The following is a 124,450-nucleotide window of genomic DNA, read 5'->3' as shown; positions in this document are numbered from 1 at the left end:
CTGTTAGTGCCCGAGCTCCTAGCCTGTCGTTTTCTCAGTGGGGCACCCAGAGCCATGGTTCCTGTTGCCCAGATCCTCCATCAAGCAATCTGCACCACCCAGGTTCAAGCAGAGAGGGAAATATGGGTAACGGGAACTGCTGAGGCAGAGGAGAGGGCAGGAGGCTACACAGCTGGGAGTTGGCCGTGTGATACAGAAGCCCCAAAAAGGCCAGCAGGGCTAAGGCCAGGGCCAGGGCCACCTGTGTCTGCAACACTTGTGACAGCTCAGCAGGTATCCTGTGCTTGGCTAGGGGCCCCTTGCTATCACAAAGGGGAACGCTGGGCTGGGCTGGACAGATGCTGCGGGAAAGCGTAGAGACCGAAACCCACGTGGCTGGGCTATGGGACAGGGAGGGAGCCGGCGCGATGCTGGGTCTTACAGCTCTCCCAGGGTGAGAGCACCCCTGGCAACGGAGTCACTTGGCCTGGGCTAAAGGGCTGCCAGAGGTGAGTGGGGAAGGAAAGCCGACACTGGCAGGATGAGATGGCTCAGGGCGCTGAATGGGGTTTGCTTCTGGGCTCTAGTCTCTGCTCCCACGCTGGCAGCCCTGCAGGGGCCAGGCTGGAATAATTGGGTCGGGAAGCGAAGGGGTGGCAAAGCCCATTATTGGGGAGCAGGATTTTGCTGCACATACTTTACAGCGTGGGGATAAATAACGTTGGCAACGTACATACCAGGTAGGGTGCAGACAGCGTCATGGGAAGTAGTTTGCGGGGGTGCCTGCTTCATGTCATCCTTGTAGGGCAGCATTGCTGGGGTTCAGGGGCAGGTGTACCCAGTGCCCCCTCCCCACCTTGGCTGCCAGAAGGGCAGGGCTGAGGGAGGCTGTGTAGCTGTAAGCTACGGGGAGGGGGTGTTTATGGAGCAGCTCCTCAGACAAAGGCTCATGCGAAATCCCCCAGGACCTGAGGGGTAGCAGCCATGGCCTCCAGCCAAAGCACTGGAGGAGCATGAGCTAGTTACTGGGGGAGCCAATCCCATCTCCCCAGAACCCCACCCCTTCCAGGCTAGAGCCTCGCGCAGGGGGGATGGAACAATCCATAAGGGGGGCTGAGAACCACTGAACCAAACCGTAAACCCTGGATATGATGGAAACCACTTCAAGGCAGGGGGTGTTGCAGCATGGGCGGGCTGTGCTGTGCTGGGGGTCTGCAGCTGAGCCAGGACAGAGCATGAAGCCATGAGCCTAATTATGGCTGCACTGCAGCCTGCCTGGCTTGGGCTGCCTCACCCCCACCCCCCAGCACCCTGCCAGCCCAGGGCTGGACATTCGCTCAGGGTAGCGTCCCCTTTGGGCAGTGCAGGGGCACCCTTAGTGGTTCTACTCGCTGAGCTGGTGGGCCGGTGGCTGGGGGACATGACCCGGCGCCCAGTGGAGCACCTCTCCCCCTGTGCAGAATGAGTCTGGTATGGGCCGGGGGAGCAGGGGCGGGGCGGCTCTTACAGCTGGCTCATGTGCATCAGGGGGGTGCGTGCGCAGAAGCATGTGGCTGGGGGAGAGGTCTGTGCAGTGCGTGTGGTGAGAGGGGTGTGTGCATGAGTGTCCATATGCAGGGCTGTCCAGGCATGCGTGTGTGCAGAAACGTGGCTGGGGGGAGGTGTGTGCTAGGAGATACGTGTCCATGTACAGGGATGGGGGGTTCATAGCAGGGAGTACGGGGGGGGGGGTGTGCACATGTGCTCCAGGCGGGGGTTGCATGTAGAGGTGGGCATGTGCACGGTGAAATACATGGGGGGGGGTAAGGAGGGGGAGGTGCAGCATGTACCCGGGGAGACATGTGAAACGCAGGGCGCTGGCTCCAGCCCCAGGAAGGCTTTGGCTCAGACACACTCTGGCCAGGGCTAAGCTAGGCAAACAGGCCGAGCGTTGAACAAACACGACGTTAAGCAGGACGTGGCACCATGGCTGGGCCATGCAGAGCGGTTTTCCCAGGTCATACTCTCTGTCCCCGGAGGAGCCTAGACTCGGGGGCATTTCTCAGGGGATTTCCCCTGGTCTCCCCCCAGTACTAAGGGCCACCCAGTCAATGCAGTGCAATTGGCACCATTGCAGAGCCCCAGGGCCGGGCACGCCCTGGCCCCATGAGCCTTACACCAGCTGGGCAGAGGGGCAGGCTGCAGGAGCAGAGCCATCCCCAGTGACACAGGACCCAGCCTCCAGGCAGGAGCTGCCACCTCATGGCCTGTACTGAAGCTAGCTGTGCAGCTCAGCAAGCGTGTAGGACAAATCGGGCACCCTGGGATGCTACGGCTGCACAGGGAACCACTGGCTAGACTGTCCATTCTCTTGTCCCTCCATGGGCTCCTGCTACTGGAACTAAAGGAGAATCTCCCCCAGGTGTTAACAGTATAGGGCCTATGACACAGCTGAGCACCCAATCCAGCCTTCTCTTTCATTCTGCCACAGAAGCATCTCCTCCTCCACCTCATCTGTAGCTCAGGAGCGTGGTGTGTTCCACACAGACACGCCTTTGGGGCCATGGGGCCTTCACTGCGAGGGCCGGCCAGCCTCCTGGCCTGCATGAAACAAACTGACAGAAAGCACCTGAAATGTTCACCCAGGCCACCAGCTGGGGCGGTCGGACACAGCGGGAAGAAGGCATCTGACTGCTATGCCGGGCATTGGGAGAAAGTAGCTGCATATGGCCTGGCTCTACAGCTGAGGCTTTGAAAATGGCTTATAAATGGGGGCACATGTAACAAAGGGGCAAACTGCGATCAGGCTGGATCACGACCTGCCCAGCGAGTCAAGCGCAGTCAGCCCAGGAACCCTGCTGCTGAGTCCTGTGATTCACATGACACCATGTCAGGCAGGCAGCTCCTGCGACATGTTTGGAGGATAAGGAAGTAGGCGCTTGGATGTTAATCCCATGAGGAGCAAGAGCACGGGCCAGGAGTTGCATGGCCCAGGGCAGCTTCTGTGACTGTCCCGGTCTGTGCCTCAGTTTCCCCTTTGGTGCACTGGGGTAACACAGTGCTCACAGCACAGCTAGTTCAAACCATTGCCCTCCACAGGTGCACCATGCCGGGGTCAGCCTCCCTACAGGGGCACCTGGCTCCCCCGCACAGGCTTGTGGGCGTTGTGTGTGCGCTATGCGGCACATCAGTCCTGGTGTGGCGACAGCCCCGTCATAAGAGCAGAGCTGCTCGTCCCAGCTGCTACACCCCAGGGACGGCCCAAGGGATGATGGGACTGTGGGGCTCGTCTGCCCACAGGCCAGAGAAACCCTCAGCATGCGCAATGTCCCAGGGCTGCCTGCCCAGCCGGGCGAAGGGCCCTGGGCCACACTGTGCCTAGCTCAGGCGATGGGCCTGCAGTGCGACACAGGTGGGCTGTGCCCCAGGAACCAATGCGGAGGGGTGCGCCCGGCCCCAGAGAGCTGGGAGTGTGGCCCTGGGCCATGGCAGCAGAGCACTGCTACGGGCAGCACCGAGGGGTCTGTTCAGCCCTGGGTTGCGTGGCCCGAGGCTGGGTGGTTCTGGGGACACGGTGCCCCTGGTCGCTAGGGGGACGTCTACTTGGCAACAAAACCCACCCGGCAGCGGCGCCTCTGAGCGCCTGGCTCTGCTGCTGGGCTCGCGCCAAGGCACTTAAGCTGGCAGGGTAGCTGTGCCCGGCGGGGTGGCGCTCGGGCTCTGCGCCCCATGGCGAAGGGGGTGCTCCAGACAGAGCGGCAGAGTCTATACCAGTGTCAGTGGCCTAGCGCGAGCCCCAGGCTGGGCTCTGAGACCCGCCACCACTGCAGGGGTTTTGTGGTGTTGACGTCCCCTCAGTGGCTGGGTCCCATCCAGAGCCCGGGTCCACCTGTGGGTTTTACTTTGCATGGCCACAGCCCAGACCAGCAGCGACTGGGCCCCTTCCTGGGGTCCCAGCATGGCCAGGACAATCCGGCTGGCCCAGGCGCTGCACCCTGCCACTGCCCAGCCTGTCTGAACCAGCCCCAGCACCACACGAAGCACACGCCGGGCCGGTCACTGTTCCCAGACGTTTTATTACGTAAACATGCTAAAAGAGCCAGTCCTCGCAGCAGCTGTGTCCGCACTGCGGGCCACATCGTCTCCCCAGGCAGGAGCTCTCCCCGCAGCGCTGCAGCCAGGGCACGGTGCAGCCTGGCCCCCCCCGATCGCTCACAGCTGCACGGCGCTCCCTGGTGCTCGGGCTGCAGCTCCCGGTGGGCTGGGGTGGAGGCGGGTTGAATTCAATGCTGGGGAACGCCGAGGGCTTACAGTGCTGGGGTGGCTGTGCCAGCAGCAGGGGGCACAGCGGTGGGACGGTGTCAGCCCAAGGCTTGAGAAGGGCATGGGTGGAGGGGGACAAGCGGCTGAGATGCTGCATGGACTGGGGCCCTGGAAGGGAGAGAGGGGAGCCCCTAGGGTTCCTGCCTAGGCTGGGAGGGACTTGGTGCCTCTCTTAATTTTTTTTGGGGGGGTGGGGGGGCACACCATGGGCTCCCAGTCCCTGGAGCTCCTCTCTGCTATCCCCCCTGGGGAATGCCACCCCCTCCGGCTCTGGCTCACTCGTTCCTTTCTCCCTACCCAGCCCTCATCTCCCGTCAATCCCAGCCACCTTCTGCTACCGCCTCTTGCTCACAGCTGTGCCCCGCTGGCGGCCTCTCCCCAATCCCTAGCGCCCCCAGGGCCCTCCCTCCCCACACCTTGGCACCCAGCCACACCCACTGTGCTCAAGGTGGGAGTCCCCACTGTTTGCAGTGGGGGGAGGAAGGGTCCCCATTGTTCGCAGTGGGGGCAGGGGCCTGCATTCTTCCCAGTCCAGGGTGGGGAGTCCCCATTTTTCTCAATGGGGGAGAGGGGTCTCCATTGTTCCCAGTCAGGGGGGAGTCCCCATTGTTCGCAGTAGGAGAGGAGGGGTCTCCATTGTTCCCAGTTGGGGAGGGGAAGGGAGTCCCCATTGTTCCCAGTGGGGGGTGGGGGTTTCCCATTGTTCTCATTGGGGGACAGGGGGTCGCCATTGTTCGCAGTGGAGGATGGGGGTCTCCACTGTTCCCAGTCGGGGGGGTCCCCCTTGTTTATAGTGGAGGAGGGGTTTCCATTGTTCCCAGTCGGGGTGGGGGGGAGTCCCCATTGTTCGCATCGCGAGCGGGTTCTCCAGGGAGCCGGGCGCCAACACACCCTGTGCTCGCTACGTGGGGCTCAGAACAGGAGCTCCCCACCCGACCGGAACAGATCAAACCCTGGCTTCTGCTCCCACACAGGGCCTGGATATTCCCTCCTTCCCCCCCCCAACCTCTGTCCATGGCCCCAGGCAACACCAGCCCAGGGGAGGGGTCACCAGCTGCCTCCGGCCCCCATGCTGCCTAAGAAAATCCTGGAGGGAAAGGTGACCTTGTCCCGCTCCCCAATCCTGGCCCCAGACCCCCTCCCCTGCCTGACCCCAGAGGGACCCCGGAAATTGGGTGGGGCCTGACCTGTTTAGCTGCAAGTCAGGCCTAGTCTCATGGGATTGGGGGCACCCTGCAGCACTCCCCATAGCCTAGGGCCTTTCCCCCTCCTGGCCTGGCCATAGGCCCTGTTCCCCCACCAGCCTTGCCTGCCCCTCGTGGTCCTGGGCCCACTCTCCCCACTTGGCTCTGATACCCGCCCCCATTTGGCTTTAGGGCCCTTCTCCTCCCCCTGCCTGGCTCTGGACCCCTTCCTGACCCTCTCCTTGGCTCTGCAGCCCTGCCCCCGATTTGGCCCTGAGCCTCTGACTGTCCCGGTCAGGGTCCCTGGGGAATGGGCCGGGGTTGATGGGAAGCCCCTTAGGATGGTGGGTGCTCAAGAGCAGACCCCATCGTGCCAGCAGTCGGATTGGCCTGGGCTGATGGGCAGTTATGCCTGACTGGTGCTGAATTCCAGCCCAGGACTCTCCCAGGGCTGCCCCCATGCTGGCCTCCGGCCCGAGGCCCCCAAGAGGCACTGTCCATCCTAGGGCCCATGGCCCCTTCATGGCTTTGTGAGGATGGCACCAGGATCCTGCTGTGCCGACATCATGGCTATAAGAGGATGCCCTGCTTTCCCAGACAGGAGCTTGGCATGTGGGTGCAGCTGGGTCTGGGGAGCCCCTTGTCCCCCGAAACCAGGTACATAGAACGTGCAAAATACCAACAGCCCACACTGGGCTGGGCAGGAGCAAGCAAACACGGGGCTGTGCTGACAGAGGGGGGATGGGGGACTGTGGGGATGGGGCAGGAGAGCTGCTCAGGGGCTGGGGTCCTTTTTCCGTTTCTGGAAGCGGCGGAACTTGCCCTGGATAGCAAGCGCGGCCTTCTCAGTCTCGGGAGCGTTCAGGTCGATGTCTATCTCCTCCTCCTCCTCCTCCACCTTCTTGGCGTTCCCGGCTTTGGCTGCAGGGAGAACCAGCTGGCAGTCACCCCTGCGACTCCGCAGGGGCCCACACCGCTCAGGGCAGCAAGGGGTGCTAGCCTGCAACTCCTGCCAGCATCCAGCCCCCCACAGGACCAGCCCCCCACTGCCCAGGATCCCCCAAAACTCTGGGTGCAATAGAAAGTACCCCACCCCTCTCCCATGGGCTTTGCCTCCCCTATCAGCATCCTTGATTTTGCTCAGTTAATGCTGATGAATGCCAAGTAATGCACATTGGGAAAGTCAACGTATACACTGGCGGGGTCTAAATTAGCTACTTCCACCCCCAAACGAGGTCTTGGCATCCCCTCAGACAGTTCTCTGGAAATGTCCACTCCACGTGCAGCAGCATTCCCGTGGCTAGGGAGGTTGGGACCTACCGCAGCCAGGCTGCTCCCAGGAGGTTAGAGAGGCATCGTGGGCCAGGTGATAGCTTTTCTTGCACCCACTTCTGCTGGCGAAAGAGACAAGCTGCCAGCTCCACAGAGCTCTTCTTCAGGGCTGGGAAAGGTCCTAGGAGCTCGGCTTTCCTCTCTCCCCAGCAGCAGTGGGTCCAACAACAGATATTACCTCAGCCCCCTTGTCTCTCTAGAAAAGGGACAGAAAATATCTGAACGCCACTACCGCAATCCAGGGGGTCCCCACACTTGAATACTCTGTCCAGTTCCAGTCACCCCATCTCCACAAGGAAATAGTGCAACTGGGAAAGGTTCAGAGAAGGGCAGCAAAGGTGACCAAGGGTCTGGAACGGTTTCCAGCTGAGGAGAGACTACAAAGATTAGCACTGTTCAGCTCAGTAAAGAGACAACTAAGGGGGACCTGATAGAGTCTATAAAATCTGACTGCTCTCTAGGAAAGTGTTATTTTACTCCTTCACACAATGAACAGGCAGAAGGTTTTATACAAACGAGGGAACAACACACAACTAACCTGTGGAACTCATTGCCAGGGGATGTTGTGACAGCCAGAAGTATAGCTGGACTTCAAAAAGAACTGGCTAAGATCCTGGAGGATAGGTCCATCAATGGCTAGAAGCCCACACGGTCGGGGACACAACCCTTTGCTTGGGGCGACCCAACCCCCTGACTGCCAGAAGGGGAAGATGGGGTGGATCACTCAATAATTGCCCTGTTCTGTGCATACCCCCTGAAGTTCTGGTACTGGCCATGTGTACAGACAGGAAACTGGGCTAGATGGACCACGGTGTCATCCAGTATGGCCGTTCTCACTGTCCCCCAGGAGAGGCACTCCAGTCCCCCAACCCAACCTTTTCCAGCAGCTGCCTGTCCCAGAGGGCGTGGGCAGTGTCCCCCTCCCAGGCTCCTGGATGTGTAGGGGAGAGGCCCAGCGGGGACCCAGGACACAGCCATGGCCCCAGCAGCCAGGGATGGCGTGGCATGCAGGCCGGGTGAAGGGAAGCTGGGGGCAGCTCCCCATGGTGTGTGGGGGAGGGCATGCTGCAGGCTGGCACAGAGAGGAGAGAGAGTGCAAAAATGGCAGCTACATGCCCCACACATAGGCGCCGACTTCTACTGGCGTCGGTGGGAGTTCGATCCCACTCTGCCCCTGGCTCAACCCCGCCCCCTCCCACCCCTGCCCTGCCCCCATTCCAACCCCTTCCCCAAAGTCCCTGCCCCAACTCCACTCCCTCCCTGCCCCTATTGGACTCCTTCCCCAAATCCCCACCCCGGCCCCACCTCCTCCCCTGAGCGCTCCGCATTCCCACTCCTCCCCCCTCCCTCTTGGAGCTTGTTACACTGCAAAACAGCTGTTTGGCGGTGGCAAGCGCTGGGAGGTAGGCAGAGGAGTGGGGACCTGGCGCACTCAGGGGAGGAGGCGGTGGTGGGGTGTGGTAGGGAGGGGAGGGGAGCTTGACTGCCAGTGGGTGCAGAGCACCCACCAATTTTTCCCTCAATGGTCATGTGCTTGTCACAGCGATTTCCCTGTGCGGCGCTGAGGGCCCGGGTCAGGCTTGGCATTCTGCGTGCCCCTCGTTAGTGCCAAGCACTTAACGAGGTGCAACGGTGGTGGGGCAGCTCAGCACTCAGAGGCTGCAGCCAGGAAAGAGGGTTCTTCCCCAGGGTGAAAGAAAACCAGGGGAGACCCGGGGCTGTAAGTCCCCCCTTTCCATCCCGCCTGTGCCTGCCTCCAGTCCAAGCCGGGTGCAGCTGGCAGGGAGGCTGCGCTGGTGCCAACCTACAGCATGTGCCCACTGGATGGCAAATGGACTCAGTGTTCCCCATGGCAAGTGCACGGAGTCAGGGGGAGGGGACGACTCTGCCCCTTTGCCCCATGGTTGGATCTGCTAGGCACGTGCCATGAAGGGCAGGGCCATGCTCTGCTGAGCTCTCATGCCACCAGTACCAATGCCCGGGCAGGGCTGGTGAGGGGCAGTGACTTGGCTCGCTTAGATGAGAGAGCAGTAAGACCGGCTGATCCCTGTCCCGCTGCCGCACCATGGGGAGCTGCTCGCTGGCTCCCTGCAGACGCGGGCTGGGGAAGCCAGGGGCAGCTCTGTCTCCCCACAGGGAACGGGAGTCCCTGCACAACTACGCTGGGAATTAGCTTCCTCTTTCAAACCAGCTTTGCCCCAGGCCAATCAGATGAGAGTCCTGGGGTGTTTGCAGGGGGGTGTCCCTCTTTCTGCTGTATTGGATCCCCTGAGCCCTGCCTCTGGAAACACCCTGTGACATTGCACTCTATATGATTTTATGAAAATATGCTAATGAGTGTGAATATAATGTAACTGGAATATGTTTCATACAAAAGGTCTCTTGTAAGGTATCATTACAAAGCTTATAATCCACTGAGTGTGGTCATCCTATTTGTGTGTATGTATCTTTTTGTATCTGAAACTAGAAATATGAAACATAACTGATGCCCTATTGTAATTATGCAAAGGGTGGTCCATTAACTGTGGTTTGGAATCTCGATGGCTCCCATCAATCAGGACAATTGACTGGATGGCTCTGGTTGCAGGCAGGCCTTCCTGTGAGTCAGGATCTGAGGAATGAAGGCTTTGGGGTCTCGCAGTGCCATGTGATCATGTCACCTGAACTGGAATCCATCTTTAACCTGGTGCTTTTCCATTGAGAAGGAGGAGTGGGAACCCAGAGAGGGAAAAAGGATTCCTGCCTTATGCAAAGGATATATAAGGGAGTAGAACAGAATAAAGGGGGCTGCAGCCAGGAGAAATCCCCTAGCTACCCCCTGAGCTGGAACAAAGACTGTCAGGGGAAAGGATTGTTCTCAGACTAGGAAGGCGTCCAGTCTGTGATAGAAGCTGATTGAAACATCTGTGGGTGAGGTTTTATCTGTATTCAGTTTTCTTATTGTACTAGGCTTAGACTTGTGTGTTTTATTTTATTTTGCTTGGTAATTCACTTTGTTCTGTCTGTTATCACTTGGAACCACTTAAATCCTACTTTTTGTATTTAATAAAATCACTTTTTACTTATGAATTAACCCAGAGTATGTATTCATACCAGGGGAGGGGGGCAAACAGCTGTGCATATCTCTCTCTCAGTGTTATAGAGGGCAAACAATTTAAGAGTTTACCCTGAATAAGCTTTATACAGGGTAAAACAGATTTATTTGGGGTTTGGACCCCACTGGGAGTTGGACATCTGAGAGTTAGAGACAGGAACACTTCTTAAGCTGTTTTCAGTTAAGCCTGCAGCTGTTTGGGGATATGGTTCAGACCTGGGTCTGGGTGTGCAGCAGGCTAGCGGGTCTGGCTCAAACAGGCAGGGCACTGAAGTCCCAAGCTGCCAGAGGGAAAATGGGCTCAGAGGTAGTCTCAGCCCACCAGGTGGCAATTCTTAAGGGGGTTTCTATAACCCAACCCCTCACACACCCGCTGGGGCACAGGGCTTGAGGGATGGGAGCAGCCAGAGGAGCTGAAAGCCTGTGTGGGTCTATGCAGTTTGGCTGCACATGCCGTGGTGTGGGGACATAGCATTCAGTGGCAGCCGTGCAGCGCTGAGCTGCGCTGAGGGACACCATGGCACGGGAAGGAGGGCAAGGCGACTCCCACGTGGAGCTGGACGGGTCCAAGCACAGCTCCAAAGTTGTTGCTCTGCGAATTTCCTTAGTCTTGGAGAAAGCATTTGTCAGAGCCCTGCCCCGGGGGAAGCCACCAGATTGTTACATCCACTTATGGGGTCTGTGCCAGGGCAGAGTCCTACCAGTGAGTTTCTAAGCCCTGCCAAGGCCTGCACTTTACAAGGGCGGGGCATCATCTCACCCCCAAGGGCGGTTAACTTCTGCCCAGTGCTTCTCAGCGCCCAGGTGACCGCAGGGCTGATAGGTTTTGGAGGCCTGACCTCGAACAGCTGCTCCCCTGAAATGAAACCGGTTCTGTCCCCAGCTAGGTGCCCTGGGCCAGTCCCTGACGTAGACACACCAGCGTAGAGCAGTCAAGGTGACGCCCAGCCATGGTGCCAGCGACATGGACCCAGGAATGGGAGAGGGCGCATAGTAACTAGCGCTGGATGTAAGTTGTTCATACACCGCACTGCCCCCCTGCTCCCCCCGGGGCCTGGGCACAGCGGCAAGCTCTCCGCCAACCCCCCCATGAGCTGCGGCAGGGCGGCCTCTTCACTCACCTTTCTCCTCGCTGCCGGGAGCCTGGCTGGGGGCTGGGGACTCATTGGAGCGGAGCTGCAAGAGGATAGAAGGCGCCTGTTAGCACATACTGTGCACAGCCAGGCTCTCCGGCACCCTGGCACTACCCGCCCTGGCACACAGCTGCCATGGCTGCCTGCCAGCAGCCCACACCAGGGGGCTTGGGGTAACAGCTGTTGGGAGAGGGGGCGTGGATCATGCAGCCAGCAAAGAGGGACTGGCACAGGCGGGGAGGGGACCATGGATCACAGCCTGTGGGGGGCCACCCCTGTCTCTGTGTTTTCTAATCAGAACCTGGGAGCTCCCTGCCTCTGCTGTGATAATCTTCTAGCAGTCCTGGTCGTGGAGGGCCTCACCCCACGTGTGCCTGGAGGACCCTGCTGGCTTGCCCAAGCAGCAGAGTCTGTGCACACCCAGCAGCCGGACATACTGTGCAGCTGAGGTGCAAACTGGGACCTGCCCCATCAGCTCCCCCTACGCAGCCACTCGAATAGCGGGACCAATAGGCAGCATCCTCCAGGCCAGGCAGGTAGCGGGAAGACAGTCCCAGCTGTGGCAGTAGGGGGCGCACTGAGCCAGTCCCAGCCGAGCGCGCCCCCTGGCTGTGCCGGTAGGGGGCGCACTGAGCCAGTCCCAGCCAGGAGCGTCCCCTGGCTGTGCCGGTAGGGGGCGCACTGAGCCAGTCCCAGCCAGGAGCGTCCCCTGGCTGTGCCGGTAGGGGGCGCACTGAGCCAGTCCCAGCCGAGCGCGCCCCCTGGCTGTGCCGGTAGGGGGCGCACTGAGCCAGTCCCAGCCAGGAGCGTCCCCTGGCTGTGCCGGTAGGGGGCGCACTGAGCCAGTCCCAGCCAGGAGCGTCCCCTGGCTGTGCCGGTAGGGGGCGCACTGAGCCAGTCCCAGCCGAGCGCGCCCCCTGGCTGTGCCGGTAGGGGGCGCACTGAGCCAGTCCCAGCCGAGCGCGCCCCCTGGCTGTGCCGGTAGGGGGCGCACTGAGCCAGTCCCAGCCAGGAGCGTCCCCTGGCTGTGCCGGTAGGGGGCGCACTGAGCCAGTCCCAGCCGAGCGCGCCCCCTGGCTGTGCCGGTAGGGGGCGCACTGAGCCAGTCCCAGCCAGGAGCGTCCCCTGGCTGTGCCGGTAGGGGGCGCACTGAGCCAGTCCCAGCCAGGAGCGTCCCCTGGCTGTGCCGGTAGGGGGCGCACTGAGCCAGTCCCAGCCGAGCGCGCCCCCTGGCTGTGCCGGTAGGGGGCGCACTGAGCCAGTCCCAGCCGAGCGCGCCCCCTGGCTGTGCCGGTAGGGAGCGCACTGAGCCAGTCCCAGCCGAGCGCGCCCCCTGGCTGTGCCGGTAGGGGGCGCACTGAGCCAGTCCCAGCCGAGCGCGCCCCCTGGCTGTGCCGGTAGGGGGCGCACTGAGCCAGTCCCAGCCAGGAGCGTCCCCTGGCTGTGCCGGTAGGGAGCGCACTGAGCCAGTCCCAGCCAGGAGCGTCCCCTGGCTGTGCCGGTAGGGAGCGCAGTGAGCCAGTCCCAGCCGAGCGCGCCCCCTGGCTGTGCCGGTAGGGAGCGCACTGAGCCAGTCCCAGCCGAGCGCCCCCTGGCTGTGCCGGTAGGGAGCGCACTGAGCCAGTCCCAGCCGAGCGCCCCCTGGCTGTGCCGGTAGGGGGCGCACTGAGCCAGTCCCAGCCGAGCGCCCCCTGGCTGTGCCGGTAGGGGGCACATCGAGTCAGTCACCTCCATCCGATGAAGTGAGCTGTAGCTCACGAAAGCTTACACTCAAATAAATTGGTTAGTCTCTAAGGTGCCACAAGTCCTCCTTTTCTTTTTATGTGAAACTCTGTTATATAGCACACTCGCGCCTCCCCTCCCCCCCGACTGCTCCATCTGGCAGGCAGTTGGGATCCTAGGGGCTCAGCCAGGGAGGCAGCTCTGCCCACTACACGCCTCAACAGCAACTCCCAGGAGTCCTGCAGAGACCTGTCACGCATTCCAGAAGGGATCATTGTGTTCATCTAGTCTAACCCCCTGGGTAACCCAGGCCAGAGACCTGCCCCCAGCTAATTCCTAGAGCAGAGCTGTTAGAGAAACATCCCATCTCGATTTTAAACTGACCAGTGACAGAGAATCCACTGCAACCCTCAGTCACTTGTTCCAATGGTTAATTACCGTTCCTTCCAGTCCGGATTGGACAGAGTGCAGATCAGGCCCATCCACTTAGTTTAACAGGGTCTATTTTATATAAACCCATGTTGATTTGCATTAATTACATTACCCTCCTTCAGTTCTTTATTAACGGAGTCTGGGTATCAGCCACTCCAGCATGTTGCTGAGGATTGCTGTCAGGCCTATAATTATTTGGGTCATCCTATTTGCCCTTTTTAAAAACTGGCACAACATTAGCTTTCTTCCAGTTGTCTGGAATTTCCCCAGTGCTCCAAGACTTACTGAAAATCAACATTAACAGTCCAGTGAGTTCCTCAGCCAGCTCTTTGAAAACTCTTGGATGCAAATTATCTGGACCCTGCTGCTTTAAAACTGTCTAATTTTAGTGGCTGCTGTTCAGGCCTTGCCCCAGGCAGAGTGCTTCAGGATTTGCGCTGGCAGGGATATCAGCTGCACCATGGATCTTCCACGGATGCTGCTGAACCCAGACAGACCCTGTGCCCAGTGCTTAATTTGTGCCAGGGCTCAGCCACATCACCTCTGGGCTTGGCAGTTCATAGCCCTGGCACCTCTGGGCTTGCTACGTCAGGTATGAAAGTTAAAAAAAAAAAAAAATGCTTGAGCCCCGGCCCTTCTTTCATTACACATTAAACATGGTCCTCTGGCTCCCAGCCTGTGGCACGACACAGAGGCTCCCTAAGGCCTGGCTTGGAGAGAGCAGTCCCAGCAGGGCTCTAGGCCCCAGCTCAGCCTTTCTGTGCTTCCCCCCCCACACATGGCCCATGTGGTCAGCCAGAGTGTTATGGCACTGCTATAGTTTTAACCCATTGCCTCTTGTCCTGCCCTCCGTGACAAGAGAGCAAATTTTCTCCATCTTTTTTATGACAGCCTTTCAAGTATTTGAATGCCTCTATCATATTCCCCCTTAATCTCCTTTTCCAAACTAAACATAGCCAGTTCCTTCAGTCTTTGCTCAGATGGCCTGCATTCCCTCCCTCTGATCATCTTTGTCGCTTGCCTCTGGATCCTTGCCAGCTTTTCTACATCCTTTCTATACAGGGGTGACCAACTCAAAACTGGACTCACTACTCCAGTAGAGGCCTAACCAGCGCGGAGTCGAGCAGTTCTATCACTTCCCGTGACTTGCAGGCTTTGCTTCTGTTAATGCAAACTAAAATTACATTTGCTTTTTTTGCAACAGCATCGCATTGTTGACTCATGTTGAATTTGTGATCCACCACCACAACTCTCAGATCCTGCTCAGCAGTGCTGCTGCCAAGCCAGGCATCCCCCAGGCTGTATTTGTGCATTTGGTTTTCCTTCCCTAAGTGTAACACCTGACATTGGTCTTTGTTAAATTTCATTCTCTTGTCTATAGCCCAGTTCTCCAATTTATCAAGATCCCTCTGCATTTTAGCTCTAGCCTCATAAGCGTTTGCCACCCCTGCCAGCTTAGTCTCATCTGCAAATTTGATCAGTGTGCTCTGTATTCCTACAACCAGGTCATTAATACAGATGTTAAACACCAGATCCAGAACAGACCCCTGTGGAACCCCGCTTGAGAGCTCCCTCCCATCTGACACCATTCCGGTAATAGCTGTGCTTTGTTTGCAGTCGCTTAACCAATTATGTATCCTCTTAATGGTAGTTCCGCCGAGCCCACATTTCTCCCGTTTACTTCTGAGAATATCACGTGGGACTGTCACCAGCGCTTCTGAGGTCCAGGTATGTTACTTCTACTGCGTTCCCCCATCCACCCTGTGTGGAAAGCTCTGGGGAGGAGGTGGCCCCACTGCCAAGAGACTCACACACACATACAGGGCCGGTGCGAACTAGGCGGTCACCTAGGGCACCAAGTGGTTGGTGGTGGTGGAGGTGGAGGAGAGGTGAGCTGGGTCAGGGGGGCGCGGGGAGGGCCGCCTGCAGCAAGTACTGGGGTGGGGTGGCGCCCAGGGAAACCGCTTCCTGCCCCAGCTCACCTCTGCTCCTCCTCCTCCCCTGAGCACTGCCCCACTCTGCTTCTCTCCCTCCCAGGCTTGCGCGCCAAACAGCTGATTGGCGCCGCGAGGTGGGAGAAGTGGAGCGTGCTCAGGGAGGAGGCAGAGCAGAGGTGAGCTGCGGCGGGGAGCTGCTGCACACGACTCCCCAGGCCGAAGGGTGGGGGCGGCGGAGAGCTGCCGCGGGGGGGCTCCTGAGCCGAGGGGAGGGGGCGGTGGGGAGAGCTGCCCCAGGGCAGTGAGGTGGGGGGGCGGTGCAATGTGGAAGTTTCGCCTAGGGCATGAAATCTCCTTGCACCAGCCCTGCGTGCACACACACACACCATTCACAAAAACAGCTTCTCTGGGATACATAACACCAGTGACAGAGCCAGAAAGAGTGGATGGTCCCATGCACCTCAGTGAGGGGCTCTCTCCCAATCCCCACAGGAGGCACTGGGTGAGGCCAGAGGCAGGAGAACAGTGGCCCCCAGCAGGCCACCCTGGCTACCATCCCTGGAGGCAGGGAGGCCCTGTTGCTGCTCCTAGGGGCCTATATGGCAGCCCCTCCCCCTGACACCGAATGGGGCCATGGAGCTGGGCCCTGGGATCCAGAGTGTCTGGAGCAGAGGGACAGGGACGGGTGGGGTGTGAGCAGAGAGAGCTGCCGGGGGCTGATGGAGAGAGAGGAGACCAAATCGGCAGGGACATGATCCACAGCCATGCCCAAGAGCAGCGGGCAGCAGTAGCCTGGGGCTGTGGGCCTCCCCTTCCCTGGGGGCTCCTCCCACTCTGCCTGAGACCTGGGCTCCTGCCCTGCCCTACATCAGACACAAGCTTCTCCTGCTAGGGCCCCAAGCTGCTTGCACTGTGTTTACCAGCCTGGTCACTGCCCTCCTCCCAGGACCTGATGTTGCAGCCCCCTGGCCCCGCCCCACGCCCCAGGATGGGATGCTTCAGTGCCCCCAGCCCACCCCAGGATGGGATGCTGCAGCCTGGGCCTCCCCCCCGGCAGGATGCTGTGTGGCTACAGCAGCTGGTTGTTTATTGCTCCCCTGGGGGGGGGGGGGGGTTATGATAAATGAAGCTGTTAACTCCCACTGTGCAAATGCCAGTGGAGGCAGAGCCAGAGCACAGCCCTGCGTGCAGCACACAGGGTCAGGGCTGGGGGAGCTGCACCAGGGCAGGGAGAAGAGTGGGGGCACATGGCCCACATGGTCAGAGTGGGGGGAGCCACCCCTGGTGCAGGGAGAGGGGCTCACAGTGGAAGGAGATGCCCCAGGGCAGGCTGCCTCTGTCTGCAGCTCATCCCCCCCACTAAAGGCTGGGGAAGGATCCATCCCGCCTCTCCCTTGTGGCTGACAGGGCTGCCCTGCCTGGGACCGAACCGCTTGCAGGACCAGGGCTGGAAGGGTGGGAGGTGAAATGAGGACGGGGATTAGCTGGAGTCCTGGCATCCTGCCCCAGGGGAAGGCTGGGGCTATGGGTGAGGCTGTGGGGAGGGGTACCCTCTCCCCCACTGCTCTGCCTGGAGCCCAGTGCTTGGGCTCCGCATGCAGGGCCAGGCCAGGCCCCGCTCCCCGCCCCCCCATCCCCCTCTCCAGCTCCATTCACCAGGCTCATTTCTAACCCGCTTAGCTATCTCTCTATTGGCTTTGATCTCATTAGAAGCCCGGCTCCCACCTGCCCCACACAGCTTTGGTCACATACCCAGTCACGTGGCAGGAGGTCCGTCTCTGGCTGTTGATCCACCCCCCCACCCGGCCTTGCTCTTGGGAGCACTGACATCACAGCAACCCTCTGATTTCTAAGAGTGCTTAAACCTGCCCTGTGCACCCCTGGGAGCCTGCCCATCCCCCTTTCAGCTCCCCAGAGTGGCACTAGGGTCCCTACATTACCGTCACTGAATGCAAAAGTCTACACTGCTCCCCGCAGTGCCCTCTGCAGGGAGGGGTGGGTGCTGCTGCCTTCTCCCATGAGTTGAGGGAGAGAGTGGCTCCCCTTTGTTTTCAGGGCACGTCCTCCCCCCCTGCCCCAGAAAGCGCTCATGAAGGAGTTTGGTTCCACTCCATTGTGACTCTCCCCGGGGCACAAGCTGGCAGCTCCATGCAGCAAACCAGCTCTTTGTTGCCTGTGACAGGCTCCCATTACTCACGCAGCCCCTTGCTGAGATAACTATCAGCCTCTGCACAGCCTGGGGCTCGACTCCACTCCCCTGCCCCACGGCCCAGCGCGGGGGACAGCTGCACCCCAGCACTAGGCGGCACTGGAGCCCTCCCCGCAGGCCGGGCTGCTGTGCATTCGCTGCTCCTGGTCCTGCCAGGGAGCAGGGTGGGGTCTGCATGGGGCTCTTACCCCTGGCCAGGGGGTCGTGGAGCAGCACAGCCCCGATGGGCCCCCACTGGCAGCAACAGCCCTGCCTGGGCAGCTGTGGGGATCCCAGCCAGGCTCAGCTACCTGAGCTAAGGGACCACACCTGTTAGCGCTAACTGGAGCGCCTCTCACCCCAGAGGGGCCTGAGCAATACAGGGGCATCGTGTGGGGCCATCCAGGTATATTACTGTGCTACGCACAGCCCCCCCCGACTGAGACCAGGGTCCCCCCTGGCATCACATAGACACACCCCTGCCCTAGCTGTGGGTGTCCCAAGGCACGAGACACCCTACCTGCCAAGATCAGGGCCTCTTAGGACACCAGGCCCTGCACAAACACCCAGCGAGAGCCTGTCCCTGTGCTGAAGAGCTCAGAGGCCAATAGACTAAACAGACCTGGGGCCGTTCCCCCCCCCGTGATACAGCTGAGACAGTGGGGAAGGCGCTGCCCCAGGTCACACTGAAGGCCCAGGTCTCCCACATGCCCATGTGGTGCTGTATCCATTGGAGAACACTGCCGGCCACAGGTGCCACAGACCAGTGGTCCCAGAGATGGGCACCGTGCGCCACATGCATTGCTATCCCTTGGCGAAACCCCCTTCCTGACCGCTGGCTACCCCTGCCCTGAAACCTGTGGCAAATGAGCTCTGCTGTCCCTGCAGCCCCCAGCCCAGCCCCCCACGGCATGGATGGATCCAGTGCAGAATTTTCCCCATGCCCGGGGCGGCGGGGGTTGGTTCGCCCCGTGACCACGTGAGATGAGCCCAAGCAGACCCAGTGCTCAGCCTAGTTCCCAGGGACTTGCCTCAGTAGCCCACAGGGAAAGGGCAGGAGCTTGGCCTGTAACGGAGAACCTCGGAGGCAGAGCCAGCCCTGGAGAAGCGCAGCTGAGCTGGGCAGGCTAGCCAGAGGCGGGACGAGCAGAGGAGTCAGCGATGCTGCTCCGGGGCGTAAGAGCCCCCCTCGGCAGCGTACCTGGGCTGCCCCAGAAAAAGGGGTCCAACCCTGATGGAAGTCGCAGAGCCCTGAGCTGCTGTGAGCACATGTAAGGGCTGAACGACTGTAACAACCCTTTGCCCAGCTCTGAAGCCTGCCCTGACACGGCCCCAGGGTCCAGACATCAAAGCTGCCCTTATATGGGAAAAGGGCCCATGCGTGGCACAGTGGATGCAGCATCCAAGACAAACAGTCCCAGGGAGAAGGGGAGGCCAAGAGGGATGGGGCAGGGGTCCCTCCGCTCTGCTGACGAGCACAGCGGAGAGCCCAGACCTCGAGATGCAGGGGTGTCAGCCTCCTCCCCCTGGGCACCATGCCCATTGCTCCCTGCAGGCTGGGGAAGCTCGACCAATAAGCCGCTCAGCATGAGAAAATCCCCCCTCCCAGGACAGGCTTCCTAATTACCCTAAAAGCCAGAGTGCACCAAGCTGCCAGCTGCTGACAGATAACCAACCCCCCCCCAGCACCTGGCTCCCCACTCCAGGATCCCAGCACTGCATGGCTGGCTCTTCATTATCCCCCTAGCTTCCCCCTCCCGCCCCACTCCAACCTGTCACTCACTGGGCCGGGTTTCACCTCCCCTGGCCCGGATCAGCCTCGCAGCGCTGCCCCCAGGTGCTCCCAGCTCAGATGTATTTTTCCGCATGACGGATTGCTGCAGTTAGAGGCTGCCAGTCCCCCCTCCCCCCCACGTGCAGCACAGCCGGCTTCCCCTGCGCTGGGGACATGCTCTGCTACCTGCCTGGGATTTTCCATCTCAGACTCAGCTCAGTCACAGAACTGTTGTCTGGAGCCATTTGTTCTAGGTGATTAAAGACAGCTGTGTGCTTCCCAGTGCGCCTACTACACCAGGCATGCAGTGAGCTCTGCTAGGCCTGGAGTAGCCAGGAGCTCCCCACATGACCAGTGCTCCTGCCCCACCCCCTACAGCAGCCCCTGCTGGGGGAGAGCTGAGTCTGTCCAGGCAGCCTCCCCCGCAGGCAGGGCCTGGGAACAGGAAGCCCCCGCCCCGGAGTTTGCAGCTGCCCGTCACTGATGCTCACACCATCAGGGCCCTGGCCCCTGCTCCAAAGCCCGGGCCCTGCCACTTGAACCAGAGGAGAACTCGCTACGCACCTGCTTCGACAAAGCAGAGTGCCATTGCCTACAAATGCCTTGTGCCCAGCAGAGCATGCAGAAGGGGTATTGCCCTGGCAGACAGGAGGGGCACTGGCTTTGGGCACCCCACAATGCCCTCCTATTGCACCCTTGCCAGACTGGGTGCTGCGGGGCTGAGCCAGGGCCAGTGGGCTCATGCCAGGGGCTCACATCCTGCAACAGGCAGCGTCTTACCCCGCTTGTCTAACCCCCTGCCCAGGCCCAATACAAACCCACTTCGGCACCAGCCCCTGGCTGGTGACCGCACACCACAGAGAAGTTCTGAGTCCTCAGCCAGGGGCAATGGGAACAGACTTGCCAGCCAACATCAGCCCGCAGCTAGAAATGGGCCTCAGGAGCCCCAAGCACCATGCTCTTGCCCTAATCACGAGACGACATTCCCTCCCTTCCTGATCTGAACAGGGCTTGACCACAGCTAGCCAGGATGAGCAAGGGCTTGCCAAGGGCTTTTCATCCCTGTTCATGGGGTACTGCAGGGAGCAGGGCAGGAGTGCTGGCGGGGGGGGGCTCCAGGCTACGCCAGTCCCAGCCTTTCCCAGCAGGGGGCAGCGTAAGGGGTGGGGCAGGGGACAATGTCTGTACAGTGTCTCTCCAGTGACAGCCCCAAGAGAGACCAGTGCTGATCAGCATGCAGGACACCACCCCAAACGAGGAGGAAGGTGGTGTGGGAGCAGCAGTGGCTGGCAGTGTTGGGGGAGCCTTTGAACCCCCTTTGTGAGCCCAGCATGGGGGGAGACAGCAACTGTGCATGTGCTGGTTGCCATGGAGATGAGCTCCAGCAGGTAACACCTGGGGCCCCCTCCACTCCTCTCACCAGGGCCTGTATGGGCAGCCCCCTCCCCCCACATGCTCTGTGAAGCCTGGAGAGCCCACCAGTGCTGGGGGGCACCGGGCACTGGAGTCTGAATCTCAGCACTGGATCCAGAGCCATTCCCTGCTGCTCTGCCAGCTCCCAACACTACAGTTCCTGCTCAGCCAGCCCTTCAGACCAGCCCTGCCTGCCCTCCACCCATGTCAGCTGGATCCCTGGGGCATGAGCAGGGGCTCTGCACAACATCCTTCCCCCCACCCCACACCCCGGCCCCACACTGCTGGGCTGTTGCTATGCACTTCTTGGCTGCTCCACCACAGAGGCAGCTGCGTGCCCATGGTGCTACAGTATGGACAGAGCTGTTGGGACGTAGCATCCCACCCAAAGGCCCCCTCGTCAGTGCTGTAACACTGCCCCAGCCACCCAGCGTGGTCACTAGGCCACTCAGAACTTCACACAGTGGCAGTGACGGAGCACCTGTCCTGCTGTCCCAACAGGAGCCAAGGGAGCATCTCTGGCAGCAGCAAGTGGTGCAGGGCCTATGACACACAAGGGATGGTTCTGATTCCATCCATGGCCAGACCCAGATACATGCCACTTCAGGCCCACCAAAGTGAAGTCCTCAGGCTTCGAGTTCAGAGACACCCATCGCCCCAGACTCAGCCCGATGCAAGCTGGCAGAGCCGTTACTGGATCCATTCCCGGCACGTCTTCAACGCCACGCCGAGGCCCAGGCAGCACCAGGGCTGCATCGTCAGCAACTCGGCCAGCAGGAGAGAGACCGGCCCCAGCCACAGAGCTCAAGGCTGGAACCATTGAATCCAGTTGGCCCCACGTCTCAGGCTGCTTCACCCCTGGAGGTCAGCTCAGGACTTTCCCCAAATAGCTGGGACAGTTGGGAGATTCTCTTTCCTCTGTCCCAGCAAGTGCCTGCCAGCACTCGCGGTAGAGGAGCAAGCCTACGGGTGTGCCCATCCTGGAGAGTCCATAGGGGAGAGGACAGACAACCCGTCAGAACCAGGGACACCACCACAGGGGAAGAATGAGCCAATCACAGCCAGAGTGCGAGACTCCTCTGAGGGAGCGACACTCAGCCCCATGGGGAGCTGCTCAGAGCCCCAGGCACATGCTGTGCTTCCCTGCACTGGGTCTCCCACAGCTTATGGCAGCTTTGGCACCTATGGAGGCGGCTGAGCTGAGCCACAAAGGGGGCAGGAGGCACCGGGCAAGCTCCACCGCTGGCCCGTAATCCCAACCCTCAGCCCCACTCTGCTTGCCTTCCACACCTCCTTCTCTGCCACTGCCCCACACTCCTGACCCACAGTGCCTAGCCTGGGACTCTACACCCACAGCCCCATGGACTCCTCCAATGAAGGCTGCTGGCTCAGCCATGGCAGAGCAGTTAATGGGGCAGAACAGGTGAGCTGCGGAGGAACATGGCATTCAAACAGGGTTCAAAAAAGAACTAGATAAGTTCCTGGAGGATAGGTCCATCAATGGTTATTAGCCAGGATGGGCAGGGATGGTATCCCTAGCCTCTGTTTGCCAGAAGCTGGGAATGGATGACAGGGGATGGATCACTTGATGATTACCTGTTCTGTTCATCCCCTTTGAGGCATCTGGCATTGGCCACTGCCGTAAGACCGGATACTGGGCTAGATGGACCTTCAGTTTGACCCAGTGTGGCCGTTCTTATGTTCTTCCTCCTTGCGCCATCCCAGAGCAGCAGCTCCCCCAGACACACACTGCCTCAGACAGGAGGAGGGAGGCCCCACCTGTTCCCTTCAGGGCTGTGGCTGTGATCAGAGCAGCTGTGGTCCAGAAGCAAGTGGGGCCAGGAGGCACATGGTATGGCAGGGTTCACCCATCAAGCCGTGGGGACCATGCTCTGAGCAACCCAGGGATCAGCAGGTTAGCGTTGGGGGGGGGGGGAGCATCCCATCTGTGAGGAAGGGGGTGTCTGCCCTGTAGCAGCGAGTGGGAGGAGCTGGAATTGCTGGGGTCAGAGCTGGAGCCCATCTGTAGCCAGGAGACATATCATGTGACTGGGGCCTCTGATCAGGGGGATCTCTGTGATTGGGAGACCTACATAGGCAGTTGCTCCAAACCCAGCCCTCCAGTGCCCTCACCCCCCCCCCCCCCATGCACACACACCTCTCCCTCACCACACCACACCCCTGCCAGGGCCTCCCCTTGGGCAATGCCAGCTCCTGCACATGTTACCACTGCCCTCTCTTAGATGGGCTCAGCCCTGCCAACCCAGGTCACCAGCTCTGCACTGCTAATGGTTGATGGGGATTCTCCTGCTCAGACGTCAGGGCCTGGGCTTTTGGAGCAGGGTGGTGGCGCTCTGGGCCCGTCTCACTGTCCCGCACAGCTCACAGGCAGGGCGCACGTACAGGCAGCTGGGAAGTCCCTGTGGCCAACACATGAAAGAAAACCCCTGAGACACAGGAGGAAGAGAGTGAACTTGCTGCCCACCCACAGCACCTGCCATGCAGGGCATGGTGGGGAGTCAGAGTTTCTTGGGCAAAGCTTCAGCTTGCAGGGAGGCACCGCGCCCCACCCCCCAGCAGAGAAGGAGCAGCCCAGCAAGGGAGCTCACACAGTGCAAGGGACAGAGAACCCAGGTGTCCTAACAACCCTTGCTTGAGCCCCTCCCTGCTGCATGACCATGCAGGGACCGGCCCCAGGGTCAGCCTGGAGGGATCCAGGCATTTTGGGACACCCCTGTTTTTTTCTAGCCAGCTGTCAGAGGCAGGAGTGCTCCGTCCCCCAGGAGGCGCCGTTGTGCTGCTCCCTCCTTTACAGCGACAGGTACCTGGGATTTGGTGAACACACAGCCGGGAAGCAGCCTGTGGCCACTTGAGGAGCTGTTGCTAGTGGGGCTGGAGCAGGCAGCTGGTGAAGGAGAGCCTGGCGCATTGGGGTCAGGTAGTGCAAGTGGGTCAGGCAGACTTTGGCACCAGAGAATCAGCCAAGCAGCCACCCTCTGCCCCACATGCTATGAGGCCCAGGGGGATCCACACTGCAGCCACACTTCGTTCCACCTCTGCATCACCTCACAGGCTCAAAGCTGCAACTTGACTTCAGCAGGACCCTACACAAGCTTCCTATAGGAAAAGCTTAATACCCTTGTGTGACGAAGTGAGACTGTTCTTAATGTTTCCTCTGAATAGTGTGGGGGTGCCTCAGTTTCCCCTATGCAGTTCTTAAATATCTAGGTGGTGGGGTAACGGTGTATGATCATTGCAGAGCCCTAGAGAGCAGGTGGGTGCAGGGGTCTGGACACAGACAATGGCTGACACCCTGTTTCCTGTCAACTGATGGCCTGGGCCCTTCCCCCCTGCAAGGTGAGAGCTAAAGGGTTGGAGAACAAAGGAATCAGGTGACCTCCTGGCCCAGGAAAGGGGAAAGCTCAGAGGAGGAGGGGCTGGAGGGAGTTTCAGTCTGGGGCTGTCTGGGACATGGAGTGAAGTGCAGACGTGGTTGTCTGGCTAGCTGCCCCCCATAAGGGACCCAGCTGAGGGGTCCTGGTCTCTGCACCTACAAGCTTTGTTTTAGACCATGTTCCTGTCGTCTAATAAACCTCTGTTTTACTGGCTGGCTGAGAGTCTGACTGCAAAGTTGGGGTGCAGGACCCTCTGGCTTCCCCAGGAGCCCCGCCTGAGCGGACTCGCTGTGGGAAGCGCACGGAAGGGCAGAGGATGCTGAATGCTCCAAGGTCAGACCCAGGAAGGTGGAAGCTGTGTGAGCTTTGTGTCGTGAAGACAGGCTGCTCACAGGAAGGCAACTTCCCCAGAGTCCTGACTGGCTTCATGGGGAGCAGTTCCAGAGCATTGCCCAGGGACTCCGTGACACCTTGTCTGCAAAGAGCTTCTGGGGGTTCCATGCCAACAGGCAGAGCTGGGTCAGAAAGCCCAACCCTGGGGCTTGCACTCCAGGTGCATGTCTCTCTCTCCATCTGTCCATCCCTATCCCTTCCTCTGACAGTCTCCCTTTAGAGACGCACCACAGCCTGGAACTCTCACTTCGTGTTTTGTTGCCTCATCTCCACAGAGAGAAGCTCTGAGAACAGAGCCAGGAACAGACTCAGACCCGCTTCCATTCAGGGCCCCGGAGACCCGGTGTCACTGCAGGGTGCTCTTTGCCAGGCCCTCCGGCTGTGCCTGGGTCATGACGGCTCCCAAAACCACTGGCACTAACTGGCTGCACTTGCTGCCCAGGGCTGTATGAGCCATGCAGACAGAAGCCTCCTCTGCCCCTAGGACAGGATGCAGGGATCCTGAGCACTGACCACCTGCTCTCGCCTCCCCAGGGGAGGGAGCCCCGTGCCCCATCAAGGCCCCTCTCTCTGTATCTTCCTATCACCTGCACATTTACCTGCCCCTCGCCTGGCGCAGCGTCGCAGGGCGGAGGCCGGCCAGCCCAGGGCTGCCTCTGCAGTTACTGCCCTCAAGGGAGCCCTGCAGAGTGACGTCAGCCTTATGTTCACCCCACAACAAGTGTCAGCCCAGCAGTGTTCAGCTGCGGCTGGGAGAGCCCAGCTGGGGTGGGTCCAGGTTAGGGTGCCAGGGCATCCCCAGCAGCTCCGGGCTGGTGCTAAACTTCGACTTAAGCTGGAGTGGAGCTGTCCCAAGAGTGACCAAGCCTGGGACCAGCAGGACTTTCACATTGAGCACCAGAGCCATGCACACAGAGCCCAGGGCCGGCTCCACCTGGACCAAGCACTCCGGTCGCCAGGATACCACTAATCACACTTGCCGCTGTGTAGGTGGGGGAGGGGCGTTACCTGCCGAGGGTGTAGCTGGGATGGGAGGTCACCTCCCCCCTTGCATCCCCACCACATGCAGCGTTGCCTAGTCAGGCAGGTGGACTCGGGACACACAGGCTTTGGGTGCTGGATTCCCCTGGCCCCCAGCCACCCACAGGGACTCATCCATCAGGGGACAGAGCCCAGGCAGTGATGGGAGGGGCACCCCAGGGTCTCAGAAGGGCTGCCCTCTGCCCAGCCGGTTTCTGACTGCTCCACGTCCAGCCATATGATCAGCAGCCTTTCCCCAGGGCTTCGCTGTCACCAGGTAGGGAAGACCTGGGGCCAGCCACCCCCCAGTGCCCACCTCTATTCCCCCTAGGGCACACTCAGCCCCTGCAAGGGGGCAGAGACACCAGCTAGGGAGGATCCTGTCTCCAATGGTGGGGCCAGAGCCCCAGAGCCACGGGGCTCGTTGATGGTGATGCTAAGGGGGTCGGGGCTGAGCCGGGGGGCCCAGCCCTCTGGAAGCGGCTCCCCCACCCCCTCGACCAGCCAGGGGTGAAGGGGTCACCAGCCCCCGACGCCAGCATCTCTCGAGCCAACCCACGGAGCTGAGCGCGGGTGCCCGTTGGGGGACAGAGGGTCCCCCGGGTTCCCCGCAGCCCCTCCGCCCGTCGCCCGGCCCAGACCCTCACCTGGCTCATGGCGCTGCGCGGGGCGGGCCTGGCGGAGACGCTGCGCGACGATCGCGGCTCCGCGGGTCTAGAGCCGGCTGAGACCTCGCCGCCTTTATAGCATATGGCCGGACCCCGCGCGGCGCCCGACTGACAGCCCCGGGCAGCCAATGGGGGAGCGCAGCGCTCTGCTGCATTTCCAAACTAGGCTAAGGCGGGCCGAGAGTAAACAGGAGCCGGGAGGAAGGGGGGCTGGGGACCGAGAGGGGGCTGCGCTGCGTCCAGGTAGCTGGGGGGTGGGCGGGGGGTCTGAGTTGTGTCCAGGCAGCTCATGGGGGTGGGCAGGGGTCTGGGCTGTGTCCAGACAGCTGGGGGGGGGTCTGGGCTGTGTCCAGGCAGCTGGGGAGAGGCTGAGAACTGGGGGGGGGGCTGTGTCCAGGCAACTGGGGGGGTGAGCAGGGCGTCTGGGCTGTGTCCAGGCAGCTGGGGAGAGGCTGAGAACTGTGGGGTAGGGGGCTGCGTCCAGGCAGGGGGTCTGGGCTGTGTCTAGGCAGCTGGTGGGGGAGTGGGCAGGGGGTCTGGGCTGTGTCTAGGCAGCTGGGGAGAGGCTGAGAACTGGGGAAGGGGCTGTGTCCGGGCAGCTGGGGAGAGGCTGAGAACTGTGAGGTGGGGGGCTGTGTCCAGGCAGGTGGGGGAAGGGGGCTGGGGATGGGAGGGAGCGGCTGCGCCCGGGCAGCGGGAGGGGGGAACGGAGCGGGGCTGCCCAGGCAGGTGCCTCTCGGCTGGGTCAGCCCTCCCCACTCCCCTCTCCATAGACGGCCCGAGCTCCCATTCCCGGGCTGTGGCCGTGCCCTGTCCCCGCACGGGATCCCTTCCCCTGGGCTGCGGCCGGGCTGCCCCCAGCACAGCCCTCGGGCTCCCGAGAGCTCAAGCTCCGGAGCGACCCAGCTGGGGGGCTCCGGGAGCGGCTGTCGCAGTTACATAACCCTTGGGTACCAGCCCCTGGCTGGGGCGCCCCGGCCCGGCTCCGCAGGAGGCTGCTGAGCGGAGACGGAGAGCACCGCAGGGGCTTTTCCAGCCCGCGCAGGGTCCCTCTGCGCCTCCGCTTCCTTCCTGCTTCTTGGCACCGCCCAGAACCCGCCGATCTCCTCTGTGCAGGCAGCCCCGAGGGCAGACACCCTCTAACCGCCCCTGTGCAGCCCCCATCTACCAACGGGGCGCCCCTCTAGCTCCCCGGGGCTCCCCAGCGCTGCGGTGAACCAACCCCCCCAGCCCCTGCGCTCTGGGCCGGGTTGTCGGCCCTGTGCAGCGCGGAAATGGAGCTGTGTAACTTGTTCAAGGTCAAGCACCGAGTGAGAGCTGGGAATTGAACCCAGGAGTCCTGGTGCCCCCTCCCCGCACTCCTTTCTGTCAGACTCGCTCCCAGAGCTGGGCATGGAACTCAGGAGTCCCTTGCTCGGGAGGGGCACCAGGACTCCTGGGTTCAATTCCCAGCTCTCACTCGCTGCCTGACCTTGAGCAAATTACTAGATTATACTGATTATATATTATATTGAACAAGTTACTAGATTAGATTACAGCACCTGCCAAGGAGGTTGGGGGATGCCAGGGGTCTGTGGGCCCCCCCGGGTAACACGTGGCTCCTGTTTGTCTTTCCAGCTGTTCCCTGGGACTCCCAGGGGTGCTGGGACTGGAAATCACACTGCACCTCTGGGCTTCCCCAAGACAGTGATGAAACCTAGTGAAATCCAGAGGCTCTGACCAGCCCATCTCACCAGCTTCAATGTCAGCTCTCAGGCAGCAGCCACTGATCCTGTCCTTCTGCACAGATCCCGCTCCAAATCAATTAACTCTGCACAGGTGCCAGCTAGAACCTCAGTTGCAACCGTGTATCATCCTCAGGCACTTCTCGCCAATAGGAGCTCAGGCCCCAAAAGAATCCAGCACCCACCCACGGGCATACGTAATGCACTGGCTTAATATGTGAGAGCGTGGCGCCCCCTAGCGGCCAGTACCGATAACAGCGTCTGCTAACAGAGTTAGCCCTTTAGCTCAAGCTATAGGGCCAGCTCTCTGGGGACTGCAGGTTCAATCCCTGCTCCTGTCAGGCCCAGTTTCATATGTGCTCTGTGAGGTAATTAACCTCCTAGTTACTGAGCTCAATTGTAATACTAAAGAAAACAAAGTGTGTCACTCTGGAGCACAGGACCCTTTCCAGGGGTGCTCCAGAGAGTGGGGAGCCAAAATTAGAGCCCCACGCTACACTGCCAGGGTTGCTGTCCTGAGGTGGGAATCTCATCTCTGACAGCAGGGGCTGCCCTTCAGCAAGAGGGGGAAGCAATGGAGTCCTGCTGCTATGACATCCCCTGTCCTGAGACAGCCCTGCTTTGGATCCCCTGGGAGGGGGGTCTGGACCACATGGCTGGCATGAACCCCACAAAGAGGAGCCAGGAACCTCAGAGAGGTTGGAGCCTGAGCTGAGCTCTGTAGGCTGAATTGAGTGGAGCTGCCCTCAGGGGGATCCCGATCTCCCCTACTGCCCAGCAAACTTGCTCCCATGGCCCCTGCGTGGGCTGTCTAGGGCTGAGCCTGGCAGTGCTGTGCTGGCTCCTGCTCCCAGGTAGCACACGCTCACCCATTTGGATGTGGCTAAGTGGTGTCTGGCTTCGGCTGCTGCTTTTGCCTCATGTTTAATTTAAGGCAGAAGCTGCAGCTGATAAAGAATTCATGCAGTGGCACCGAGGTCAGGGAAGGTGCCAAGGTTCCCACTGGCAGCAGCAGGCCACAGGGCTCCCTGCTATTGCCAGTGCCACACGCCCTGTCTCCTCCCTGCCTTGCTCCTCTGCTGTGCTCTAGCCTGGAGCTGCCGGGCAGAGGTATTCAGCCTGGTGGACACCCAGCCCTGGCCCCACCACTTCTGCTGGGGTATCGGGCTTGTCCATAGACAACAGGCTTTGTGCTGCTCATCCAAGCCACTTGCCCTTCCCCTCCTCTCTGAGCTCACTGCAGTCACAGCTTCAGATCCCATGATGTCCCGGCTCCCCCAGGCCTGGGCAGGTCCCAGTACCCAGCCCAGCCCCCCTAGCCCTGGGCAGGCCCCAGTGCCCAGCCCAGCCCCCCTAGCCCTGGGCAGGCCCCAGTGCCCAGCCTGGCTCCCCTTGCCCTGGGCAGGCCCTAATGCTCAACCCCAGCCTGGGCCTGGTGGGAGCTGACCCGCAGCACAGACTCACCCCATGGTACAAACAGCACAGTGGCTTCAAACTGACCATCACATTCACACTTGGATCGACATTCAACACTGACTGTCCTCCTACAAAGTGACACACATGGGCTCACTCTGGGGCTGACACACTCACTGGGGCTGACACACACAGTCACTGGGGCTGGCACACACACTCACTAGGGCTGACACACACACAGAGGAAAAGACCAACTCACTCTGGGGTCTCCTACAGGCAGCGCTGTCTGCCCTCCGGCAGCTGCACGCCCCATCCAGGTGAACCTGGGGACAGACACATTGGCCACCAAGACCAGCAGGGCCGAACCTCCCCATGAGCCAGCTCTCTGAGCCACTGGAGGCCCAGCCCTGCCCCAAAGCTGGAGGGGTTTGGTCCTGCCCACTCTGCCAGCAGCTCCCCATTCCCTCTCCAGTCAGGCATGCTCATTCTTGGCACTGCCTGCACACACACACACACGCACGCTGCACCTCTGTATTCATACACATGCTGCACTTGAACACACCTTCATATCACACACACACCCCAACACACTCATTCATCGAACAATCACTTAGTGTCTCTGCTTATCAGGCCTTCGCACTCCTATGCAGCATCTCCCTCCCCTGAGGGTCTCAGAGCACTGGGCAGGCAAATGCTAATGAGCTGTGTGCCTCATCCTCTTGGCTCGATGTGGGAACCCCTCTGTGCCTCAGTTTCCCCTCTGTGGTGGGGATAATGCCCCGAGGGCTGGGAAGGTAAATCCATTCATGTCTGCAGAGGCACTGAGCTCCCCACATGGAGATGCCAGTGTCCCATGCCTGCTGGGTGTGGGGTCTACGTGGCTCTGGGCTGGCTCTGACAGATGCCCCTGCATCTTCACCACGGTGCCCCACCACCGCCGCCCAGGCAGGTAGTGCCCACTGTGTGCCCGGCCTTAACCATTCCGGGGGGGGCTGGCTGCCCCTGTTAAAAGCTGGCCAGCGGCTCCTTTACTGCTGCAGCGATCCAGGCTTCATGGCCTTTTCCCAGTGAAAGCGGAGTCCCGGGGGCCCGTGGGGCAGGGGTGGGGGCAGGACAGAATGGGACTGTCATGGGAAAATAAAGACATCCTGTTCCAAACAAACTGTGGTCCTGGCCTGAGCCATTGCATCGAGGACGGGGGGAGCCAGGCAGAGTGGAACGGCCCTGAGCTGCTCAGTGCAGATTAATGAAGCTTTTCAAAGTTTCATTAGCAGGAAATCGGTCTTGATCGCCCAGGGATTGGAGCATTAATCAGGGCAGCCAGAGTTTGCTCTGCGCAGTTCTCCCCAGTGCCAGCAGAGCACTGGGCGGGAGCTGAAGCCAGGCCCTTCTCGGGGATGCTTATCTCCTGATGCAAATTGCAGCTGGAACATGGCTTGTGGGGGTGTCTCCACCACCAGGATGGGGCAGCTCCACCCCTACTGTTCCTCCAGCCTGGCCCAGCCCTGCCTGGGGAGGGAGAGCTCAGTCCATGTAGTGGTGCATCTCTGGTGCAAGCACTAGGAGCCAGACTGGCCGCCCCCAGATCATTCCGAACGGGCTCCCAACGAGCCCGTGCCGGGTGCTTTCATCACAACTGCCCCGGCCTGGATTCAAAAAGGGAAATGAGAGGGGAAGGGCTCCGTACTCACAGGGATTGTCAGGAGATCCCAGCAGACACCTAGTGTGCTGAGCGCCTTTGGAAATCTGCCCACTCCCTCTCCTTCCTTCATTCCCTGGTCTAGATGACAATGGAGTGTCTGGGGTGGGTGCATGTGAGACAGACAGAGTGCTGCCCCCTAGTGAATGGAGTTGGAATTGCCCCCACCTTGTATCATGGCCCCACACTGATTCTCCGTAGCCCAGGGCAGGGCCTGTGCTAGGGGAGCAGGAGTGTCTGTTCTCCAGCCCTGTTGCAGCTGCAACATTCCCCTTGCCTTGCTGTGCCACACCGGGACAGCCCTGAGGGCCACAGATTGGTTCCAGTCTCTCCGTGTTCCTGCATGGCCAGGACCTAAGCACCATGGCCCATTCCCACCCCCTGAGCCTGAAGCCCTTGGTGTAAACCTGAGATTCCCCAGAGCATGGAGTTCACACTGCGGGCCCAGAGAGCAGGGCTTCAGCTCAGAGATCTCTGGGGGAGCACCAGTGCCCAGCCTCAGCCTGGCTCCCCCTACCCTGTGTAGGCCCCGGTGCCTGGCCACAGCCTGGCTTCCCTGCCCTGGGCAGGCCCTGATGACCAATCCCAGCCTGGCTCCCCCTTCCCTGGGCAGGTCCCAGTGCCCGGCCCAGCCTGGTCTGGTGGAACTGAACCAGTCTATCCTCAATCCTGAGCGGCAAAGGGAGTTCCTGGAGTTTCACACTCCCTGAGCTGAGAGCAATGGAAGGGCAGTGCCAGTGGATGCTGGGGTCTGCCAGGGGCAGGAGGCTGGGTCTAGCCTGCTGGGATGGGGGCACTGAAAACCCGTGAGTGGAGACAGCCAAACACCTCCCTCTCAGACTGCCAGCATTGGCCTGGCACTTCCCCCAGTCCAGCTTCCCACAAGGGTCTGTGACTGGGGAGTGCCCAGGGGACAGGCAGGGCTGACTTCTCAGCCCTAGGACATTAAGGTAATGGGTGTCGGGCAAGGGTTTCCACCCGTCAGGCTGGGCTGAGTGTGAGTGGGAGGCTGCAAGCCCCAGAGAGTGTGTGTCAGCCCCAGAGAGTGTGTGAGTGAGCCCCAGTGTGTGTGTCAGCCCCAGAGAGTGTGTGTCAGCCCCAGAGAGTGTGTGTGAGCCCCGGTGTGTGTCAGTCCCAGAGAGTGTGTGTGAGCCCCAGTGTGTGTGTCAGCCCCAGAGAGTGTGTGAGTGAGCCCCAGTGTGTGTGTCAGTCCCAGAGAGTGTGTGTCAGCCCCTGTGTGTGTGTGTCAGCCCCAGAGAGTGTGTGTCAGTCCCAGAGAGTGTGTGAGCCCCAGAGAGTGTGTGAGTGAGCCCCAGTGTGTGTGTGTCAGTCCCAGAGAGTGTGTGTGAGCCCCGGTGTGTGTCAGTTCCAGAGAGTGTGTGAGCCCCAGTGTGTGTGTGTCAGCCCCAGAGTGTGTGTGTCAGCCCCAGAGAGTGTGTGTCAGCCCCTGTGTGTGTCAGTCCCAGAGAGTGTGTGTGAGCCCCGGTGTGTGTCAGTCCCAGAGAGTGTGTGTCAGCCCCTGTGTGTGTCAGTCCCAGAGTGTGTGTGTGAGCCCCGGTGTGTGTGTGTCAGCCCCAGAGTGTGTGTGTCAGTCCCAGAGAGTGTGTGTCAGCCCCTGTGTGTGTCAGCCCCAGAGAGTGTGTGTGAGCCCCGGTGTGTGTGTGTCAACCCCAGAGAGTGTGTGTCATCCCCGTGTGTGTCTGAGCCCCAGAGAGCATGTCAGTTTCAGAGTGTGTATGTGTGTGTGAGTATCAGCCCCAGAGAGTAGTGTGCGTGTGTGTGTGTGAATCCCAGAGTGTCTGTTTGAGTCCCAGAGAGTGCGTGTGTCAGTGTCAACCCCAGTGTGTTGCCTCTCAGGGGCCACCGAGGACACATACTGTCCCCATGTGCCCAAGGTCCTCTCCCTGGCTGCTCCCACTTCCCTTACCCTCCAGCTGATCCCCCCTCCCTTTACCCCACAGCTACTCCCTGCCACCCTTCCCTGCTGCTCCTGGCCTCCACTCCTTGAAGTTCAAAGTTCAAATTCCACCCAGGCTGTGAAATAAATCAATCCGAATCTGTCTGTGTGAATGCCGTTGGGGAGGGAGCAGAGTCCCGGCCTGCGGGGAGCCTGGGAGACAGCCCCCCACCCGCTCCCAGCCACACACCCCCAACCCACACCGTCGGTGAGCGGGCACCAGGGATGGGAGGGAGGGGCGGGGGGCAGCTAGGCTGAGGGGCTGGGATGGCACAGGGTCTCCGCCTGTGTTTCCATGCGTCAAGAAGGGACAGAGACAGAGAGTTGAAGTTAATGCCCCTCTTGATTCAGGGCCAGCAGGCAAGGTCCCCGGGTCTTTGCACCAATGGGGGTCCCAGGTGAGCCAGGGCCCCCTGGCTGGGCTCAGCCCTGCTCAGGAGAGTGAGAGGGACTGGGGCCAATGTGAGTGAACAGCGGGGAGACTGACAAGGCAGGTCTCTGGTTGGGAAAGGGGACTTTGAACAAGTGATTTCTGGGGAATCATGAGAGCTCCGCAGCTACCCCTGCCCCACCACAACTGGGGGAGCCACCCAGCCCCAGGCCTTCAGCCTCCTCCCTGCCCCCTCTGTCCCCCTCTGGGTGCCGATCTCTGCCTGGTGCTCCCAGCCCTGGACAGCTGCCCATTTCTAATGAACTTTGCCTTCTCCAGGCTGGCTAATCTCCCCCCACGCTGGGTTAACAATCCCCGCACGGGCCCCAGACTAACCCGGTTGGGGAGGGGACTGTGGGGACAGCTCCCCACAGCCAGGCAGGTCACCTTGGCTCCCAGAGCAGCCTGCTTCACCTTGACGAGGGGGACCAAGCACAACAGGCACCAAGAGGTTGGGCTCCTCCTGACTCCAGCAGGGCAGGGCAGGTCCAGCCCGAGAAGCAAAAACTGCCCCTGCTGGGCGGGCACAGAGCGTTGCACACACATTGCAGTGATGCTTGGCTTGGTCTAGGACGGGACTTGAAGCCAGGTCAGCCAGGCGAGTGCTCTACCCACTGGGCTAGTATGAATAAAGCAGCTGCTGCTGCCCCTCCTCCTTGGACAGTTTGCTGTGGAGCAAGGCACCTGCCTCTCTCATTCTCACCAGAAAGGCCGGAGGTGCCAGACGCCATGTGCAGGGCTCCCAGGTGACTGGCTAGCAGAGCTGGGCACCTCCCTGCAGCCAGGGCTTAGGTGCCTAGCTTGGTGAGGGGGCACGGCTTAGCTCACACCCCTTCGGTTGGCATCTCCCATTGACTGGCGTAGGTGGCTCTCCCCAGCATGTTGGAGTGTGGGTCGCAACAGTGTCAGGCGCCCCTCCCCCCCTTCAGTGTATGGGAGCCCTGGGCCCTAGCCCTGGCTGTGTGGGTCGCAGTGTCAGGCGCCCCTCCCCGCCCTTCAGTGTATGGGAGCCCTGGGCCCTAGCTCTGGCTGTGTGGGTCGCAACAGTGTCAGGCGCCCCTCCCACCCTTCAGTGTATGGGAGCCCTGGGCCCTAGCTCTGGCTGTGTGGGTCGCAGTGTCAGGCGCTCCTCCCCCACCCTTCAGTGTATGGGAGCCCAGACCCCTAGCTCTGGCTGTGTGGGTCGCAACAGTGTCAGGCGCCCCTCCCCCCCTTCAGTGTATGGGAGCCCTGGGCCCTAGCCCTGGCTGTGTGGGTCGCAGTGTCAGGCGCCCCTCCCCGCCCTTCAGTGTATGGGAGCCCAGACCCCTAGCTCTGGCTGTGTGGGTCGCAACAGTGTCAGGCGCCCCTCCCCCCCTTCAGTGTATGGGAGCCCTGGGCCCTAGCCCTGGCTGTGTGGGTCGCAACAGTGTCAGGCGCCGCTCCCCCCTTCAGTGTATGGGAGCCCTGAGCCCTAGCCCTGGCTGTGTGGGTCGCAGTGTCAGGCGCCCCTCCCCCCCCTTCAGTGTATGGGAGCCCAGATCCCTAGCTCTGGCTGTGTGGGTCACAACAGTGTCAGGCGCCGCTCCCCCCTTCAGTGTATGGGAGCCCAGACCCCTAGCTCTGACTGTGTGGGTCACAACAGTGTCAGGCGCCCCTCCCCCCCTTCAGTGTATGGGAGCCCAGACCCCTAGCTCTGGCTGTGTGGGTCGAAACAGTGTCAGGCGCCGCTCCCCCCTTTAGTGTATGGGAGCCCTGCCCCCTAGCTCTGGCTGTGTGGGTCGCAACAGTGTCAGGCGCCCCTCCCCCCCTTCAGTGTATGGGAGCCCTGGGCCCTAGCCCTGGCTGTGTGGGTCGCAGTGTCAGGCGCCCCTCCCCCCCTTCAGTGTATGGGAGCCCAGATCCCTAGCTCTGGCTGTGTGGGTCGCAACAGTGTCAGGCGCCCCTCCCCCCCTTCAGTGTATGGGAGCCCTGGGCCCTAGCCCTGGCTGTGTGGGTCGCAACAGTGTCAGGCGCCGCTCCCCCCTTCAGTGTATGGGAGCCCTGGGCCCTAGCTCTGGCTGTGTGGGTCGCAGTGTCAGGCGCCCCTCCCCCCCTTCAGTGTATGGGAGCCCAGACCCCTAGCTCTGGCTGTGTGGGTCGCAACAGTGTCAGGCGCCCCTCCCCCCCTGCAGTATATGGGTGCCCAGACCCCTAGCTCTGGCTGTGTGGGTCGCAACAGTGTCAGGCGCCCCTCCCCCCCTTCAGTGTATGGGAGCCCAGATCCCTAGCTCTGGCTGTGTGGGTCGCAACAGTGTCAGGAGCCCCTCCCCCCCTTCAGTGTATGGGAGCCCTGGGCCCTAGCCCTGGCTGTGTGGGTCGCAGTGTCAGGCGCCCCTCCCCCCCCTTCAGTGTATGGGAGCCCAGACCCCTAGCTCTGGCTGTGTGGGTCGCAACAGTGTCAGGCGCCCCTCCCCCCCTTCAGTGTATGGGAGCCCTGGGCCCTAGCCCTGGCTGTGTGGGTCGCAGTGTCAGGCGCCCCTCCCCCCCTTCAGTGTATGGGAGCCCAGACCCCTAGCTCTGGCTGTGTGGGTCGCAACAGTGTCAAGCGCCCCTCCCCCCCTGCAGTATATGGGAGCCCAGATCCCTAGCTCTGGCTGTGTGGGTCGCAACAGTGTCAGGCGCCCCTCCCCCCCTTCAGTGTATGGGAGCCCTGGGCCCTAGCCCTGGCTGTGTGGGTCACAGTGTCAGGCGCCGCTCCCCCCTTCAGTGTATGGGAGCCCAGACCCCTAGCTCTGGCTGTGTGGGTCGCAACAGTGTCAGGCGCCCCTCCCCCCCTTCAGTGTATGGCAGCCCAGACCCCTAGCTCTGGCTGTGTGGGTCGCAACAGTGTCAGGCGCCCCTCCCCCCCTTCAGTGTATGGGAGCCCAGATCCCTAGCTCTGGCTGTGTGGGTCGCAACAGTGTCAGGCGCCCCTCCCCCGCCTTCAGTGTATGGGAGCCCTGGGCCCTAGCCCTGGCTGTGTGGGTCGCAGTGTCAGGCGCCCCTCCCCCCCCTTCAGTGTATGGGAGCCCAGACCCCTAGCTCTGGCTGTGTGGGTCGCAGTGTCAGGCGCCCCTCCCCCCCCTTCAGTGTATGGGAGCCCAGACCCCTAGCTCTGGCTGTGTGGGTCGCAGTGTCAGGCGCCCCTCCCCCCCCTTCAGTGTATGGGAGCCCTGGGCCCTAGCTCTGGCTGTGTGGGTCGCAGTGTCAGGCGCCCCTCCCCCCCCCCTTCAGTGTATGGGAGCCCAGACCCCTAGCTCTGGCTGTGTGGGTCGCAACAGTGTCAGGCGCCCCTCCCCCCCTTCAGTGTATGGGAGCCCAGAGCCCTAGCTCTGGCTGTGTGAGTCGCAACAGTGTCAGGCGCCCCTCCCCCCCTTCAGTGTATGGGAGCCCAGATCCCTAGCTCTGGCTGTGTGGGTCGCAACAGTGTCAGGCGCCCCTCCCCCCCTTCAGTGTATGGGAGCCCAGAGCCCTAGCTCTGGCTGTGTGGGTCACAACAGTGTCAGGCGCCGCTCCCCCCCTTCAGTGTATAGGAGCCCAGACCCCTAGCTCTGGCTGTGTGGGTCGCAGTATCAGCCGCCTCTCCCCCGATTCAGTGCATGGGAGCCCAGACCCCTAGCTCTGGCTGTGTGGGTCGCAGTGTCAGCCGGCTCTCCCCTGCATTCAGTGTATGAAGAACAGGAGTACTTGTGGCACCTTAGAGACTAACAAATTTATTAGAGCCACAAGTACTCCTGTTCTTTTTGCAGATACAGACTAACATGGCTGCTACTCTGAAACCAACCATTCAGTGTATGGGAGCCCAGACCCCTAGCTCTGGCTGGGTGGGTCGCAGGGTGTTCCTGTGATTTGCTAGGTCCTTAAAAGTGAGTAGTGTCCCAGCTCAGCATCACAGCATCTCAGGCCCTCTGTGAAGCCAGCCCCTGCTCTCTTGGGGCTTCCTGCCCGTCTGTAAAGTGAGGAGCAAATGTCCCTACTCCCCAGGGGCTGAGAGGAGACAACCCATAAACCATTGTGATGGGACTTGGATATAGCAGTGAGCAGGACCAGCTATGTACTGAGAGAGCTAGATCACTAGGTAGATAGAGGGGTGTATGGGGACAGAAGGGTGTGTGTGTGGCGGGGGGAGATAGATGGGTGAGTATGGGGACAGAAGGGGGTGTATGGGGACAGACGGGTGTGTGTGTGGCGGGGGGGGATAGATGGGTGGGTATGGGGACAGAAGGGGGTGTATGGGGATAGCCAGAGGGGTGTATGGGGATTGATAGATGGGTGTATGGGGATAGCCAGAGGGGTGTATGGGGATAGAAGGGAGGGTATGGGGATAGCCAGAGGCGTGTATGGGGATAAATAGATGGGTGTATGGGGATAGATGGGGTTGTATGGGGATAGGCAGAGGGGTGTATGAGGGTAGATGGGGGTGTATGGGGATAGCCAGAGGGGTGTATGGGGATAGATAGATGGGTGTATGGGGATAGCCAGAGGGGTGTATGGGGATAGAAGGGAGGGTATGGGGATAGCCAGAGGGGTGTATGGGGATAGATAGATGGGTGTATGGGGATAGATGGGGTTGTATGGGGATAGGCAGAGGGGTGTATGGGGGTAGATGGGGGTGTATGGGGATAGCCAGAGGGGTGTATGGGGATAGATGAGGGTATCTGGGGATAGCCAGAGGGGTGTATGGGGATAGATGAGGGTGTCTGGGTGTAGAAGGGAGTGTCTGGGGATAGCCAGAGGAGTGTATGGGGATAGAAGGGGGGTATGGGGATAGCCAGAGGGGTGTATGGGGATAGAAGGGGGAGTATAGGGATAGCCAGAGTGGTGTATGGGGATAGATGAGGGTATCTGGGGATAGAAGGGAGTGTCTGGGGATAGCCAGAGGGGTGTCTGGGGATAGAAGGGGGTATGGGGATAGCCAGAGGGGTGTATGGGGGTAGTTGGGGGATAAAAGATGGATTCCCTGCAGAGCGTGCTCAGCTGTGGAAGGGGGAGCTGGCCGCTAGCCATGTTCATGCATTGGCAGCAGCGTTCCAGAGGCACAAACACACTGTGCACTGGGGCTGCACTGCAGAGGTGGAGGCAGAATGTGGGGCCGGTGCGGCTGCCAGAGGGTAACTGGGGGCAGAGAAATGCTGTAGCTGAGAGTGCTGCCCCCTGCTGGCAGGTCCTGCCTGTTCCGTAGCCCCCGTGGCGCGAGATGGCCCCCAAGAGGCCCGGTTCACTTGGTAGAAGATCCCCCATGGGTAGGTGACAGGCAGTGGGGCCATCTGACCGCTGCCATCTGCTGCCTCCCTCGCTGGCGTTAGCACAGTTCTGGTTACTCCTGGCCCAGCGGCCCAGAGAAAAGCTCCCCCTAAGGCTCTTTGGAGATTGGGGGATGGGCTCCGTGGCCCAGCTCCCAGGAACCCTGGTGAAGGCTGGGCACGGTCCTAATAGAACTTGATACGGGCTCTCCCCAAACCCACTTGACCAGGCTTTGAGAGATACAGCATCTGTGTGTGTGTGTCTGCATGAATCAGGAGTTATCCCACCACCCACCGCCGCAGTATCTGGGCACCTGCCACGTACAACCGACAGCAACAGCTAAGTTGTCATGTGACTGCACAATGCCTGCAGGAGCATAAACAAAGGGGAGGGGGGGGCTCTGTGACTGGGATCCATGGGGGGCCTGTCCCTGGGGAAGGGAGGGTGGAGGAGGAATGGGGCCCCAAGGATGGGGAGCCGTCTCCTGGGGGAGGGCCAGGAGAGCAGGCTGGACTGGCCTCTATGGAAGGACCACATGGCATGGTCTGACCTGGGTCATGTGGGGTCTGCTGGAGCCTAGGCCTGTCGCTGACTCTCCTCTCCCCACAGCAGCTTCCCCACCATGCTCAGCCCCTCTGATAGGGAGAGCAGCAGCAGCAGCAGCAGCAGCCCCAGCATGCTGAGCCTTGGGGCTGGGAGCAGCGAGGACAGGGAGCCAGAGGGAGAGGAGAAAATCTGCGCCGTGTGCGGCGACCGAGCCACCGGCTACCACTTCCATGTCATGACCTGCGAGGGCTGCAAGGGCTTCTTCAGGTGAGGGCCCCCCTGGTGCCATCGCCCTGCCAACTCCAACTCCCTGGGCCTGAGTCTTTCCACCCCATGGGGCTGGAGAGGGTAAACACTGCCCCCTATTGGCACTGCGCAGGCAGGGCTCTGCCCTGGGTCACACCCAACACCCCTCAGAACAGGGAGGGTTAGGGTGTGGGGGTGCAGTGGTGTGTATACATGTGTGCATAGGGTATGTGTAGTGTGTAATGGTTTTCTTATGTGCTTGTATGTGAGGAGGTGTGCAGTGAGATGTGCGTGTTTGTAGGGGTTTGACTGATATTGCGACCGCATGCAGCATCTCAGGGGACCGTGCTGTATCCAGTTTATGAATGGTTGCTGTATCTTTGTGACCTGGGATTGGAGCAGCTCCATGGGAGAGGGTTACCACAGCTCTGCCAGGACCTAAAAACAGCAACGGGGGAGGTGATTCCTACAGCCCTGGTGATTGTAAACAGCTCTGGAGAGGTACCACCCTGGGGTGGTTTGCAGAGACTGCTTTAGGGCAGGGCAGTCACAGAGGACAAAGGAAGAGGGTGCGTTACAAAGGCTGAGTTTGAACAGATTCAGGTCTGAACTTGCTGAAAGGTTGGAAAGGCGGCGGGGCCGGGCCTGTCTGGTTAGTGCATGTGCACAGCTTTCTCACCGTTACCCTTCCTCTGGGATGCTTTTGTCCTTCAAATACATGTGCTCTGCTGGGGAAGGGCTGGGGGGTCCCTGGTAACAGCCCAGGCACTGTCTTTGGCGAGAAGGCGTGATGCAGGTGCTGGCCTTGCTGGGGATGTCATAGTGTAAAGCAGGGGGCTGTGCAGCCTTAAAGTGCTGCTCAGGAGGGAGCGAGATGTGGGTCTTGGCCCAAGTGAGGTGATGGCTGGGAGCTGGAAGCCTCAAGAAGGGGCCCTCAAGAGACCACAGAGCAGGAATACAGGTGCAGTTACCCTCAGCTGTGAGGGGGTGTAGTGTACAAGGTGTATGTGTAAACTGGTGTTTCTCTAAGGGATGTGTATGTTGTGGATGTGTATGGGTGTGTGTGTGTGTTGATGTGCATATTTGGGGTGTGCACTGGGATGTTTATGTGGGTGTGTCTGTGCGGGGGGTATATGAGTGTGTATTGGGATGTGTCTGTATATTGGGGTGTGCAGGAGTGTGTTATGCACTGGCGTGTGTATATCAGGAGTGCACATTGGGATATATATGTGGGTGTGTACCCAGGTATGCGTATGCATTGGGGTGGGCATGTGTGCATAGCATGTCTGTGCGTTGGGGGAGGGTGCGGTATGTGTTTGTGTGCACACAGGCAATGCCCTGGCTCAGTGTCTGTTGTGTCCGGCCCTCATGGCAGCTGCCCTGTGGCTGTGTTGTCCTGTGGCTCACAGCCGGCCATGTGCTCGTCTCCCCGAGTGTTTGCTGCTGCTGACCCCAGGTTTATCTCAGCTGATGCCCAGGCAAGTACAGCTGTGCCAGTGACGCAGGGTGCGGCTGGGACACTCTGCTGGGCATGACTGTCCAGGCCTGTCCCCCCCTGCAGGGCTCAGCTGGCACTGGCTCAGCTTGGATCCCAGGCCCTTGTCCACTTGCCCAGCCCCCCAGATTCACCCAGGTCAGCTCTGGCTCCAGCCAGGCTGCGTTTCGGCAGCACTCAACAAGGTCCCTGCTCTAGGCCACTGTGCAGATTCCGGTCATGTAATGGGATGTGCTGACTGAACTGGGCCTCACCTGCTGCCTCCTGCAGCTGCCAGCCTGAGACACGTGCCAGCCCGAGCCACATGCCAGCCCTGATGGGCAGCAGCATCCCTGCATGGCTAACCAGGGTAACTACCCACTGCACAGTACTGCCGGCGACCTGACACCCATACAGCACTCCCTACTGTGCCTCCACCCCCCGATCCCTGCGGCCCAGTGCCCCCTAGTGCCAGTCTGGGGCACTGGGGTCATCGCTGGCTGTGCAGGGCGAGTGCCCCTTCTGCTCCCTGCAGCACCGTGCCCCAGTGCCACGCTGAGCCACATGCACCACTTCCTGCGGCATGCTGCATGTTCCTTTGAGGTCTCCCATCCCCCTGCCCCAGAGTGACTCTCTTTCATTGTGAGGCTTATTCTCAGGGAAAGGTGTTGAGGTTTCAGGACTTTGGGGCAGCTTTAATGCTTGTGCCTTCTCCTCCACTCAGGGAAGAAACAGTTCTAGACTCCCTGGTTGATCCAGATGGGCTTGTTCCGGGCATTGCAACTGACCGGGACAACCAATGCCTGAGATGACTACTGCGGGCAGGGCCCAAAGCCTCTTCCCCATGGCTTCTTGCAGCACCATTTACCATTCTGTGTGTGTGCACACGCTGGCATAGCCATCTGTCTGTTTGTGTGTGCTGGAATAACCATCTGTGAGTGTCAGAGCAAGCATAGGAAGTGTGGGCCTACCCATCTGCATAGGGGGCAGATCTCGGGGGAGCAGAGAGCTGGCACACCCCGACGCGTTGGCATGTTACATGTCTGTGTTGCTCAATACCTGTGCCAGCACCCCCCGCCCCCCTGCCCAGACACACAGACATGGCGACCCTGCGTCAGGGAAAGCGTAGCTGGGACGGTTTGGTGGAGAGGAAGCTAGGAGCCGGCTCCCCCAGCTCTATCCCACAAAGCAGTGCCTTGCAGCTGGAAATGACCCAGAAGCCCCTGCTCCTAGCAAGGATGCTGCACGTTGGTTTGGGCATCTGAGTGCCTGGATGGGAGGGGAGCAGGAGCAGCAGGCTGTGCTGTACCCGGCAGGGATGCAGTGCTGCATGGAGCAGGCTGGGGATGAAGCCAGCAGAAGGCTGGGAGGGGACGGCGGGTCGCTGAGGAGTGCCGGGGCTGCCTGCCTGAGTTGCTCTGAGCCTTGCGGTGCCAGGTCCAACGGGATGCCCACTTGGGGTTCTCACTGTGAGGGGCAGGGAGGGCTCCCTGACCCTCTCCCAGGGCAGGGGGAGTCTCTCCTGTCCCCCAAGCCCTCCCCTCTTTTACAGGCGGTCCATCAGCAAGGGCGTCTGCTTCACCTGCCCCTTCACCCACAACTGCACCATCACCAAAGCCAAGCGCCGGCAGTGCCAAGCCTGCCGCCTCCAGAAGTGCCTGGCCGTTGGCATGAGGAAGGACAGTAAGTCGGGGCTCGGCTCCCTGCCCTCCTGCAGCTGGTGTCTGGTCCTGGGGAGGTTGGCAGGGGAAGTGCAAGGGCCACTTTCCCCAGGACATTGGCACTCAGGGAGTATCTGTGCTGCAGCCTTGTCAGCCTGGGGGTGCTCCCCTCTGGGCTCAGGCACCTTCCGTTAACGAATGCCCCAGCGGGGGGATGCCAGGCTAGAGGAGTGCAGGGCTGATGCTATGTGGGAATCCCAGCACAGCACAGCCATGCGGGGGGTTGGCTAGCAGGGTGCTGGGCTGGTCCCATGCGGGGGGTCCCGGCTGGCAAGGCGATGGGCTGGTGCCATGCGATATGTTCCAGGTCACTGTTGCCTAGTACTCACCCCTTGTTGCCCCCCAGCAACACCCCTGCTGGTGACAGCAGAGCCACCCAGCCACTCTCTGCTGCATCTGCTCTGTCCCCATCCCCATCGAGCAGCTGGCAGGGAGGGAGAAGAGGATCAAGCCATCAGCAGTGTCAAGGCACGCAGGGGCCTTGGAGCGTCACCCAGAGGAGTAGCCCCTGCATCACTGGGTGCTGGGCAGATAACTCACTGCGGGGACTGGGCAGATAGGTTGTTGGGGGGCTGTGGGGATAGCTCACGGGGAGGCTGGGTCCTGAATGCATAGTTGGCTGGGCAGACAGTTCGCTGGGGGGGCTGGGGGATCTGCTTGGATAGCTCGCTGGGGGGGGGGCTGGGGAATCTGCTTGGATAGCTTGCTGGGTGCTGCGTGGATAGCTCGCTGGGGGGGGCTGGGGGCTGCATGGATAGCTCACTTGGGGGACTAGGGGTTGTGTGGACAGCTCACTGGGCTGCTTTGTGCTTCCCCTGTGGAGCAGCCAAGGTCTCTGATTTGCAGCATGTATCTGCTATCTGACTCCAGTACTGGCTCTGGAGAGTCTGCCTGCCCGGCCCCGAGTCCCCCCACCCTCTGCCGGTGCAGCCCCAGCTCAGAGAAGGGTGGCTGGTGCCCCTGATGCGTTAAAAGCAACCCTGTCTGGGGGGGCTGCATTGGCCCCCTGGAGAACTGTCCCATAACACTGGGGGTGGGGGGGAGGCTCTCCTGGTGGAAGTGACTCTCCTGTCTTTACTCCCATCACTGCTGAGTGTCCAGCTAACACACGCTGCCATGTCCCTGGCAAATGCCAGGAGCACCCAGGCTTATAGGGCCACAAGGCCATACCCCTTCCTCCAGGACTCACAGCACTCCATCATGCTGCCGTGGAGCAGGCAGACTCGCCCAAGGGCACTGGTGAGCCCCCTTGAGAGCTGGAACCCAGGAGTCTGGAATCCCAGGCACCTGCTCTGCCCACTAGACCCCTCTCCGTCCCACAGCCAGGAAGAGAACCCTTGCAGCCTAGTTTCAGCCTCTCTTTTTACCCACTAGACTCCTGCCCTTTTCTGGCTGGGGTTTCTTCCTAGCTCTAGGATGAACCCAGGAGTCCTGACTCAGCCCTGCTCCTCCACCACTCTCCCCAGCCCAGAGCTGGGATCAGAACGCAGGAGCCCTGGCTCCCAGTCCCTACTCTCCCACTAGGCCCCGCTCCCTCCAGCTGGTTTGCCAGGAGGGCCATGGAACCCATGGCTGGGGCAGCGCCATGCTGAGCTCCCCAGGCTCTCGGGCGGGGCTGAGGGAGACGAAGCTGGGAGGCATCTGTCAGCGTGGGCCTGGGGAGTCGTTGCTGGGGCAAGCCCCTCACCCCTGCCCCGTGGCCTGGCAGTGATCATGTCAGAGGAGGCTCTGCAGATGCGCCGGGTCCTGCGGAAGCAGAAGCAGCAGGAGCGGGAGCTGGCGGGGGAGCCAGCGGAGCTGACAGAGGAGCAGGAGCAGCTCATCAGCATCCTCATCGAGGCCCACAAGAAGCACTTCGACTCCGGCTTCTCCCAGTTCATGCATTGCCGGGTAAGAGCCCCAGCCCCCCCGTAGCACCAGGGCAGCCACACCCCCGCTGGAACCAGCCCCCCATACACCAACCCAGCTCCCCCCGCAAGCAATGGGGCAGCAACTGCCCCGAGAGCCACCCCCCTGTGGGAAGCAGCCCCCCCATACACCAACCCAGCTCCCCCCGCAAGCAATGGGGCAGCCACTGCCCCGAGAGCCACCCCCCTGTGGGAACCAGCCCCCCCATACACCAACCCAGCTCCCCCCGCAAGCAATGGGGCAGCCACTGCCCCGAGAGCCACCCCCCTGTGGGAACCAGCCCCCCCATACACCAACCCAGCTCCCCCCGCAAGCAATGGGGCAGCCACTGCCCCGAAAGCCACCCCCGGCGGGAACCAGCCCCCCCATACACCAACCCAGCTCACCCCCGCAAGCAATGGGGCAGCCACTGCCCCGAAAGCCACCCCCCTGTGGGAAGCAGCCCCCCCATACACCAACCCAGCTCCCCCCGCAAGCAATGGGGCAGCCACTGCCCCGAGAGCCACCCCCCTGTGGGAACCAGCCCCCCCATACACCAACCCAGCTCCCCCCGCAAGCAATGGGGCAGCCACTGCCTCGAAAGCCACCCCCCCGCAGGAACCAGCCCCCCCATACACCAACCCAGCTCCCCCCGCAAGCAGTGGGGCAGCCACTGCCCCGAGAGCCACCCCCCTGTGGGAACCAGCCCCCCCATACACCAACCCAGCTCACCCCACAAGCAATGGGGCAGCCACTGCCCCGAAAGCCACCCCCGGCGGGAACCAGCCCCGGGCACACTGATCCAGCTCGACCGCGCTCTCGGCCCGGCCAGCAGGGCCTGGGGCGGCGGGGGCTGCTCAGAGCCTTCCCCCTTCGCTGGGGCTGGAAGCAAAACAGCTGCTGCGGCAGCCTCACGCCCCACGGTTGAGCCCAGCTGCCATTGGCTACCTGAGTCACATGCTGGGATTCCTGCTCCCTGATTGGATCGGGCTGGTTACCGGGCCACGTGCTGGCATGGGGCAACTTTCACATCTGCCAGGGTTGGAGTCTGTTCTCCACTCAGGGTGCCCTCCTGCCCCCCTTCCCCACACCTCTGCACCCCCTCCCTCCTGCCCCCATCCCCCTCCTACCCCCCCTCCTGCCCCCCACCCCTCGGTCCCCCCAACCCCCTGCCCTCCCTCCCTCCTACCCCCAGGTCCCTCCTGCCCCCACCCCTGTCACCCTCCACCCCCACCCCTCGGTCCCTCCTGCCCCCCACCCCCGTCTCCCTCAACCCCCACCCCCACCCCTTGTCATGGAGTCCCGGGGCGATGCTCTGGAACTGCTCCCTACGAAGCCAGGCAGGACTCTGGGGAAGTCTCCTCTCTGTGAGCAGACTGTCTGCAGGACACACAGCTCACACAGTTTCCACCTTCCTGGGTCTGACCTCGCAGCATTCAGCATCCTCTGCCACTCCCTGCGCTTCCCACAGCAAGTCCGCCCAGGCAGGCTCCTGGGGAAGCCAGAGGGTCCTGCACCCCAACTTCGCAGTCAGACGTGACTCTCAGCCATCCAGTAAAACAGAAGGTTTATTAAACGACAGGAACACAGTCTAAAACAGAGCTTGTAGGTGCAGAGAACAGGACCCCTCAGCCGGGTCCATTTTGGGGGGCAGTGAGCCAGACAACCACGTCTGCACTTCACTCCATGTCCCAGCCAGCCTCAAACTGAAACTCTCTCCGGCCCCCCCTCCTCTGGGCTTTGTCCCTTTCCCGGGCCAGGAGGTCACCTGGTTCCTTTGTTCTCCAACCCTTTAGCTCTCACCTGGCAGGGGGGAAGCGCCCAGGCCATCAGTTGCCAGGAAACAGGGTGTCGGCCACTGTCTGTGTCCAGACCCCTGCACACACCTGCCCTTTAGGGCTCTGCAATGATCATACACCCTTATCCCACCACCTAGGTACTTAAGAACTGCCTAGGGGAAACTGAGGCACCCCCACACTATTCAGAGGAAACATTAAGAACAGTTCCGCTTCGTCACACCCCTCTGCCCCACCCCTCCCTCCTACCCCTCACCCCCATCCCTCTGTCCCCTCTGCCCCTCCCAGCCGCCTCTCCCTCCAGCCCCACCCTTCCGTCCCCTCTGCCCTGCCCCTCCCACCCCCTCTCCCTCCAGCCCCACCCCCACCCCTCTGCTCTTTCTGCCCCTCCCAGCCGCCTCTCCCTCCACTCTGCCCCCTGCCTCCCATCCCCACCTCTCCCTCCAGCCCCACCCCCCCTTCCTCCTGCCCCTCCCAGCTGCCTCTCTATCCCCTCTGTCCCCCCTCCCTCCTGCCTCTCACCCCCACCTGTTCCTCCCTCCTGTCCACATCCCCTCCTCCATCCTAGCCAGGGGTGGGCTCAGGCTGCCCTGGGCAGAGCCCACCTGCAATTCCTGTGGGAAGGGGCATTCAGGGAAGGTGAACAGAGACACCACCTGGGCTGATCCCAGCAGAGCTCCCGAGCCGGCCAGAGCAGCCACGCGTCTGCACCCTCCTCACTCAGGCCCAACTGCAGCTGCAGCGTCTGTACTTGCGGATCCTGTGCACGAAGTTCTGACCCCCAGGTCCCAGCTTCTCCCCGAGATTGGCCTCGGCAGAGGACCCGCAGCCACGGTGTGGAAGCGGCGCTGGGGTTCGTAAACCATGGCGTCTGCAGGGCTGCACCCCAGCGGGCCATGGGAATTGGAGCAGGTGCACCCAGCAGTCCAAGGCTCAGCTGTATCACAGGGCAATGCACCAGGGGGCTCGCCACACCCCAGAGTCAGCCACCTCTCCACAGGGCCAGTTCCACTGACAGCAGCAGCACTAAGGCGCTGACTGGGGCTTCTGTCTCCCCAGCCCCCGGTGCGATTGTACATCCACAGCCTGAGCCCTCAGAGCACCCAGGAGCCCAGGGTTCCCCAGGTCCTGCAGGGGGTCTTCCAGCCTGAGGAGGGCGGCCCCCTGGCCCCCTTGCAGAGCCTGCCGGAGGACATGCTGCCTGACAGCTTCTCCATGCTGCCCCACTTCGCCGACCTCAGTACCGTCCTCATCCAGCAAGCGATTAAATTCGCCAAGGAGATCCCAGCCTTCAGGTCAGCACGGCTGGGCTCCCGCACCCCGAGGAGCGGGGAGGGGGGCAGCTGGGGGCAGGCGGCTCAAACTGCCTGGCTGGAGGGGGAGTGGGAAACAGGAACTGAGACCCTGAGAGTCTGACAGGCCCAGCTCAGCACGGCTAGCATCTGCTTTACCCCGCTCCTACCCCCTGCATCTCCCTCAGCCCCGCCCTGCCGCATCCCTGCTCCCCAGCCCCACCCTGCTGCCTCCCTAATCCCCCCCCTGCACCCTTCAGCCCCGCCCTGCCGCATCCCTGCTCCCCCACCCCCCTTGGCCCCACCCTGCTGACTCCCTGTTCCCCCCACCACAATGCCTCCTGCACCCCTCCCTGCCACATCCCTGCTCCCCCACTGCCCCTCAGCCCCACCCTGCCACATTCCTGTTCCTCCCACCCCGACCCCTGCCCTGCTGCATCCCAACTCCCCGCCTCGCAACCCCCTCAGCCCTGCCCTGCCACATTCCTGGGTCCCCTTCCCCCCACTGCTCTGCACCTTATTCACCCAGGCCATGTCCCTGGGCCCCCTCCCACCTGCTCCCCCTCAGCCCCACCCTGCCGCATCCCTAATCCCCCCCTGCACCCTTCAGCCCCACCCTGCAACATCCCTGCTCCCCCATCCCCTCAGCCCTACCCTGCTGCATCCCTACTCCGCATCCTCACCCCTTCAGACCTGCCCTGCCAAATCTGTTTCCCCCACCCCAACGCCCTGCCGCATCCCTACTCCCCCCTGCACCCCTCCCTGCCACATCCCTGCTCCCCCACTGCACCTCAGCCCCACCCTGCCACATTCCTGTTCCTCCCACCCTGAGCCCTGCCCTGCTGCATCCCAACTCCCCGCCCCACAACCCACTCAGCCCGCTCTGCTGCATCCCTGGTCCCACCCCCGAGCTCTGCCCTGCCTCATCCCTGAGGTCCCCAGTCCCTGCTACCCCACCCCCTTAACCTCCCCCCCCCAGCCCTGCTTCATTCTTGGGCCATTCCCCACTCCCCTATTGCCCTGTATCCCACTCAGCCCAGCCCTACTACATCCCTGGGACCCGCAAATCCTGCTCCCCCATCTCCCTGCTCAGCCAAGTCCCCAGGCTCCCCGACCCCTGCTCCACCACTCCCCTCAGCCCTGCCCTGCCACTTTCCTGGGTCCCCCACCCCCTGCGCCCCACGGCTCTGCACCTTATTCACCCAGGCATGTCCCTGGGCCCCCTCCCACCTGCTCCCCCTCAGCCCTACATTTCCACATGCCTGGGCCCCCATCCCCTGCTGCCCCAGTGTACCCCCACCCCCCTGAACCTCCTCAGCTCAGCCCCCACAGGGTCCCTACCCCCCGCCCTCAGCGCCTATGGCCCTGGGCTGCTCTGTGCAGCTGCTCCCGGCCTGCTCTCATGCTCTCTCTCACTCTCTCTGGGAAGGAGTTTGCGGATTGATGATCAGATCTCACTTCTCAAAGGCGCCACTTTGGAGATCTGCCAGATCCAGTTCAACACAGTCTTCAACGAGGAGACCAAGGCCTGGGAGTGCGGCCAGCACTGCTACACCATCCAAGACGGTGCCCTGGGTGAGTCCCTCTGGCGCAAGGGGCAGGGGCTGGGCTGGCCCAACTCCCCTGGGTTCTCTCTGCTTCTAGCTCCCTGCCAGTGGGCCCCAGTGTCCCCCACAGGGGCTCCCACGGCCTGGGCTAGGGGAGCCCTGGAAGGGAATGTGGGCTGCCCTGCCTAGAATTCCCTGACAAGAACCGTGGTTCCCCCTGCACCCCGCCACAGCACTGTGCCCTGCCCTATGGGGGACTCACCCCCGGGCTGGCAGGAGGGGCTGGAATAGTGACTGACACAGCTACAACCCTGCACCTCATGCCGCACAGTGCCAAGCAGCGAGTGGCTGAGCACTGACGCTGTGGAAATGCTGCACGTGCTGTCCCCGAGGGACTCGCTGCCGCAGGGCATACGGGGCACAGGATCGCTGCCCGCTGCGACATGGGTGAGATCAGGTGGGCCGAGGAGATTTCCCAGAGCAGGGCCAGGCTAGGTGCCCTGGGGCCCATCTCCCGGGCAGGGGTGGCAGAGCCGTGGCCTGCTTCTCTCTGCGCTTCCAGGGCTGGAAGGCTGCAGTCCCCAAGGAGCAGGCCCTTCCCCACCCTGTCCTGTCCTGCAGTGCAGTGCACCTCTCCTAGCCACCCCCCAGCTCTGCACAGGCCCTGGCTCCAAACAGCCCGACTTCCCCGGGCTGTGGCATGCTGGCAGCTGAGCTCGGAGCCCTGGCCCCACTGGGGAGCCCTGGGCCAGCTAGCGCAGCTCCCCAATCACCCCCATCTCTGTCTCCAGCTGGGTTCCAGCAGATCTACCTGGAGCCGCTGCTCAAGTTCCACATTAGCCTGAAGAAGCTGAGGCTGCACGAGGCTGAGTACGTCCTGCTGCTGGCCATCGTCCTGTTCTCGCCTGGTAAGCCCCACTCCCGGCCCCCAGGATGAGCCCCGAGCCCCCCCAACCATGGGCCCTGAGCCGACCCCCCCGGCCCTCCCACCCTGCACCACCCCAATGGGCATGGTACTGGACAGTGTGATGGTACATGAGGGCATATCCGTGGCACCATCATTTGACCGGTGGAACTCAGTGTGCCCTGTGAGCAGGGGGTGGGCACTGAGCCCCCGCGGCTTGCTCTGTCTGCACAACAGGGTAACTCCCGCCCCTGTGCTTCCTGCATTGAGCCCTCCACATACATGCAGCCCGACCCCAGGGTACGTGGCCCCTGCTCTGCCTGCACGCTCATGCCAGGGCTGCCTTCTCCCAGACCACCCTGGCATCACCCAGCGCCACACCATCGACCAGCTGCAAGAGAAGATGGCCCTCACACTGAAGAGCTACATTGACCGACGGCATCCGCTGCCAGAAGGCAGGTGAGCAAGGGACTCCCTGTCCCGGGTCCACAGACTTGGTGCCACATGCTGGCTTTTTACCAGTCCTTGACAGTGCCAGTCAGTGTGCCAGACCCCCCAGGGGCCCCGATTTTCCACAAGGGCAGGCCATGTGGCCTCTCCGCCTCCGAGACTGAGCCCTGGGCCCCCTGCTCCACCCTGTGAGCTCTGCTCAGCCAGTCCAGCGTAGCCAGGCTCCTGGGCAGAGACTTGTTCCCTCTTCCTCAAGGAGCTGGGCACCTCAGCAACACAAAGAGCCGCTTCCAGCCAGAGCAGGTTTATTGGTGCCCTGGAGCATGGAACGGGGAGGCCTTAGGTAGCCCAGAGCAGCAAAGGGGAAGAGACGAGCCACCCGTCCAACACCAGGCTCTGCTCCCTGTGCCTGTGTGTGACCCTGGCCCAGTTCTTCTTCCCAGCCACCTCCTGCTGTCTCCCCCATTGTCTTCCTGCTGAGTTCACGCCTCCACTGCCCGCTGGGACCCCCACACTGAAAATGGCAGGTGTGGAGCCTTTAGTCCTTGGGGTTTCCATTGTCTCTCCAGGCTCCCAGCCAGCCCTTAATTATCCATCTGTGTCACCCCAGGCAGCTTCCTCATGGCTCCTGCTCTTTACACTCAGGGCAGAGCAACACAATGCCTGGGCACTGAGGCACATAGCGGAATTATAAAAATATTACCAAAATTCCCACATTCTTCCCCTCCTGGCCCCACATGGGCAGGTGAGTGAGGGTCCCCCACTAGCTTGAATAGCAAAGCTGGGGCAGGAGGAAGCTCCTGGCAGGAACAGGGCCCAAGACACTGAGCAGCCCAGCAGGGGACACTCACTACCATGACCCAGCCTGCGTGGCCTCACAGAAAAGGGCAGGGAGAACCCTTCCTGGAGCTCAGGTGTGTACCCGGCCTATCTCTGAGGTGTCTGGGCCTGTTACTTATGGGTGGGCTTTATCCTCACCCAGCCCCGGGAGAGATCTTCCCCCTGTAGGGCTGGGGACTGAGAGATTGGAGGGCAGATGAGGGGTGTCAGGCCCTGACGCAGGGTCACGTGGCTGAGTTGGGAATTGAACCCAGCTGTCCTGGGGCCCAGCCATGTGCCCCACTGGTGGGGTGGGATCAAGTGAGCCCCATGTGTCCTGGGCCTAGCGGGTGCAGCAAGCAGCCCAGGGAAGGAGGCCAGAGGCAAAGGCCATCAGATGGGGACTGGCGGGGGGACGCAGCTGTTCGGGGCCTCTGCCCATTGCCTGGACGTCCAGGCTTTCCCAGGAGCTGGGGGAAGCTGGCTCCTGCAGGGGTCACACTGACATGTGCGGGAGGAGGGAGCTGAGCACTGGCCCATGGGAGCCCTGATGGGGGCTCCAGGGTGTGGCGAGGCCAGGGGCCCAGGGCTAGGGACTGATTGCCCCTGTGCCATCGGCACCATGTTCCCCAGGGACCCTGGCCCCGGCAGTGACACCCACCCATTCAGCGGGCTGGGAGGCAACAGGCAGCCAGAGATGGCCGGGGCCAGGGCAGAGGGTCCCACTGTGCCCTCTGGGACTAGGGAGCAGAGCTGAGCACTCGGGAGATCCAGGCAGAGAGGATTGTAGGAACCGTCCCTGTGAGGTGGCTGGGTTCACAGCATCGCCGATGGCTCCAGTCTCCCCAAGTGCCTGCACCCCCAGGGGTCCAGCCTCGCTACCTTTCCCTCTTGGGGGGGATCCCCCACGTCCTCAACCCCAGCCCAAGCCCTGGGTCCCAGCAGGCCCCACTGGGGACGGCCCTGCTGCCACTCCCCTCTGGGACTGTGACCAGGGCTCACTATGACCACCAGAGCTTCCTTAGCAGAACCGAGCAGAGAAAGGGACCCTAAACCATGGAACAGTCTGTGTGGGCCTGTGTTGCATGGAGAGCTGGGGCAGGTGTAGCGTGTCTCCCCTCCCCGAGTCTGGGGGAGCAGGGTCAGGCCTGGCTTGTCTCCACCGCCCTGAGTCTAGGGGAGCTGGGGCAGGCCCGGCTTGTCCCCCGACCCCCCGCCCTGAGTCTGGGGGAGCTGGGGCAGGCCCGGCTTGTCCCCCGACCCCCCGCCCTGAGTCTGGGGGAGCTGGGGCAGGCCCAGCTTGTGCCCCCACCCCCCGCCCTGAGTCTGGGGGAGCTGGGGCAGGCCCGGCTTGTGCCCCCACCCCCCGCCCCGAGTCTGGGGGAGCAGGGTCAGGCCTGGCTTGTCTCCACCGCCCTGAGTCTAGGGGAGCTGGGGCAGGCCCGGCTTGTGCCCCCACCCCCCGCCCTGAGTCTGGGGGAGCTGGGGCAGGCCCGGCTTGTGCCCCCACCCCCCGCCCCGAGTCTGGGGGAGCAGGGTCAGGCCTGGCTTGTCTCCACCGCCCTGAGTCTAGGGGAGCTGGGGCAGGCCCAGCTTGTGCCCCCACCCCCCGCCCTGAGTCTGGGGGAGCTGGGGCAGGCCCGGCTTGTCCCCCGACCCCAAGGCTGTGGGAGCTTGTTCCTATGCAGTCCCTCACAAGGTCCTGTCTCTGTGCTCTGAGCCAGTCCAAAGCGCTGGGGTTGGTTCTCGTGTCCAGCTCTGGAGTCTCTCTCCCGGGAGTCAGCCCCCCCAGTTGCTCCCCCAGGACAGGGAGAACTTTGACCCCTCTGTGATCGCTCACATGACCGCACGCATGGACACTGCGCACCGATGCAGCCACATACATCCATGCCCAGCACCCAGAAATCACACACACACAAATCGCACAGCCACTTATACTTGCACTCATGCCTTAACACAACTGTAGACACACGCATCACAGCCATTTAAGTGTACGTCTCCCATGGCCATCTGTGTGCACCTGCTCACATGACATCCTGCAGCACACATACTTGTGTAACCCTTCTGCTAGGTGGAGCCAGCAGCAACCAGGGCCAGGTTCAACATCTAGGGGTTCGTTTTCAACAATATAACACAGAACCAGTTCGAGGCCCCACCCAGTGACCTGGGGAAATTACATACCACCCCTGGGCTCCTCTGAGAGGCAATACTTCCCCTCTCCAAGCACAGAGTCTGTGTGTAGAAAAGAAACTTTTAATGAGAGGAGGGAAGTCACCCAGCATTAGTTTGGGAAAATGCCACAAGCAGGATTCATAACCATAAAACTTTGAGCAGGACACCAGCATGCGTGGGGCAGACCCTTCCGCCTCATGTTCTTGAGTTCTACAACCAAACGTTCCTATACTGTGCCCCCCTCTGCTCCCTCACCACACCCCACTCACAGCGATTGTCCTTGGTCAGTGAGGACCCAGGGTTCAGAGGTGCAGCTTGCTGCTCTACCATCTGAGCACTTGTGCGGGCCAGCTGCCCCGCCAGCCGTTCGTTCCTCTCCACCTAGCCCCACCAGATGACTGGTTGCCACTTTCGCTGGCTGCTTCTGCCAGCCACCCACCTTCTGCTGCCATCTGCCTCTCTGCTCTGACCTCTGTGGGTCAGTCTCTTGGTAATTCTTGTTAGCCCTCAGCAGGCTGGGCAGAAACACTGCCCCACCACAAGGGATTTCAGCTCTTCTTGGGTACCTACAATAACAAAAGGCTCTGAATGAAGCCTATTGAGCTTTGTTTTGAATCATAGAATCATAGAATAACAGAGTTGGAAGGGACCTCTGGAGGCCATCTAGTCCAACCTCCTGCCCAGAGCAGGACCAATCCCAACTAAATCATCCCAGCCAGGGCTTTGTCAAGCCTGACTTTAAAAACTTCTAAGGAAGGGGATTCCACCACCTCCCTAGGTAACGTATTCCAGTGTTTCACCACCCTCCTAGTGAAAGAGTTTTTCCTAATATCCAACCTAAACCTCCCCCACTGCAACTTGAGACCATTACTCCTTGTTCTGTCATCTGCTATCACTGAGAATAGTCTAGATCCATCCTCTTTGGATCCACCTTTCAGGTAGTTAAAAGCAGCTATCAAATCCCCCCTCATTCTTCTCTTCCGTAGACTAAACAATCCCAGTTCCCTCAGCCTCTCCTCATAAGTCATGTGTTCCAGTCCCCTAATCATTTTTGTTGCCCTTCGCTGGACTCTCTCCAATTTCTCCACATCCTTCTTGTAGTGTGGGGCCCAAAACTGGACACATGAGGCCTCACCAATGTCGAATAGAGGGGAATGATCACATCTCTCGATCTGCTGGCAATGCCCCTACTTATACACCCCAAAATGCCATTGGCCTTCTTGGCAACAAGGGCATACTGTTGACTCATATCCAGCTTCTCATCCACTGTCACCCCTAGGTCCTTCTCTGCAGAACTGCTGCCTAGCCATTCGGTCCCTAGTCTGTAGCGGTGCATTGGATTCTTCCATCCTAAGTGCAGGACAGTGGGGAGAACCAGGTTAAACCAGACCAAGAGCCCTTAGGAAGAGGCCACATCTCCTGACTGGAACACTTATCTCTACCCCTCTGACTTTCACAGGGCTCTGGCCTTCCAGCCCTGGCTTAGCGAGTTGCTTTCAGCTGAGGGTGACCCCCTCAATTGGGGCAAGTTCAGTACAGTTCTGCTCCCCTTTAGTCATACAATGAAGATAACATTTCATTAGGTGATTTGTAACCCAACACCAGCCAAGCTGATCACTTGGAGCTACACAACTGTCTGCTGGCTACCTCGGGCAGAGTAGGTATGTTCACGGAAATACAGTTTGCTCCTGAAGTTCCTCCCCCTCCCCCACTAGGTGTCAGGGGAGAGCTCATTCAGACCCTGCTCACACTTGTATGCACAAGGCCTTATCACTAATATGCAGCCCTCTCCAGCACCCCCTCTGCCCCAGCCAGCCAGAGGTTGGTTTGCCTTTGGGCAGCTGGAAGCGAAAGGGCCTTTGTCGCGGGTGGGGGCGGTACAACACTGGGGTCACTCTCCCTAGCCAGGGAAGGGGTGGGCTCAGCCTGGGAGCCCCTCTCCCCAGTGGGACCCAGCCACCTCCTACCCAAGGGGCAGCTGCTTAGCCCAAAGGTTTTCAGTCTAGCCCCCCCGCCCCTGTGTGTTCCAGCCACATGCACCTCCTGTGAAACAGCCAGTTGGGGCTGGGGGGATGGGAGTTGGGACAGGACTCCTGGGCTCTAGTTCCAGCTCTGGAGGGGAGTGGGGTCTAGTGGGTTCATAGCCAAGGGGCTGGGACTCAGGACTCCTGGGTTCTGTCCCTGACCCTGTGCATAGATAGGTCCCTTCCCCCTCATGTGCCTCAGTTTTCCCTGTCTCTTACCCAGACTGTGTGGAATAGAGTCCTGGCAGGGGGGACGGGGCTGTTCTTGCCATGGTGCAGAGTGACCACTGGGGCAGGCGGGGCTGACACTTGGCTCCCTCTGCCCCAGGCTCCTCTATGCAAAGCTGCTCTTGCTGCTGACCGAGCTGCGGACGCTCAAGGTGGAGAACACACGGCAGATCCTGCACATCCAGGACCTGACCATCATGACACCGCTGCTCTCCGAGATCATCAGCTAGAGCCCAGAGACAGGACCTGCTGGCCAGCCCCCCTGGCTGGGGCCAGGATCCCACTGGACCGGGGCCCCTCTCGCTGAGGCCAGAACCTCACTGGACCAGGGCCCCTCTCGCTGGGGCCAGGACTCCACTGGACAGGGTCTGCCTCACTGGGGCCAGGACCCCACTGGACCGGGCCCACCCCCCTACTTTCCAGGCCCATCTGCTGCCCCCCAGCAGCTCAGGGACTCCTCGACTGAGCCCCGCAGCCAAACCCTGCTGCCCAAACTTGTTGATCCTCTCCCCTCCGCTCAGTGAATCCGACCTGCTCTCAGCTCCGGGAGCCTGGGTCGGCTGTGGCTCTGAGGAATCAAAACTGACCCCTCGGCTCAGCTGCGCCCCTGCCTGGCCAGTACCGCTTGTACAGAGCAGCCCAGGGACACGGCTGAAACAGGCCAGAACCAGCCTGCATCTGGACCAGACCCGAGCCTGACGCTTGAGCCCAGGCAGGCCCAGATGCTAGACGCTGCAGCCGGGCAGGGGTGGGACTGGGCATGTGGCCATTTGGCTGGACCTGCAGCTTTGGGGGCTCTCGCCTGTCTGCCCAGTGTCACCTTGGGCCAGTGTCTGCACCAGAGCCTAGCCAGGCCCAGCGCTGGGAGCAGGAGTGCTGCGCGTGGCAGACAGTAAGACACCAGGGCAGGAAGGGGAGTCCTACCCACAAGTGTGGCAGGCCCTGTGACTCCCCATGGCCTGCTCTGGGCCCAGCAGGCACGGTGGGGCTGCCCACTGCAGCTCACATGCCTGGAGGAGGGCCCTGCCCAGTATGTGCCAGCACCTGCAGCCAGCCTGGCAAGAGAGCCTGGCACGAGGCCTGCATCCCTCAGCCCTCCCCTCCATACAGTGCACCCCCAACCCTGACCCCTGCCTGCCGCGCCATTCCAGAACCTGTGTCTCGGCACTGCCCCACCCCACAGGGAATGAGCCCCCTGCCCCATACAGAGCCTGTCCCGCTCCATACAGGGCCTGGCCCTCAGCCCTGCCCCACCCCACAGGGAATGAGCCCCCTGCCCCATACAGAGCCTGTCCCGCTCCATACAGGGCCTGGCCCTCAGCCCTGCCCCATCCCACAGGGAATGAGCCCCTCAACTCTGATCCCCCACCCCAGTGTGGGGCCTGCCCCTCAGCTCTGCCCCACCCCAGCACAGGGGCTGCCCCTGTATGGGGCCTGCCCCTTGGTCCTGCCACACCTTCCCACCCCAGCATAGGACATACCCCCCTCAGTCCTACCCACCCCAGTTCACGGCCTGCCCCTTGACCCTGCCCCACCCTAGCACAGGATCAGCGCCCTCCCAGCCCGCCGGCCTGCACAGGATTGACCATTTTAAACAGGGAAACTGAGGCACCAAGCAGTGCTGTGACTTGAGCCTCTGGCTATTCGTTTCTCAGCCTGGCGCTCCCGAGCGCCATGGTTGTAGCTGCCATGAGCCCAAAAGTGCAGCCAGTGAAGCCGAGAGGGGCCCAGCTGGGGGCGAAGGAGATCAGCTGCCCTTGTAGGGTGCGCATGGTCTTATTGACTGGGTCCCTCCTGCCCCGTGGCCCTGGACATGGGGAGGGTGTTTGGTTGAGGGCTGTCGCTGGAGTTGTGAGTCCTCAGTATAGGCCAGTGCCCAGAGGCCCTGGGGTCAGTGGGCAAAGGACCCAGGTGTCCTACCTGTCCTGGGTGCGGCCGTTTACTCCAGCGAAACACTCCCAGTGTAGAGCGGGGGGGGGGGGGTGTCGGGCACCAGCTTTACCCAGGCCCCAATAACCCCCCCTTCACCATGCAGGGTGATGTGTCACCCCCTGCCCTAAGCACTTTTCCCTCCATCAGCCATGGGCCTGGCCCACACCTGGGACATCGCCTATGGCCACCCTACAGCTCCAGGTCATGCCACCATGCCAGCTCCATGGCTGTGTTTGGGGGCTCATGAGGGGATGGGCTGCTGGCAGCGTGGGCAGGGACGTGGCACTGTGACTCCTGGGGGCATAGCTTGGGGGGGACACATGACAGGCTGGGCTGCTGGGGGGGTAGGGGTAGGGCCATGGTGCCTGGGACATGTCTGTCACTAGCACACTTTAGGGGCCAAATTAAAGCCTCATTTATTTATTCACTCTCCTTGTGCCTCTAACGGGGGGCAGCCCCCCCCCCCCGGCTCCCAGAGCCCACCTACACCTGAGAGCTATTCCTCTGGGACAGTGACTTGGTGCAAGCCAGGCACCTGCTTGGGGGGCACGGGTGGGGGAGGCATTGAAAACATGGTCTACTCCTGGCACCCCTCATTCACCCCACTCTCTGTCAGGCCCCCCACGCAGTGCAGGGCCATTCTCCCCATTGTACACAGGGAGAAACTGAGGCACGGGGATGGGACCTGCCCCAGGGCACCCACAGAAACAGTGGGAGGTGAACCCAGGAGCCCTGGCTCCCTGGCTCAGCATTCAATTGGTCTGTTAGTGTCACGCAGTCTCCCCCAACACCCTCTCCCAGTCAAATGGCCCGCTCAGGTAGCTGGGAGACCCTGCCCCCTCCCCAATTCTGTCTCCTCCCCTCCCCCAGTTCCAAGGCCTCCCTCTCCCTAAGCACCTTTCCCAGGCAGCCTCCCCACCCCCACTGGCTCTCTGTCCTTGGTCACTGCCCTCCTGGCTTCTGTCCCTGACCCCGGCCCTCCCATCACTGCCCCTGCTCCCCCCCGCCATTACTGCTTCCCACTCCCCTCCAGTCACTGACGCCCACCTGGCTCCACTCTGCTCAGCCAAGGCTGCCTTGCTGAGGTGCCCCCTCAGGGCGTGACGCAGCCGGATGCTAGTCCCAGAGCCAGGCCTGGCCTGCGGGGGCTGCCGTTTGGCCCTGGGCAACGGTGGAAGGATGCCCAAGACACTGAGCAGAGCCCAGCCCTGCCCATGGGCAGCTCTTGAGCCAGTGTGGGGGCATCAGAGACGCTGCAGGAGGGAGGGCAGCCCAAGTAGTGCCCAGCTGGGCAGGGGTGCACACTGGGCACTGTGGGGCTGAGCAGTGGGGTGGGGTTGTGGGTGTGTGGCGCTCTGCAGCTGTGGGGGGAGGGCATGGGGCTGCGTGTGGCTGAGAGGGGTTATGCTGGGGGGGGCTGGCACTGCCCCTGCCATGCCCTGCTCCTTCCCAGCCTGGGCACTGGCTGGCTGAACGTGGCAGCTTCTCCCCAGGGCAGGCATGCTGCCAGGAGTTGGGCCCAGCTCCCTCCGTAGGGATGGGCTCGCAGCAGCCGCTGGTTTGGCTCTGTCTGCTGCCCTGGGATGTGCCATTCCCCACCCACGTGCACAGCTGGACACTTGCCCAGCAATCGCCCTTGGGGACATGCACCAGGGCCCTGGTCCTGTTGCCCCTGGGTTAACTGCCCCCCCACACACACACACAGTGGGCACACAGCCCTGGCTGGAGGGAGCCAATGCCGCTGCCTGCCACTGAGGGCCAGCCGTGCCAGCTGAGCCACGGTGCCCAGTGCAGTCGGAGGGGGATGTGCAGACGAGGCCTTCCCCAGCGTCCAGTGGGGATGCAGGAGGCCGCGCAGATGAGAGCTGGGGCACGTGGCCAGGCATGACCAACACGTGGCCAGGAGCAAGGGTCAGAGTGAGTGAGTCCATGTGCATAGCAGGTGTGAGGTGTGTGTGAGGGTGGGTGGGTGTGCTAGTGGCAAGATGTGTGTGTCTCTGTGTGTGTGATACTGGCAGGGGGTGTGTGGGTGGGTGTTAATGGCAGTGTGTGCATCTGTGTTAGTGGCAGGGTGTGTCTGTGGGGGGAGGGTGTTGGAATCACAGAATCCGGAACTATGGGGGTTGGAAGGGACCTCAGGAGGTCATCTAGTCCAACCCCTGCCCAGAGCAGGACCAATCCCCAACTAAATCATCCCAGCCAGGGCTTTGTAAGTCTGACCTTAAAAACCTCTAAGGATGGAGATCCCACCACCTCCCTAGGTAACACATTCCAGTGCTTCACCACCCCCCTAGTGAAAAAGTTTTTCCCAATATCCAACCTAAACCTCCCCCACTGCAACTTGAGACCATTACTCCTCGTTCTGTCATCAGCTACCACTGAGAACAGCCTAGATCCATCCTCTGTGGAACCCCCTTTCAGGTAGTTGAAAGCAGCTATCAAATCCCCCCTCACTCTTCTCTTCTGCAGACTAAACATCCCCAGTTCCCTCAGCCTCTCCTCCTAACTCATGTGTTCCAGTCCCCTAATCATTTTTGTTGCCCTCCAATGGATGTTTTCCAATTTTTCCACATCCTTCTTGTAGTGTGGGGCCTGTCACCGAGTCCCCGGGCGATGCTCTGGAACTGCTCCCTACGAAGCCAGGCAGGACTCTGGGGAAGTCTCCTTTCTGTGAGCAGACTGTCTGCAGGACACACAGCTCACCGGCTTCCACCTTCCTGGGTCTGACCTCGGAGCATTCAGCATCCTCTGCCTCTCCCTGCGCTTCCCCCAGCACGTCCGCCCAGGTGGGCTCCTGGGGAAGCCAGAGGGTCCTGCACCCCAACTTCGCAGTCAGACGTGACTCTCAGCCAGCCAGTAAAACAGAGGGTTTATTAGATGACAGGAACATGGTCTAACACAGAGCTTGTAGGTGCAGAGAACAGGACCCCTCAGCCGGGTCCGTTTTGGGGGGCAGTGAGCCAGACAACCACGTCTGCACTTCACTCCATGTCCCCAGCCAGCCCCAAACTGAAACTCTCTCCAGCCCCCCCTCCTCTGGTCTTTGTCCCTTCCCTTCCCCTCCCCCCCCGCCCCCCGCCAGGAGGTCACCTGATTCCTTTGTTCTCCAACCCTTTAGCTCTCACCTGGCAGGGGGGAAGGGCCAGGCCATCAGTTGCCAGGAAACAGGGTGTTGGCCATTGTCTGTGTCCAGACCCCTGCACACACCTGCACTCTAGGGCTCTGCAACGACCATACACCCTTATCCCACCACCTAGATACTTAAGAACTGCATAGGGGAAACTGAGGCACCCCCACAATATTCAGAGGAAACATTAAGAACAGTCCCACTTCGTCACAGGGCCCAAAACTGGACACAGTACTCCAGATGAGGCCTCACCAATGCCAAATAGAGGGGAACGATCACGTCCCTCAATCTGCTGGCAATGCCCCTACTTATACACCTCAAAATGCCATTGGTCTTCTTGGCAACAAGGGCACACTGTTGACTTATATCCAGCTTCTCGTCCACTGTAACCCCTAGGTCCTTCTCCGCAGAACTGCTGCCGAGCCATTCGGTCCCTAGTCTGTAGCGGTGCATGGGATTCTTCCCTCCTAAGTGCAGGACTCTGCACTTGTCCTTGTTGAACCTCAACAGATTTCTTTTGGCCCAATCCTCTAATTTGTCTAGGGCCCTCTGTATCCTATCCAGAGGACAAAACCGGCCCGAGGACCAACCCTTGGGGCACTTCACTTGATACCAGCTGCCAACTAGACATGGAGCCATTGATCACTACCCGTTGAGCCCGACAATCTAGCCAGCTTTCTATCCACCTTATAGTCCATTCATCCAGCTCATACTTCTTTAACTTACTGCCAAGAATACTGTGGGAGACCACGTCAAAGGCTTTGCTAAAGTCAAGGAACAACACGTCCACTGCTTCATCCACAGAGCCAGTTATCTCGTCCTAGAAGGCAATTAGATTAGTCAGGCATAACTTGCCCTTGGTGAATCCATGCTGACTGTTCCTGATCACTTTCCTCTCCTCTAAGTGCTTCAGAATTGATTCTTTGAGGACCTGCTCCATGATTTTTCCAGGGACTGAGGTGAGGCTGACTGGCCTGTAGTTCCCAGGATCCTCCTTCTTCCCTTTTTTTAAAGATGGGCACTACATTAGCCTTTTTCCAGTCATCCGGGACCTCCCCCGATCGCCATGAGTTTTCAAAGATAATGGCCAATGGCTCTACAATCACATCCGCCAACTCCTTTAGCACTCTCGGATGCAGCGCATCCGGCCCCATGGACTTGTGCTCGTCCAGATTTTCTAAATAGTCCCGAACCACTTCTTTCTCCACAGAGGGCTGGTCACCTCCTCCCCATGCTGTGCTGCCCAGTGCAGCAGTCTTAGAGCTGACCTTGTTCGTGAAGACAGAGGCAAAAAAAGCATTGAGTACATTAGCTTTTTCCACATCCTCTGTCACTAGGTTGCCTCCCTCATTCAGTAAGGGGCCCACACTTTCCTTGACTTTCTTCTTGTTGCTAACATACCTGAAGAAACCCTTCTTGTTACTCTTAACATCTCTTGCTAGCTGCAACTCCAGGTGTGATTTGGCCTTCCTGATTTCACTCCTGCATGCCCGAGCAATATTTTTATACTCTTCCCTGGTCACTTGTCCAATCTTCCACTTCTTGTAAGCCTCTTTTTTGTGTTTAAGATCAGCAAGGATTTCACTGTTAAGCCAAGCTGGTCGCCTGTATATTTACTATTCTTTTTACACATTGGGATGGTTTGTCCCTGTAACCTCAACAAGGATTCTTTAAAATACAGCCAGCTCTCCTGGACTCCTTTCCCACTCATGTTATTCTCCCAGGTGATCCTGCCCATCAGTTCCCTGAGGGACTCAAAGTCTGCTTTTCTGAAGTCCAGGGTCCGTATTCTGCTGCTCTCTTTTCTTCCCTGTGTCAGGATCCTGAACTTGACCATCTCATGCTCACTGCCTCCCAGGTTCCCATCCACTTTAGCTTCCCCTACTAATTCTTCCCGGTTTGTGAGCAGCAGGTCAAGAAGAGCTCTGCCCCTACTTGGTTCCTCCAGCACTTGCACCAAGAAATTGTCCCCTACACTTTCCAAAAACTTCCTGGATTGTCTGTGCACCGCTGTATTGCTCTCCCAGCAGATATCAGGGTGATTAAAGTCTCCCATGAGAACCAGGGCCTGCGATCTAGTAACTTCCGTTCGTTGCCGGAGTGTTAATGGCAGGGTTTGTGTGTGTTACCGGCAGGCTGTGTGTGTGTGTGTCAGGGTGTGTCTGTGGGTGGGTGTTAATTGCAGGGTGTGTGTGTGTGTGTTACTGGCAGGCTGTGTCTGTGGGTGGGTGTTAATGGCAGGGTTTGCATGTGTTACTGGCAGGTGTGTGTGTGTGTGTGTGTATGTGTGTGAGGGTGTGTGTCTGTGGGTGGGTGTTAATTGCGGGGGGGTGTTACTAGCAGGCTGTGTCTGTGCGTGTGTGTTAATGGCAGGGTTTGTGCACGTGTCAATATCTCTGTGTGTCACTTAGCACTGGGTGCATTTTTTCAGCTGACAAGTTGAGTTGCTGAAAAGTGCCGTGTCAGCTGACCTGAGTCTGTCTGACAATTCGCCGCCGTGACCTCACCAGCCAGTTCTGGCTAAAACACTTTGGTGGTGACTTAGGGGCTAGTTGTACACCGGGGTGGAGGTGGCACCTCCCTTACAGCCGGGGGTTAGTGCGCTCGCCTGGGGGAGCCTGGTTCAATCCCCCTGCCTGGTGGGGAGAAGGGCGTTGGGTTTCACCCCTCCCCGGCGAAGGCTCCCAAGCTCACCTCCCGCTGCGGTGCCACTCTGCATAAATCATTAAAGAGTCGCTGGGCCAGGGAGTGCTGGTGACGCTGTGGCCGGGGGGGTGTCGTGTGGGCACAGGGAGACTAATTTTGTGTTTGTGTCTATGGGGAGTGTGCTGCATGTCTGTGTCGTGTCTGTGCGCACTGCGTGTTGTGTGGTCGAGTTCAGTGTGTGTTGTGCTGTCTCCATGCGCAGTGTTGTGTTCTATGCGCTGTGCGTCCACGTGCGTCCACGTGCACGGCGTGTGGCCCATGCTGCTGTTTGCTGTGCCTGTCCCGGGGGTACCTGGTATGTCACCAGTGAGTACTGGCCATGGGGAGCACCAGCCTTCCTGGCAACTGCCTCCCACATGGGTGAGTCCCTGCCAGCCAACAGGTGCTGGGACAAGAGGCCTGGCACCTTCTCCCTCATGCGGCCCCTCCCTGCCCCCTGCGCACTGGCTGCTGCCTGGGAGCGAGGCTGCAAGCTGGGGTGGTTTCCCTGGTCTCCAGCGTGTGGAGCTGGGCAAGTCCCGGGGGAGGCACTGCAGGCACTGGGGGAACCTGTTCACCCCCAGCCCCCGCTGGCTCGTCGCCAGTCGTGGTGCCAGGCCAGCCGCTGCTTGCTCGTCATCAGTTGTGGCTCCAAACAGCCAACTCCTGGGCCGAGATCAGCTGGGGCCCGAGGGGGCAGAGTCTCTGTCAACCCCACGGAGGCCTATCAGTGAGGTCCTAGCCCTAGTGCCTGCTGCACCCAGGTGCCACAGGGAGCCAGGCCCTGCCCCACGGCTACACGCGCACATGGGAGCAGAGCACGGCTCTGCCCCTGCAGGTCACAGGAGCTGCCACGGGGGCAGATGCTGGAGCTTAATGCTCCTTTGCAGGGCAAGGACCCCGGAGCAAACACTGAAACAGGGATGCCTGGTCTGGGACGCTCCGGGGCGAGAACCGTGCCACAGCCGCAGGGCACATAAAGTGGGGATGGGGGGGGTTGACTGGGGCTAAAGATGGAAACAAGGGAGCCAACCCACTCCCTCCTCCCAGAGCAACCTGCCTGTTGGGACGGAGGGGTCTGGTTTCAGGGGAGAGGAGAGGAATGTGGGGGGAGGTGGGGGGTGTTGGTCTCTGGGGCAGGAATTTGGGCTTATGAGAGTACTGCTAAAATGAACAGTGCTGAGAGAGTTAGCAGCGCTGCTGGCATTTGAACGGACACCAGAGTTAATGCCTCTTCGCCATGAATAGGGCAGTTTGCACCAGCCCCAGCGCCCTGCATTCAGGCTCCCAGTGGACCTAGGCAGCCATCTCGGCAGCCATCTCTGCAGCCATTACCCTCGTGGCACATTTCCAAATTCGGGGGGGGGGCAGCTTCTGAGGCGAGGGGTGGATTCTGGGGAGGCGGGAGCAGCTTCTGGAGCTAGGGGTGGATTCTGGGGCAGGCCGCGGAGCAGCTTCTGGGGCGAGAGGTAGATTCCGGGGGGGGGGTGCAGTTTCTAGGGTGAGGGGTGGATTCTGGGGGGAGCAGATTCTGGGGTGAGGGGTGGATTCCAGGGGAGGGGGGAGCAGCTTCTGGGGCAAGGGTGGATTCTGTGGGGGGGGGGGAGCAGATTCTGGGGCGACGGGTGGATTCTGTAGCTGCACAGTGCCTGGCATCTTGGCGATGGCTCCACGGCGGAGCCAGGGGGATGCGAAGTGACACCGGAAACATCAAGTTCATTGAAATGTGTGAGAGCCGCTGGGAGCCAAGGGGAGACCTGCCCTCTCGGCCCACAGGGAACCTCATGGACATGAACAACCCTGCAGCTGCCCGGGCAGAGTCTATGCCCATCTCATCGCCCCACCGCTGGCCAGGGCCCTGCAGCTTCCCTCCCCAGCACCGCCAGACACTGCGATGCCACCACAAGGCCCCAGGCATGCCCCCCCACCCATGCATGCCACTTGGCCACTGTCCCACCCAGCTGGTGAGGTGTCCAAAGAGCCCAGCTCTGCCAGTACCCAGGGCCCCTGGGGAAGGGGGGGGCTGAGCCGCACACAAGGGCTAGATCCTCAGAGGGATTTATGCCCCAAACCCCGCTCACCTGCCACCTAACCCTGGTGGTGCTGCTGGGACACAAGCCAGCAACACAGCACCTCACTGCTGCTGAAGCCCAGGCAGGATTCACATGCTAGGCGCTCCCCTGCCGAGCCCCCGGCAGTGCACAATCAGGCAGGGTCATTGGCACAGGGCCTACACCCACATCCCGGGTCAATGCCTCATGCTCTCCCAGCCCGAAGAGTTAATTATTGATACACTGTGGAACAGCTCTAAAGAGCTGGTGAGAACCCTGGCCCAGGATCCGCTGCAGCCTGATGGTTCGGGCACTTGCCGGGGCGTGGGGAAGACCTGCTTTCACCTCCCTGCTCTGAATCAGGTCGAGGGAGGATTTGCCCTTATTAGCAAAGGCCTCAGATCTCAAAGGAAACCGTTTGCCATGTGCCCTGTCTACCACATGCTAATTGAACGAGCGTGAGTCCATAACTGCAGCTTACAGTCAGCATCCAGCTTCCCCGGGGCAGGGCCCGGAGCTGCAATTGTGGGTAGGGCGCCCTTGAGGCAGGTGAGTGCTGGGGCTGGCTGGCTGCAGTAGCCTGGGGGCAGTCATGTGCCCTTCCTCTCTGCATTGCAGCCATCCTGAAAGCAGAGGGAAAGAGGCCAGGAGCAGGTGCATGGAGCTTGGCCCCTCCCCACTGCTTTGGGGGTGGGGGCACAGGGTGCTGCTCCGGGGCGGAGACCAACTGTTCATCAGCACCTGGAGCAGCTCTGCTCAGCCAGGGCCAAACAGCAGGAGCCTCCCCGAGCAGCCAGTGCTGTACTGGGGCTCACACCTCCGAGTCCTGCCCCCAGCTCTGCCGCTGAGCTGTGACCCACAGGCAGCACCTGCACCTCCCTCCACAGGCTGCTGCACAGAGGGGATAACAACCTACTTATGCTGCCAGCAACTGCTTTAGGGGCAGGGAGCCAGGCCTTGGGTCTGCAGCTCCTGAGAGCCACGCAGGAAAATGCAGTACATGACCTTATTATTAAAGATGCAGCATGGGGGAGCCTTTGTATGTGAGCCTGGGGCATGGGGAGACCTCACTGCATCAGCCCCCCCCCCCGCCCCCACCAGCATTTCCACTGCTACATTCCAGCCCCAGCCAGGTCAGTGCTGATAGGGCCTGATGATGCACTGCCTTTCCCTTGCAGCTCCCCAGTGCAAATCCAGCCCAGCCCAGCCGGGATCAGAGCTGCTTCTCTCCCATGGCTGGCTGGTGGCCATAGTATGCAATGAGTTTGGTGGGTCTCAGAGCTACACCATGCAACATCCCTGCCCCCCCCGGGCAGGAAGGCTGCACCCTCCTGGCCCAGAAGCCTGGCAGCATTTTGGGGACTGGCTGCAGATGTGAGGGTTAGGCCAGAGGTGCAGGATTTGTGAGGCCATAAGCCACCAGGGGCTGCACCTGGGGAAACCTCCTCCTGCCCCGGGGGCAACTGGTTCCTTACAGAGGGTGGCTCACTGGGCCTCTCCAACCCAGGTCCTGTGAGATCAGCCAAGGAACCAGGAGCTCCGCCCCACAGGCAGCGCTCCCAGCTTGGGGGGCAGGGAGCAAACCTACAGTATGGGGAGGACGGGGGAGTGTGAGAATCAGAGTGTCTGCTCGAGCCTGGGGGGAAATGTACAACCCCACTGTTCTATGAATGGGTTCAGCAGAGGCACATTAGTGGGGCTGGGCTCATTGCACCTGTTATCCTGGCTCCGTGGGTTGGGCTGTGCCGGGGAGGGGGCGCCCCCAGCCAGATGAGGCTGGAAGAAACAAAATCAAATGAGGAGTGGGAGAGAGGACTACACGGCTCCTCCTGCCCATGCAGGGGCGGGCGGGGGGAGCTCTCATGGTCAGCATGGGCAGGTGTGGGCAGAGGGGACATTCTAGGCCCAAGAGGGAGTTAATGTGAGCTTTGGGGGGAGCTCCTGCACCATGCCCAGCCTGCCTGGCACCCCAAGCAAATTGTCCCCACTCATGTCCTCCCCCCAGGCATTGCCATCCTCCCCCTCAGCCTGCCTGGCCTTGCCAGCTCTCTGGGAAATCACCACGCTTCTTCAGGCTCCTGCCCTTCCATGAATGGGGGCACAGCCCTACCCCTAGCAAGGGGGCTGAGGGCAGGCCTTGCTGGGACAAAAGCCCCTTCTCCTGTGCGGGTCCCTCTGCCCCAGCCCAGTGAGCAGGGTGGTGCAGCAGCCACCCTCGGGGAGTGGGAGTAGGGGCGGGCAGAGGCCCCTGCATGCCCATCCAGCCAAGGAGCTCTGTGCGGCCCCAGCCCAGAGATGCCTTGCATGGGCTGGAGCCCATGTGGCGTAGTGCTGCTGCCCTCTAGGGGTTGGCTCAGGGCAGCCAGCTGTGTATCCAAGGTCCCATCCTGCCCACAGCTTAGGGGGACTCCCCCTCACTTTCAAAGGTGCTTTGTGCAACAACGCCCTGAGCAATGGGGCAGACCCAGGCATGGAGAGGGTCCCCCCCATATGTACTTTCCCCACTGAACCTCTCCCAACCTGCAGCAATGGCTCCTACGGGAGCAGAGAGCTCCCAGGCCTGGCTCTAAACAGCCCTATAGAACTACCTTGAGGAGCGAGATCGCAGGGAGCAGCCAGCCCAGCCAAGCCCCAGCAGAAGCCAGGGGACAGAGTGGGGGTAGCAGGATGGACCAAGTCTTGTCCTCTGGCCCAGGGAGCAGCCAGGGTGGGGTGGTGGGGTGTCCAAGTCCTACCCCCGAGTCACTGACTCCAGCCGCCCCTCAGCTCAAACACTTTAATCGGGTTCCAAGTCATCGTACACGGAGTGAGAACATCACACAAAGCGGCGGCCCCCCGAACCGCCTCACAGAACAGGGCCCCCCACCCAGGGCACCAGGCATCAGATGCCCTCTCGACACGAGAGCAGCCACTCAGGGCAGGACCAGCTGCAGGCCGGCCCCAGCAGGGTGCTGGCTCCATGGCACAAAGGCTCCCTGAGGCAGGAAGGCGGTGGGCAGGCCCCCGCCCGCTCCAGGTTCTGGCGAGCAGCCCCATCCCACGCACATGGCCAGGATCCTGCTCCCGCCGGAGCAAACCAGTCAGAATCCACTTGGCGCCAGGCTCTGCTCTGCCCTGCCCCCACCGGCTGGGCCGAGAGCCGGGAGCCCCGCAACGGCACTGCCCCCTCAGCCCACGATGACGCTGAAGCCGCAATGGAAGCGGTTCTTCCAGTGGTTGAGGAAGGCGCCCAGGGCCAGGGTGACGGGCAGAGGTGGTAGCTTCTTCTCCAGGACGCCCCCCACGCACCAGTTACTGTCCAGGAGGCCTGCAGGGGAGGGGACAGGAGCCAGTGGACAGCTGGGCGTATCCCCATCCCCAGCAGCCGAGAGACCATGCCCCGGAGCCCAGCCCCCACAGCTCAGACCCCCCATTCCCAGCTGGAGAAACCTCGGTTGAGTCCCAGACTCCAGGTCATAGAATCATAGAATATCAGGGTGGGAAGGGACCTCAGGAGGTCATCTAGTCCAACCCCCTGCTCAAAGCAGGACCAACACCAACTAAATCCCATCCTGCTCTGCCCCAGAGCCCAGCACAGGGCTGCTCCTGGGGCCTTGGGGCCATGAGCAGACCCCCAGCATGCCATCTGCCTGAGCCTTGGGGACCAGGTCACCAGCTCCTCCTCCCTGGCCCCAGCTCCTCTAGAGCTGTTACTGAATCAGGGGAGCGAAGGGCCAGGAGCCCCAGGCCAGAGGAGCTGCCAATGGACCAGGAGCCACCAGCCAGAGTGGGAGAGGGGGGAGCAGCCAGGCAGCCCTGAGCGCACTCGGGGCGGACACAGACAGGGGGCTCTCCCAGGGCGAGGCTGAGCGTCGATCAGCTCCTGCCCCCTGGCAGCCCCCAGGACAAGTCACAGGGCACGCTGGCTGCTGTCTCCACCCCTTGTGCTCCCAGCACTCAATGCGGTTGGGGGTTGGCCCCACACAGCCAGATTGGTGCCCCGCTCCTGCAGAACAAGCAGCAGAGACAGGAGAAAGCCCTGCCTCAGGAACAGGGCCTTTCCCCTCTAGGGGGCGCCAGCTCCAATCCAGCCCAAGGGCGAATGGATTGACATGGGGGATATGGGGCCTTTCTCCGCTAGGGGGTGCCAGCTCTGATCTGTCCCCAGGGAAAGGGAAGCGACTGGCTTGGGGTAAATGGGTCACAGGGCTTTTCCCCTCTACGGGGCACTGGCTCTGATCTGGCCAAAGGGCGAAGGAACTGACCTGGGGGATGTGGGGCCTTTCCCCTCCAGGGGGCGACAGCTATGGTCCGGCCCCGAAGTAGGGGGTGCTTACTGGCTCGGGGGAGATGGGATATGGGGCTTTTCCGCTCTAGGAGATGCTGGCTCTGGTCCAGTCCAGGGGTCAAGGGACTGGCTGGCTCAGTGAGGGGATGGGAGATTTCACAAAATCCCGGGCAGAGGCTTCTAGCCCTTTTCACTAATACAGCCTTACACACAATGAACAGGCAGGTGGTTCGCCACTGCCCCCTACTGGATGGGATGCGAACAGCTCTGCTGTGTGCAATAGGCCCTATACTGCTCAGAACAGGGAGATTCCCCTGTAGCTCAGGGACTCTAGGCCTGCACTGTGGTAGCCGGGGTGTCCTGCTTCCATGCTCACTGCTGCAAAGCCCCAAGATGGTGCTGGGAGCTGGACAGGGCAGCTGGGACGTTCCCGCATGGCACAGAGGAGTGAGGGGAGAGCAGGTATGGGACAGGCTCCAGGCCCGGGTCAGCCCTCAGCAAGTGGGCAGAGGGAATCAGAGGCCAAAAGCCCAGAGTGGAGTTGGGAAGACTCCAGCTGTGAACATCCTCAGTCCAAGTCCCAGTAGGCTCCCGCCAAGACCATGCAGCCATGTTGGAGGAGGAGTGATTTTGCACCTTCTGGCACTGTGAGGGCAGGGAGTCTGTGGGTCCAATGGCCCTGGAGAAGCCCTGCCCCCTGGGAGATGCTGGCACAGCCCTGGCCAGCCCCCTGCACAAGTGGGGGCTGGCCCGGCTCCACACTCACCTCGGAAGACCATGTTGGCCTTGGGCAGGTTGAGCTGGTAGCCAAAGGCGAAGGTCGTGTCCTGTAGCCGGGTGTTGGCCTCCAACTCCACCCCGACCTGCACCTGCAGGGGAGAAAGCGCAAGGTGAGAGGTGCCCCACGGCTGCCCTGGAGGATGGGGGCAGTCCCCAGGGGGACTGGGCTCACCTGCTCATTGGCTCTGTGATAGTAGCTGGCATGGGCCCCGCCATAACCAATGTTCAGCGTCGCCACCCACTTGAGAGCTGCAGAGATACAGAGGGAGTGAAGCTGGCAAGGGGCTGGGAACGGCCTTTAACTCACTCAGAAGCGTGCTGGGGTGGAAGCCTGGCCAGGAGGGGACAGCTCGAGTAGGTGCTGCACAGGCTTCCCCTGCGATGCCCCTCTGTGCTGACCCACAGCCCCTGCTATCCCAGCCAATGCTCCCAAGTCCCACCCCTGCCCCCCACGCCCTGGGTCTCTAAGCAGGGGTACTAGCTGTGCCAACCCATGACATTTCTGTGCTCCAGGGCTGGGACAGCCTCCCCACCTTTCCCCAAGGCTCAGCTCTGGCGCAGTCAGGGCTGGAGCAGTGATGAAGCCAAGCTCGTACCCGTGTACTTCCCTGCCAAGGTGACGATTGCGCCCTCCTCGCCCGGGCGCCGGTGATACACCATCTCCCCGCCCAGCACCAGCCGCGAGGTCACGCTCTGCAGGAAGTGAGCCACCACAATGACTGCAGGGAGGGAGAAACCGTTAGCGCCGGACCCCGCAACCATCACCCCTTCGCTATGACAGCAGGGTCCGGCATCGTGTGGTGCCTTCCAGTGCCACCTCCCGGGGCCAGCCAACGGGAAACTGAGTCACTGAGCAGGGAGGGTCCTGCCCAAGGTCACAGCAACTCGGTGCCAGAACCCAGGAGTCCTGACTCCCAGCCCTGCACACTAGCCCACGCTCCCCACTCCATCTGACATGGGGTGGCTCATCAGCCCCACAGCACAGAGCTAGCTGCCCCACTGCTAGTCCCAGAGCAGCATGCCCATGGGGCTGGGCGCCAGGCTGTCCACAGCCAGTAGGGGTTGCAGGGGCTGCTCCATGCCGAGCCCTGGGCTGCAGGCGGTGGAAGGAGCCAGTGGCAGGAGAGTTTAGGACAGGAAGTGAGGCAGGACAACGGGGCCCACAGGGTGGGGCCCACCTGATTGGCTGAGCACGTCGGGGTTGCCCAGCGTTAGCGTGGCCGTGTAGTCGTCGCCACGGAGCTCCCCGTCGAACTGCCACGTCACAAACCGGGCCTGCTGCGTCTGCAGGGAGCGGCAGGGGCTTAGCCGGGGGCGCAGCATCCCCTTCCCCACACCCCACCCCAGACTCCCCATGCCCTTCCCCACATGCCCCTGCCCCATGCCTCCCCCCAGCCCCACTGTCCACCCTGCCCCATCCCCATCACAGCCTCACACTCTGCCCTGTCCCACACCTCACCCATTGACCCCATTTCATCCCAACCCCATACCTCGCCTCACAGCCCCACCACAAACCCTGCCCCAACCCTTGCCCAATGCCCCACGGTCCCTCCCGATCACAGCCCCATGACCCAATCCTGCCCCACACCTTACCCCATGTCCTCATGCCATCACGAGGGCTCACTGGGGAGCAGCCAGTAAATCTCACCTCTATCCACTCTCCTTCCCTCAGCAGCTGGGGCCATGACCTGACTGTGTCCTCCCCTCAAGCCCCTTGGAGGGCCCTTGCTAGGGCTCCAGGTACAGCTTGGCACTGGGGAAAGCAGAGCCAGGCCCTGGCAGAGAAGAGCAAACCCAAAGCAGGTCCCCACCCAACCCAGGGCAGCTCCCCCCGGCTCACTATGATCATGGGGGGCATTCCTGCTCCACCCAGCCTTCCCTGCCCCCACCCTTCAGCCCTGGGGTTCTCTGTTCCCAACCGGTGCTCCACCCAGATTTCCCCCCAACTACTCCTGCATTTACAGCCTCCCCAGGGAGTTCCAATTAGCAGGGATTAAGCCCCGCACGACTGGTGCATACTGGGACACACCCAGTATCCAGGGGTGCGTTGGGTAAACTCTGCTCAAGGGGGTGGGGAAGCTGGGCACCAGAGGGGATTTCATCCCTTCCCAAGCACAGTGCTCCCATGACAGGTGCGGGGTCTGGCTACAGCCACAGCTGGAACCACACAACCTGCAGCACCACACAGGGGCTGCGAGGGGCCCAGCAGGCACTGGGAGAGAACACTTGGCCCCTCCCCTGCAGACTGCCCGGGGGGGCGGGGATGGCAGGCACTGAGGGAGCAGTCCCCATATGCCCCCCAGGGGACAGGGGCTGAGCCGTGTCACTATCCCCACTGCACAGAGGGGGAAACTGAGGCACAGCAACTGCCAGGCAGTATTAGAACAGGCAAGAGGAACCCAGAGTCCTGGTTCCCGCTCCTGCTCTAGCCACTAGTCCATGCTGCCCTCATTGCTCCAGCGCTTCTGCATGGAGCTGAGAAACTGGAGCCCCTCCCCCAGCCTCAGCCCTCTCCTTTCCAGCCCAGGGCACCCAAGGCAGCACAGGGACTGGCTGGGCTCCAGCCCCCCACGGCTCTAGGGGGTCAGTGTGGCCAGATTAGCGGCTGGGAGAGTGCAGCAACCACCAAGGTCCTAGCGCTTAACTTGCAGAATCAGCACTTCGAACACCCCACATGCAGCCAGCCTCCCCGACTCTGCACCATGCCCTGCTCCCCCCACTCCACACACACGCCCAGCCCCCCTCCTCCCCCCACCCTGCTCCCCCCACTCCACACACACGCCAAGCCCCCCTCCTCCCCACACATGCTCAGCCCCCACCACCTTCACAACCCCTCAGTTCCCACACCTCCAGACACATGCCCAGCCCCCACCACCTTCACAACCCCTCAGTTCCCCCACCTCCATGCACATGCCCAGCCCCCTCCTCTCCACGCCCTGCTCCCCCCACCTCCACAACTCCCCCACACCCTACTCCCACCTCCACACACACCCAACCATCCTCCTCCCCACACCCTGCTTCCCCCACCTATACAACCCCCCAGCTCCACCTTCACACACATGCCCAGCCCCTAATGCCACACCCTCTCTCCCACACCATGCCCCCCACGCCTCCAACACACCCTGGCCCCCTAATGCCACACCTCCCCCTGACACATAGTCCCCCACTCCACCCACACCACCTCCTGCCTCCCCATGCCACACCCACATGCCATTCCTTTTACATGCCCTGCCCCACACCCGCCTCCACCGCTCCCCTGCAGGCCCAGGGCGGGGCCTCACCTGGAAGACGGCCTTGGTGCGGATCCGCTCCGCCACCAGGTGCAGCACCTGAGCGTTGAGGCTCCCACCACTGTCGATGTCCCCGACGAGCATGGGGAAGGTCTGCAGGGAGAAGAGGCATGGCGCTGGGATGGGACTACGCCGGGAGGTGCTGGGTCCCCTCGGGGGAGCCCCACACCAGCTGCACGCACCCCAGGGATGGTGCAGTCAGCAGCCCCGGCGGCCCCCGGCTGCAGCAGGGGAGCCACCTGCCTAGGGCGCCTTCCCTCCTGCCCAGCTGCCGTGTTCCCACTCTGCTCGGGGGCAGGGGGCAGCAAGTCTGCCGGGTCTCCTCAGCCTGGCTCCTGGGAGCACGAGCTGTGCTGGGGGCCTCCACACCCCTCCCCAAGCTGGAGCTCTGTCCCCATCCCATGCCTCACACACGCCTCCCTCCCACAGGGGCTCCAGACTGAGCACAGGCTGGGCTCTCCTGCTCCCACTGGTGGCACCTTCCAAGGTGAGCACTTCCAAAAGGAGAGAGCGGACTGGGGGCTAAGCCCCAACACTTCAGCCTGACCCCCATTCCCACCCCTAGGACCGACACACAAACACACACAGCCCAGGCCCAGCCTCCAAGCCAGAGCCCTGGCCCACACACATGGCCATGCCAATCCCGTCAGGGTGGCTGCCGTGCCAGTGGGCTGCTGTCAGCCCTCAATGTTCAAGTATCCTGAGTCAGGCTCCAAAGCACCCTGCGATGGCTTCAGAACGAGGGGAGAACTGGCTCCTTTCCCTCTCCTGACGGTGCTGGGGCCTTCGGGGCGCACTCAGGTGCCAGGTTCTCTCCCTGGGCGGGGGACAGGAAGCCCATTCAGCACTGGGCCCTGGAGGCAGCTTGGCTGGGGGGCCCTGCAGCATCCAGCCCTCCTCCACCGCACTGCAGCATGACCACAAGGAGCTCACCCACCACACAAGGAGGGGCACTCAGAGCCAGCTTGTGGCCCCAGGCCCGCTCTGAAGGGGACGGGGGGGAAGAGCGCTGCTGCCGCCATGGGTCATAAGTCCCTCAGGCGTCTGGTTTGCCCAGCACTCCCTGTAAGAACCTGGCAAGATGGTGCCAGCTGGATGCCCACATGAGCAGGATCCAGGGATTCTAACCCAGATGGGGGGTGAGTGGCAGGGCTGGCTCCCAGTGGCTGCTGGTGGCAGGTCACACGTCCACCCAGCAGGCAGAGGGAATCTTCCACTGGGGCTCAGTCACTCACCTGCCACGGAACACAGCCTGTGTGGGGATCCCATACATCCCTCAGGAGGGGACCCCTCGCACTGCTGGGGCAGAAACACCAGGGTCCCAACCCTGACCCAGCTCCCTGTGAAGAGGCTCAGGCCCTGACCAACACTAGCATCTCTCCCGGATCTGCTCCTCCCTAGCACTAGGGCGAGCCACCAGCATTCATGAACATGCTTCATACACCCTCTGCCCGCTCGCTCGGGGAGCTCCGGGTCAAACCTGCTGCAGAGACGGGGGAACGGATCCAAGTCAGTCACAGAGGCAGGGACAGAACCCAGGAGTCCTGGTCACAGCCCCCTGCTTTCATGGGCAGATTTTCTAGCATGCTCAGTTACCACCAAGTACGCTGGAGGATCCCCCGGCCCACACTGAGAACAAGGGGAGCTGTGGGGTGCTGAGATCTGTGCGTCTCAGACCCCACTCCATGCTGGCCTGGCTCCCAGGACCTGCTCCAGCCCCCTGCACTTTGGGTCCCAGCTCACCTCGGTGGGACTGAGCTGCCGGTCCCCTACATAGGTGGTGTTGAAGTGGTAGCTGGACTGGCCGACTGTGCTCATGTGAATGGTGTGGGTGACCTGGGGAGGACACAAGGGGGTCAGGCTGTGCTGGGGTAGGATGCCGTGTGCAACCCTCAAGGGCTCCAGCTCCTTCCAGCCCAGCCAGCGTGGACAGTGCCACCTGATCACTGCCCCCCACAGCCCAGCTGTGGCTCCCCTTCTCCAGAGAATACAGCGCCCCCCGTTGGCAACCCAGTGTGAACCTGCCTGGTTGCATTGCACACTGGGATGTGTAGTCTCCACAGGCCGCACCTCCAGAGGAAACATTACGGGGTGCGTGTCCTTACAGAAGAGGGGTGGGTGAGGTGACAAAGCCCCCGCTCATTGCACCAACCCCCTGCCCAGATCTTCACCTCGACACCCAAGCCAATCCAGCCACCTGTCGGTGGGTACTTAGTTGGTGGGTTTGAGCCCAGCTCCGAGAGGGAACATGTCCACATCCCCCATCTCCTTCCCCCCAGGCTTTCTTGGCTGCAGAGGGGCCAAGGCATGCACTGGAAGGGGCCCTCCAGCTCCACAGGGGGAAGCAGGTGCTAAGCTAAGGCCTGGAGGGTCCTAGGGAGGAGGGAAAGCAGTTGGAGGCACGAGCCTCAACTGACCTGGAAGTGGCTGCTCAGGGCCTTGTTGATGATCAGCTTCACCCCTTCCATCTGCTGGGGGAAGACTTCTGTAAGGAGACGTGACAGAGAGGGGCTTAGACACACAACGCAAGGACCCACGGAGCCAGAGACAGGGCAGCTGGCTCCTCTGTGCTCCAGGCCCCACAGCTGGGGCCGAGCTCAACAAGGACAATGAGTCGGAGGAAAGGCAACTTGGGTCTTCACCCCCATCCTCCCTCAACCCTTACTAGTCCAGGGCTCAGACCATCCCCAGCCATCTAACACAAATTAACTCCCTCCCATCTGCACACAGTCACTTGTAGCGCTGCCAGTCGCAGAACACGATCCCACAGGAGAGCTGAGTGCCACAGCACTCTTGCTATGGGACACTGGAACAGCTGGGAGCTCCCCCACAGCCATCGCCCCTGCACTGGTCCCTGCAACACCCCCTGCTGGCAGTGGCTGGCAGAAGCGCACTCTCCAATCCCCTCAGCATGCCTCTGTCCCAGGGGTGGCCAAGACTCACCTTTGCATTTCCGGTGGAGCTCATCGAAGCTACCCGGGTTGGTAAGCGGCTCCTCCCGGCGCAGCGGTCTGTGCAAGTCGAGCACTGGTCCCAGCACGTTCCCCATCACCCCTCAGGCTGCGCCGCCTGGCCCTGGGACACAGGAGTGTAACCGCCCTCCAACCCACCCTCAAATCCCTGCCTCCAGTCTGAGGAGGGAAGGCCCGGAGAGTTTGGGATCAACAGGCGCCACGGGTTCCCCAGTCAGAGCACACCCAGCTGCCCCCAGCCCCTGGGACCCTATGCACATGACACCCAGCGGGGTCTGACACCTGCACGGAGCTGGGCTGAGATCGTGTCCCCACTCCCCCGGCCCTTGGGCCAGCACAACTCAGAGCCCGGGACGGAGGGTGGCTGCCCACAGGAGCTGGGATGCACGAGGTGCCCTGAGGTGGAGAGAGGGGATAACTGCCCACAAGACAAGGGGGAAGAGGGAACAGGGGGGCTAGTTGTTGGGGGGGAAGCCCTAGGTGGGGGATGGAGAGCTAGTTGGCAGGGGGCAGTGGGGTTGCAAGGGAGGGGATGTAGGGGTTTGGGGGGCTGGTATAGAAGGATCTCCCCAGGCAGGGGTTGGGGGACCCACTAGGGTTTGGGGGCTCCCCGGGCAGGGGTTGGGGGGCTGGATGCTGGGGGTTCCCCAGGCAAGGGTTGGAGGACTCACTGGGGTTGGGGGGCTCCCCGGGCAGGGGTTGGGGGGCTGGATGCTGGGGGCTCCCCAGGCAGGGGTTGGGGGACTCTTTGGGGTTTGGGAGCACCCCGGGCAGGGGTTGGGGGGCTGGATACTGGGGGCTCCCTAGGCAGGGGTTGGGGGGCTTGCTAGGGTTTGGGGGCTCTCCAGGCAGGGGTTGGGGGGCTGGACGCTGGGGGCTCCTCAGGCAGGGGTTGGGGGGCTGGATGCTGGGGGCTCCCCAGGCAGGGGTTGGGGGACTCGCTAGGGTTTGGGGGCTCCCCGGGCAGGGGTTGGGGGCTGGATGCTGGGGGCTCCCCAGGCAGGGGTTGGGGGCTCGCTGGGGTTTGGGGGCTCCCCGGGCAGGGGTTGGGGGGCTCCCAGGCCGGGGGTCTGCCCCGCACGGTGCCTCTAGGTGTTGCTGCCCCGCGCCCGGCGCTCACACGGCCCGGCCCCCGCGCTCGGCTCCGCTCACCCCGAGCTCGCTGGGCGCGGCCATCTTGCGCCCGGGCACGGCCCGCGCAGGAAGTGGCTTCACGGGAGCGACCGCCGCCTCGGACGCCATGTTGGAAGCGGGCACCCCGCCCCCCACGTGCCTTCGGGCCGCGCGGGTCAGTGGGGCGGGGCCTTGCGGGGCATAGGGTGAGCGGAGCAGCTGCTGACTGAGGCTGTGGGTGCTTTGCAGGGTCACTCCTTTGTACCGCCTGTTCTCGTTAATTATCCCTTGTGTTGCCAAGCGCCCGTCACCCTGGATCCGGGCCTTGGGGTTTGCCCCCCTCTGACCCATTGCCGTCCTTCAGCAGGCCCAGACCGGCCACGGAGGGACCAGCTGCCAGAGCCGGGCTTGGGTGTCAGGGGTACTTGTGGCTCCTGTGACTCTGGACAGCTCCCATTGCAGCTCCCTGCCTCAGTTTCCCCATCTGCACAATGGGGCAGTGATACCAACCCCCAACCCCTGGCTGTTGGGGGGCCGGGGTCACTAGTGTCTGTGAAGCGCCTGATAGTCATTAGCCCTCCCCCACTGTTTTTGGTTAAGGGGGGAGGGGCCCCTGGAGGCCTGCACAAACCCCAGCCCAGGCAGCCTCCCCTCTCCCCCCCTGCACTTTCTTTAGGGCACTCCCTCTTTCCAGCCATTGGCACCGTTGCTATGCGCTGTTAGCCCCCACCCCCAGGTGGCTGCATTTTCAGAGGGGCAGAGTGACCCCTCTCTGTTTGGGTTGATGACTGTGCCTGGCTGGGACCCCCCCAGGCAGGGCCAGCTCCAGGCACCAGCATTCCAAGAAAGGGGCGGCAATTTGGCTCTCTCCTGCCGCTGGCGGCGAAAGTTTTTTTCACTGCTTGGGGCAGCAAAAACGGTAGAGCCTGCAAGAGGGCGGAGGCTCATCAATGTGTATTAAAGCCAAATGTCCAGTCGGAGCAGGGCCTATGACCAGACAATGGTTCTGCCTCACTCCTGATCCCTGGCTTCTTCTCCCTGCCGCAGCTGGGGTCTGGGAGCCACGCTGAGCTCTGTCCGCCTCCCCCCCATTGACAGGCTGCAGGACCCTGTCAGAAGGGACCATCATGATCATCTAGTCTGATCTGCACATTACAGGTCACAGAACCTCTCCCACCCACTCCTGTAATAGATCCCTAACCTCTGGCTGAGTTACTGACGTCCTCAAATCATGAGTTAAAGACTTCAGATTACAGAGAATCCATGGCCATGGGGCTTCCCAGCAATGGATCTGAGCAGCTGCAGTTTCCTGCCCCGGGCTGGGTTTGGGGGTGTTTCCAAGCTGGGGGTCTACAACTGGCTGGAGCACAGCATTGCAGGAGCTGGCCGCTGAATGAGGGAGCAGGTGAACTGGGGGGCAGGGGAAGTTGTAGGGTGCCGTACATCAGCAAGGGTAAGGGGGACCTGTTTTCTCCCTGCTCCAGCTCTTTGTTCTGATGGGAGAGGGAGCCCCTTTCTCCCCAGAACCTCCTCCCATGACCCCTGATCACAGGGCCCTAGGTTGACCAGGTGGTCCCCCTGCAGAGTGGGGTCCTGGCCATGTCGCCTCAGGCCAGGCATGTTAGTGAACTCCCCACACCACATAAAGGAGAGGAACCCTCTGCACCCTGTGACCCAGCTGGAGCAGGGCCCTCGCTGGCCAGCTCCCAGCCCCTGCTCGCTCTCCATGGCCCACTGCCTCCCCACAGTCAACACAGGGCTTTCCTGGAAACAGAATCAAACAAACAAAGTGATCAAGCTGGAGAAGCCTGGCAGGGCCTCTGAGCTGCCCTTGTTTTTATCTGGCTTTGAGGGCAGGAGCCCAGCAGGGCCTGCCCCCTTGTATCCCCCTAGGGCCTGCGATCTGCTGTCCTGGGTGTGTTCCCAGCTGTGGGGAAGGAGCCTAGAAAAGGTCTGCCCTGGTGCTGCCTGTGTGGGGTTGGCACTTATATAACTGGCCCTTTGCACAGAGGAACATGAAGCCTCTCTCAACATGGGGCCTCTCCCTGTGTCAGGGAAGCAGCCAGGCGTGGGAGCAGCCACACAGCCCTTTGGAGGTGCCCCTGACCAGGATGGTTTGTGCTGGACTGCAGGAAATGGGATGAGCCCAAACTGGGCCCTGGACACCTCTGGGCTTTAGGAGAGTTCCTGCCTGGGCCCCGTTTTGGTGGGGCAGGTGGAGTAGGCCTATCTGTGTTGGAAGGTGGCCCTAATGTAGAATTGATCAATGAAATTGATTTTAATTGTTCACTTTATTAATATAACTTCAAAAGCAAAGTTTTATGAATGAAACTACATTCATTCATAAACCAGGTACCCCAATAACTGGCTAATTGAGTTTCACTTTCAATCCAATTGCTGCTGAAATTTGCACTGCTTCAACATTGTAACTTCTGCTCACTGTTTGTCATTCATTATACTTGTTCGTATTGGAACTTCTGTTCTCTGTCTGCTATTCCTTACACTTGTCCATGTTGTAGCCCAAACTCCATTTTAACTTGTCCCAAACTCCATTTTAAAATGCTCACTTCATTTTTGCAAAACCCTGCTGTAATCTGATTTGTGTAGTTTAGATGTGTGAATGACGGATGTGTGGATGATGGAATCAACCTCCAGCCCCAGCCCGTCCTGATGAAATAAAGTGTAAACACCAACGGCAGAAGATGCAGACAACAGCCCTGACAAAGTAAGAGGAGTCCAACCTCAAAAGAAAAGAACAAAAGTACAACTGAAGGAACATCAAAGCCAAGTCCCAGGCTGAAAGTCATGTCTGCAATTGACGGGTGATCAATCACACCGGACCCAGAGGCAGCGTGACACAGCAAGACCTATAGACTCTGGATCCAAACTCAACCCGACAAAAAGGATGGGTGAGAGGGAAGACTTTGGAGAGTAACATTCCGCTGCCAACATGGAAGGGCATCGGTGACAGAGACCCACAGAGACCCAGCCCTTCCTTGTGTCCGGCTTTCCTGGCCAGTTAGCCACCACAAGCTACGAAAAATGGGGGATTGGTCCTGCTTTGAGCAGGGGGTTGGACTAGATGACCTCCTGAGGTCCCTTCCAACCCTGATATTCTATGATTCTATGATAACCCAAGCCACAAACTCAAGCTACATTCAGGACTGGTAACTATCTAGCAGCTGCAGAACATTTTGGGTGTGTGTGTGGGTGTGTGTAGGTAATTAGATATTAGTTATTGGTCTTAAATCAAATTGTGTTATTATAATAAACGTGACATCCTGTCTTGTCCCCTGAAATGATCCTGTGCAGTTTTGTCTGTATAACGCTAACCCAGAGGGCAGGGAGAGGGGCTGTGCCAACACAGAGTAGAGCTGGTATGGAATAGAGCTGTTTGCGACCACATTCTGTATGAGATACCAAACCTGTCCCCAGGGCAATGCTTGGGTTACAGGCGCCAGGGGTTAAGTCAGGAAATTCTGGTGCTAAGTTGATCTGGGTAACTCTAACTGTGCCCTATGGGACAGGGGCGGGGAATGCTGCAGGCTCTTTCTTTGACTGGGACTCCTCTATACATAAGGAGTGAGCAGTAGATTTTCACCCACCAATGATTTTCATTTTAAAATGAAGGAAAACCAGAGCAAGAAAGATGCAACACATAGGTGAGAACACAGTGTGCGTCTCCTCTAACAGTCTGCAACACGTCTGAGCAAATGGCTGGAGGAGAGAGATGAGGAACATGATGGTGCCACCCACAGAGGCCACGAGGCTGCCCAGTTAGGCGCTCCAGACACTGCAGTGAGCATCTCCCAGGGGTTTGTCTATACACACATCCTCCGGGCCTGGATGGGATCCTGGCCTGGCCTCTGCTCATGGTTACAGCTGGGGGAATCCCCAGGAGCTGTGTCAGTGCCAGAAGGTGACTCCAGCTTCACACAGACGTCAGCGAGATCCTGATCTGGGCAGGTGACCCTGTGTGCATCCCCCAAGCGCCCAGTCATCCTGCCAACATCGGGCCAAACCCAGGCAGTGAGCCAAACCCATGGCCATCGCAAGCTCCAGTGGAAAAGCAAACGGTTCAGCACCTCTGGGTTGGGGTCTGTGCATCTGTAGGCACAGTGGCATGGGGGGCTCAACTTGTGCCCTAGCGCTGTCCACCAGGCCAGGCGCAGAACCCCAGCCCACACCCGACCTGAAGGGGGGCTGCCAAACTAGGCCATTCCCCCCCCCAAGGCCCCACACCAGCCGAGCCTTCCCCCCGCCCGGGCTGCCCTGGCACATGCCAAGTGTAGCACTGCAGCTCGAGGGCTCTGGGCTCCACCCAGCCCCCGCAGAGGGCCGCACGCTTGGGAAAGCGAGGGCTGCGCATCTGCCTTGCCCTTCTGGGCTCAGGGATTTGCTAGCCCTGTTGCTGGCTGACCCAAGGTCTTGTCTCCCCATAATCCCGTGGCCGGGAAAGCCACAGGGCCCCTAGTACTGGGCCAGCTCCAGGGACCTGCCATGTGACAACAGGAGAGAGCCAGCAAGCCACTTTCTGCTGCTACTGACTGAGGAGCTTTGTCTGAGTCAGGGAAACCTTACAGCTGCCTCCCACTCCGCTGGCTGCACCGGGGAGCATCTGCCATGGGCCCGCCCAGCCTGGCTTCTCACGTGGCTGGGCACTGGCCTGTGGCAGGGGCAGGTGAAAGCCCCTCCTAGGTGCTCTGTGGAGTGGTTAGGCACAGGAGGGGGAGTGCTGCTCCTGGTCCTCTCGGGCAGGTCACATCTTGGCTCTGTGCCTCAGTTTCCCCAGGGGCTGTGGGCTGGATAAATAAATGCTGCTCGAGGGCTTTGAGATCCTCCAAGGACAGGAGCTGGAGAGCAATGAGTGCTCTTACACCCTCCTGCACTGTGCAGCTTAACCTGGAATGTCCCATGGGGCCAATCCTCCCCCCTCTCCCTCTCCCCACTCCCCAGCCGCCCCTGCTGACTCATCCTGACATGTTGGAGGTTAACAGTCAGTGAATGATAAGATTAAGCCACGCTGGCCTTCACCCTGTGGCTCAGAACTGCCCCTGGGCGCACAGGTAGTGGGGGTGCGCTGGACTAGTCCAGGCAGGACAGCTCTGAGGGAGAGCAGGGGCTGGTGGCGTGCAGGGAGCCAGGAGACTTCTCCCCGCAGCCTGCACCCAGCTTTCCCCTGCAGGGCTCCAGGTCAGCTAGCAAACCTTGGCCACCAGCAGCCACAGCCCCACAGATCAGACACCCCCGGGGGCGCTCCAGCCCCGTGCTCTCCTGCTAAGCACTGGGACCCTTTCCCATGGCAAATGCTGGCTAAGCCCCTAGGAGCTGGCTGCCCCTGTGGTCTGGTGGCTCTGGTAGGAGGTGCTAGTGAGGGTTAGGGAGGCAGGCTGGCTCCAGCCTCCTTCCTGGATCGAGGCCCCAGCAGCTGGAATCCCTCCCTGCTCGCTGCCCTGTGTGCCCCACACAGGCTGTAAGGGTTAATGCTCTCCTTGTGAGGCACATGACAGGCAGGGCTGAGTCACTGCCCTGTCCAGCTCCACTAGCCCCACACTTGCCCTCTCCAGGACCCCCATTCACAGGGGAATAGGAGATAGCAGTGAGTCTTACCAGCTCGGCCCTGCGTCCCACCCAGCCTGCCCCATCTGCTTCCTGGGGCAGCCCATCTGCTCCAGCTAATCTAGAGCTTTTACCCGTGATGGCCAATTCCTCCCCTAGCACCGAGTACACCTGGCCAGATGTACAGTGTTACCTGGGGCGGGGGGAAGAGGAGGGGGGAACAGGTCAGGGATTCCTTTCTGACCCTTGCAGTGACCTGTCCTGAAGCCTGATACCTGCTCCACCTTATGGTGAGGCCCAGCCCCAGAGCTCACTCTTGGTCAGACACACCCAGGGCTGTGCTCAACTCCGAATGCCTGCAGCAGATCCACTGTGCAATCCCCTTTACTAACGTGTAGGCACTATGGGGGGAAGAGACAATGCCAGCGAAGTGGGTACCCCCCCAGAGCACGTCCTTTGTGGCACAGCCTGGCATGCCACTGCCTTGCTCCTGCCCTGTATCTCATTCACAGCCACCTTCCTAGGACGTTCCCCTGCCTGGGGCCCAATTTATCAAGTCTGTATAAAGATACCATCTCCTTTGTCCCCCGCCCCTCCAGGCCCAAACCCTTCCCCCTGTGCCAGGATTTCACCACCCTGGGCCTGTGCAATGGGTCTGCTTCCCCAGCCCACCCACAGCCAGGCTCCAGACCTGCTTCCAGGGGCTCCCTGCTCCTAGGGTCACCCCACAGCCAAGCTTTAACCAGCTCCCTGATTAACACCTGGCCCCATTCCCCAGCTAGTCTGCTGCTCCCCTAAACATGTTTCCTTAAAGCAGGGATTTAGCGGGACAGTGACTGCTGGCTCCGGGCACCACTACCCCTTAAAGGGGCAGAGCGTGCTGCTTCAGTGCCCATAGCAGCACTGCCCAAGGCGCCCAGCAGACCCTAGCCAGTGCCCCAGACCCTGCCTGGTGACACCGGTGTTTGTCCGGCTGGCCCCATGCACTGTGCACTGGCCAGCACACCCCCACAGCGCGACCCTTAGCCCCGGCCTGTTTACCAGGGATTTGCCAGTTAGTGATTGTACAGCACGGCATCAGCACATTCCCCTCCCCAGCACAGCAGCGAACCCCCGGCCAGGGGACCAATGAGTGGGCAGCGCAGGCTGGCCCAGCGGGACGGGGGATATAAGCACCTGCAGCCCCAGCCAAGGCACCCGCTGTTCCTGACCAGTTTCTAGCCCAGGCCTCAGGTGAGCAGCCCGGCAGTCTGTCTGCAGAGCCAGGCGGGGGCGGGGCGGGGCGGGGGCGGGGTTACACAGAAAGAATGAGTTTGTTTGAGATTTTGAATTAATGTTGGATTTTTTAACTGAGATTCACCCGCCCTGTGTGGTTGAGAGCTGCCTCCTGCCTGCCTTGTCAGAGCCCGGCTGGCTCATGGACATGAGAGATCCTCTACCCCAGGGCGCTGGTTCTGATCCTGCCCCAGGACTGGATTGGTTGGGTGGTTGGTGCCACTTCTTTCACCCAACAGCGAGAGCCACCCTGGAGCTGGCCCAGGGGTGGGGAGGCACAAGATGAGGCTGAGATACTCATGCCCCTCTCTCACAGGACTCAGATCCCCTGCCCCCAACCACCCCAGCTGCACGGCTGCAGCCGTCAAGGGCTCCGCAGGCTGCAGGGCAGAGCCTGAGCCAGGGATCCATTCCAAGGCAGGGGAAGCCAGACAAATCCCACCCTCCTGTCCAGGGGGCCCAGGGGAGCAAGAGTCAGAGACATCCCCTGTTGGAGCCCTTCCTGCCCTCTGGAAATGCATGGGGGCCTAGCCCAAAGGTTGGTGGGGGAAGAGATGGGGTCAGTGGGGAGCTGAGAAATGGGGTGGAAGCATAGGAGACCAGGGACATGGCAGAGCAGGACAGTGGGGTGCTTGGGGATATGCAGGTTTGCAGCCAAGCTGAGCAGGGAAGAAGAGGGCAGCAGGGGGGAGGGGCAGGGAGAGGGGACCAGGGAGGGATGTGCCTGGGCAGGGCAGCTGACATCACAGATCCTTGAATTATTTCCTTCCTCTTCCTAGTGTCTTTCCATGTGCTGCTCCCTGGGCCGCTGGCACTGATCATGGGGCACGCAGCTCCTTTGCCTCCCCTTCCCCAAGGCTGCTCAGCTCCCCTGGGTCTAGCTCCCCTAGCTCCGCACTGGCCCCACCTGGCCATGGCAGGGCAGCAGTGGCAGTGGGAGAAGGGAATTAGTGATTTATTTTATGAACACAAATTGCCCTGGAAATGTTCCTTAGGGGGCGGGGAGACTCAGGAGTGTGTCCAACCCACCCCCTTGGGAGCATTGATGGGGTTAGGGACACTTACACCATCCAGGCTCTGGCCCAGTGCCCTCCCCTGGCAGAGGTGGGAATGCTGTCCCTCATGAGCACAGGTAGGCACTGTAGTGTGGACAGGACCCAGTCGGACGGGGCTGGCTGGCAGGGTGGGGTAAGTGCCCGCTTGCCCTCTGCTTCCCCCAGGGACTCAGCCTAGGCAGGTGGGGAGGCAGGGATCGGCTGTGCAGAGCCCCCCAAGGCCTGGCCAAGCTGAGTGCCAGGGCAGAGGGCCAGTGTCACGCTAGGGGAGTCGGCAGCCTGTCCCCCTCCCCTACAGCTCTCAGCGGTGCCCGTGTGAGGGGGTTCCCCTGCACACAGCCTACTCAGAGCCCTTCTGCCCGGCCGTTACGCCCCGCGTTCCCCTCCGCCTCGCACTCCACAGTACCTGTGCGGCCAGCCAGTGTTCCTGGCTTTTCCTTAAAGGGGGTGTGCCTCCCTGTCCCCACCCCCTTGCATGGCCTTCCTGGGCTCCTGTGACTAGTCTCCTTGTTAATGGGATAATTAGCCACGATCGGCCCCTATCCTTAATCAGGCCCTCCCTGGGGGCCTGACTGGCGACTGGTGAGCCAGGGACAATGGGACTGGCTGGGGCAGTTGCTGATTCCCAGCCCCCTCTGCCCTGCAGGTCCCGGAGTGCAGCGCCTGTCACAATGAAGGTCTTGGTCTTGGCCATGGTACTGCTCTGTGTGTGCAGCTTGGAAGGTAAGAGCCTCGCCAGGGCTTTGCTCCCCACCCCCGGCACGGTCCGGCCGCACTGGCCCCGGGATCATTGTGGGCTGCTCCCACACCTCCAGCCCTCAGCAGCTCCCTATGGGCCATACCGCGCGCTCCGCAGGAGCCAGATTCGCTGGCGAGTGAGGCTGTTCCCTGTATGCTCCCGATCTCATCCCTCTTGCCACCCAGTGCCAGCCTCTTCAGCGAGGGAGGGGCTAGCTTAGAGGGTAGCAGAGAGAATCAGGACTCCTGGGCTCCATTCCCAGCTCTGGGAATGGGTGTGGCCTAGTGGGTTAACGCAGGGAACTGGGCACAATCTTTGGGGCCCTTCCCCCTGGGGCTGAGGGAATCTCCTCACTCCCCGCCCACCATGGGGCTTACGGATTACCTCCTGGACTCCATGGGGCTGATGGATCGCCCCAGCCCCACAGTTTGCATGAGGCAGGGGCCTAACCCAGCTCTCCGGGCCGCCCAGGTGCTGTGGTGATGCGCGACGCAGAAACCCCAAGCTCCAGCCTCTCGGATGTCTTCTCCCAGTATTTCCAGACGGTGTCTGAATACTTGAGCAAACAGTTGCCAGAGAAGGTGAAGGCCGAGGAGATAAAGACCCAGGCAAAGTACGGGCTGCCATGGGGAGTGTGGAGGGGGGTGCTGCCGCCCGGGGGTGGGAGGACCTGGAGGAAGAGGGGCAGTGGGGAGTGCAGAAAGGGCAGAGTCTGCTGGGTGCACACACGCAGCCGGGGAGCCTCAGTACTGAGACGCTACAGTGCTGGGAGAACAGATTGCTCCTGCTCCTGCTCCAGAGCCTCTGACATGCCACCCCAGCCCATAGTAGCAAGGCAGGGCAGGTGGGATGGGAAGGATAGAAAAGCCGCAGTGGCAGAGTCCAAGGCTGCAGTGAGGATCATTTCCAGCCCAGTCCGCTGCACACAGCATGGTCTGAGGCTGAGCAGGGGGCCAGGAGCTAATGAGTCCTGTGTGAACCTGAGCAGAACACAGGCCCCCTCTGTGCCTCAGTTTCCCCACATGGAATAGAGTGCAGTCCCCATGCCCAGTAGGCAGGCAGGGCCCCGGCTGCTGCGTCTCCCCAGCCAAGTCCTGCCTGTCTAAGGAATTGCGTGTCTTCAACCCTAGGGCTTATCTGGAGCAGGCCAATGAGCAGTTTTCGCCTATCGCCAAGCGGCTGCACACCGAATTCATGGACCTCCTCACCCAGCTGGTGGAGACCGGGAAGAAGGCTGTGCAGCAGTGAGTGAGTGGCCGGCTCCCAACAGCCCCAGGGTAGCTGCCGAGCAGGGCTGGGCACTTTCCATGGCAACGAGAGGAGGAGACGCGTGGGCCGATTATGGTGCTAAAGAGCTGATGGGGGGTGGGAAGGGGGTCCTAGGAGCAATAAATCTGATGAGACAACTCACAGAGGCACGTGTGGTGCAAAACCTGGAGCAGAGGTTGAGTGTGTGAGCATGCAGCCGCTGGGGTGGGTGTGCAAGGTGTGTGCGATGCAGGCAGAGCAGGATCCTTGTCTCTCAGGCTCCCAGTCAGCCCCACCTGGTGTGTTTGGATCAGCATGTGTGTCAGGGGGTGTCCCCTGCTGGAGGGGACTGAACTCATCAGCTGTGTGGTTATATTGCCCTCTAGTGACTGGACGTTTGGAAAGGACCAAAGTGCTCAGCAGTCCCCACAGAGAGTCTCCCTCCCTCCACAGAGAACAATTAAGGGCCCCCCTTCCCTCCCCTGTGGAGGACAACGGAGAGGCTCCCTCACCCGCATCACAGCTGTAGCTGAGCGCCTTGGTGTGTTTTACACACACACAACCCCAGTCTGAACAGAGTCCAGGGATTGCCCCAGTCTCAGGGCACACTCCTGGGGCACAAATCTTCTATCTAGCACCCGCTCCTGAGAGCTGCAACCACATGGCCTCTGCCAGCCCAGGGCTGGATCCTCAGATGAACCCCTGTTGCTTAAACACACCTGTGATGAGGTTTGGGAGCAATCCAGATCAGTGCGGGGCTGTGTCACCACTTGCTGTGCAACCTTGGGTACCTCACAGTGCTTTGCTGAGATATCTCCCAACCTGGGACAGTCACCACTAGCCAAACAGCATGCAGGTCACACCCTGAGCCAGCGTCTGTGTACTAGACAGTCCTAGGTCAGCCGCTCTGACCCCCGCAGCCTGTCTATAGCGCCACTCTGGCTTCCACCAGCTTTGGTTACACCCTGCAAGGGGACCCCAGTGCTGAATTTTCCCCAAACCATGTGCTCTGTAATGTCCTGCCCTCTCCTGTACAGTTCAGAGATATAATAAGGTTCATTTGTTCCTGTAAAGACACAAAACCCACCAGCTTGTTAACTTAACTGGGGTAACTACACCTTTCTCTTTACATGCAGCACTGCGATGGCTTATAGAAAAAACAGAACAAATATATGAATAATAGGACACAGGTTAAGTGATGCCAAATTAAAGGAGTAAAGATATAAGGCGTTACAAGCAAATAACAATGAAACAGCATTTAAGAGTCTAAAACTTAATCTAGTAAGATGCAGGCTTGGTTCCAGGTGGTTTCTCACCAATATTAAGATCCCAGAGACTTTAAACACCCCTCCTTGGTTGAAGGACCCCTCTTTCTCAACTTGTTGGAGCTCCTTGTTTGTCTCGGTCTAATGATGGATGCCAAAGATGGCTTCTGTCCTTGCTTATATCTTCCTAAGTTCAATGAGCTTGTTTCAAGACACAGGCTGACCTCATGTGGGCTCCCCGTTCCCCCCTGTATGTAAACGGGGCTTCCATTGCTTTGAGTCCACCATGCTTAATTAACACAGGAGACAGGTAAATAGCTGTGACATTCCCTCCTGTCTCCCCATTTGTTGACAGACCTGAAAACATAATATCATGAAGTATCTGTATTTCCTCCTATGGTGTTTACTACAGATACTTCACGATAGTAATCACCAGTGTGTCATTGGCTTTCAGAAAAGACCTCATGCTGTGCACTTCTGCAATACAATATCATTGATTCAATTGCTTATCACTTGAGGTTCACACACACACACACCCCATCCCCGTCTTTATAGACCCGTAAACTTTTGCAGTGGATTCTTTGAAAAGTAAAACCTAGACCAAGCTTCTCTCTCCTGCTGGGTGTAGACGCCATGCTGTCTCCTCCACCCCTTGTTAGCTTGAAGGGTCTGTTTACATGACATGTGAATACATTCTCATTGTCTTTCAAAGTACTTAGGAAATAACTCCCAGATGGGGACAACACATTCCTTTGTCTACTGCAGCTCCCCGACATGCCTAGTTTAAACACACTTTAGTCATAATTCTAGTATATATCCATAACTCTTATTACCCACCATGTATATACATCACACAAGAATATTGATGATCAATGTGTTATTAATTTTCAAATGACACCTCACAAGGCATATTCTGTACAAAGATTATTACAATAGTGTGTAGAGTGTGACTACAGAGGTGCTTCGGTGACACAACACCCTCTCCCAGAACTCCACCCGCAGGTATGAGCCTGCTGGGTCATCTCTTCAAGGGGCATGTGACTGCTGTAACACACAGACATTTTGCACAGGATTCTAACCCCATTGCTCTGTACTTAATCACATGAGAAATACACAGATCTAGACAAAAGGAACAAACCCTCTATGTATTTTCCTGTCTCCATTTCCACGGCACTCCAGAGCATTCTTTGGGGGCAGAGTCCTCTGGGGCATCCAGGGACCTTCTGCTGCAGTGCACAGCTTGGGTTCTGAAACACACAGCCTGCTCCCCCAGCTCCTTCCTTCTCCTGTGAGTCCTTTTTTTACAGGCTAGCATCACTACCTAGGTGTCCTTGTTCTTCTGCTGGGACCTTTCCACTCTGCAAACCCTCGGCCCCCTGTTGAAGGAAGTTAGAGAAAACTGGTTCCATCCCTAAGGTGCCACAAGTACTCCTTTTCTTTTTTCTGATGTAATTACTCTTTCTAGCATATCTACTGTCCAGTCAAAGCACAGTCATTAATCTCCCTTGTCCCTAGTTTAGGAGGTATGGGCTAGGTCCTGTCAGCCCATGGTGAATACACATTGTCAGCAGGCCAGTCCACAATACAGCATTATTCATAGCAACAATGTAACCATGTCACCCAGAATTAATAAACTGTACAGATTTCCCAGCTCATCACCATGATCCTTTCAGGGTTACATGGTGAATTGCTACCGGTCCTTTTAGCACCAGGGAGCCTTGTCTCTCCCGACCAGGGAAAATTTGCCCAAAACTACCAACTGCTGGCACCACAAGTGCCCCACTTCAGACTCTGCAAGCCCAGCTCTTCCCTCCTCAGGCTGGCAATTTGCACCCCCAGCCTTTTGGCTCCCTGAGCGAGTCCTTGGGGCAGAGCAGAGAGAATGTGTGGCTAAATCTCTGGCAAGAGTTACCCCAGAGTTTTGCTCTTTCCCCATGCACTGGTCCCTCTAACCTGTCTATACACCCCACTTCATCACACCCAGCCCCTTGACTTCTGGTCAGTCCATACAGACCTTGTCTAGTTGAGAGAGCTGGATCCACTTTTCACAAGACATCCCCGCTGGCAGAGGGTTGCCTCCATAAGAATCCCCTCTTGTGCCTTTCTTTCTCCTTTCATACAGTTCCAGCCCTTTTGTCTCTTGTCATAACTAGGACGTTTCGTTGACTTCAGCTCACCCCGATGCTCCCCACTGTCCAATGGCTGCTTGGGCTTTTCTGTGTTTTGCATCAGCCTGAGCCCGTGCCTTGTCTAGACTATAAATACTGGGTGGGGCTGGGGCGAAAGCTGTCAATTGTTTTCCCCCCTCCTGAGCTCTGAGAACCACCCTGGGTGCCCTGCTTCCCCTCCAGCAGCTTTGTACACAAAATCCTGCATGTTACATAACTCTGACATCCCGAATATCCATCCCGCAATAACCGTGGCACCCAGCAGAGACCGCTCATCATAGCCCCCTTCGGTGAAATACTGTGAAGATGGTGACAGGAGCACCGGAACGGGGTGGCCAGCAGGACATGGCTATGCCCTCCCGCTTCTTAAGGGCGAGCGACGGGAGGGAGGGGGCAGCGACGGGAGGGAGGGGGCAGAGAGGAGCAAGCAGGGAGTGGGGTCTCAGGGGGAAGAGGTGGCACGGGGGCAGGGCCTCAGGGAGAAGGGGGTGGCATGAAGGCGAGGCCACAAGGGGAATGGGTGGTGCAAGGGCAGGGGCTTGGTAGAAGGGGTGGGGCCTCAGGGGGAAGGGGTGCCATGGGGGTGGGGCCACAGTTTGGGCACTTGTGCCCCCCCCCCCCAGCCTTCTAGGGACCTTCCATCATCCCTGGATGGCTATCACAGGGGAAATATGCCTGTCTGGGCATGTCTAGGCATGTGCCTGGGGATAGACTTGGAACTGTGTACCCATCTGCTGCCAACATAGGGCACCTGGGTCACACTCATCCCCAGCCACAGGGAACAATGGAGAATCCCCTCCTCCATCAAGAACAATGGGGAATCCTGCTTTGCCTACATAGAGAGCTGTAGGAGGTAAACTGCACCAAACTGCCCAGCAAATGGGGATTCTCCTGGAGATCTAGGGTGAGACTCCTGGGCTTTGGGCACTCTGGGCCTGGCTCTGAGTCCCTGTGCTGCAGCCAAGCTGGCCCGGAGACCCCTTACGCTGGCTTAGTGAGTGAGCGTGGAGCATCGGGGAGGAGCTAACACTCAGCCCCAGCTGGCCTCGTTCATGATGCCACTAAAGCGAATTAGGGGCCGAATCTCTGCTCATCCACACATGTGTTAACCCAAAGGTAGTGCACTGAGCTCTGGGCTCTACCCCACAGATGTCAGTCATGTTGCCCAGTGCATGACTGGAAGGTGCTCAGATGCTCTGGTGACAAGCGCGGGATAAGAACTTTTAGAACAGGCTAGACTCCCTGCCTGGGCTCTCTCTTGTCATTCACCCTGGGCAGAGTGGGGTGAAATGCTACCAGGCCAGCATAGCTTTGTAAATGACAGCAGGAGGTGCAAGGCTGGGGAGACACGCCCAGGACTTGTGGGGTCTTCTCCTGCCTTTGCCTCAGTCTCCACAGCTGTCCAGGGGAATACAGCTCTGTGTCCCCTCCCCAGGAGGCTGTGTACATTCATTAGCTCATGTCCATAGAGTGCACTGACAATGAAAAGTGCTATCCAATGGCCCAGCGCCCACTGAAGCCAGCACTGACCTAAGTGCATTTCCTGAATAAGCAGCAGATGCAGTACAGTCTAAGCAGCAGATTCGGGCCACAGGCTGCCCTGGACCAGAGCTATATTCACCCAAAGAAATCAGAGTCCTGAGATGGCGCAGCCCCAGGTACCGAGAGAGGGAGAGCTGGATGCAGTCTGCACGGTTACAGAGCAGCTCAGCCACATAGGAACTTGTAGGATCTCATCAGCAGAGCTGAGCTGGATCAATCATAGAACCATAGAATATTAGGGTTGGAAGAGATCTCAGGAGGCCATCTAGTCCAACCCCCTGCTCAAAGCAGGACCAATCCCCAACTAAATCATCCCAGCCAGGGCTTTGTCAAGCCGGAGCTTAAAAACCTCTAAGGATGGAGATTCTACCACCGCCCTAGGTAACCCATTCCAGTGCTTCACCACCCTCCTAGTGAAATAATATCCAACCTAGACCTCCACCACTGCAACTTGAGACCATTGCTCCTTGTTCTGTCATCTGCCACCACTGAGAACAGTCTAGATCCATCCTCTTTGGAACCCCCCTTCACGTAATTGAAGGCTGCTGTCAAATCCCCCCTCACCTTTCTCTTCTGCAGATTAAATAACCCCAGTTCCCTCAGCCTCTCCTCATAAGTCGTGGGCCCCGCCGCCTAATCATTTTAATTGCCCTCCGCTGGACTCTCTCCAATTTGTCCATATCCCTTCTGTAGTGGAGGGACCAAAACTGGATGCAATACTCCAGGTGTGGCCTCACCAGTGCCAAATAGAGGGGAATAATCACTTCCCTCGATCTGCTGGCAATGCCCCTACTAATACAGCCCAATATGCCGTTGGCCTTCTTGGCAATGAGGACACACTGCTGACTCATGTCCAGCTTCTCATTCACTGTAATCCCCAGGTCCTTTTCTGCAGAAATGCTGCTTAGCCAGTCGGTCCCAGCCTGCAGCAGTGTATGGGATTCTTCCTTCCTAAGTCCAGAACTCTGCACTTGTCCTTGTCGAACCTCATCAGATTTCTTTTGGCCCAAACCTCCAATTTGTCTAGGTCACTCCAGACCCTATCCCTACTCTCCAGTGTATCTACCTCTCCCCCCAGTTTAGTGTCATCTGTGAACTTGCTGAGGGTGCAATTAATGCCATCATCCAGATCATTAATAAAGATGTTGGACAAAACCGGCTCCAGGACCGACCTCTGGGGCACTCTGCTTGATACCGGCTGCCAACCAGACATGGAGCCATTGATCACTACCCGTTGAGCCCGACAATCTAGCCAACTTTCTATCCACCTTATAGTCCGTTCATCCAGCCCATACTTCTTTAACTTGATGGCAAAAACACTGTGGTAGACCACATCAAAAGCTTTGGTAAAGTCAAGATATATCACATTCACTGCTTTCCCCTTATCGACAGAGCCCGTTATCTCATCGTAGAAGGCAATCAGGTTGGTCAGGCAGGACTTGCCCTTGGTGAATCCATGCTGACTGTTCCTGATCACTTTCCTCTCCTCCAAGTGCTTCAGAATGGATTCCTCCAGGCCCTGCTCCCTGATTTTGTTTTGCTATGGATGAGGATGAGATGGACAGCCTGGCGACGTGCTTGGCCGGCTATCTGAGGGCTACCCATTGCTGTGAGGCAGGCAGCGATGCTGCCATCGGGAGCGAGTTTAATAAAACTCCAGTTTTAAAACGGTTCCCGGTCTGGGAGCGTAACGGGGAAGACAGCGGCAGCGGGCAGGGGAAGCTGCAGAGCCCAGCGCGTGGGGCGCTCGCGGCAGCATGGGGCTGGCCGGGGGGGCGCCTGCCCAGCACACCAGAGGGGCGGGGCAGCATCGGGGGGGGAACGATGGGGCTCCCGCGGGTTTCCCGGCAATGACGAGTTACTGCAGGCCGCCGCCAGCGCTAGGCATTGAGGGGGCGGGGCGCGGCTGGGTCCCGGGGAGCTCAGCACGGATTGGTCACGGCTTCCCCAGCCCCGCCCCCTCCAGCGCTGCCATCAACAAACATGGCACCTCTGCCCAGCCCGTGCGCGCGGCTACTTCCGGTACCCTCCGGAAACATGGCACCTTTGCCCAGCCCGAGCCTTGTTGTGACACCACTTCCGGTCCTTCCCCCCTCCCCACCCCCAGTAAAGATGGCGGACGAGGCGACCCGGCGCGTGGTGGCGGAGCTGCCGCTGCTGAGGACGAACACCGGACCCCGAGACCGGGAGCTGTGGGTGCAGCGGCTGAAGGAGGAATACCAGGCGCTCATCAAGGTCAGGCTCTTCCGCTTCCGGGGAGGGTGTCACCGGCAAAGGGGCCGGGCGGAAACCTCTTCCTGTCAGCGCTCTGCCCCCGGGGTCTCTGGTTGGGGGAACGGGTCGCCCCTTCGTGTGGGGCCACCCAGTGTCCAGGCTAAGAGCCCTCACTGTGGGGAGCACGCGCCCCTCTCGTGCTGACGTGGTCCTTCCCAGACGGTGGCAGAGAGAGTTACACTGAAATGTGCCCCCCCATCTCTCTACAGGGAACATGGGCTGCCTCTCCTCCTCCCTTTGGGGCTGCCCCTCCCCCATCTTTGCAGAGGACCTGGTGCTGCCCCTTCCACCCCATCTCTGTAGAGGACCTGTGGTTGCCCCCCATGTCTCTGGTTTATTAGCCAGGCCCCAGTGAGATTCCCTGTGCTCCATGGGGTGCAGACTCTGACCCACTCCTAAGGCATCTGGGGGCTGCAGTGGTCCCACAGTGCAGGGATCTGTGGGGGGAGCATAGCTGGCTCTCGGGCCCAGAGTGAAGCACATCTCCTGGAGGGATATTGGGGTGCCACAGGGCACCTACCTTGCTCTAAACTCTCCAGTTAGTGTAGCTCAAAGGACAGGTCACCTGGAAACCAGCAACGTTTTCCCCCTGTGGTGCCTGGCCAGGCCTGTGTACTAAGGGCATCTCATGGGCAGTAACTGTACCCAGGAATCCTACAGTCTGCCCCATGTCCAGTATCTCAGGGCTTGATAGAGTCTGCTTTTGATGGCTCTGTGTGATGCTAGTGCCAGTCTCATGTTGCTGGCTGCAGGACTTTTACAGTTGGTGTTCACCACAGCAGCAACAGACCTTTCTGCCTCGCAAGGAACATGGCTACACAGTAAACATGTCCAGAGAGATCTCCATTATCTACATAGATTTTGGGAACAGGAATTTTGATTTCTGTGCAAGCTTCTAGGGGATTGGGAGGCTAGTCACAAACTGCATGGTATGGGGGTTTTGATTTCATGGGGTTGCCTGTACCCACTCACTGCCTTAGTCTTTCCCTTCCCAGTATGTGGAAAACAACAAGAACGCTGACAACGACTGGTTCAGGTTGGAGTCTAACAAGGAAGGGACGAGGTAGGCATGGATAGGTTGCAGGGCGTGTTTGTGGCTGCCATGGCTCCAGGCCCTCCCGTCTCTCTGATGGGCTTCCTCTGCTATAGCCCCTCTCTAGGCTTTGAGTAATTATGAGCATACCAAGTCCCAGTCCTGTGGGAGCCCTTGTGTCTGCACTGGGAGTTGTTGTGGCCCTTCACTGAAAAAGGAACAGGGGGCTGAGTCTCTGGCAAACAGGTCTTGCCTTCTGATAGTTGCTAGACTGGAGTTAGAGGCATGAAAAAGAAAAGGAATTCTGAACAGTCCTTTCTCACCCCAGTGTCACATTCTTCCTATCCTAATCCTGCTAGTGCTCTGGTTGGCCAGAGACCCCTCTGGGGTTGAGGGGATCTGAATGTCTACTGTGCAAAGCATGCAGAGACCTGCCCCTCCCCCAGCTTTCCCTCCATCCACAAGGAGCAGGAAGGCCACAAGTCCCTTTTGCAGCTCCTCCAGGTTGTGCCCTAATCTATTATACTTTATTCCACCAAAAAATAATCTCAGTCCCCTTGGCCCCTGGGGGCCATTTATCATCCCTACATAATAAATATGAACATGTTCCCATTACAGAGAACACAAGGTGATTAGTGATCCAATCTGCACTGTGCTTCCTGTGGCAGGAGGCACTGAAATGCCACCTGTCCCTGGGCTGTGTGGCATTTCGCCAGGAGCTCAAGGGCCACCCCCCAATGTGTATACAAGGGAACAGGCTGCAGCTGCCCTCTTCAGTAGCAGGGAGATGTGGCCTCTGGAAGCTAGGGACCTCAGGCAATGTGGCTTGACTGCATGGGTCAGGATGGAGCACTGCATGCTGGGAGCTGTAGTCTCCATTTGGCTGCATCCACTACAAGAGTGTTGGGGGTCAAGCAGTTGGCGTTGGTACTGCCCAGCGGGAGGGAGTACGGTGCAGCTGGATGCCCCACGTGTCCATGGGCTGCCAGTCGTAGCTTGTCCGTCTGCTCCTCTTGGAGTTGTGACCTAGTGCCAGGTGAGCTAATGACTTCATGGTGCTCCCTGTGACGCCCCCGCGTTCCACCCAGGGCTCCTCAGGGGCTAGGATAGACATCAGTCCCCTATGTGCCACTCTGCCATTCTCTTATCGGGGCTTGGCTTCGGCCCAGCTGTTAGTGACGCTGCAGAGAGACGCCTGCCCCTGTGCTCTCACTACCAGCCACCAACCCCGGGGCTGTGAACGGACCCCCGCTTGCCTGCCTGCCTCCTGTGGTGCTGCCACGTCCCAGGCTTTGTCAGCGTCAGAGAAGCCTTGGCCTGCAGTGTTGCTCTGTTGGCTTCAGTGCCCCATGTGCACACACACGAAGGGACTCATTAGTTTGATGGGATGGAGCCTGAATCAACTGAGTGCCATCAAGAACGGGGCCAGGCTGCAGCAGCGATGCAGAGAGCTCCCTCGCCATCCAGCTAGTTAGCTCCCCCTCTGCCACCTTCAACTCCTGGAAACCCTGCCTGGGAGCCCTCATTGTAGATTAAGGTCCAGCAGGGCCTCCCCCAAGCGTCTTAGTTGCTCTTTATGTCTCAGGTACATCACAGCATAGCAGCAGTTTTGTAGAACCCCTTTTCTGCCCCCTGGCTCAGCCTTTGTACTACTTGCTTTCTTCCCAGAGCTATCCAGCTGGTGAGCTAATTACCTCCTCAGCTTCCCAGGCTCCCTGCAGGTGCAAGTGGTCCATTCTGCTCTTCCAAACCCACACTACCTAACTCCCTCCTACGCTAACTCCACCTGGGTCTTGTAAGGGGCCAGGGTGCTGGCTTCCAAAGGGCTCGGTTTATAGCTGCTAACCCCCAAGAGTGGATCAGGGGTCTGTTCCCCCGGTACAGATGGGGAAGCTACATGCGCCCGCTCACACAGCAAATCTCTGGCAGAGCCAGGAATAGAACCCAGGAGTCCTGGCTCCCAGTCTTTGTAACCAGTGGCCGCACTCGTTCCCTTCCAACTGCACATGGGGCCTGTTCCCATGAGAGCAGGTGGAGTTGGTGGGTGCCAGCCCACAATGGTGCTGGCAGGCGTCATAGATGCTAAGGCCAGACAGGACCATGATGACCATGTCATCTGAACTCCTGCAAAGCATGGCCCATGAGACTTCCCAGAATTCATTCCTGTTTGAGCCAGAGCAGAGCTTTTAGCAAAACATCCCATCTTGAGTCTGACATGGCCAGTGATTGAGAATCCCTCACTACCTTGGTTCCAACAGTTGAACTTCAGCTTCCAGCCACTGGGTCTAATTAGACCTTTGTCTGCTGCACTGAAGAGCCTTCACTTGTCAGATTTCTGTTCCCCATGTCACCTCTTACGCGCCTCTGTCAAGCTGAACGGACGGAGCTCCCTGCCCCTCCTTCCCGTCTCTCTCTCTTGCAGGTGGTTCGGGAAGTGCTGGTACATCCATGACCTGCTCAAGTACGAGTTTGCCCTCGAGTTCGACGTGAGTGTCCCTGGGGCAGGGGCATCTGAGGGAAGAGGGCCCCCCTGCCCTGCTCCAAGGCTGGGGAAGGGAGGGGTTTCTCGTCCACTCCCTGCGGCACCAGAGGGAGCAGGTGGGAGCTGGCCCTGGCTAGGTTCACAGCATCACTGTCCCCCTGGGCCACAGGCACCAGGGGCTGAGGAAGAGAACACACCAAGGATGCTAACCGGGAAGGGGCAGAGAATCGCCCACCACGCAGGGCGAGAGCGAGCAGGAAGTGCTATGGGACTTGGCTAGTGCAGCCCAGCCCCTGAGCGAGCCGGAAGCTGAGAGCAGGGAGCCGTTTACACAGAGCTTTGCAATGGGATGCACCACGAATCAGGCCAATGCGATTGTGTCAGGGAACTTTGTGTAATGTGGGGCTAGCAAAGGGCTCTGCCTCAATGGGGCCCTGCCCCATCCTGCCCCTCCCAAACTAGGACATCCCCATCCTGCCTACCCACGAGCTTCCACTTCAGCATCTGGAATGCAAACTCACTGGGGAGCTCACAAGGGGCCTAGGCTCAGTGCTCCCAGCTGTGGCTGAGCAGAGAGAGCAGCAGCTGGGAACTCAGGGTACGCATACTGCTCCCTGTTCACAGGGGCGGGGGGGACGGGTGGAGGGGGCTGGCGTGACCATGGGCACACTGAACGGGTTTTTGTGTTTGCAGATTCCTGTCACATACCCATCCACCGCCCCTGAAATCGCCATTCCAGAGCTGGATGGGAAAACCGCCAAGATGTACAGGTCAGGCAGCCCTGCCCGCTTCCACCTCCACTCTCTGCAGGCCCTAGGGACCAGAGCTTCTAGCTCAGATCCTAGGCTTTGGTTGGGTCTGTCTTTATATCGCTTCTTCCATCTCACTGATGTGTATAGGCTATGGGAGGAGTCTCAGCTGTTGGTAAATGCAGCTGCCTCTGGGGTGGAACATGGCAGCTGTTGCTCAAAGCACAGGAAAGCAGCCCCTTGATGCAGGACAGGAAGTGGAGGAGATGCCATGTCTGAGTGGAACCCCGGGCGTCCTGGTGAGGCAGAGGAAGCTTCCCTGTGTTGGGATGGGGCCAGGCTAATGAGAGCTGCAGCTCCATTCTGGGGTTGAGTGGGCTTGACACCCCTATGGCAGTGTCTCCTGTGGTCCCATGATGCCAGGCTCTGGGCTCTGTCTCCCCTCCGCGTCTCCCGTGGTCCCACGGGGCCAGGCTCTGTCTCCCCTCCGCGTCTCCCGTGGTCCCACGGGGCCAGGCTCTGTCTCCCCTCCGCGTCTCCCGTGGTCCCACGGGGCCAGGCTCTGTCTCCCCTCCGCGTCTCCCGTGGTCCCACGGGGCCAGGCTCTGTCTCCCCTCCGCGTCTCCCGTGGTCCCACGGGGCCAGGCTCTGTCTCCCCTCCGCGTCTCCCGTGGTCCCACGGGGCCAGGCTCTGTCTCCCCTCCGCGTCTCCCGTGGTCCCACGAGGCCAGGCTCTGTCTCCCCTCCGCGTCTCCTGTGGTCCCACGAGGCCAGGCTCTGTCTCCCTTCAGTGCCTCCCGTGGCCGGGGCTTCTCCCTCACATCTCTTTTGTCTCTTGCAGGGGAGGGAAGATCTGCCTGACTGACCACTTCAAGCCCCTGTGGGCCAGGAACGTGCCCAAGTTTGGGCTGGCCCATCTCATGGCCCTGGGGGTGCGTTTCCGTCAGTGGGGGGATGGGGGGAGTCTGTGTCTGAGCTACACTCACGTCCCCCTGTGCTCTTTGCCTTGCAGCTGGGCCCATGGCTGGCAGTGGAGATCCCGGACCTGATCACCAAGGGGCTCATCGAGCACAAGGAGAAGTGAGGGGTCCAGGCTGGTGGAGGCCTGCATGGTGGCTCCAGATGCTTTGGCGCTCAGACCTTGTCCTTCCATGCAGACACAGCAGCCAGCTGGCCCCGCGGCCCTGCCTTCAGTGCAGGGCACTGCACCTACTGTGCTGGGGACTCACGATTCCTGTCTGCTCCCATTCCATGTAACCCCTGCCCAGTTCCTGTAAGGGGGAGCTGCCCAATCTCCCCCCAAACATCCCCCAATAAAAACTGTAGCCTGACTAAGGCCTGCCTGGCTGCTGCCACGCCTGGGGGCTCTTGCCAGGGGTTTGCATCCTGCTGAGGTAGCGTGCTTTAGCCAGCTCCACTGAGTCCCTGATGCTGCTGCACCAGCTGCAACATCCTGATTCTTCCTGGTCCCTCCTGCTTAAAGAGATGGCTTGTAACTGAACCGGTTTCCAATTCACCATACTGGTGAGTGGAGGGCTGTGCTAGCCAGGCCTGCAGTGCCGCCCCCAGCAATGCATAGCCCAACTGGCCCCTGCGTGTGAGACTCCGTCCAGTTCTTCTAAAGGACTTCCTAACTCGGCCCCCGTGGGTGTACGAGCTCCCCTCCCTGGCTGTGCCACCCTGGGCCTCTCCTATGCAAGGGTGGGAGCCCTCAGTAACTTCATCAGGAGGCTACTGGGCATCAGTTGCCACATGAAGGCAGCTTCTGCACCGATCTGCGGGGGGGATGGGGGACGTGCCCCTAAGTGGGAGGAGGCAGCCTGTGACCCAGACCATGGAATCCAGAGCAGGCCGTTTGCTCCCCTTCCCCTTGCGGTTGCCTGGTCGTGTGGAGCATTGTTCAGTGACAGCTTGTATGGGCAGCGGCATCAACAGGATGAGAATTCTGGCTGCTTGCTGCTGCAATATGACTCCCAGCACTGGGCACCCCCCCAGCAGAGACCCGGCCAGAACTCCCTCGCTTCATAACATGTCACTGGGCCACCTAGCTTTTACCTGCACAGAATCGCACAAGGGGGTGTCAGCTGGGGGCTAGATCAATTGTTTGTGCAGCACCTAGCATGGGGATTAGGGGAGGGAGCAGTCCATGGCTGAGGGGCCTAGGTGCTACCGTAATACACCTAATAAATAATGTGTAGCACCTGGCACAGTGAGGCCCTGGTCCATGCCTGGGGTTCCTCAGTGCTACCGTAATACACCTACATACACACATAAGAACAGCCGTACTGGGTCAGCCCAATGGTCCATCTAGCCCAGTATCCTGTCTTCTGACTGTGGCCAGTGCTAGATGCTTCTGAGGGAACAAACATCAAGACAATTTCAAGTGACCATCTCCTGTCGTCCAATGCCAGCTTCTGACAGTTGGAGGTTTAGGGGCACCTGGAGCACGGAGTTGCATCTCTGATCATGGCTAATAGCCATTGAATGATCTATCCTCTATGAACCGATCTAATTCTCTTTTGAACCCAGTTATGCTGTTGGCCTTCACAACATCCCATAGCAAGGAGTTCCACATGTTGACTCTGTTGTGTGAAGAAGTACTTCTTTTTGTTTGTTTTAAACCTGCCTGTTAATTTCATTGGGTGTCCCATGGTTCTTGTGTTATTAGAATAGGGTAAGTAACACTTTGTATTCAATTTTGCCACCCCAGGCATGATTTTATAGACCTCCATCGTATCCTCCTTCAGTCATCTTTCTTCCAAACTGAACTCTCTCAGTCTTTTTAATCTCTCCTCCTGTGGAAGCTGTTCCATCCCCCGAATCATTTTTGTTGTGTTTCTCTGTACTTTTTCTAGTTCTAATGCATCTTTTATGAGATGAGGTGATCAGAACTGCACACAGTATTCCAGGTGTGGGCGTACCATGGATTTATATAGAGGCAACATGATCTTTTCTGTCTTCTTATCTATCCCTTTCTTAATGATGCCCAGCATTCAGTTCGTTTTTCTGACTGCTGCTGCACATCAAGCAGATGTTTTCAGAGAACTGTCCACAGTGACTCCAGGATTGTTCTTGAGTGCTAACTTCTAATTTAGACCCTATCATTTTATATGTATAATTGCAGTGGTTCTCCAACTTTTTTACTGGTGACCCTTTTCAAGTAGTAAACCTCTGAATGTGACCCCCCTTATCAATTAAAAACACTTTTTCTATGTTTAACACCATTATAAAGGCTGGATGCAAAGCGGGGTTTGGGGTGGAGGCTGACAGCTCATGACCCCCTGTGTAATAACCCTGAGGGATCCCGACCCCCAGTTTGAGAACCCCTATATAATTGGAATTAGTTTTTCCAATGCACATTACTTTGAATTTATCAACATTGAATTTCAGCTGCCATTTGGTTGCCCAGTCGCCTGGTTCTGTGAGATCCCTTTGTAGGTCTTGGTAGTCGGCTTTAGACTTAACTCTCTTGAGTCATTTTGTGTTGTCTGCAAATGTTGCCACCTCCCAGTTTACCTCTTTTTCTGGGTCATTAATGAATATGTTGAACAGCCCTGGTCCCCATGCAGATCCTTGGGGGACCCCGGTATTCACCTCTCTTCATTGCGAAAACTGACCATTTATTCCTACCCTTTGTTTCCTGTCTTTTAACCAGTTACTGATCCATGGGAGGACCTTCCCTCTTATCCCATGACTGCTTACTTTGCTTAAGAGCCTTTGGTGGGGGAACTTGTCAAAGGCTTCCTGAAAATCCAAGTATACTGTATCCCCTGGATCATCCTTGTCTCCCTGCTCATCGACACCCTCAAAGCATTCTAACACTGTAGATTGGTGAGGTACGATTGCCCTTTACAAAAGCCATGCTGACTCTTCCTCTGCTTGACTCAGATTGTGTTCATGTGTGTGTCTGATAATTCTGTTCTTTCTGTAGTTTCTACCAGTTTGCCTGGTACTGAAGTTAGGCTTGTAGGCAGTGGTGAGCTGGAGCCGGTTCGCACCAGTTCGCCCGAACCAGTTGTTAAATTTTGAAGCAGTTTTAGAACCGGTTGTTAACCCGCTTCCCTGCAGGGGGCGCTGAGGCTTTGATGGGCTCCGGCCAGGAAGTGATGTAATTCCTCCTCCGGCCGCCGGGGGCGCTGCGCTGCAGGAGCCATGTGGGCTGCCGCCGGGCCCTAGGCACGAGCCCTGTTGCTGCTGCTCCCCCGACCCCTGGCCCTGGGGCTCCCGATGCTGCTTGGTGGGTCCCCGGCTGCTCTGCTGGGCCTGGGCTGTGTCCTGCTGCTCGGGCTGCTCCGAGCCACTCCCCCAGTGAGCACCCACCACCCTGCCTGCAGCCAGCCCCTGCCGCACCCCCACCCTGCCCGCAGCCAGCCCCTGCCTGCAGCCACCCCCTGCCTGCAGCCAGCCCTTGCCGCACCCCCTGCACCCCCGGCTGCAGCCGCCCCTGCCGTACCCCCTGCCCTGCCCGCAGCCAGCCCCTGCCTCCAGCCACCCCCTGCACCCCCTGCCTGCAGCCAGCCCCTGCCTCCAGCCAGTCCCTGCCATACGCACCCTCTGCCTGCAGCCAACCCCTGCCACACCCCCTGCCCTGCCCGCAGCCAGCCCCTGCCTCCAGCAACCTCTGCACCCCGTGCCTGCAGCCAGCCCCTGCCGCACCCCCTGCCCGCAGCCAGCCCCTGTCTCAAGCCACCCCCTGCACCCCCTGCCTGCAGCCAGCCCCTGCCTCCAGCCACCCCCACACCCCATGCCTGCAGCCAGCCCCTGCCTCCAGCCGCAGAAAATACGGACGTATGGTAACCCTACTGGTACACAAAATACATAATGGGGCACAGCCCTTAAACCAGAACTTTGTATAGGGAACCGGTTGTTAAGATTTTGGCAGCTCATCACTGCTTATAGGCTTGTGATTGCCATCTGGTCCTGGTGACTGTTTAATTTATCTACCTAACAAATAACAATACACAATGCCTGGCACGGGCTGGGGCTCCTAGGAGTTACTGTAATACCCCTAATAATCCTGGCTGCTAGCCAAGGCTGTAGAGCAGACTCATTTTATCTCTCTCTCTAAGTGGTCTTGGAGCCACTGGATGGGACAGAGCACCTCACCCAGGGGGTGTGTGGGTTACGGTAGCACCACACCGCCTGAGCTGCCATACCAGCACAAATGCTGTGTGCGGAGCAGGCCGTCAGCTGCTTTGCAAACATCCGTAATACCTCTAGCCTCTGTCGAAAGGAGGCCAATGGACGAGACAAGAAACTGAGCGAGAGAGGGGGATGATGACGTCTTTGGAGTGATGATGTCACTGGACGTGATGTCACCAGACACAATGACATCCCGAGTGCGATGTTACAACCTCACCCTTTCCCTCCTGGGGCCTGACCTAACCTTTGTGCCCCGAGTGGGCGGCTCACCTTGCCTAGGGAGAGAGGTGATTACAGTTAGAGTGAGGCCCAGCCAATGGCTGGTAAGTAGCACCAGCGCTGAGGAGGGTAAAGAAACACGGGGGGAAGGGTGAGAAAATTAAAATAGAGAGAGAGAGAAATGTGTTTTAAATGTTGTGCAAAGAAACATATTATGGGGAGAAATGCCTGTTTGTAAACGGTAACAAATCTCTCCAGTGTACGTTCCCTCATGAATAACTGGAGACGGGCCTGATCCAATCCTCTTGCTCTGAGGTCCTCTAGGGCAGTGGTCTCCAAAGTGGGATGCGCGCAAGACCATCCATGGGGGTGCGTGGCAGGAGGAGCGCTGCCAGTACGTCGGCAGCAGGGCTCCTGGACCTTTCATTCTTCGGTGGCAGGTCAGCTCTCCCCGCTCCGTCTTTGGTGGCACGCCGGCTCTCTCCGCTCCGTCTTCGATGGCACGCCGGCGGCCGCACAGCTCTCTCTGCTCCGTCTTCAGCCGCTCGGCTCTCCCCGCTCCGTCTTCGGCCGCTCGGCTCTTCCCGCTCCGTCTTCGGCTGCTCGGCTCTCCCCGCTCTGTCTTCGGCCACACGCCGGCGGCCGGTTGGCTGTCCCCGTTCCGTCTTTGGTTGAACGCCGGCGACTGCTCGGCTCTCCCCGCTCCGTCTTCGGCCGCTCGGCTCTCGCCGCTCCGTCTTCGGTCGCTCGGCTCGCCCCGCTCCGTCTTCGGCCACACGCCGGCGGCCAGTTGGCTGTCCCCGTTCCGTCTTTGGTTGAACGCCGGCGACTGCTCGGCTCTCCCCGCTCCATCTTTGGTGGCACGCCAGCAGCAGCTCAGCTCTCCCCGCTCCATCTTTGGCGGCACGCCGGCAGTAGCTCTTTTTTTTTTTTTTTGCTTCCCCAGAGCTGGCCGTGGGGGTGCACGATTCAAAAAGTTTGGAGACCCCTGCTCCAGTGCGTCTCAAGCTGTGGGTCGTGACTCCATTTTAATGGGGTCGCCAGGGCTGGCGTTAGACTTGCTGGGGCTGGGGGCCGGAGCCCAAACCTCACCGCCTGGGGCTGGAGGTGAAGCCTGAGGGCTTTAGCCCTGGGCGGCGGGGCTCAGGTTACAGGCCCCCTGTGTGGGGCTGAAGTCCTAGCGCTTCAGCCCCTCCCCCACCGGGGGCTGGGGGGCTTGGGCAGGTTCAGGCTTCGGTCCCCCCTCTAGGGGTTGTGTAGTAATTTTTGTTGTCAGAAGGGGGTCGGGGTGCAATGAAGTTTGAGAACCCCTGTTCTAGAGTCTACCCTCCCTACCTAGAGAGGCATTTGGGGCATGGCCCCAATGAGTGATACATGGCACTGTCCCTAGAAAGGACAGAGAACTGCAGAGAAAACAATGAGAAAAGTGCCAGTGTACAAAGAGAGGGGAGGAAGCGTTAAAATACTTGCAAAGAGCCGGATAAAGGGAAAAGGGACAGGGGTAGGTCTAGGCATTACTAAAACCTCCCAGGATGATTCTCCACGTGAATATTTGAAAAGCAAGTAAAAGGCTGCCCTGGGATGTTGTAAAGGGGATTTTTAATAATCTGCGAGATCAGTGATATATTTTTATTACACAGTTTTTCTTAGAAAGCAAAGGGTAGGCTTTGTATTTAAAGGTAAACAGAAATGTTGGTATTCTTAAGTATTAAAAGAGAGGAAACTAATATAACAAGTAGGGACTATGGCAGCACAGAGGCACTGTAGTTATGTGTTCACATAGATATTCATAGGGGTGTGTAAAAGTTCTGTCAATCAACTTTTAAAATCAGATCATCCCATTTTCCCCATCTTTCCTCAAACAGGCATCTAATACAGGCAGTAGGTCACCCCATTTCTTTTGAGTCTTGTAGTCTCTTGAGTCTTGTATTCTGCCTCTGTAGATGGTTTATGTTTTTGCAATCAAAGTGATAACGTGCATGTGTTGGGTGCAGCCACAAATATTCCAAATAGATGCCCGTCTTTAGTTCACTTCAGACACAGCAGGACGATGTTCCTAGCCCTTTGGCTACAGAACTTGGGGGATGTGGGTCCTGAAAGGACTTTTGCAAAAATTTTCTCACATCAGACTAGTGCTTTATACCTGATTTTAAAGCCAAAAAGAAAGCACATGTATTGGCAACGTATATATGCTTTTTTATGTTCCGATTAACCCTTTATACTCATGAATGGAGAAAGCACTTGTAATACAGCTACATCTTAAATTGTTACAGTTAAAAGCCACGCAAACAGGATAATTTTATTAAAATCATTTTATTAATTCTTAATGGTGCTGTCAAGGTTCCTTCCCCACTCTGAACTCTAGGGTACAGATGTGGGGACCTGCATGAAAACCTCCTAAGCTTACTTTTACCAGCTTAGGTTAAAACCTCCCCAAGGTACAAACTATTTTACCCTTTGCCCTTGGACTTCCACTGCCACCACCAAACGTTTATCTGGGTTTATTTATTAGGAAAGCGTTGTTTGGAAACATCTTTTCCCCCCAAAATTCTCCCAACCCTTGCAGCCCACTTCCTGGGGAAGGTTTGGTAAAAATCCTCACCAATTTGCATAGGTGACCACAGACCCAAACACTTGGATCTTAAGAACAATGAAAAAGCATTCAGTTTTTGAAAAGAAGGATTTTAATAGAAGTAAAAAGTAAAAAAGAATCACCTCTGTAAAATCAGGATGGTAAATACTTTACAGGGTAACTAGATTCAAAACATAGAGAATCCCTCTAGGCAAAACCTTATGTTACAAAAAGACACAGAGACAGGAATATCCATTCTATTCAGCACAGCTTAATTTCTCAGCCATTTAAAGAAATCAGAATCTAACGCATATCTAGCTAGATGACTTACTAAGTTCTAAGACTCCATTCCTGTTCTGTCTCCGGCAAAAGCATCACACAGACAGACCCTTTGTTTTTCCCTCCCCCCAGCTTTTGAAAGTATCTTGTCTCCTCATTGGTCATTTTGGTCAGGTGCCAGCGAGGTTATCCTAGCTTCTTAACCCTTTACAGGTGAGATGATTTTTCCTCTAGCCAGGAGGGATTTTAAAGGGGTTTACCCTTCCCTTTATATTTATGACAGGTGCATAGTAAACATCACTAAGTGTATGCAGGGGCTCACCCTGTCCTTAAGGGGGAGGGAATCGGGGAAAATGTCCAGGTTTTCACATGACACTAGTTATTTTACTTTTAAAGACATAAACACACACACACATGCCACCAACCCATACCCCAGTGGTTCTCAACCTGGCATCTGCAGAGGTCTTCCAGGGGGCACATCAACTCATCTAGATATTTGCCTAGTTTTACAACAGGTGACATTTAATTTCATACAGACAATGACTTGTTTATACTGCTCTGTATTTCTGTACACTGAAATGTAAGTACAATATTTATATTCCAATTGATTTATAATGATATGGTAGAAATGGTAGAAAGTTGGCAATTTTTCAGTAATAGTGGGGCTGTGACTCTTTTGTATTTTTATGTCTGATTTTGTAAGCAAGTAGTTTTAAAGTCAGGTGAAACTTGGGGATATGTAAGACAAATCAGACTCCTGAAAGGGGGACAGTAATCAGGAAAAGTTGAGAGCTACTGCCGTACCCCATTCTTCTCCCTTCTCAAAACAGCTAAACAGATATTCAAAGTAACTGAGATTCATAGCTTAAGTCCAGAAGGGACCATTGTTAATTGATCATCTAGTCTGACCTCCAGCACCAGCAGAACGCAGGAAGAGAACTTCCCTGAACATGGATCCTATTACACAGATAAGCCACTTGAAGCATAGATACATTCAAAAGAGCCATTGTTTTATTGCATAGCTACATCATGCACCCAAACATCCTGAAAATACACAAACAGGTTTCCAGTTGTGGTTGCAAACTAACAAATGGGAAAGAGAATTGCAGATTATTAGTTTATTTAACTGGCCCAAACTCCTAAGAAAAGTTCCTTGAAGAAGCAGTTGCTTTCTCTCTGGCATCTTCTGCTGTATCTGGGATCACCAAGCAGCAGTTCTCCATGGTAACATACAGACCTGTTTTCATGGATTTATAGATTCCAAGGCCAGAAGGGACCACTGCGATCATCTAGTCTGCCCTCCTGGATCACCGAGCCCAGAGAACTCCTCCAAAATAATGTATTTTGAACTAGAGCACGTGTTTTTTTAAAAATCCAATCTTCATTTTAAAATGGCCAGTGATGGAGAATCCACCACAACTCTTGGTACGCTGTTCCAACGGTTAATTACTCACACTGTTAAGTGAGCTGTAGCTCACAAAAGCTCATGCTCAAATAAATTGGTTAGTCTCTAAGGTGCCACAAGTACTCCTTTTCTTTTTGCGAATACAGACTAACACGGCTGTTACTCTGAAAACTGTTAAAAATGCATGCCTTATTTCCATCTGGATTTGTCTAGCTTCAGCTTCCAGCCACTGAAGTTTTGTGTATAAAACACAGACAAAAAGTGCTAAATCCATTCTGAATTACTGCTAGCAAGGCTGTATTATGGATCACCTCCTCTCTCCCAATACCTCCCCCCTTCCCACAGCACACCCCCTCCTCCTTGTTACAGACAGTGCTGATAGTGTTAAGATCTCACAATAAGGGGGATAACTGTCTGCAATGCAGTGTTTGCAGAGTGGGGGTGTTGGGAACACTGGGGCATGGCCACTAGGTAACTCGAGGGGAGGGGATGGAAGACCACGAGTGTCGATGAAGCCCCCTCGCGCTAGGCCCCAGTGTCCTTGGCCCCCCTCCTGCCTGGAGGCACTCGCAGCAGCTCTGCGTGCTAGGCCCAAGTGTCCTTGGCCCCCCCGCCTGGAGGCACACACAGCAGTTATGCTGAGAATCTGCAACAGTATGTTGCAGAGTCAGACTGCCTGAAACTAAACAAGGCCAAACAGGGGAGATATGGAAGAACAATGCTGAATAAAGCAGCTTTATGTATAGTTTAACAAATGATACAGAGAATCAGGGAACTAGCTGGGAACTGGATTGGCTGGCTATATGAATACTTGGAGCAGCTTACTATTGGATAAGTATGCTGGGAAAAAGGATGTATAAAAGCCTGTGTAACTTCCTGCTTTGTTGTACAGGATTTGAGATTCAAATCTCCCTGTACCTTTTTGAAGCTTCAAATAAACTTTTCTGCTTCTCCACCCCGTTGTGATTATTGGGTGCAGCACACCGGGTAACGAACCACTCAAGCTGTTGTTCAGCCTCTCGGCACTGGGTGCCGGCAACAGGGGAAAGGCTTCTCACCCATTTCACAGCCCCCATATCCTGCTGTTTCAGTGTGGTACAAAGGGATATCGACGTGTGTGTGGGGCCAGCAGCATGAGCTCTTCAGAATTATAACACACAGATATATCAAACAGGTGTTTGTTGAAACTATAAATATCCATTGATCAATGTCACAGACTCACAGGTCCTGCCCACTCTTGGCTGGGTGCGGTCCCTGGGGAGAATCCCCTTCAGTTCGACAGCGCTTCTCGGTGGTCCACTCTCTCTTGGGGGTTAAGCCCCTCCACCTCCTGGAACCACACCTCTCTGAGCCTTAGCACACCTGTCTCTCGCGGTGGGTCCCCTCAGGGAGTCCACTCGCGCTGGATCCCTGGGGCCTTCACTTCCAGAGGGAATAATGCAACCCTGATCTCTAGATCAGAGCAACTCTCAGCCAGCATAAAACAGGAGTCTTTATTGAATGTCTGAACCCAGCATAGGAAACTCTCAGGGCCCTCAGGCCTGGCCTCCCTCAGCACAGCACATCTAACTCTCTCCTGCATACAGGTGGGCTCTGCCTGCTGTCTCTCTCCAGTCCAGAGACCCTGCTCTTTCCAGCTCGGCATCCGATATCATCGGCCCCAATAGCTCCTCCCCTGTCCTTTGTCCTCTGTCCCAGGTAAACAGGTTGCTGGGGCCCTCTCTCTTCAGTCTTTTGTTCCCCTCTGGTTGGAACTGGTTGGTCAGGTCGCTGGGGTCCTCTCTCCTCAGCCCATTGTCATCCCACTGGCCAGAACCAGCTGACTGCAAAGCTGGGGTGGGCCTCTTAGTCACCAGGTCACCGGTTGTTAAGGTTCCCCATCTCCAGGCTGTTCTCTGGGGGTCCAGGCTGCTAGGTGAGGTCACACCTGGTCCTGTGCAACAACAAACCCTCTCCCACCACCTTGTTAAACATGCAGCACACAGGGAAACTGAGGAGCGCTCACACTATTCATGTAAAACTCTACAAAAATCCCCAACTTCTTCACAATCAGCACCAGAAGTTCTCTTCTCTATAGGATTTTATACTTCATTCATCACTGTACTAGCTGAGCATCTGCCAGTCATGCAGTAAGCACCGTAACTGACATGTGTGACCTGTTGCTTGGTCTTTCCTTCTCTGCCCAGAAGAAGCATGTGCAGAGGAGTCTTGTTTTGATAGGCTTTCTTTTAAATGTTATTTGATGGCTACTACTATTACCATTTATAACTATACCTGTTGCCATGTGTTTCTGTTAGAGAAGGTGGGGCAAAGAAATATGCCTTGCACTTGGAATGGAAAGTGACATGGTTTGTGACAGTTCTTAGTTCTTGGGGGAATTCATTCACAGTCTTGGACCACCCCTGGAGAAAGTTCTGTCTCCTGCCCAGACAGGCTTTACTCTTATAGTTGAGATTTCCACTGAGCCAGAGGAGTGAAGTTGTTGACCATGGTCTTTGTCCTGGAGCTCTAAACGGTCTTTAAGTATCCTGGGCCCAGGGCATGGAGATCTTTGAAGATAAAGACCGCAAACTCTAACTTGGTCTGATATTCTGTGGCAGCCGGCATAGGGAGCAGAGGACAGATCTGATGTGCTTGTGGCAGTCTGTGTCGCTGAAGAGACGTGGCTGCAATGTTCTGTACCAGTTGGAGTTTCCTGAGTGCCAAGCCTTCATGCCCAGCCTATCACATGGCTGCCATCCAGCTGAGAGGTGATGAAGGCATGAATAATTTAGGCCAGGTCATCTGCCAAGGTGGGACGGAGTCTCCCAGCCAACCAGAGATGGTGGAAAGTTTTACTTGGGCAGTTGCTATGTGAGCGCTCAGCATCAGCAAGGAACCCAAGAGTACTCCTAAACTGACAAATGGAATTAGCCAATTACGGATGTGACCCTTCAGTCGAAGGAGACTGCACTGTGGCTGCAAACTCTGCAAAGTACTGTCCTCTGCACCAGCATCACCTCTCTCCTGCTCAAATTCAGCTTCAGCCAGCTCTTCTTCAGCCATGAGCGGATCTCAGCCATGCACAAGTTTAGTGTAGTATTTCCCTGCAGTATCCCTAGGGACCCCTGCATTTGGGAAGGGGTATGGGACATGCTAGTGTACCCTCAAGTATGCCAAGAGACATGTCCCCCCCCACAGTTGGGTCTTATCCCTTTTATTTACACATCTAATGCTGCATCTCCCCACCCTGGTAGCATAGACATGGTGTGTCCCATACCCCCCAGCACAGGGGCCCCCACGGGATGTGGTATGTCCCATACCACCCCTCGCAGCACAAGGGTCCCCCCAGGGGATGTGGTATGTCCCATACCCTCCCCCCCCCGCAGCATAGGGGTCCCCCCAGGGGATGTGGTATGTCCCATATCCCCCCACCCGCAGCATAGGGGTCCCCCCACGGGATGTGGTATGTCACATACCCTCCCCCCCGCAGCACAGGGGTCCCCCCAGGGGATGTGGTATGTCCCATACCCTCCCCCGCGCAGCACAGGGGTCCCCCCCAGGGGATGTGGTATGTCCCATATCCCCCCCCCCGCAGCACAGGGGTCCCCCCCACGGGATGTGGTATGTCACATACCCTCCCTCCCGCAGCACAGGGGTCCCCCCCAGAGGATGTGGTATGTCCCATACCCTCCCCCGCGCAGCACAGGGGTCCCCCCCAGGGGATGTGGTATGTCCCATTCCCCCCCCCCCAGCACAGGGGTTCCCCCAGGCCCAGGGGATGTGGTATATCCCGTTCCCCCCCCCCCCCCGCAGCACAGGGGTCCCCCCCAGGGGATGTGGTATGTCCCATTCCCCTCACAGCACATGGGTCCCTCCCAGGGGATGTGGTATGTCCCATACCCTCCCCCGCGCAGCACAGGGGTCCCCCCCAAGGGATGTGGTATGTCCCATTCCCCCCCCCCCAGCACAGGGGTTCCCCCAGGCCCAGGGGATGTGGTATATCCCGTTCCTCCCCTCCCCCGCAGCACAGGGGTCCCCCCCAGGGGATGTGGTATGTCCCATTCCCCCCCAGCACAGGGGTCCCCCCAGGCCCAGGGGATCTGATATATCCCGTGCCCCCCAGCATAGGTGCTCCCCTCGTATGTCTCAGCCTAGGGGGGTGCTTTTGACGATAATCTGGTGCCAAAGTCCCCTTGGACAGCAGCCGCCGGAGCCTCGGCGACCCTACGATAACTTTCCCTGCCGGTGCTGCCGCCCCTTTAGGAGGGGGAAGGACGCCGCTCTGCCTCCATGGCGACGGGCATGTGTCACTAGAGCAGGACGCTGACGCACGCGCAGACTAGGCCTAGAAGCAGAAGGCTGCGGATGGCGGCGCATGCGCCGTGAGCCGATCGAAGTAGCTCTTAGCCGGGCAGTGGGGACAGAAACAAAGATGGCGGCTTCTCGTGTGGGAGTTGTTGCTATGGCGTCCTGCAGGAGGTAGGGCCTGACCCACCCCCCAGGGCCTCGGAGGGGGTGGGCACCCTCCATGGTATGTGGGGTTAGGGGGGTTTCCTCGGGCTGTAGGGATGGGGGGTGAGGTATATAGGGGGGCTGTATATAGGGGTAACTCTATTGGGGTTGGAGCTTGCCTATAGGGTGCAATGTATATGTGGGGGTTAGTCTATGGGGGTTGGGGCCTGCATATAGGGGATAATGTATGTATGGGAGGCTGTATATAGGGAGTTACTCTATAGGAGTTGGGGCCTCCACATGGGGGTGTAATGTGTATATGGGGGCTGTATATAGGGTGATTACTCTCTCTCTAGGGGCTGAGGGATGATGAGAGATGCCTCTGCATAGGGTTATGGAATGGTATATGGGGGCTGGGGCTGTAGGGGGTCTCTAGGGAGCTGGAGGTCACATAGCGTAGATGTGGTTTGGGGGGCAGGGTGAGGGAAGGCTGGAATGATTGGTAGCTGGGCTCTGCACAAGGACACTGCCCTGCCCCCTGTCCCTGGGTTCTCTCCCTCCAGGTAAGGGGCAGGCTGGCTGGCAGCAAGGGGTGTGTGAACTGGGTAGGATGAGGAGTGAGGGAGGTGAGTGTGGCTGGTGGGGGAACATCACAGAAAGTTTTGAAAATAAATTCTCTTTATTTGAGTGATCCATACAGAGATTGCCTCAGGAGTTAAATGTCTTTGCTGTCTGGCGCTGTCTGTGGAAGTGCGGCCTGAAGAGACTACTGGTCCCAGCGAGCCACACAGCGTGGCCGCTTAGTTTGAGAGGGAGCACTGCATGCTGGGATCTGTAGTTGCAGTGGGTTGCACCTCTAGGTATAAGATGGAAGGCAGATGCAGCCTTCTCCATTTTATACAAATTTTGGGCAGCCCTTGGGCTCCTGGCAACTTGACCAATGCCAAGCTCGGATGGGCAGAATCTGCACACTTCGCCATCCTACTTGCAAGGGGAAGTGTCGCTTTGGCTTTGACTGGCCAGCTGCTCTGAAGCCCTGGCCTGGTGTCCCAGTTCATGGCACTCCCTTGTGCTTTCCCTTTCTGAAATACCATATACTCTGTCTTGAAGCCATTGAGCAGTAGCAGGGGCCTGTGCTGGTTTTCCTGAAGCAAATTGCAAATGGATCATGCCCCTCTTATCTCAATGTGTATTGCGGGGATTTGCTATTGTGACACATTTGTGGCTTCCCAATTGCCATTATGCTGGACCGGTAGGAATTTCATGATGACATCAGGGATAGAAAAAACACTAATCCTCCTGCTCCAAAAGCATAGACCTCTGTTATTTGAGTTAAAAGGGAATCTCGATCAGCTTTTAGCAGTATCAGGCTTATGGCACACAGCTGAGTAGGTCTGATTCCATCCAGAAGATGGCAACATTATGCATACACATTAGCCAGTTAATGACAGTGTACAGCAGGGGTCCCCAATGCAGTGCCCGCCGGGGCATTTTTGTACGCCCGTCAGACACCCCGCCACCGCATTTCGGCGGCAACGCTTCTTCCCGCTGCTGCTTTTCGCCCGCCACAGTTTTCTGGGAATAGCAATATGCTATTCCCACAAGAAAGGTTGGGGACCACTGGTGTACAGGATTGTGCCAATGGACCCTAATTAAGGCTTCTAGCTGTCTTGGATCCTGTATACCAAGTGTTCGCTGGCTTCATTATGTGTGGTCTGTGCCCTCTACTGTTCTGTGCTGGATGCCAGAAGGCAGGAATGGGCCAGTGCTCCTGTTCTAGAGCGTGGGAATCAGTAAGTTTCTTTGCCAGATACAAGCACTGCTTCTGGTTTTGAGCTCTGCATTGGCAAAGCCCAGCCCCTGCCAGAGGCGGTTGGTGGGAGTAACTGGCAACCCATGTCCTGACTAGTGACTGATGCTAATCACCTCTGTAGTTCAGTGCCTCACTCACCCAAATCCCTCAGCTCAGCTGAGTGAGAGGGTTTGACAGCAGTACTGTGTGGGGAAAAGTCTGAATGAGAGCCTGGGAACCAGGCAGCCGGAGAGCAAACTGGGACTGCTAACGTGCCTTAGCCAAGCCATGGAGATACCCCTGTGGGAGAGGAGTCTGGTTACCAGGACCCATTCAGCCCTTGGCCTCTCTGTCAGGCTGACACAAGGCACCCGTTGAGCCCCCTAGTGGTGCAGGTTCCTGCTCAGTAATTGCAGGAAGATCACTGACTCCTTCTGCACAGACCACCTAGCTCAGGGGTGGGCAAACTTTTTGGCCTGAGGGCCACATCTAATGTGACCAGATGTCCCGATTTTATAGGGACAGTCCTGATATTTGGGGCTTTTTTTTATATGGGCTCCTATTACCCCCCCACCCCGTCCCGATTTTTCACACTTGATATCTGGTCACCCTAACCACATAAGCCACTTGATACCTGCCCACCTCTGACCTAGCCGCAGTTAGCGGGCAAGGCCTCGGAGCGTATGTCGGCACTGTGATTAGACACTCGTGGCTGGCCTGGGCAGCTGACTCGAGCTCACAAGGCTTGGGCTAAGAGCTTGTTAACTGCAGTGTAGATGTTTGGGCTTGGGCTGCAGCCTCAGCTTTGGGTCTCTCTCACCTCGCAGGGTGCTAGAGCGAGGGCTCCAGTCCGAGCCTGAACATCTACACTGCAATTAAATAGCCCCATAGCCTGAGTCAGCTGGCTCAGACTGGCTGGGGGTTTTAATTGCAGCATTGACATACCCTTAGTTACCCCTGCCTGGAGCTTGGTGGACTTGGCTGGAAGGCACCAGAGCCCATTAACTGTCTCCCTTGAAAACCTGCTGAAAGGGGAGTAAAAGGCCGTCTCAGGAGACTGTCCTTGAAGCAGAGCGGAAAGGGGGGTAGATGGCGTGATGCTGCCTCTAGCTAGGCGCAGTCACTCCTGGCCCTGCTGTGTGAAGGTGCTGGTGCATTGTGGGATAGGGAAAGCCTGTGCCCAGCTTTCTCTCTTCACTAGCAGCACGACCTGTTGCCCTCCTGAGGAAACCCTACCATTCCCGCCCAGGTGTGCAGTATCCTACTCTGTTGGGTGGAGTCCGATGGGGCCTGTCTCACTGCAGGCCCTTCCTCCCTTTCCCTTGTGACACGGGCCAGTTTGAGCTGCTCTGGGCTGGGCTCTGTTGCCCAGCTACTTTTCAGAGGATTTCCCAGAGATTCTCGCGGCCAGAAGTCTTGGATGAAACAGCCATGGGAGCCTGTGCCTGGATCATCCTGTCTTGTGTTCTAGGGCCTCAGCCAATGGGAATCTCCACCTGGACAGCCACCGTGGAGGGGTGTGAGCTTGGTGCTGGTGGGGAAGAGACGCTTGCAGCTTGTGAGAGGTACGTCCAGTTGTGCTGGCTCAGAGCCCCGGTCCTTGCAGCCCAGCATCTGTGCCTCAGCCATGGCCAGCACCTGATGCTGCAGAGGAAGGTTTCCGCTTCCCATAATGTAGCTATCCAGCTTCGAATTACAGAGAATCCACCCAGGCTACACAGGGAGTCGGCGCTGAAATCCAGGAGCCTGGTCTCCCATTCCCTTGTTGAACCCACTGGACCACACTGCCCTCCTGGAGCTGGCATTGGCACCCTGGAGTCCTGCCTCCCAGTAGCTGAGCTCCGTTTGACTGACACCGGCTTTGACCCGCCGTGCTGACTCGTCTCTCTCCCTTTCTCCCCAGGGTTCTCCTCTCCATTGTCTCTACGATGCCCCAGGCCTCTGAACACCGGGTCAGCCGGGCTAGAGAGCAGGTCATCACATCGCAGCCCAAGGCCACCGCCAAGCTCCTGAATGGACACCGGGCTGTGAGCCAGGAGCGCCATGCCTCAGTCTCCCCTGCACTGGCCAATGGGCTCTCCATGGCTCCCAAGCTTCGCCCGCTGCCTCCCCGGCCCAGCCCACTGGACGATTGGGGGAAGAAGCAGGAGCTCGAAAGGGGCCGTGCTTCGAAGCGCAGCGACCAGCTGCGGGGCTCAGTGCCCCGGCGAGGGCCAGTGAAGGCAGACCATGCGGTCAAGGTGCCCAAGTCCCCACAGCCTGGCACCATGTCAGGCAGCGCCTCCTTCTCCATGCCATCAGGAGTGTTGCTGGTGGAACGAGATTCTGAGCGCAGGAGGAACAATCTCGCCCGCTCCAAGTCTATCAGCATTGGGGACCTGAGCCAGGCAGGGGGTCGAGGGGAGGAGTTGAGCATGGTGCTCAGCCGCTTGGTGCTCCGGGACCGCAGCCCGCCGTGCAGCCAAAAGCTGGGCCTGGGGCCCTTGGCTCTCCAGCGGAGCTCCTCGCTCAGGAGGGTCAGTGTGTCTCCTGGGCTGGATGGGAGGCCTGCGGGCGCGCTGCTCTCCGTCCGCACTGAGATCTGCACCAGGACTCACACCCCCGATCCTCAGGTCTCCGAGTACCTGCACCCTCAGGATGTCCCAGCAGCTGGGAGCCCACCCCAGGGGAAGGTACCGTCTCCAGCTCTGAGCAGGCCCGACAAGAAGGTGTCTGTTGTAATTGCTGTTTGACATCTACTGAGTGTGGCGGGTAGCACTTCGCGTTGCCGTCCTCCCCGTGCTCTGCTCCCAGGCCTGCTGGGGCGGATGAGCCTCATTACTGCTGACTGCTAGAGAGTGGCAGTGCCTGGCCTGATGTCTGGGGGCTGCAATCTGGGGCTTCCTCAAGGGGGAGGGGGACTTTCTCCCATCTTGTCCAAGCCCTTACTTTCCACGGAGGAGTCTAGGCCGAAGGCTCCCCCTGAGCCCTGGTGCTCTGGGGGCAGCTTGGGGCAAAACCACAGCCTCCTCGTTCCATGAGAACCCAGCACCTGTGGGTGGGATCCAGGGAAAATGAGCTTGTGGTCGCTGTGATTCCGGCTTCAACCTGCTGAGCAGGCAAGTCGAAAGCCAGCACCACCATGGACTCCCCCAGGTCTGCCCATCCAGCTGAGCACTCTGCCTCCTACATAACAAGAGACAGAGTTGCTGTTGTCAGAACGATGCTGCCACGAGGCAGAATAGCTGGGTGCACTGGGGTGGCGGGAGGGTGACGTGCCTCAGAAAGGTTGGCAGCTGGGACTAGGAGGTGGAGTGATTTTTCAAGTCCCTTGTCTGGCCATGCTTCTCCCAGGAGCATCCTTCCACCATACCATGTTTTCAGCATCCTACCTGCCCTCATGCACATGCAAGCCTGTGGGGACTGGACTGCATCAGAATTTAGTCACCGGGCCTTCAGGAAGTCTGGTGGGGGGGGGGTCTCTGGCTCTGCTGAGCAGGAGCACGGCATGCCAGCAAGCAAGCAGTCCCAGCATGGGTGATATCCCTGAGGGTCCTGACTTGACATGCAGCAGTGACTTTGGCTGCTTCAGGAACTGCATCCAGCACTCCATCCGCTGGGGAGCCCTCTGGGTGGGAGGGGCAGAGAACCAGCTTATGGTTTCAGTGAAGGCATCTAGCTACTGGTATTGCATGTGAAGTTAATAGATGCCCCAAGAATTGTTGGATTGCTCATTCAGGAGACTCAGGGATGTGTGCAGAGGGTGGGGTGGGGGTGGTGGTGAGTGATGTGCAAAACCACAGAGGTCATAGATGGCGAAGGCCCCTCAATCTCTCTGGCTACAACAGGTCTGATGTCCAAGGCTCTGTACAAGGTGATCAAAGTGTCCCAAACTGTCCAAATGCTCACTCAAATCTTGATCTATAGGCTTTGGGATTCCCCAGTGGCCTGACCCAGACCTTCCCGTCAGTCCCTGCCTGCAGCTCCTCTTTCCTAGCAAGAGACCCTCCCAGCTGTGTCCACCGGGCACCACAAGTGTAATCTGTTCCTTTTAGGAAATCTCTTATGTAATCTGTCTGAGCACAGGCATGGGGCTGACCACCAGGCATGGCCTGCCACCCCATACAGGGCTAGCTGGCTGTGCGGAACTTGGGCATGTTCCCACCTAGCAATCCAGTGGATTATGGCAGCCCTGAGACAGATTGGCCCAGAGTAGCTGGTTTCTTCCCCACCCCCATCCCCTCTAGGAGTGCGCTGTGCCTGCTGCATGGTCGGTGAGTGTTTGGTTGTATTTTCCTTCTCTGTTCCATGGTTCTTCAAACACCCATTGTCCCCAAAGTAGCTCTCCTTGCTAATTAATCCCACAGAGATGAGCCTCAAGCAGGGCCCAGAATAGCCAGGGGAAATCGGATCAGCTAATGAGCTGATGGTTTATAGAGGCAGAGGGAGGGCCCTGTGGTCCCTTCAGTTGGTGCTGTAGGGCAAGCTCAGCACTCCAGCTGCCCGCTCCTCCGTGCGGCAGGAGCCATGCCAGGCCTGCAGGGAGCTACCCTGGTGGAGCTGCCTCGAAAGCTGCACCGCACATTGGCCACCAAACGAGAGCTGCAGGGCAAGGGGGCGGATATCTCGGAGTCGGTGGTACACACGGCGGTGATGGGGCTGCTGCTGATGACCAGTGAGGTAATGCACCATGCTCTTCCTTCTGCTGGCTGTAGGCAGTGGGACACTTCCAGCCTCTGGGGGCCATGAGCTGGCTGTGTGCTCATGTGTGTGTAGAGGGAATGGGTTGGCTGTGTGGCCATCCTCCTGGCACAGACTCTTCCTGCTCATGCTAGAATTAGCTACTTCAGGGTCCCTCTCCCAGGTGTTCATCCTGTCTCTCTCTCTCTCGTCTTCTCAGACACACCACACCCTCCTCCTGGGCTCTGGGCACATCGGACTCCGCAATCTTGGCAACACGGTAAGCACCTGGTGTTTGGTGCTGGGGAGCCTGGGCAGCGGGAGCCGCACCCCCCCCGCCCACACACACACATACTGGCGGGGCAGGCTGTCCTCTGTAGAGGGCTTTCTGAAAAGCCCATAGCCTGTGTTTTGATGGTGTCAAAAATAGCAGTTGGTGCTTGGGAAAGTGTCTGACATGCAGAGGAGCTGGAATTGGGAGGACTTGAGGTAGCACGTCCTCCCCGCATTGCACCCCCCCGGTCCGGCCTGATTCTCCCTGTGCAGATCTCGTGGCAGTGTTCTCACCAGGGCAAGATGACCGCAGCACCGTGGTGTTTCACACCTGCTTTGCACTCGTGTCAGTGATGCAAAGCGCAGAGAATGGAGACCTGGGCTGCCTAGATTCTACGTGACTGCGGCCATGATTCCCCGATGTGCCATGTGAGGGTGCCCCTTCCCGTGGGGGTGCCCTGCCACGGAGATCTGAGATCGCTGAATGCTGTAGTTTCTCACATGAGTCTAATGTCATCATGGTCTATGTAACCTCCCCCAGTCGTCTCCCTTTCTCGGTGTTCCCGGGTCTGTCCCTTCCCTGAAGAGCGCCCTTGGAATACTGCTCACCAGGGACTGTTCTCCCACTGCCACCATCTCTGAGCCAGCGCCTGCCTGCCTGCTTTAATCCTTGTGGGATTGGGAGTGCAGCAGCTTTCCCCAGCAGTGCAGATGGGCTCCCAGAGCCCTTGGGCTGGGACAGGCAGATGGGGGCAGTGGTCAGGGGCTGCGCCTGTTACCGCCAGCAGTGTGGTGGGCTGGAGCCTGCACATGCCAATACAACCACCCCGTTGAGTCCAATCAAAGGGCCATGCCTGTGTTGCATGGAGGAGCCAGCAGTTGTGCGGTGAGTGGAGCTGACTCACCTGTAGCCACCTTTCCCACCCAGCTGTGGTTCCCCTTGCACCCCCTGGGCTAGTTGCCTCTGGGCTGTTCCCTGCAGCCCCAGTGCTGGAGGGCACTAAACTATCCCAGGCTGCACTGGGCCCTCTGCCCAAACCCTGCTGTGTCTAGCACAGTGTCACTGCTGTGTGTCAGAGGCCTTGTGCTGCTGATGGAGATTGTCCTATAGCGCAGGTTGCAGGGGTTTGGCTGAGCTGAGTTCTGCCTGTGTTGTCTGAGAGGCTCCAAGAAGCCCTCGTGCAGCATTGAGCGGCAGCAGCTTGAGTCTAGCTTGGAAGGTGGTTGAGCAGCTGCACATGGCCAGTGACCCCGTGTTCCTGGTGGGTAGGTTGATCTCGAGGGACCCTCCTCCCCATCACTGATCTGCTTCACTGTGGGTGGCCTCTTCCTTTGGGAGCCCATCAGTGTCCCTGCTACATCTGCTGCCAGCCCGGTCTCTGCACAGTGGCAAGAGATGTGTGGCTTCAAGAGTGCCCTCTCGTGGCTGTTGGGATGGCCTGGTTAGGAGGGGGATGCTTGGAGCAGAGCTTGGCAGGGTGAGCTGACTGAGCGGGGTAATGGGGGGTAACGGTGCCCACGAGCCTGCACTCTGGGCTTGCCGCTCTCCATGGCTCCTGTCCAGTAGGAACTACAGCCCCTCCTGTGCGGGCCAATCCCAGCTGCATGCAGAGGGCTGGGGGAGCTCGCACCTGGGGCATGGGGCCCACCGTGACTGCCTGCCTGTGCCCTGCAGTGCTTCATGAACGCTGTGCTCCAGTGCCTGAGCAGCACCAAGCCTCTGCGCGACTACTGCCTGCGCAAGGAGTTCCTCCAGGAGCAGTCCAGCACCTCGCGGGCCCAGCAGGAGCTCACGGAAGGTAGGTGAGCCAGCCGGCTGCCTTCCTGCTGCTCCCCAGCCCTGCGCTCACACAGCTGGCTCGCTGCCCAGGAACTGCCTGGGTCCGGCTGCCATGGGAGCTAATCCCCGCCCCAGCGACCAGGGTTATGTAAGCACCCTGCCCAAGTGAGTCCAGTTGGAAAGTCTGTTACATAAAGAGCAGGGCCGAATACCCTGCCATGACAGTGCTGACACTGTGCCTGGCGTCGGAGCGGGCAGGGCACAGGTGTATGGAGGATGGGCCCATCTCCAGGCTCTGGAGCGCTGAGCATGTCCGTCTCACCTTGGGCACCGCAGGGCAAGGACAAGGCTGGAGGGCCAGCGCTAAGGTTGCGGGAGAGATCTTGGTGGCAGAGTCAGGAATAGGATCCAGGCATCCTGACTCCTCCTGGGCTCCGCCCACTGTCCTACGCTCCCTTTGACCCCATCTAGCTGTTCCTTCACTCCTCCCTGTCCCCCAGTCTGTGCCATGCGCAGCAGTTTGGGGGCAGCAATACCCTGTGGGTCTGGGGGGAGAGGCAGGAAATACCCCCTGGGCTGCTCCAGCAGGGTCCAGTTGGAGATTGACCCCTCCCCAGAGGCAGGGAATCCCGCTCCCCCGCCCCATGGCTGTCATGCCAGCTGGGGTGAGGGAGCTGGCTGTGGGGTGGTACAGGTGGGGTAACGTGGGATGGTGGCTTGTCTCCCCTCAGCATTTGCAGATGTCATCAGTTCGCTGTGGCACCCAGACTCCACTGAAGCTGTGGACCCTGGGCGGTTCAAAGCTGTCTTTCAGAAATACGTCCCGTCCTTCACAGGCTACAGGTGAGAGGGCTCCCTGTGGGCCCTGGACCTCTTCTCTCACAGCCATGGGCAGGGGCTGTCCCAGTGCACCATGGGATGCAGTCACCTCTGGGCAGAGTTTAGCGCCAGCATAGTGTGCATCTTAGAGGAACCGGTCCAGCCAGGGCGAACTCAGGTTTGTGCAGAGCACAGTGGGGCTTTCCCAGAGCCCTGGCAGGGTGATGTGCTGAGTAAGGGGGGGCCGACAGCAGAAGGGCTGGGGTCAGAGCTGCTAGGAAAGCCCCACTGCTGATGAACCTTGAGCATGGAGAGCTGTGGGGCCAGGGAAGGGGACCCTGAATGTGGACAGTCCTGGGTGGGAGAACTGAAGCCAGGGGAGGGACTCATTGTGTAGAGGGGCCTGGGGAGCAGGACTGGGGAAGGGGACCCAGTGTGTGGAGAGTGCGCGGGCTGGGGAAGGGGACGCAGTGTGTGCAGGGTGTTGGGGGGCAGGGCTGGGGACCCAGTGTGTGGAGGGGGCTGGGGATGCAGTGTGTGGAGGGTGTTGGGGGGCAGGGCTGGGGAAGGGGACCCGGTGTGTGGAGGGGGCTGGAGGCTAGGGCTGGGGCTGGGGATGCAGTGTGTGGAGGGGGCTGGGGCTGGGGACGCAGTGTGTGAAGGGGGCTGGGAGTCAGGGCTGGGGAAGGGGACTCAGTGTGTGGAGGGTGTTGGGAGGCGGGGCTGTGGGAGGATACCCAGCGTGTGGAGGGTGCTGTGGGGCAGGGCTGGGGCTGGGAGAGGGGAAAGTGGAGGGTGCTTGGGGGTAGGGCTGGGGAAGGGGATCGAGTGTGTGGAGAGGGTGCAGGGCTGGGGAAGGGGATGCAGTGTGTGGAGGGTGTTGGGGGGCAGGGCTGGGGCCCCAGTTTGTGGAGCGGGCTGGGGACGCAGTGTGTGGAGGGGGCTGGGGAAGTGGGGCTGGGGGAGGGGATGCAGTGTGTGGAGGGGGCTGGGGGAGGGGACCTGGTGTATGGAGGGTGCTGGAGGCTAGGGCTGGGGAAAGGGACGCAATGTGTGCAGGATGCTGGGGCTGGGAACGCAGTGTGTGAAGGGGGCTGGGGCTGGGGAAGGGGATGCAGTGTGTGGAGGGTGTTGGGAGGCGGGGCTGTGGGAGGAGACCCAGTATGTGGAGGGTGCTGTGGGGCAGGGCTGGGGCTGGGAGAGGGGAAAGTGGAGGGTGCTGGGGGGTAGGGCTGGGGAAGGGGATGCAGTGTGTGGAGGGTGTTGGGGGACTGGGGGAGGGGACCTGGTGTATGGAGGGTGCTGGAGGCTAGGGCTGGGGAAGAGGACGCAATGTGCGCAGGGTGCGGGGGCTGGGAACGCAGTGTGTGGAGAGGGTTGGGGCTGGGGAGGGGGACGCAGTGTGTGGAAGCTCTTGAAGGGCGGGGTTGGGCTGAGCCCTGACTGGCCGTTCTTGTCTCTAGCCAGCAGGACGCCCAGGAGTTCCTGAAGTTTTTCATGGACCGGCTGCATGTGGAGATCAACAGGAAGGGGCGCAAAACTCCCAGCATCCTCTCTGATACCAAATGGCCCTTGGTGCTAGAGGACTCGGACCCCCTGAGGTGAGCAGGCTGAGCTGGTTGGGGGCTGCGACTCCCAGGGACGCAGCAAAATGTGGCTCATGTTGTGAGCTGGTCCTTGTAGCCCTGCACTGAGGGTCTGAAAGCAGTAGGACTGCCCCTGGCAAGAACTCCGTCGCTGCGCGGCCGGAGCTGGTGGGGCTCAAGGGGGCGGGAACCAGGCTGGTGTCCTGGCTGGGTCTAGTTAGTCTGACCTTGGCTTGGGCCCCGGGGACAGAAGCAATGACAGCCCCAGGGCCAGCAGGCAGCTCTCGTGGATTTGGGGTGTCGGGTTCCCAGGCTCCCCTCCCAGCAGCTGCATTGTTGCCCAGA

General features: G+C 59.3%; 6 protein-coding genes across 12 annotated transcripts in view; 4 read left to right on the top strand and 2 right to left on the bottom strand.

The window, feature by feature from the left end:
- Positions 1–6,240: 6,240 nt before the first annotated feature.
- PCP4L1 (Purkinje cell protein 4 like 1) lies at positions 6,241–25,954 on the bottom strand. Its single transcript, XM_077841630.1, has 3 exons — positions 25,946–25,954; positions 11,013–11,088; positions 6,241–6,386 (listed from the first exon to the last, which is right to left on the bottom strand). The coding sequence occupies exons 1-3, from the start codon at positions 25,952–25,954 to the stop codon at positions 6,241–6,243; spliced, it is 231 nt and encodes a 76-aa protein (XP_077697756.1).
- A 13,101-nt stretch (positions 25,955–39,055) lies between these two features.
- NR1I3 (nuclear receptor subfamily 1 group I member 3) lies at positions 39,056–55,769 on the top strand. The gene is made up of 8 exons (XM_077841126.1): positions 39,056–39,246; positions 42,252–42,382; positions 44,129–44,310; positions 47,163–47,398; positions 48,825–48,970; positions 49,734–49,850; positions 50,200–50,305; positions 55,640–55,769. Exons 1-8 carry the CDS (start codon positions 39,056–39,058, stop codon positions 55,767–55,769), a joined length of 1,239 nt encoding a protein of 412 aa, XP_077697252.1.
- A 12,588-nt stretch (positions 55,770–68,357) lies between these two features.
- Positions 68,358–77,310, bottom strand: TOMM40L (translocase of outer mitochondrial membrane 40 like). 2 transcript variants are annotated; one of them, XM_077841292.1, is made up of 9 exons: positions 76,615–77,310; positions 76,089–76,156; positions 75,415–75,507; positions 73,663–73,764; positions 71,560–71,665; positions 70,978–71,100; positions 70,554–70,630; positions 70,368–70,470; positions 68,358–68,641 (listed from the first exon to the last, which is right to left on the bottom strand). In XM_077841292.1, the coding sequence occupies exons 1-9, from the start codon at positions 76,718–76,720 to the stop codon at positions 68,502–68,504; spliced, it is 918 nt and encodes a 305-aa protein (XP_077697418.1). In that variant the 5' UTR covers positions 76,721–77,310; the 3' UTR covers positions 68,358–68,501. The 2 variants fall into 2 exon arrangements, with proteins under 2 accessions (XP_077697418.1, XP_077697419.1); XM_077841293.1 differs by lacking the exon at positions 75,415–75,507.
- Positions 77,311–86,316: 9,006 nt separating this feature from the next.
- On the top strand, positions 86,317–87,632 carry APOA2 (apolipoprotein A2). The gene is made up of 3 exons (XM_077840976.1): positions 86,317–86,368; positions 86,856–86,997; positions 87,515–87,632. The coding sequence occupies exons 1-3, from the start codon at positions 86,317–86,319 to the stop codon at positions 87,630–87,632; spliced, it is 312 nt and encodes a 103-aa protein (XP_077697102.1).
- A 7,051-nt stretch (positions 87,633–94,683) lies between these two features.
- Positions 94,684–100,476, top strand: UFC1 (ubiquitin-fold modifier conjugating enzyme 1). Its single transcript, XM_077841165.1, has 6 exons — positions 94,684–94,842; positions 95,877–95,944; positions 98,337–98,400; positions 99,090–99,166; positions 99,987–100,077; positions 100,158–100,476. The coding sequence occupies exons 1-6, from the start codon at positions 94,720–94,722 to the stop codon at positions 100,227–100,229; spliced, it is 495 nt and encodes a 164-aa protein (XP_077697291.1). The 5' UTR covers positions 94,684–94,719; the 3' UTR covers positions 100,230–100,476.
- A 12,682-nt stretch (positions 100,477–113,158) lies between these two features.
- USP21 (ubiquitin specific peptidase 21) overlaps positions 113,159–124,450 on the top strand; it is an 18,247-nt gene continuing 6,955 nt past the window's right edge. The window contains exons 1-7 of one of the 6 annotated variants that reach the window (XM_077841213.1): positions 113,159–113,275; positions 116,460–116,553; positions 116,892–117,660; positions 119,868–119,927; positions 121,596–121,719; positions 122,432–122,543; positions 123,983–124,120. In XM_077841213.1, coding sequence (XP_077697339.1) covers positions 116,471–116,553; positions 116,892–117,660; positions 119,868–119,927; positions 121,596–121,719; positions 122,432–122,543; positions 123,983–124,120 — 1,286 coding nt within the window. In that variant the 5' untranslated portion in view covers positions 113,159–113,275; positions 116,460–116,470. Of the gene's footprint in view, positions 113,276–115,820; positions 116,554–116,891; positions 117,697–119,867; positions 119,928–121,595; positions 121,720–122,431; positions 122,544–123,982; positions 124,121–124,450 lie in introns of those variants that run through there. The other 5 variants (XM_077841212.1, XM_077841216.1, XM_077841214.1 and 2 more) reach the window with 5 other exon arrangements.

Source organism: Eretmochelys imbricata, chromosome 24 (assembly GCF_965152235.1).
Source record: "Eretmochelys imbricata isolate rEreImb1 chromosome 24, rEreImb1.hap1, whole genome shotgun sequence".
Lineage (NCBI taxonomy): Eukaryota > Metazoa > Chordata > Testudines > Cheloniidae > Eretmochelys > Eretmochelys imbricata.
Note: the sequence above shows the minus strand (reverse complement) of the source record. Positions and strands in the feature narration are given on the sequence as shown.

Coding starts and splice junctions, on each gene's coding strand:
- PCP4L1 (XM_077841630.1), bottom strand. Junction 6,387..11,012: donor TCCCGGCAGCGAGGAGAAAG/GTGAGTGAAGAG, acceptor TTCTCCCTGCAG/CCAAAGCCGGGAACGCCAAG.
- NR1I3 (XM_077841126.1), top strand. CDS start 39,056: ATGCTCAGCCCCTCTGATAGGGAGAGCAGCAGCAGCAGCAGCAGCAGC. Junction 47,399..48,824: donor AAGGAGATCCCAGCCTTCAG/GTCAGCACGGCT, acceptor CTCTCTGGGAAG/GAGTTTGCGGATTGATGATC. Junction 49,851..50,199: donor CATCGTCCTGTTCTCGCCTG/GTAAGCCCCACT, acceptor GCCTTCTCCCAG/ACCACCCTGGCATCACCCAG.
- TOMM40L (XM_077841292.1), bottom strand. CDS start 76,720: ATGGGGAACGTGCTGGGACCAGTGCTCGACTTGCACAGACCGCTGCGC. Junction 75,508..76,088: donor CCCTGAGCAGCCACTTCCAG/GTCAGTTGAGGC, acceptor TGTCCTCCCCAG/GTCACCCACACCATTCACAT. Junction 70,471..70,553: donor ATCACAGAGCCAATGAGCAG/GTGAGCCCAGTC, acceptor TCTCCCCTGCAG/GTGCAGGTCGGGGTGGAGTT.
- APOA2 (XM_077840976.1), top strand. CDS start 86,317: ATGAAGGTCTTGGTCTTGGCCATGGTACTGCTCTGTGTGTGCAGCTTG. Junction 86,369..86,855: donor CTGTGTGTGCAGCTTGGAAG/GTAAGAGCCTCG, acceptor CGGGCCGCCCAG/GTGCTGTGGTGATGCGCGAC. Junction 86,998..87,514: donor GAGATAAAGACCCAGGCAAA/GTACGGGCTGCC, acceptor CTTCAACCCTAG/GGCTTATCTGGAGCAGGCCA.
- UFC1 (XM_077841165.1), top strand. CDS start 94,720: ATGGCGGACGAGGCGACCCGGCGCGTGGTGGCGGAGCTGCCGCTGCTG. Junction 95,945..98,336: donor TCTAACAAGGAAGGGACGAG/GTAGGCATGGAT, acceptor TCTCTCTTGCAG/GTGGTTCGGGAAGTGCTGGT. Junction 99,167..99,986: donor AAAACCGCCAAGATGTACAG/GTCAGGCAGCCC, acceptor TGTCTCTTGCAG/GGGAGGGAAGATCTGCCTGA.